Source organism: Artibeus jamaicensis, unplaced genomic scaffold, assembly GCF_021234435.1.
Source record: "Artibeus jamaicensis isolate MK-2021 breed Jamaican fruit bat unplaced genomic scaffold, CSHL_Jam_final contig_233, whole genome shotgun sequence".
Taxonomy (NCBI): Eukaryota; Metazoa; Chordata; class Mammalia; order Chiroptera; family Phyllostomidae; genus Artibeus; species Artibeus jamaicensis.
In genome coordinates, this window is record NW_026521486.1 from 35,574,331 (window position 1) to 35,718,509 (window position 144,179).

Below are 144,179 nucleotides of genomic sequence, written 5' to 3' on the forward strand. Positions count from 1 at the left end.
CTTGGTGTTGTCAGCTTAAATTAGATAAACCGTTATTGTAGTTAGCGCTTTTTATACCTAAGAATCCTTGGCCTAATCCAAGGTCATGAATATTTTCCCCAAGTTTTATTCTAGAAGCTTTGTAGCTTTAAGTCATATTTACGTATAACTTTGATTTTTCTACCTAAAATTAAGTGTGAAGTATAAGACTAAGGAATCCTTTTGCAAAAAAAAAGGAAAGCACTGAACAACAGCTGGAAAAAAAAATATATATATATATATAAACACTCTGTGTGTTACATACACAACCAGAAGTTGTAGGCCCGGGAGACTCTCAAGAAGTGTTAGATCCATTGACTTCTTTCTAATACATCCCCGTTTATTTAAAGAGATGAGACATGAGAGCTAAAGAATATAAAATATTTTAAAACAGCATTTAATGAAGAAACACAAAGTATCGACCAGTGATACTCAACAGGGAAGGAGCCACGGCCTTCTAAGGAGATGTACGAGAATCACTGGGGAGGTCTTCAAATTTTCCATGTCCTCACACCTACATGCTGAGATTCGGGTGAAAACTTGCCCATTACTTATTGAAAACAGATGCACATTGAGCCACTGTTACCCAAGAGCATATTGGATCTCTCAGATAAATTGCTGTGGAAAAATGTGAACTGCTGCTATAAGAATTGTTTCGGGACTTGTCTGCTAAGGATTCATGGATGGACTTTGAGTTTAGATGGAGAGGATGAAGTTCATTTCAGGCATGATAAATGGTGGAAAGCCAGGAAAACAACAATGAGATGTTCATTTCCCCCCAGAGCACAAGTTAATGCGAGGATATACGTCTGGAAAGATAGATCAGGATTAACTGTGAAATATAAACCCCATAGAAGCAAAGATTTTACCCAAGTTTTCACTTCCATATGGCCGGCACGTAGAACAGCGCCTTGCATGTTATGGGCCCTCGTGTATGTTGAATTAATGAAGGCTTGACTGTCAAATGAAAAATGCAGAGCATTACCTTCCAGGACCTGGACGGTGGCGAATAACTGAAGATAGCAATGGAAGAGTGAGCCCAGAATTCCAACAGAATTTGGGATGAAGTGCAAGGTGTGGGAAGCTAAGGTAAAGAGAGAAGGCAAGAGGCAAGACCCAACCTCCTGGAAATGTTCAGAGAGAAGAAGAGGCTGAAAAAGTCCAGCAAAGATATAAAGAAATGTTGTTAGATAATAAATACAACCAACATGAAATATCACTTTGCAACGTACCAACTCTTTCATAGATGCATGAAAAAAGGTAAAATGGTGATTGCTTCTCCCATTTTACTTAGACTTCAGAGGTGGAATAATAAAAACATTAACAACACAGAGGTAAGAAAAGAGCCGAGCCAACCACAGGAACTGGAAGTAGCGTTAAGAATACAGGGTGAATTAGTCTGTGTCCAGAAAATAGAAAACATACAGTAATTTGAACAGGGGAGGTTGTATAAAAAGAATTATTAAACTAGAATAGAACAGTAACTAAAAACCAAACAAACAAACGCCAAGATATAAAGAGAACTCTACACAATACCTAGGGCTGTCGGGGATGTCCGAGGAAGGGAGCGCTTGGACATGGGACACTCCCCGAAGGTGGGGCTCGGATCTCATCAGAGGGTATGTTACCACCCCTACTGTGGCAGGGAAGTCGGCCTGAGCCAAAGCTGGCCCACACCAGCAGGCAGCAGGGACACAGCCCTCCGGGGCGCAGACAAGCCCCGGCCGGTGGGTAGGTGTACACAGGGAGGCCAGGTGCCCCTGCTGACGTCAGGTGGAGAACACACGCCTGTGTCCATGTCAGGAGGGGCATGGTGCACTGGGCAACTGGGCGACTGGGCCAGGCTGCAAGGTCGCCAAGGGACAGCGTGCAGTTGTTGTGAAGTGCCACTGGATGTCCCTCTCTCCATACAACATTGGCGAGCCTTGCAGAAGCAGCCTGCGAGAGTACTCACCGCTCATTGAAACCAGAAGCCTTCCTCCTGCTGTGTCTCTCCTGGGCCTCATGCTCACCAGAATTGAGAAATGCTATGAAGACCAACCCACTGGCACAGAGCAGATACAGGAGCTGAACAGGAAGAGACTGTTAACACAATGGGTGGGTTATTCTGCATGTTCGAGAGGGCCTGTGTATGATACTGTTCCCTAACAAGTCACAGAAACCAGGTGGCGGCGGACTGGACATACTGGGAGAAGACTGCAGGAGGAGTGGTGACAGGCAGCGGCAGGTTAACAGAGCACTCCAAGAGGAAAGGGAGAGACTTCAGGTCCAGCATTTCCATGTAAAAATCCCAGAAAACAGAGGAAGACTCCAGTAAGCTGAGCCTGGATCTCCTACCAAAACCTGGTCTCTCCCCGTAGCAATAGACACTGAGGATAAAGAGACCAAGCCTGAGTCATTTGCTTACCCCTTTGGCCAGAGACAGGTGACTGTGATTGGCAGGAAGAAAGGGACATTTCCCCAAAGGGAGATTGCTACGACCAAAAGAGGAACTCGATGCTGAGAAGGTGGGAACCTCGAGGTCTAACACAGGGACACCGAGGTAAATGGGAATAAGGCTGTCTCCAGGGAAGGCTTTCTGTTGTCGTTGTGTGTCGGTTTTTACTGCATTAATTCGTTCTTTTCCAGTCCCCTATTAATCTCTAGGTGAACCTGGATAGAGATAGGGAGCCATGCCAGGCAGACACTGTCAAAATGTTGTCTGTCAGCAGTTTCCCTCTCTCACTCAATTCATTGTGCCTACGGAGCAGTGATGTTTTGAGACACACAATTTAGGATTTTTTCATTTTAACTTTCCATTACTTAATGTGAATAATATATGAAAAAAAGGATTCTAAACTTTACACATTGCTCTCAAGATAAAAAAAAATCGATTTCCCCCTTCCCAACAAGTATTAATGGGTTGAGTTCACAAGTTGTTCCTTTGTTTTAAGCCATTTGCAGTTCAGTAAAGTGAGACCCAGTTCCCTGTGTAGAGTGAAGTGCAGACTGAGGCCGTGGAAGCCAGTGGGAAGCGAGGGGGAGCAGGCATTGCCAGCAGCCACATGTGGCTGAACTGGACCAGAAGAGTCGCAGCCACACCAGGTTGGGACGACTCACCACTCACGTGGCTGTTACTGGAAAAGCATTCTCTCATCCAACTTCACCATGTGCCTTCCGAGGAAAGTAAGTCCATTTCAGGTAAGCCTCTAAGTATCTCTAACCTATCTGTTCAGTATTGTGTTCTTACAGATGTTAAAGAATAAACAGGGTTTGATTTTCCCAAGCTGCTCCCTGTAATAATGCAAATGTAGGTGTCTCTGAGCACTAACGAAGGCTCGAAAATAACGATCTACCCAGAGGAATGCAGTCTCAGAAGAAAAAGAGTATTTGAATTTAATCAAATGCAAGCTAGAGTGTCAGTGTTATTAAGCAGTTGCTAAGTTTAGGTAAACATTGTTTTTTTTTTTAGTGAACTACCAAGCCAGGTATTTTAATGACTTTAATGATTACTTTGTGATTTCTACTCGAAATTTGTGTTTTCTATAAGGACTTTATAAGCCTGAGATGAAAGAATGTGTTTTTAGGTTTTAAAAAACTGGTCTCTAATTAAAATTAATAGAGATCTTAAACTCTTGGTATCAGTGCTCTTCACAGGGACAACGTAAACAAATCTAAAACATCTTCCTAAAGGCAAGTTCAGACTTCATCTCACATGTAATTGAACAGGTTACACCGGTTCAGAAGGTCAAACTGCCAGGATGCCTGGAAGATAATTCTCCTAGGAAGACTTTGCAGGACTGCCCTTAGCAGAGGAGGGAAGAGGTCACCGATCACAGTGCTAGCATCCAGGGGTCTTTGTTTCCAGGACACGCAAACAGCCTCCATTCTCTTTACCCTTCAGGTGCTGGCTAAGAATGAAGTGAGGGGAGCAAGCCTGGTTCCTTCTCCAAGAGATTCAGTGTTTTCATTCAAAAGGGCAGGGCAGCTGCATGTGGAGCAAGGGCAGGGTCTGAAGAACAAAACTTCATATTAGAGACTGAGTGAGGGATAGAAGACCAAATCACAGGGGAGAAGCAGACCCATTTCACGATGCTGCTAATCAACAGGATCTTAAAACAAAGCTTAGCGTGGAGTTCCTCAAATTAGGAAACAATCTCCCAAAATAAATTAAATCTTGGGAACTAAGTTTTTACCTCTTGTACCATTTTACTTTACCATGCTCTAATTGGAAGCAGTTCTTTTTCTTTTTCAAAACACAGTATCCTCACACATATATGCCTTATAAGCATAGAATACATCTGGATATTATGGTAACCATAAGGGCAAGACACCAGGAGACTGGCAACCAGGGTGAGGTAGTAAAAATGAACTTTCTGTATTTTAAAGTATGTTCCTTTTGTACCTTATGAACTGTATATTGTATTCATGCATTATCATTAAAAATAGTTAGTTCTACATAGTTTAACAATTCACATTTTGAGTATTTTTTATTTTCCCAATAATTTTCCATGGTGGACATAACCATGTTGTTTACTATGTTTCTTAATCTAAACTTTTGAAGTTTTTCTCTAGAAAGTTACTTTTAACTTTCAAAAAAATATGCAAATTATAGTAAGGTCAATAATTAACTCCTACACAGTGATTCATGATTTACAAAATATTTTCACATATATTATTGCATCTTTTTAATTCATTCATTCATTCAATAAGGACTTGGTGAATGCCTACTGCTTTCCAGATTCCTGAGCTAGAAGTAGGAAATTATATGAATAAATTGCTGCCAAGGAACTCAATCTAATAGTCCAGTAGGATTTGCAGAAATTTTAAAAATTCAAATTAAAAAATGTAATATAGTGAAATAACTCTGGCCTGTTTGACTCAGTTGGTTGGAGTATCATCCAGTAAACTGAAGGGTAGAGGGTTCGATTCCTGGTCAGGGCACATGCCTACACTGCAGGTTCAATCCCTGGTCAGGGTGCATGTGAGAGGCAACAGGTCAGTTTCTCTGTCACATCGATGTTTCTCTCCCCCTCTCTCATTCCCTCCCCCTCTATCTAAAAATCAATAAATATGTCTTTGGATGAAGATAAAAAATTATAATGTAGTGAAATAAATGCAATAACCGACCCATACATGAGATATAGAAGCTGCCGGGGTCCAGCTTCGGCAGGTCTCAGGGTCCCCGAAGGGTGGACGGCGCAGGCAATGAATGATGAGTCAGACACCTGATTGGGTGCCGGGGAACAGCCAGCCTCTGAGGGTCTGACTGAACTCGTAGAGTTTGATTTAGGCTTCATTTTTATAGAGATTGTTGTATAACATTAAAGGAACAGGTACATGGTGTGATCAGTTAAGCAGAAAAAACCAATACAGAGGTAACCAGGAAAAGTACAGGAAATTCCATAGTTTCAGTTGTGTTAAACAAAAGTTGTTTTGACCAGGAGAACCATTAATCAGATAATTTGAAATAGCTCTATGTACAGAGTTTGAATGCCTTATTGTTTATTAAAGGTCTTAGAATTTGACATAGGCAAAAAGGTACGCTAGACTGAGCAGAGGTTAAAAAATTCATTATAAGCCTTTGTAATGTCTAACTTAGCTATCTATCTTTCTGTCTAAAATGTTTCTTTATGTGCCCTGGCTAGTGTGGCTCAATGGATTGAGTGCGGGCCTACGAACCAGAGGATCATGGTTCGATTCCCAGTCAGGGCACATGCCTGGGTTGCAAGCCAGTTCACAGCAGGGGATACATGAGAGGCAACCATACATTAATATTTCTTTCCTTCTCTCCTTCCCTTCCCCTCTAAAGATAAATAATATATTAAAATGTTTCTTTATGTAATATGGACTCTAACTCCTTGGTAATTGTTTCTACGTGCTTAGTTTGTAGTAACGAACCAGCTTCTCCTGTTTCTTTGCCTGTCTACTTCTAATTAATACATATTCCTGTCCCAGGTAAAGGAGGGGCTGTTACTCCATCAACTTTTAGATATTCAGGGGCTACTTCATTAGGGGGGAACTTTGTTCTCTGGCCAAGAAATCATTCTGTACAACTTCATTGGAATTATGTGGATCATTGGACCTGAAATGCAAGTGTCTAAAAATCCCACCACCTATTAATCTGAACAACAAACACGCAAGGGAGAGATAGACAGGACGTCCAGCCACAGTTGCCTCGGCTGTGCAGATGCATCTCATTCATCCCGACTGTGTCAAGGGACGGCTGGTGGTCGGCTCCCGACAAGAAGCAAATCAGTAACTAAACTTAATTTGGGGAGGACATTGGCAAAAATTTTTTGGATGAGGTCATGTCATACTGGATTTTTAAAGCTGAAGAAGTTAGCCATCCAGAAAAGGAGAAGAGCCCCATGGGATTAAAGAAGGACCTGTTTAATGGCACAAAACCATTAAACAGCACAGCGTGCTTGGGAAGCCACGTGAGATGTGGTATTGCTGCTGCAACACAATGCAAGCTGGGCAGTAGCAGGAAGTGAGGCTGCAGAGGTTAGCAGAGCCTGGGTCCCGAAAAGCCTTGCGGACTTCATGGCAGTTCCTACACCGGAAAGTCCTAAGGGTGAAGGGAAGAAATGGAAGAAAGCCTTACGAATGCATTAAAACCAGAATCTATTTCACCCTAAAAATAAATCCCATTTTCCTTTTCTTGAAAGAACTAGAATTTTCTTTATACATAATTGTTGGGTACAGCATGCCTGCTCATTTCAACAGTGAACGAGGGCTGCCCCACCCTCGGGGTCTTTCTGGGCCTGTGAGGGCTATTACTCGAGTGTCCGTTCAGTGTCTCTTCTAGACACTCGCCCCGTGACTCCAACTCTGGACTGAAGCCCAACTATGGGCTGTTACTTAGATGAGACCGTTTAGTAACTCCAGGGACCACTAACCAGGAGATACACTGTTAGCCTAGTTGCGAAAGGTGTGAAATAGAGAAGTATAACAAAGCAGAACAAAGGGAAGGATGAAAGAAAAGACAAAGGGTAAGATGAAGAGAAGGACACATGGAAGGAGTCAGGAAAGGGAAGGATAAAATAGGTCACAGGGAGGAAGAAAGAAACAGGAAAGGAGCAGTAGTAGAGCAAACAATTTACCTGTGTGCCAGGGAACTCCCCGAGTGCCTCACATCAACTACTATTCAAAATCTCTGTGCAGGTGTTCATTCTTTTTTCTATTTTAAGAAACTGAGGCTCAGATCAGCTAAGTAACTCAAAATTGTGTAATTAGTCTAAGTGACAAACCGGGTTTAAACTTGCTCACTCTAAAACCCACAACTTTTCCACTGAAGCCTCTACCTTCCAGTTTGAAGTCAGAACACCTGGACTTGGACACGACACACTGTGCCTTTCACATTGTACTTAGCCACTTTGAATCTGTTCGGGCAACTATAAGTTAGTGACTGGGGTACTTGCCCTCCCTTCCCTCCTAGTGATTGCAGGTGGCAGTGAGATGATGGATATGAGAATACTACACACACTCCAAAGGCTACATAAAAATATGGGGTTGCTAATAAAGCAACAATCCATGCCATGTTATTCTTTTAAATCTTCATTTTAGCACCCAAGGAGGCTCAAAAGAGCTTTCCACCATTATAGTTAAAATTACTTTTTTAAAGTGGAATTTATTGGGGTGACATTGGTTAATAAAATTATATAGGTTTCAGGTGTACAGTTCTATAATGCATCATCTGTATATTGTATTATGTGTTTCCTTCCTGTAATTACTCTTAAAGCAGCTGCTGGAGCTCTTGGTGTTCAAGAGCATCTCCTTTTGCTATAGAGACGGGCACACTATTCTCACCTGGATCCTTCTTTAGTGACTACAAGCCCATTCAGAAGCGAGATAAACAAGCAACTGTAGAATCGTCCGGTGACAGCCCAAGCTCTTAGGTATGCCATTGCTTTACAAGGCCACTGTAGAATTCCACGGGCCTATGGAATATGAGGTTTCTATACTATTACCAGAGCCAACTCCAGGTTTTCAACAGTATGCTTCATCTAAGTATCTTGCTCAAGGATATCGGATTGAAGGCTAGAGATTACTTTAAAAATCTCAAAGAAGACTCAAACAGTTAAGGGCTAATTCCACTCACAAAAATGGAGTCAACTGAAATAACAACAAAACTAAGCAAGCCATTCTGTTTCACTGCCCACTTTAGTGACTTGCTGGATCCCTAAGGATGAGGCATCATCAATTCCCAGCTTATTTGCTACCTTAAGACAGCTCACCCCCATTCCTGATCCCGAGTTTATTCCAAATACACCAAAGTGCATGGGATTACAAGGCCACTGCATACAGTAGTATCACAGAATTCATTAAAGCAAATGCCCTTGACAACAAGTCTTGAATATTCCTCTACTTTCCCCAAGGTCATTCCTTCTATGTATACTAACAGCCACTTCACTGGCAGATTTTGACTGGCAACTTCTACTGTACTGTTACTAAAAAATTGGATTCTACAGCACAGGAGATAGAGAGGCACACCCTAGTCCACAGAACAAAAACAGAAAAGCCTCCTGTTACACTGACCTTACCTTAGAATCAATTAGTCAAGCTCGGCATTCACAAGCCCTCCTTGCCTTACCCAAGTACATTCCTTCCCTTGGGTCCTCAATCCCTGAGGAAGTCATATAGGACACAGCCACACCTTCAGAAGGACTATCTCCAATGATAACATTTCTCAGCAAATGGAGCGGTTCTGCTCCCATCTCTCTGGAAAGATCTGCACAGTCATCTGCGGTCTCTTGATACCTTGAGCATCAGCACTGGAGGCACTGGCGGCCTCCCATTTCCCCTTGAGTTCGGCCAACTGCCCCTGTCAAGCCAACTAAAGCAAAGGCATCTTCATGAGCATAATCATATGTCTAGACTCTTATTAAAGTTTCTCAATGGATTCACTCATTCCCCATTCTTACAGAAACAATTTTCTCTCTTGGTATGAGCATAAGAACCAAATTCATATGGGATAGTACATCCGGCTCGCCTCTTCTGCCCTGGAAAACTGCTTGTTTTACCAACGACCTCTTAGAGGAAGACTCATCCTGTGATGACTATGAAAACTCAATCTTATCCTAAGGGGATCTCATCATTTACCCAGTCACATGATTTATCTGATTTGTCTCTTTCTGAGCTGCCCAAATTTGCAAGTGCGTTTGGGTTACCTGAAAGGATGGGCTCAAACTACAACACATTTCCTTAGTGACTGGTACTCAGGCACAGAACATTTAGCTTTCAGCAAATTCTCAAGAACTAGCAAAACTTTGCCAGTGACACAGTGACACAATGTTTAGCCTGGATTCTACTGAAATGGTGATAAGTCATGTATATACCTCTAAAAACTGATTGACAGCAAGACATGGGACTATTTCTGACATTAACAATATACAAGGTAAGATTGTGATAGTTGCTTTGTTTTCTTTGTGCTAAATTTTTAATGACTTTATTCTAATAAGCAGTAATTAACTAATGTTGGTTAAAATATTAAGGTTAAAATACAGTGTTAAGATTAAAATGTTAAGATTAAAACAGAGTGCCTAATATTAACTGTGATAAAATTATGAGTGTTATATTTTCTTCTCTGTATGTTTTCCAGTAATTCTATATGAAAAATGGCAATTTTTCAGGATGAAAAAATTTTATGACTATATTATATAAGGAAAGTCAACAGCAAAATACAGTACCCATCTTATGCACTGTATACAATAAATACAACATTCAGATTTGTCAGACACTCAAACCCACAAGGAACTTCGAGCCATCACATAGACCGTGCTCTGTCTGGTTATTATATTCCTAAATTATATTAATTCCAGAAAGGAATTAATCATCTGTGGCAACGTCACGGTCCACCATAATTAGAAAAATGGCTCGGCAACAAGCTCAGTTTCTATTGGTAGAGTTAAGACCATCTCCTTCCCTTTAGCTTCTCTCTCACAATATACTGCAAACACAGGCAGTATCGTAATTAAAACTCAGTTTCCAGTCAGACAGGCGTTCAAAATCTAGCTCTATAATATACTATTTGTGAGTCCGTGGGTAGCTACTTAATTTTATTGTTTCATTTTTATCATTTGTACATCGAGAATGGTAATGATTCCAATATATTTGCTGTGAACATAAAATGAAATTATGCGCAGTGTTTAGATATGGTGTTCATGAAATGCCACATTATTATTTCTGTTCGTCTTCTCTTCTCTGAACTTGATAACCTATATTAGTGATTCTCTTAGAACTTGTTTCATATCGAAGCATACTTATACGGTAACTTCCATGGAAATTTTCAAATTTTAATTCTGGGGAACTTCCTAGGTTGGAATTAAACCTCTAGGTTAAACAGATGCTCGCTATCTTATCTGGATTCATGACAGAGTTTCCAGAACCATTATTTAGATAAGCTACAACCAATTTGTTTTTCACTAAATATGAATTGCTTCAAGCAACCAAGATTCTGACAACCTGTGCTTTTCATTCTGAATCTCTGGAACCTAAGGGTATGTCACATCCTGGGTAAGCTGTCACTAAGGAATGGTAAAGCTGACGAAACTTGAGCTTCTTTGAAACTTATCTCCCTAGTAATTAGAATGCATACTGTTAACCAGTCCCATGAAGTATGGAACAGGGCTCAGATCTTGCTTTTAAAATAGTCTTTCTGTTGATCACTGACTGCCCCGTTCTGTCTTCTAGGTTCGGTTTTGCCCGGTGCTATGACACTCCTCTTCTTTCCAACTCAGAGACACCCACATTATCTACAGCCACCTGCCTTTGTCCTGCTGCAGCATATCCCCACTTCTGTGACAGTCACCTCATCTTCCTCCTCAAACTCAAACCTACCCACGCAGAGCTTGCATTGTTTTTTAGCTTCTTTGAGATTTAAACGTGTTCATTAAAATTAGAGTGCTAGTTCATTACTATGTCTCTATTCAATTGTATAACTTTAATGTCCTGAACTTAAAAAAATTCCCCAATGAGCTTTTAAAACACAGTCAGCTTAGGAATTTGGGCTCACTGCCAAAACATGGTTTTTCTCTAAAGCCCCCTAACACAGCCTTGGTTACTTGACACTATTGTACTACAGTGATACTTTCAGGATTTTCTTCCGAATTATAACTTAAGACAGAGAGGATTAGGATATTTGGAAACTAACAAACACCATGGGTATGTAGAAGCAGCATCAAGGCCATAATGCTAAATCTACGAGTTGATGATAAGAGGGAAGATGAAGAAGGGAGGAGGTGTAAGAAAGGGAAGTGAGACAAAAAATGGAAAAGGAAGAACAGACAGAGCTTGAGATGGATGAACCTGACCCTTGAGCAGTTGGAGGCAGTGCTCCAAATCAAAGGCTAAAAACGGAAATGAAAGAAGTCCATCCCTTTCACTCTTCTCTGGAGCTACCCATGTGGTACACAAATATGGGATGGCCAACTACGTAGATCTATTGCCTATCAACAGATGCTTTTCTACTTTGCTATGTAAATCAAAAAGTGAAGGTGGGGAAAGTAAGCAACCATCAGGATAGCTTTAAACACTTAGATAGAGTGGTATTCGCTGAAATTTGTTCTTGTTTGCTCCTTCCAGGTCCATTCAACGCATTTCCAACAGCTGTTCATCTGATCCAATTGATAACAGCAACTACTGGGCACAGACTTCACTTCCCAATTCCTCCCAACACATTTTATGATCAGGAAGATGGCAACTCAACGCACTAGATGTTTACAATAAAATCAGGAAACCAATATCCCTCAGGCCGGGAAAGCTGGCTACAATTTAATTTGACTCATCAAATACTATATGGATAGGTCCTAGAACTGGATTTTCAATATTCCCCTCAGGAATTTATTCTTTGTGCCACCGATTCTGGGGGCCTGGCTACACAGATGCTTTGGGCCATAAACTGAAGCTGCCCAGAAGGACTCCCTTGCCACACTTACCCTCTGCACACAACAAAAGTTTCTACACACTCAGAGAAGAGAGAGGACTGGATTTTTTGCTGAACTCACTGACTGTATATAAACTTCACTCGCCCTAAACAAATTGTATTAACTACCCTGAGACCAGGATCGACTACTATACCCTGGTATAACAGGGCTCTATGTTTTGTCAATAGCAGTTCTCTGAAATGGTGCCCCAACAGAAAAATTCAGAAAGTGACTTTAACCTAAGGAGACCTGATGGAAAAGTCCATCCAAACTGTGCATATGCTGTTACCAGAACACAAAATTGGCACAACTGAGAACATCACACATAGAGGAAAATGCCTTATTCTGGAGCCAGACAATGGCTCTTTAATTGAAAACAGCATTCTTGCCTCTTAGCTTTGTTGGTAAGTAGATGACCACTGACTATGGTGGCAGCAGCAAGGGCCACTTACCATTTCTGTAAGAACCCCAGGGCTTTCCTTATTCCTCAGTGCCTGGGGTTTCAAGGGAGAACCTGACTAAGTAATACTAACCAAGAAATGTACATGCCAAGGCTCCGAGAGCCACCTCTCCTGGAATGTGACGTTCCATTCTCACATGTTATGGAGAAGTGTACCTCCACTGTCTTCTCCACATCCACCTTGCAGAAAAAGGTGTGATCCCCGCCACAGAACAAGAGCCACCATTCTTCCAACCTCCAGAACATCACCCCCCACTCCATTATGAAATGGATTTCATTAGCCTGGTGATCTCGTTAGTCATCACTCTACCTTAGCCGGAGGAGAAATAATGCTACCAGAAATCAAAGCACATCATCGTTGGTACGAGAAACAGGGCAAACTGATACAGAAATGAGGTAAAATAAACCACTGTTGAATCAAATTGTCAAAAGATAAATAAGTAGCTCATCCTCTACATTAATTGTATTAACGGCAAAACCAATGAATTCTAATCACTTATTTTCCCCTGGAAGCCCAGGGGGAAATGGTCAATTACAAATTTATGTCACCCAGGTCACCACTACCACACACAACTCAAGTACTGGCTACTCCATTATGAAAAGTAATTGCTGCATTGCAAAGAACATACATAAATGTGAAAAGTGCTGTAAACTTAAAACTGCCAGTTTAAGTTTACTCATTACAACCTTTTACATAAAGACGCAAATAATTTAACAATAAATAATAAAATTCTGCAACAGCTTCAAAGTTCTACTATGCATGAGTAAAGGATTATTGAATTATTACCTCTCCATTGTATTTTTATCCTATATTATAAATAAAATGATCAAACTGATTTTAAGACTACAAACAAGAATAACAACAAACCTTGCCTCATTTCTGGTCTCTTAACAAGAGACCATACCTGGCAAGGACACTTTTTTTTACCATATTTCTGAAACAGCTGATTACACTCAGATCCTCTAATCTAACTTCATTCAACTAATATTTTAGCCGCTGCACTTTAGTTTTTGCTCCCAACATGTCACAGAAATGGGCTTTTGCTCACAATCACCAGCATCTCGGCCAGCATGTCCTTGGAATGGCCTCACCGCAGTCTTCAGTATTCTGCATGGCTATGAGATCCTCCTGTAACACTTCATTCCTTCCTGCCTCTCTGGCCTTTAATTGCCTTCTCTTTCACCTCTTTAAACAGGATCCTTATGAGTTAACTTGGTAAGTACATAAATATAGCGTGATGTTTGTTTTTAAATAGGCCAACAAGTTATCTCTCCTTTTAGTATTTTAATCTAAATAGTCTATTTCCAGATTCCTTACTATGAAAGAAACTAAAGGGGCATTTTAATTCAATATCATGCTTTCTCTTTAGGAATTTTTCATTTTTAACTGATTCAAAGCAACCATGGAATTACTCTATATTTCAGACTATAAGACACACTTTCCCCCCACCAAATTTGGGAGGAATAATGGTTGTTAATGCTGCTGTTAATACTCAGCAGCATTAACCAATTATGAAATTTTACCAATTTTCATAATACTGGTAAAATATTATGTCATTTATGTTATTAAATATTTTACCACATTTTTTGCTTTGAAATTTTTTTCCTATCTTCCTCCTCTAAAACCTAGGTGTGTCTTATGGTCCAAAAATATGGTGATTTAAAATGTTACAAACAGGAACACTTCTAACCAGATACTGTATTACATTTGCACTTTTCACCAGGAGCAACTTGTTTCGGTACACACAACCTGCTAAATTTACATTTTATATTGAATATTCAGACAGGATATAAAAATTATGTGTAGACTGAACCCTATAAAATTGCCAATATTCAATACTTATTTTTTTGCAAATAAAAATGGCAACTTCATGTTTCAATCAAATATATTCATTTTAATCATGGAAATAGAAATCTCAATGAAATTAAACTTGAAAACTATATATTCAGTTGCTGGGGTTTACTAAATTAAATTTAATGTTTCACATCTTCACAATAACATGGAAATTTCTAGATTTGGTCACATTAGCATCACCTCCATAACAAAATTATCATCTGGACACTTTAGTTTTCTACATGTCTGCAACTTTACTAGTGACTTTCATTAAAATGTGTCCAAAATAATAAGCCAAAAAACTCAGTGCTTCATTAAACAATTTCAGACAAAGTACTGTAGACTGCTTTGCTCTCAACTAAGGGCACCTAAGTGTACTGTAAAGCCAGGAATTTAAGCACAGCATTCAATAGTTCAGGTTGATTCTAATACTTTCATGACGCATTAATGCCAATCAATTAATATATTAAATCTATATGTAAGTTGTAATGACATTTCCATGTGCCCACTCATACAGTGATTTTAAACAATACTCAAATAAACTGGAACTTTTTGGATTAAAATCTCTGAGTATTTATGACTCTAATTTTTTCCCAAACACATCATGTGATAAGAGCATTGTGAAAATTGTCTTTTACTATGAGACAAGAAGTAAAGATTTTAGCCAGTAGAATCTTCTCCCCCAACTTCACTGAAATATGATTGACATAGAACATGGTATAAGCTTAAGGTGTACTTCTATATTGCAAACTGATTGCCACCATAGCATTAGCTATCACCCCCATCACTTCACATAATCAGCATTTCTTTTTTGTGAGAAAAGTATTTAAAATCTACTCTTACCAACTTTCAAAATTATGACAGTCTTATCAACTATCAGCACAATGCTCTGCATTAGATCCTGGAACTTTTTGGCTCATGACTAGACGTTTGTATCCTTTGACCAACATCTGCCCATCCATCTTACCCACTCCCCTTCCCAGTCACTGCTGCCCACTTTCTAGGTCAGCTCTGGTTAGCATGAGGCTTACATAAAACACCTTACAGCTGTATTCGTCCATTTTATGCTGGCTACAAATTAGTCACATAAAAAACTCTAGGCTTTTATTCCTTCCCCCTTTATGATTTTCATGTCACAATCACCTCTTTACTGTGTTAAAAAATTATTGTAAGATGGCAGGGTATGCAGACATGGCTCACCTCTTCACACAACCACAACAAAATTACAACTAGAATATAGAACAACCATCACTTGGAACCATCAGAAATGAAGTTGAATGGAAGGCTGACAACTACAGAATTGAAGAAACCACTCCACCCAGATTGCTAGGAGAGGTTGCAGATGGGGGACTGGCTGGTCCCACACCTGCAGGAGACCATTCTGCGTGGCGTGGGCCCAGCTCCCATTGGAAAGCAAGGTCCCATGCATAGGACCCACACCCATGGATAGGTTCTCCCGTGGGGAATCAGGCCTGCATTGTACCTAGGCCGCTTTGAGACTTACTTTTGCTAAAACTCTCTCACCCTAAATTGAGGCAGGAAACATTTACTGCAAAGTAACTTCCTAAAATAAAATCCATGCTAAACCTTCCAAGGATGAGTGTAACCAGTTCAACCACTCTTCCCTTTTCATTTGCAAATATCCTTCTGTGATGTGATCAGCGGCATCGGTTCCTTTGTTTTCTGTAAAAGGTAATCACTTACAGCAACCTGTGCATAGTAAATGAGGATCATCATGTCCTCATTTGCACATGATGAGAAAGAAAAAGAAAAACAGGCCTGTCATGATGGAGGCCGGGGTTTTCTCCCCTTGAGAGAGAAGCCGTGCCATCCCTTCTCCTCCACAGGAGTCCGTAGTCCATGTGAATTTCTTGTATCTCATCCACAATGCAGTGGACCCCACGAGCCAGGGTCTGCATCACACACACCCATATCTTGCAAATAAAAATTTGGGAGGGATATTTTGGGAGTGAGGAATCCAAGCCCCACACCAGGCCCTCCAGCCCATGGATCCTGTGCCAGCAAGATAAGTCCTCATAAATTCTGGCTGCAAAAACCAGTGGGGATTGAGTTGGTAGAAGAAACTTCAGGAGTTCCAAGCAGTTCCTCTTAAAGAACCCACACGTGGAATAATACCTACTCAGACTCACTCCCTCTGAGGTCCATCACCTGGTAGCAACTTGAAAGTCACCAGTGGCATACTGAGAGAAACTGAGGTGTCTCACATCAAGGCGAGCAGAGGCCATTGTCCCTTTTCTGAGCTCTCCCCACAACCCACCACCAATAGAGCCACTAAGCTAGCCAGCTGGTGCCATATTTGAGACTCCCATTAACCTGGCTAACACTGTTTGACCCACCTTGGAGATCCCCAGAGACTCCAATTCACCCAACTTACAGGCCCACCCAGGCTGCTTTTCCATATGAATGGCTGGTCTTGGTTCATGCTTCACAGCTTCCTAAATCCTTTCATACAAGCGACAGCTGGCCTCAGTAAACCCCAGGCCCAGTACTAGCAGCAGCCAGCCTGGATTCACAACTTGGCTTCGCCTGGGAACCTCCAAGCACAGCACAAGTAGCAGCCATCTCGGATTGCTTTATAGCTCAGGCAGGGTGGACCTGGACAAAATACAGGTGGGGGCTGACTGTGGCCTACCCCACCTGGGATAAGAAACCCCAGGGCCTGGCACCCAGTGCACAGATACAGACTACATGGGGGCACCACCACCCTGCCCCTGCACAGCTGATGCTTCACAGAGGTTGGTGGTAAGTAGTCACAGCCAATTCAAACTGACTGGCTTGGGTAAATCCCGCCCATTGATCTGCCAACAGCAACCAGAGCTCAGCTGCAAAAGGGTATGTGTATTTGGCCCACAAAAGAGCCCACCTTGAGTACCCAGCTTGAGTAATAAGGGAAGGCTGGGCCACTGGACCCTACACAATACCCACTACACTAAGCCACGTTACCAAGACAGGGAGTCACAGCAGCTCTACCTAATACATAGAAACAAACACAGGGAGGCTGCCAAAGTGAGGAGACAAAGAAACATGGCCCAAATGAAAGAATAGATCAAAACTCCAGAAAAAAAAGAGCTAAATGAAATAGAGATAAACAATCTATCAGATGCAGAGTTCAAAACAGTGATTATAATGATAACCAGGGATCTTAGTGAAGACCTCAACAGCATAAAAAAAGATCCAGTCAGAAACAAAAGACACACTAATGGAAATAAAGAACAATTTATAGGGAAACAATAGTAGAGTGGATGAAACCAAGAATCAGATAAATGATTTGGAACATAAGGAACCAAAAAACAACCAATCAGAACAAGAAGAAAAAAGAATAAAAAGAAAACAAGGATAGCGTAAGCAGCCTCTGGGACAACTTTGAGTGTTCCAACATTCACATCATAGGGGTGCCAAAGGAGAAAAGAAAGAGCAAGAAACTGGAAATCTATTTGAAAGAATAATGAAAGAAAACTTCCCTACTTTGGTGAAGGAAACAGACATGCAAGTCCAGGAAGCAGGGTTCCAAACAAGATGGATGCAGAGGTCCATCCCAAGACACATCATAATTAAATGCTAATGTTTAAAGATAACAAGAGAATCTTAAAAGCAGCAAGAGAAAATAAGTTATTACCTACAGGGGAGTTCCCATGTCAGCTGATTTCTCTAAAGAAACTTCACAGGCTAGAAGGAATTAGCAAGAAATTTTCAGTCATGAAAAGCAGGGACCTACAACAGCCAAGATTGCTCTATCCGGCAGAGCTATCATTTAGAATTGAAGGACAGAATAGAGATTCCCAGAGAAAAAACAAAACTGAAGGAGTTCATCATCACCAAACCATTATTATATGTGTTAAAGGGACTTAAGAAAAAGATCAAAACAATGAACAATAAAATGGCAAAAATATACATGTACCAACAGTTGAATCTAAAAAACAAACTAAGCAAACAAGGAGATAGGATTACAGATACAGACCACCTTTTGATAGTTCGAGAGTGGGTTGGAGGGGAATGGGTGACAAGGTGAGGTGATTAAGAAGTACAAATAGTTACAGAATAGCCATGGGATGTAAAGGACAGTATAGGAAATGGAGCAGCCAAAGAACTTATATATGCATGACCCATGGACATGAACAATTGCAGGGAGATAGCCTGAGGGAGTGGGGGGTGTTGGGCGGAGAGGGGCATAGGGAGAAAAGTCAGGACAATTGTAATAGCATAATTAATAAAATATAATTAAAATTAACATAGCTATAGTTTTTAACACTCTTGTCCTTTAACCTTTATACTAAAGTGCTTAACACTACCATATTATAGTATTGGAGTATTCTGAAGTTGACTACTTTCCTTTATCATGGGTTGTATACTGCCATGTTTTCTTATTAGTATTTTCTTATTAATAAGTATTGTCCTTTCACTTCAACTTGAACTCCTTCTAGCATCTAGTGGTGATGCATTTCCTCAGCTTTTGTCTGTCTCCTCTCTTTCTGAAGGACAACTCTGCCATGTAAAATATTCCTGTTTGGCAGTTTTATTCTTTTAGCACTTTTGATACCTCCCACTCTCCCCGTCTGCAAGGTTTCTGCTGAGAAATCTGCTACTAGCATTACACCGGATAGCTTGTAAGTTACAAGCTTTTTTTCCTCCCCCTCTTGCTCTTTTTAAGATTCTGTTTTTGATTTTTGTGTTTTATCATAATGTGTATTGTAGAGGATCTCTTTAATTTTATTTGGTGGCCTATAAGCTTCATGAACTTGGATATCCAAATCTCTCCCATGGGAAGTTCTCAGCCATTAAGTTGTTTTTTTGTTTGTTTTTTTTTAAGATTTAATTAATTAATTTTTTGAGAGGGAAGGTAGAGAGAGGAAGAAAAACAGCAATGTGTGGTTGCCTCTTGAGTGCCCCCTACTGGGGACCTGGTCCACAACCCAGGCATGTATGATAGGCTGGAAATCCAACAGGAGACCCTTTGGTTCAAAAGCTGGCCACTCAATCCACTGAGCCGCACCAGCCAGGACTCAGCCACTAGATCTTTAAATAAACTTTCTGCCCTGGTTGAAAGGGCAGAACAAGGGGTGTCTTTTGTGCTACAATGATGCTGATATTAGTCTTGTAACATAATCGAAAGTATAGCTGTTCTCTCTACTAAAGTAACTTTGATTCTCACAATTATTAAGTCTGGACCTCAGCTTACATTCCACTATTGAGTGGGCGATACATTTTTAAATTAAATTTCGTCCCGTATCTCTAGTAAATCCTCAATATGGATACTGTTTTAAAAAATTCAACAACAATCATTCTTCTATTTTTGTCCTAAAATGGTCATTTGCACCAAAAACCTGGAGTATGTACTTCAAGATAAGACCAAGCATCACGGGAAGGTGGTGAGGGGAAGGGGGGAAAGGTTATGGCAGCGAGAGATGTTTAAAAGACATCTAGCTAAGCAGATAGCATGAGCCAGCTGAATCATCTTGACAGTAAACAACATAAAATAATATAGCAAGCTAGTGGCACAATAGCTCTACAAGTAGTATTTGTATGCCACAATAGCTAGTGGCACACAAATACTCTCCCAGTTAAAGAGCACAGTAACAGCAGTTCATAAATCGTATCTGAAAATGGAGACCGAAATGTACATAAGACTGTGTCAACAAGTGGCATGGCCTTAGTGTATTAGAGAGAAACACAAACTGAGAGCACAAAAGGATCCCAGTGTTTGAAGATGGGTTGTGACAGACTGATTTTTGGATCAAGAAATACCAGCAAACCAGGGGTTGCCTTGACCAGTGTGGCTCAATTGGTTGGGCATCATCCCAGAAAGGTCTCTGGTTCAGATCCTAGTTGGGGCACATTCTGGGTGGAAGATTTGGCCCCTGGTCAGGACAAGTTCAAGAGGCAACTGACTGATGATTCTCTCTCATATTAATGTTTCTCCCCCCTTCTCCCTCTTTTCCCCTCTCTCTAAAAATAAATAAAAATCTAAACAAAAAAATTTAAATAAAATGAAGAAATAAACCAGAGGAGTGTCTACTTGCTAGGTAGGACACAGCCCAATTCAGTGTTTAATAAAGCCAATTAAGTCTTTAAAAATAATGAATAAATAAATAAATGAATAAAAATAAACAAGGGACCCCAACTGGGCACAAGTTGAAAAATGGGTATGAAGAGTTAAGACACAAAAAAGTGAAGGGATTAGAGGGAATACAGTCATTAATACTGTAATAATAACCCTGGCTGGTGTGGCTCAGTGGATTGTAACAAAGGGTCGCTGGTTGGATTTCCAGTCAGGGCACATGCCTACGTTGTGGGCCATGCCCCCAGCAGGGGACGCTTGAGAGGCAACCACACATTAATGTTTCTCTCCCTCTCTTTCTCCCTTCTTCCTTCCTTCTCTTTCTCCCTCCTTCCTTTCCTCTCTGGGAGGAAGTAAATTAATTATTTACTTAAAATAATTTTTAGTAAGTAAACTAATTAAAAATAAGTAAAAATAAAATCTTTAAAAAATGCTGTAATAACTATGTATGGTATCAGATGGGTACTGGACAGAAGTTATGTCTAATCACTATGCTGTACACCTGAAACTAATATAATATTGTATGTCAATGTAATTGAAAATAAGAAAAGGAAAAATAAACATAAAAGATCAGAACCCAAACAGAAGTAAATATGATGCAATATTTCAGTATTGGGTTATAGCTCTTAAATCTTGCAAAGTCTAAAGTGCTAATTAGGCCTGGTCATGCTTATAACATGATTTGCATAGGTTTATATATAAACACAGTGGTAAGGATAAAAATGGCACTAGCTTAGGGAGAGGAAGAATCCAAAGGCTGAGGAGAGAGTACTTAAAAAATAGAGTAATGAATGTTAAGTGTCCCCGGATTGAAGGAAAGCCTGCTGAACTCCTGTTTAAACATCAGTTGTTGAAGACATCCGAGGTGGCAGTGGCGTAGGTGGAAGGTACACTCGCTCCTCCTGGGACCAAACTGGAATTACAATTGACCTGAATAACCAACTGAAGACTAGCTGATCAAGTCTTATAACCGATGATTTACAGAAGCCATAATGAGACTTGTAGGAAGGGTAGAGATGTGAAAAAGGGTGGTCCCCCTCCCACGGGCAGCAGCTGAGATTCTAGAGGGATGCCTCACCTGCAAAGGCTTCCTCTGCATGGAGTCTCAACCCCAAGCCAGGCTCCCCAACTCAGAGCATCAGAGCCAGGAAGGGGCATTTATACATCTGGTGTGAAAAGCAGTGGGGATTCTGTTCACCAGGTGCCCTCTAAAAGGGCCAGCACACAATATTGGCAGCCACTCACCCTGGGATGGGCAGGGGAGGGAGAGGCAGACTAGAGTCATGTGAGGAGAGACTGTAGTTTGGGGCTCTGGGAGAGAGCTGAAAGGACAGCTGCCAAGGTCTCAGTGCCGAGTCCCTCTCCCACACCAAGACGCCATCTTTCTTGGGTGGAGCAGTCCCCTCCACAGGCATCACCCTGGGGAAATGCAGCAGATGACCTCTCTGGATGTCCCGTCATCCTACTGAGCAGCCAGCTGCCTTGGCCAGGATAAATACAGTCTACTCAATAAATGGTGGTGGGAAAATTGGACATGCAAAAAATGAAAATAGACCACCTTCTTACACTGTTACAAATGAATAAACTTAAAATGGATTAAAGAATTAAAGTAAGATCTGAAACCATAAAAATCCTAGAAGAAAGCATAGGCAGTAAAATCTCACGACATATTTTGTAGCAATATTTTTTCTCTGATATAGCTCCTTGGGCAAGGGAAACAAAAGAAAAAATAAACAAGCAGGACTATATCAAACTAAGTTTTTGCATAGCAAAGGAAACTATCAACAAAATAAAAAAACAACCTACTTAATGGGAGAACATGTTCACAGATGATACATCTAATAAGGATTAATATTCAAAATTTATAAAGGACTTCTACACCTCAACATCAAAAAGACATACAATTCAATTAACCAATGGGCAAAGAATCTGAATAGACACCTCTCCAAAGAGGACATACTACAGGTGGCCAATAGAGATGAAAAGATGCTCAATGTTACTACTCATCAGAGAAATGCAAATTTAAACCACAAAGAGATACCACCTCACGCCTAACAGAATGGCTGTCATCAATAAATTGACAAACAACAAGTGCTGGTAAGGATGTGGCAAAGGGGAACCCTTGTCCACTGCTGGTCATAATGCAGACTGGTGTAGCCAGTGTTGAAAACAATATGGAATCTCCACAAAAAATTAAAAACAAAACTGACTTATGACCCAGTACTTCCACTTCTGGGAATATATCCCAAGAAACACTAATTCAAAAGAATATACACGCCCTTATGTTCACTGCAGTGTTATGTACATTTGCCAAGATTTGGAAGTGCCCATCAGTAAACGAGTGGATAAAAAAAGCTGCAGTACATTTACACAATGGAATACTACCTGGCCGTAAAAGGAACTCTTACCTTTTGTGGCAGCACAAACAGATGTGGAGAGTATTATGCTAAGTGAAATAAGCCAGTCAGAGAAAGACAAATACTATATGACTTCACTTATATGTGAAATCTAATAAACAAAATAATGTAACAAAATAGAAATGGACTCATAGATACAGACAACAGGATGACAGAACCAGAGAGGAGGGAGATTAGGAGGCTGTGAGCAAAGGTAAGGGGATTAAACAAAAAAGAAAATCAGGGACACAGACAAGAATATGGTGATTACCAGAGGGAAACGGGGGTCGGGGAAGGGAGAGGACGTTAAAGGGAGGATAAATGGTGACAGAAGGAGACTTCAATTTGTGTGGTGAACACACAATACAACATACAGATGAAGTACTATAGAATTGTATGCTTGAAACCTATATAATTTTATTAACCAATGTCACTCCCCATTAAATTTTTTAAAAATTAAAAAAATAAACAGCAGAGGAGGGGAATGGGTAGAGGTAGAAGAGGCTATAATGGGGATAAATGGTAATAAAATACAATAAAAATAAACTATTTTAAAAATCCCACAGAGATGGGTAACTCAAAAAATAAAAAAACACCAGTTCTTTTAATAGAAAATATTGATGAAAGAAAGAGCATTTCCCTTCCTCTACTAAACACTCAAGGAAAAATGACAAGCCTAGAATTAGCATTCAGCATTTAAGTAGCATGTTTCTTGCAACATGTTATGAGCTTCCAGATGAAGCAGCACAGTAAGATGAGTCACTGAGGTATACCAGATAACCATGACATTTCTGAACAATGAGGAGACCGAGATTCTGTTCAAGGGTGAAAATAAATAACCTAGCAACTTTCCTTTCTCCTAAATCTGTAAAGTAATCTCCTTTATTCTTCTCTTTTAATATGAAAAGTCGATGGACAATAAATTTTTGGCAGAAAATAAAAAGTAGCATCATCCAATATGGGTAAATATAAATTTACACCAATTACCTGAAAATTCTGGTTTTAAATGTGCAACGCATAAACAAACAAAATTTAAAATAAAATACAAAATAAGCAAACAAACAACATTTTCTGGGAAAAGCACTACATATGCTGCAGACTAACCTTGAAGATTTTATATTAAATATTGTAAATCCTAAATTCTGATAAAAAATTTTTAATTTCTAAAAGTTGTCAGTCATTAAATAAATATATTTTCCTAAAGGAATACTCCAATATTTTGCATTTCAAATATTTTAATAGTTTTATTTGGCAAAGAGAAGCCTAAGAATTCTTTAAAAAACATTTCCAGGGGGAAAATTTTTTACCATAAAATAAATTTGTGTGATTTAGGAGGACAAATCTCAAATGTATTTTTTGACATATGTGCCAATCTTACAATTAATACAAAAAAGATAGTTGAAATATTCTAAAAATGTAAAAACCAGTCCAGGCAGCATAACTATACAATCTTGTTGTAAAAGTACTTATATCAAATTCCACCCAAAATATTTATGCAATATAGTAGATTTAGTTCCTCAAGTCACCGGCTGGCTTTTCCATTTTCTGTTGTCTCCATTCTGAAAAATAGAAGGGAAAAAATTAGGAGGAAAAATAAAGCATTAGCTATCCACATTTTTTTCTCATTATATAGCTTTCATATGAAATTAAAATATTCAACAAGCAGAAGAACATTAGCACTTTAGAAAAAAACCAAGGTTAGTGTTCCTCTGGTCAGTTCAACTTCCTCATTTTGCAAATGAGTAAAAGCTGAGGCCCAGAGAGATCAAGTGACTTCCCCAGAGTTTCCTTTCAAAGGCCACTTTTTCCAATATACTTCTGCAAGCAAAACTAAGGAAAAAAACTTCTGCCATTTAGTCAGATTTATTTGCTTTTCCACTAAAGAAGTTCCTTTACCAACACTTTATCAAAATATCTTCTAAAAAAGAGATTAAAATAATCAAACCTGCGATTTATTCAATTAAAATAAATATTCCTAATATTGTATTACTTAATCAAAAAATGTTTTTCCCACATTATTTTACAGCTTTGGTGTTATAGACTAAGTTTTCTCTATGATTTTTCCTCCATAATGTTTAGTGAACAAAGTAAAAATGCTCTAAGAAGTAAATACTTTCAGGGTTACAATCAATAGAATCATGCCTTTTTCAAGTACTAAGAATCAAAAAAGTTAATTTTATTTCTCCTTACAGGTAACATGTAACAGTTCATAATATTAGTAATAGATGCTGAACATAAAGGAGTATTCATTATATTTTAACTTATAATATCGATTTCTACAATAATTGTAATACAAACCCATTTTCTTCTTTAAGATGTTGATATAACTCAGCTCTGTTATTAACCGAGTTCAAACGTCCAGCAAACTCCTGATGTTTTCTGGAATTGGCAGTATTGATTCTATTACTCCACAAGGATAATAAGGATACTGGCCCTGGTGTTATATTTGAAAGAAGAGAAAAAAGGTAGAATAATTCATTACTTCAAAATTTACAAATTTTAAAAACTTACCTTAAATTCTATTGTTTTACACAATTAAAGCAACACCATCTTCCCCTTATTCAAACATTTAAATGTTTAGGGGTCTCCAGACCACCTACTAGTTTGATTTGCTGGAAGGACTCAATTGACTAAACACAAAGTTACACTCACAGCTAAGAATCACTGCAGCAACACAGCAAGGATGCATGGCCAGATCAGTAAAGCAAAGACTGGAGGAATCTATTCGCAGTCTTTCCATGCTCTCTCCCTCCAGTGAGGGTTCACACAGTGCCTCCTCCTGCTGGCATCAAAAACGCAGCCATGTGTGTTCGATATTTCTGTCGGGAAAGCCCACTGAGATTCAGAGCTGAAGGTTTTTATTGGCTTGTGGTCACAAGGGCATTCTCTGCCAACCTACAGCTACCAAAATTCCAGACTCCCAGAAAGAAAGCAGGTGTTCAGCTCAGATGAAAGGCAAAATAACTTATTCATCTAGGGAATGTTTTAAAAGCCAAGTTCCCAGATGCCAGCCAAGGGCCAAATTTACAAGCAGGCTCTTCTAATGTTAATAGCCTCAAGCTTGCTATGCTAACTCTTTCACAACATGCAAAGGCAAAAGGACTAGAATAGCCAAAACTACTTTGAAAAGTAGGGAAAAAGTCAGAAGATTCACTACCTGATATTATGATGATAGTATTATGATAAACGTAATGTGGCAAATCATAAACACATAGACCAACAGAACATAAAAGAAAACCCAGAAATACATTCCCACATATAAAATCAATTGATTTCTGATAAAGGTACAAAGGCAATTCAATTAAGAGGGGATAGTCTTCAACAAATGCTGCTGGAACAATTAGGAGAATGTAAGTGTAAAAATACGAATATTGACCCATATCTTACAACTTATTTTTATAAAACTCAAAATGGATCCTAGCTTAAATGCAAAAACCTAAAATTATAAAACTTCTCAAAGAATACACTAAAAAAATTTTTTATGGCAAGGTATCAGTCCTTTGTCATGCCATTTCCCATTTATCCTAAAAGGACTAACTCCAGTTTCCCTTAAGATAAATAAGGCCCTCAATGATTTCAGGAGCTCTCAAACCCTAATTGTATCTTTAATGCCTAGAATTTCTTTAAGAGGAAATTAAGCATATCAGCTTATAAATAAGAGATAAAAGACCTTAGGGGTGGAGGATTGAGAAAAAAAGGAAAAAGGACTCATGGAAATGGACAACAGAGTAGTGATTACTGAAGGGAGGGAGGTATAAGGGGACTAAATGGTAATGAGGAGAAAAGTACAATAAGATTAAATTGGAACAGGAAAAAAGATAAAGGCTTTTTAATAAAAATATTATTTATAATATCTTTATTGATGCTGATGGACACATTTTAATTTATTAATAGATGGGTGATATTAGATCTTTTCCTAAATCCAGTAAAGGTTGAAGGAAAAGCATTTATCTTCAATAACCTACCCCTTACTATAGTGTCAGGAACATAAACGATTCAAGTTTACATAACTAAAATTTCTTAAAATGCAGACTTTTTAGCACAAGTGCTTATTTTCCAAAGTCTTCATTAACGAAGGCATGACATTACTTTTTCTTTAATACTGACAAATATATTTACTGTCTCTATTTTCTAAGGCTGTAAACAAAGAATCTCCTAAACAATAATAGGAACAGTTAGTAGCTCTTCCTGATACATACGACAATATTAAGTAACACTGTACAACACAGAACTAAGGTGAACAACTCTTCACAATCATAGTCACCACAGTTCTACCTCACCTTTTGCTTTTTCTACTGGTGGAGTTTCATCCATCTCAACCAGGGGCTTTTTGTTTGGAGGTTCTGGGGAATCAGGTGAGTCTTTGATAATTTCAGCTTCAGCCAACTCTTCTTTTCCACGTTCTAACATGCCTTTTAATCTTTTAGAGGTACAAATTATAAAATTTAAAGCTGAAATGTTTAGAAATCTAAATGGTTCAATAATTAAACTAGAATCTGAATGTCAGTCTTCATAAAAGATAGCTGCTCTCACAAAGTGAACCTAGAAACTAATCATAAGCTAAATGTCAATCTAAAATCAGGTAAGAGAACTTAATGAATTAAACACAAGTTTTCCTCATTTCCTTCATCATTATAACATAATAATTTTGTAATGTAGTTAGCTATAAATATGAAAAAAATGGAGAAAACTGTAAGAAGGTACTATTAAACCTAATGACCTTTGGAAGAAAGTTCACGATTTCAATTTTTAAAGATATGGACAAAAATACTATTTCAAATTACAAAAAAAGATTAATTATTTGTTCCCTAGTTTATGTACTGTGGGCATCTATTTACAGTCCACAAGTGAAAAACTTATCACTCCAAGCTTACTTTGAGTTTTCCAAGGAAACAAAAATGCTTGTAAAATATATAGACAAATACTTGGGCAACAGGGTGCTCTAAATGAGAATACTTTCTGTCCCCTACTTGCAGTTAGCCAATTGTTTCAAAAGCTTGGTTCTAAGCTTCACTAAGGAAGAAGTGAAATCCTAAAGTCAAAGACAAATGTTCTACATTCTACTTTTTTGGGGGTGAAATGATATGATTTCTGGAATTAGCTTCCAAATAGTCCCACATAGGAGGCGGACGATACTGGTGGTGAGGGAAGTGGATGTGAATGTATCTGAAATAAAATCTGCCACAAATTGATACTTGTTCAAAGTAGGTGATGGGTAAATATTTAATCTACAGTGGAATTATTTTTGAAATTTTCCATCATAAGTTCTGAATGGAACTTACTATATCGCCGTAAGATTTCCCTGGTTCTTTGCCTGACTTCTGGCAAGAAGGTGGAAGATGAAGACAGCTAATATGTTATGATACTTTTATTTATAACTCATGAACTTAGGGAAAAAAATGTACTAGCAAAGACGGTTTTCAGAATCAGGAATGTGTTCTTTCTCTGTGCTCCCAAGGACATCTGTGCCTATTTTTACAACAACATCTTCCACATTTTGCTGTTACCAGTGACTTACTTGCCTATTTTTACCACAACACTGTACGTTCTTCCAAGGCAGGAATCTTATGCTAACTGTCTGGCACACCATAGGTATTCCACCATATTTACTATTAAAGAAATAAAACCATGTCTTTGACATTAATAACACATAAAAGAAATACTGATACGAAACATCCTGAATTATAATTTTTATAAGTTAATTAAATTAGGATAAAAATTAAATACTATCTTTTCACAAAGAAAAATTAAACACTATCATACCTCTTTAAGTCTAAAATCTTTTAGATATTAAGAATGAAAAACTAAGTTATAAATAAAATATATACTAAAAGAACTTCTATTAAATGAGGATTGAATGTTCTAGATGCAGAATTGATATGTCATAAGGAACGATGATGCTATTTTAGTATGAACAAGTCACCTCTCTGAATCCTGCCAAGACTTCTCCTGTTCATAATCTTTCACTGCTTTCTCTGATTTGTCCTCTTTGTCCTCCCTCTTTCTTCCTCGTTTCTTTCGCTCTTCTTCTTCCGGGGGTTTGCTCCTACAGGCCATCAGACATTCCAAGACCCTTTGATGTTTCTCTGAGTTACTGATATGAGCTCTGACAAGGGTTTCTAATTCATTCCACATGATACGGTACTGTTCGTCTCTGAAATAAAGATTTAAAATAATAATCCTAGGAATACTCTGTAAAATAATATTCAAGTGTCACTTATGGTAAAGTAAAAGGAAATAATTAAACATGGACTTCTTTTCCTAGATAGCTAATGGTACAATTCTAAGTTATAATGTACCCAATTATTTTATTCTATTATAATTTCATTTTGATCATATGTATGTATGTATATATACATACCCCCTAATATGTTATTTACATACAGAATAAGGGTAAAAAACAGTATGTATCAAGTAAATGTGATATGTAGAGAGGGGGAAAAAAACTACCTTTTAGGGCCTTTTCCTCTTGTGCCAACTGTGGAAATTGGTAGAGGATCATTTTTTCTTTCCATATCAACTAAGTTATATATCGTTTTTTGACAGTTTAACACATCTTCTTCTGTCAAAGATTCTTTCACAATAACACTGGCTAATGGAACTACCTGTAACATTAAAAAAAAAAAGAAAAAATTCTGTCTTGAAAAACAAGTATCAAAGCATCTAGGCAGAACTTCAATTGATCTTAAACATCATTGTGGCCAGATAATCTGTCACCTTCAGTTCAGTTTTATAATTATTTAACTGTACCAAAATCATGTATTTCATTCTTCGATTGAAAAATGGCCCCTGAAAAGCATCTAGTTACTAATTAGAAGAAAATTACTAATCTAGAAGAAAAATTAAAATTATTTAACACTTACCGCTTGCATGTTAAAAATGGTGGTTTGTGAAATAATCATAGGCCAGTAACGGGTATGTTTTTCTAATTGATCTTTAGCTCGTTCCAAAGGGATCTCAAGAGTTCCATCGATTTTATATCTGGGGTCTAGAAAAGGAGTTAATCTGTTTTCCCTCATAAATTCACCAAAATCCTAATGATAACCAAATAAGATAAAATTAGAAACTATTTTCTAATGTTTCAGTATGGATTACATGTAACAGTCTGTTCCCCTGATGTCTTCTGTCCTGTGATACCCAACAAAGCATTTTCTCTAATAGCTCCCCCGCCCCTAATTTTTTCTTTCTGTTTGAATATGAAACCATCGGCCTTTATTATTACACGATGGAGATAAAAAAGCCTCAAACATCATTCACTATTGTTTGCACATTTAAAAATAAGAAACACTTATTTTTCAACTTGTATACTTCAACTCTTTTATATCATATCCAGAAAAAAGAATTAGTGAATCACATTAGAATACCAATTTGCTTACTAAAAAGCTACCTTGATATAACATCAGAATATCAATAACAATAATTATCTTGGAATAATGGAATTATAGGTAATTCACAGTTTTTACAGATATCTGTATTTAAATTTTCTACAATATTTATTAGTTTTCTCCTTATTAAAAGTATAAAAACAATAAAGAAAAGCCTAATCAAAAACAATTACTTACAGTATATAATACTTCGGTTTACAAAGTACACTTATATACATCAATCACATTTAATTCTCACAACCACCTCAAAAAGGAGACAGCCATGAAATACCAAATATAAATGAGGGAAGGAGGAGTGAAAAATTAAAAGCAGAACAATAGTTTCTACCAAAAATAAACAAAATTTTATTCTATGAACCTTTAAATTAAAAATTAAGCATTATTTCAAAGTTGCAGCAATCTAACTATTAAAATGTTTCGTTTGCCATTTACATTACTAGAAATAAAGTCCCACCTAAACTATTAGTTCAAATCAATTTCTATTCTTTCCTATAATTCCAGTATGTCAATGCTATTCAGATATTTCTCAGCACGCACTTAATATCCAAGGATGACTATGTAACGATAAATAGCTCTTCTGAGCAAGTATTGAAGGATGATTCATCTAAATAAAATAAATAACTTCCCAAACTCCTTTCTGTCACAGATCTTTGCATATAATAGGCCCTCAATAACCACTTGCTGAATAATGATAGACTCAAGTTATAAAATTTATAGATATTGGCCCTGGCTGGTGTGGCTCAGTGGATTGAGTGCCAGCCTGCAAACTGAAAGGTTGCTGGTTCAATTCTCAGTCAGGGAACATGCCTGGGTTGCAGGCCAGGTCCCCAGCTGGGGGCCTTTGAGGGGCAACTGATTGGGGTACCTCTTGCACGTTCCCCCCTCCCTTCTCTTAAATAAATAAATATCTTTTAAAAAGTTTTATAGCTATTAGTCTTACTGTGATCCGGTAGTCTGTAACTCTTCCTCCACATCCTTCACTAATTGAAGGTGGATCTTCTAGAATGGACCGAGAACTGCTAAGGACATGCAAAAATATCTCTCCTCCATGGCTGCTAAGCATATGACTGATGACTTTCGAACCTGATTTTCGTGGTTGTTCCAATAAAACAGAACGACCTGTCAAAAGTAATGAAATTCAAATGGGCTCTTATTTTTTTCCCTTAACATTTATGTCAAAATTTTTCATTTTATTCACCCTCATATTTTAACCAGCATTGCTAAGTTACTATAACTGCATTTCAAGTCCATAAAGCCTGAATTCTAGTCTGAATCCATAAAGTCTGAATTCTGTAACTGCATTTCAAGTCCATAAAGTCTGAATTCAAGTTTTCTCTTGGTCACTCCAAGCTTACACAGTTAGAGAGATGGTTTTCCAAAATAAATATAGTGGTCTCAAGTATAGTATGTTTGGTTATATTCTTCATTCAACTACAAGTTCACGTAAAATTTTCCCATTAGACATCAAGAAGAAAAGTGAAACAACTATTGGATAACCCCCAACATTATCAAATCTATAAAACATTTAGGGGAGCCCCTGGCTGATGCAGTTCAGTGGACTGAGCGTGGGCCTGCAAACCAAAGGATCGAGGTTCAATTCCCAGTCAGGGCACATGCCCGGGTTGTAGGCCAGTTCCCAGCAGGGGACACATGAGAGGCAACCATACATTGATGTTTCTCTCCCTGTCTCCTTCCCTTCCCCTTTAAAGATAAATAAAATAAAATCTTAAACAAACAAAAAAACCATTTAGGGGAGAAAGCAAAGTCTCAATCCTCTTTCACAACACCTACTTATCAGCACTATTCTTGTAACTACTTTCTATTTCACATTACCAAATGTTACTTAATGTCGATTTTACATAGCCTGATAATCAAATTGTGCTTCATATAACTATGAAATTAATCTTATGATGAAGGCTGGCTAACTCATCATTTCAGTGGTTCAAAACCCTAGTTGATGATAAGAATCACCAGAAAAGCTATTAGAATTTAGATTTAGTAAATGAAATCCAATAATTTAAAAAAATTTTTCTTCAAACAAGGAAAACACAGATTTAAGGTCACATAGCATACGATTAAAAATGTTTATGATGAAGTGTTCAAAGAGAAATACATTCATCTACATTTTGTAATTCAAATTTCAATAGGTCAAGGCCTTGGTCAGGTAGCTCAGTTGGTTAGAGCATCTTCCTGATATGCCAAGGTCACGGATTCCATCTCCTCTGGTCAGGGCACATACCAGAAGCAACCAATGAATGCATAAATAGTGGAACAACAAATCATGGCCCTGGTTGGTGTGGCTCAATGGACTGAGCACAGGACTTCAAAGTAAAGGGTACTTAGTCTGATTCCCAGTCAGGGCAAATGCCTGGGTTTCAGGCCAGGTCCTCGGTAGGGGGTGTGCAAGAGCCAACCACACATTGATGTTTCCTTCAATTTCTCTCTCCCTTCTCCTCTCTCTAAAAAATAAACAAAATCTAAAAAACAAAAACAAGCCCTGGCTGGTGTAGCTCAGTGGATTGAGTGCGGGCCTACGAATCACACGATAGCAGTTGGATTCCCAGTCAGGGCACATGCCTGGGTTGCAGGCCAGTTCCCAGCAGGAGACTCGTGAGAGGCAACCATACATTGATATTTCTCTCCTTCTCTCCTTCCCTTCCTCTCTAAAGATAAATAAATAAAATCTTAAAAAAACAAAACAAAACAAAAAACAAAATCAATGTTACTTCTCCCCCTCCAAATTCAAATTAAAAAAAAAATTCAACAGGCCAAGATAAATGCCTGTATTGTTTTATCCTCAAAAAAAAAAAAAAAAGTAGACTCTAATGGTCTTTTTAAATTACTAAAAAATATATTAGCCCTGGCTGGCATAGCTCGGGCTATGGATTGAGTGCGGGCCTGCGAACCACACAAATCGCGGTTCGATTCCCAGTCAGGGCACGTGCCAGGGTTGCAGGCCAGTTCCCAGCGGGGGATTCACGAGAGGCAGCCACACATTGATGCTTCTCTCCTTCTCTCCTTCCCTTCCCCTCTAAAGGTAAATAAATAATAAAAATCTTTAAAAAAAAAACCACCTAAAAATAAACTTCTTAGAAGAAAAAAATATATATATATTAAATAAAACAGATATAATAGTCCAAAAGATATAAAGTCACCTTAATTTTAAAGGTTAGTGAACTAGAAAAGGGTATTTACAATTATATAACTTTAAAATAGTTTGCAAAATAAAATGGTTAAACTATGTTGAAAAAATGGCTTTTCCAGATTTCACATTTTCACATATTCTCCCTAGTGATATCACTTGTAACAATCTCAGTCAAAACAATTAAATGATGAAAGTTACCATTTAGAAGAAAATTAGTAAGGCAGGAGGAAGGTCTACTATTTACATCTACAGGTGAAATTCGATAAGCGCCAGTGCAATAGTGTAATTCTGAAACAGAAGAGAACACTGATTTGAAAGAATTTAAGGAAATATCTCCATAAGAGAAAAAAAACTTTGTTTTTTTAAGCTGTAAAACAACATAAAACAAAAATTCAAAAAGCAGCAAATTAATGAGCCCTTTAAAAACACTTTAAACATCTTTAAAACACCCACCAATGTTATTGGTCCTTGGAGTGCACCACTTTAATGTTATTGTCTCTTTGAACGAGCCTTCTCTACTGCTGCCACCTAAGTGGGTATCGCCTGTAAAAATGAGTCAGAGAAACAGTAAATTTCAAATTGTTTACCCCAGATTTCTGAGTTTAAATTTTACAGTATACCTCTTGGAGAACATCTTTTTTTATGAAGTCTCCTAGAAAAGTACCAAATTGAGTTTGGATATTAGCTATGATTAAAGTAAGTATTTAATTTCCCTCCAAATTCCTCATTAATTAATTTAATCATCTACCACAGCACTGAAATTCAATAGCAAAAAATTTAAAAATATCTAGAATCTACAATTGCTCCCCTCTGACACCATTAAGTAATAATACAACATGGTTGAGTATTTAAAGAAAGCTTCAGGAATCTAAAATGCATAATTATTTATATTGAATCTTAACAATTTTATGGAAAAAAAACCATAAAATGATGGATCTGTGAAGTAAATATATAGCATTTAACAGTAAGCATTTTTGGCCTGAATGCAGTCTAAAGTAAACAGGGATTAATAAAATAATAATAAATAAATGCAAAACTATAAAGTTGACAAAGCTCTGAAGAAGATATGTTCAGTGCTATGAGGGTCTTTACCAAGAGATCTGACCTATGCCAAGACATCAGGAAAGGCTTCTTGGAGAAGTGAAAACTAGTCTGCGTTCTAAAAGGATGAACAGAAACTAACTAAAAAAAGGAAGGAAAGAGTACTGGAGCATGGAAACAGCATATGCCAAGATACTGTGGCAGGTGAAAGCATGAAGAGTTTCAGGGCCTTGTAAGACATTTAAACAATTTTGTCTTTATCTTTAGGGCAACAGAAAGCACTGGGGGGTGTTTAAGATAAGGAGAGTATGTCATGATTAGCACCGTAAAAGTTGTTCTGGTTAGCAGGTCAAGAATGAAGAGACATACCATTTAGAAGGCTACTGTGGGATATAGTGTATGAAAACAATAGGCTGGATTAATAATAAGGAGATGGTAATAGTAGTGGAGCTGCAGATGTAGATGTACTTGAGACACTTGGTAGATGAAATCAAGAAAAAGTGATGATATGCTAATACAGAGGACCACATGAATATAAAAATAGCCATCTACAAGCCAAGGAGAGAGGCCTCAAAAGAAATTAACTATACAGTCACTTTGATCTTGAATTTCTAGCCTTAAGAACAGAAAATAAAATTTCTGTTAAGACAAAAGAAAACAGAAAAAAAAAGGAAAATGTGATGATAGATTAGACATTAAGAATGACAGAGAGATATCTTAAAGATGACTCAGGTTTCTGCCTTCTATAACCAGATAGACAACAGGATCATACACTGAGACAGGGAACATTAGAAAACCAGTTCAGAGGGCAAAACTCAGAAGTTGTTTTGTGTATATTGAGTTTTAGGTACCTAGGAGATATCTAATAGATATATAGCAGGCCCTCAAATAACACTGATTCAACATCATTTCATTTTAATGTTGATAAGATGTCATAGGAATTTAACTCTTATTTATATCAATTAGCCTAAGGTAAAACTTCTTTCATTGTATGTTATTTCATTTAAAACTGCAAAGCCTGTTGACATTAAGTAAGGACTTACTGTAATTAGGCAGTAGAATATACAGATGCTCTTTGATTTATTCTGTGATTTATGATAGGGTTATGTCCTGATAAACCTATTGTAAGTCGACAATTTATTTAATGCACCTAACCTACTAAACATCATAGCTTAGCCATAGCTTAGCCTACCTAAATGTGCTCAAACACAACATCCAAAAGAAAGTGTCGACACAGTGCATGTGGAGCATCAGTTGTGTACCCTCGTGACCACGCAGCTGATGGGGAGCTGCGACTCGCTGCTGCTGCCCAGCACCAGGAGAGAGTGTGGCAGGGCATACATCTCCAGTATGGGAACAGATCAACACTCAAAATTCTAAGTGCAGTTTCTACTGAGTGCATATTACTTTCTACCATCATACAGTTACAAAATCCTTAGTCAAACCACTGTATGAGTTCGTTGGAGACTGTCTGTATAGATAAGGAGCTTAGACACGGTATCTGGGCTAACGTAGGGCCTACTCATCAACATCCAGCTCTAAGGCACCTCCTCTTAAAGCCTGCCCGACTCACAGGCCTAGTCACATGCCACCTCTTGTGTTCCCGCAGCACTCTCTTCTCATTGCTGCCATAGCATTTTGCGCATGATGTCCATGTGTAGTAGAAAACTACAGGTTGATCAACAACTATTTTTGCAAAGTAAGTTGTGTTACAAAGAATATTTTTATCATTTTTTTTAAGTTTTAAAAATTGCTATTACCTCACAGGTTCTTAGTTTCCACATATTGTAATTTCTAAAACAAGTTCTTTACATTCCTTAGTTACATGTTAACATATCCATTTACCTTAATAGTTTCTCTCCTGTTAAAATTCATGTTATATTCATTTTAAGATTCCTTATACATGTAACAGATGTTATGACTGGCTCATGCTATTTAAATCAAAAAAGATGTATACAACATAATCCAAGTCAACCATTTAATTTTCTGGTAGCATCAATTTACACAGAAAACATTCCAGAAGATTTAACAGAGTGTCCAATATTAAAGGCAATTACACTGAATTTGGGGAATGGATGGGATATTATAGCTCATCTAACCTAGCATCTTTAATTTACAAACACATGGGACCTGTTAGTTGGTGGGAAAGCTTTAGCTAAAACTCTTATCTCCTAACTCCAGAGTCTTTTCCCCTAAACCATGCTGATACAGTTGTAAAAATCACAGTTTTGGAGAAAGGACCCACTGATTCAAATACTTTTTAGAGAAAAAAAAGTAACACAAAATTTCAAGACAACTGATTTTTATCCAGGTAAGCTGTTAGTCTATTTATCACTCTTTTTAAGTCAGCTCCTGTTCTCCTTTTCACAAGGTGATTTGCCTACAAAAGAAAAACTCTAACATTACTGGCTCTCTTTTGCAATACTTTAGTCTTTCCCAAAGTAAATTCTACAGAAAGAACACTGGTTCCATTGCCAGATAAGTTTGTTCCATTGCCAGATAAGTTTGTAAGGGAATGAACTAAAAGACAATCAGGTCTGTTTACTAAAGAATATCTCAAAGTTCCATTGCCAGATAAGTTTGTAAGGGAATGAACTAAAAGACAATCAGGTCTGTTTACTAAAGAATATCTCAAAGCTGTTCATATGCTTTCGCATGTTAGATCGTACACATTAAGGACTTTCCAATGACTCTTACTCACCACTTTTCATGAAATCTACGTGTGCATCTTTGTGATGAAGCAGCTCCACATCGTAATTGGCCGATGTATTAGCATGTTGTTCTTCCTTAAAGCAAAATTTTAAATAATTTGGTTTTGTTTTCCAAATAAAGAAGTTATTAACTATTAATTCTGCTTTTTGCTTAAAGATCAAATACACCCAACAAAACTTCGCTATAATGGTATAGTTTGATCTGTAATTAATCTATTTAAAGATGCAATTGTTTTCCACTGAAATATAAACTCCATTAAAAAACTACTGGCTATATATAAGTAATACAGTATTTAATTATTTTTCTTATATTATATCAGAATTAACACATAACTAATCCAGAAGTTTTAGAAACTTCTTACTCTGAATGCATTGTCTTACAAATATACACAAATTATCTGTAAATAAATATAATGTAATTGAAACAGTTTATAGAAATTCAAAGTGAAATAGTTGTTTAAAGGAGGAAATAGCATCTTTAAATACCTACAGTAAATTAGCAAACATCAATTACATAAAATAAGCAAACACTGACTAATAAACAAGTTCAGTAACTTGTTTTCATTTAATAGTAAACAGGAACTTCTATATTATCTATTTACAAGAAAAAAGAGATTGAATAAAGAATCACACCAGTAGCACACAAATACAATCAAATGCCAAGAGCAAGGTACCTGTCACACTGGAGTATTTTTCTTATAACTCATAAAATTATATAAAGCACACCTATTACGCTACTTTACTTGTTAATAGCTTCTGCATCCAAACCATTCTACGAGGTAAAGCCCAATTTCTATTTAAAAGCCAGTCAATGGTATAAGGCGGAAATGAATAATGAAAGGTATTTCTCATACAATTTAGTGTTCATCACATGTGGTAGACTTTCTTATAACTCTCAATTTCACTGTTCTATGTGCATTTTTAGATATGGTGATTACTCTATTTTTAAACATAACCAATAAAATGAAAATCAATTCCACTTAGTAAACATTCATTTAAAGCTTACTATGGGCTAGCCATTGTACTAGTTCTAGACAACTTAATGGTAATATGATGAAAAAGAACAGGTAGCAACAGATTCCTAAGAATATACATTAATAAAATCGTAAGACTCACAACCTTGGTTTTTCAGGTAGGGTAATAAACTCATTTAAAACTATGAGCTATTTTTCCCTAGGCATATGTATTAGTTACAAACACCTTTATATTTGGTGGGCAAAAACAAAAAGAGAGAAAATAAAAGGCCTGCTAGAATACACAATGTAAGTAAATAACACAACTAATAGCACAACTGTCATAAAAAGAATCACAGAAAAAGTAATCACTTAAGGTAGAGATTATATTTTGATGAAAATAACAAGAATTTAATTAAAAACCAGAAAGTTGATATAGAATATTCTTATTAGAAAAACACAGCATTTTGTCTGTGATCCTTTCTTGTTGCTTTTCAGTATTTACTGACCTGGTCAAAGACACTGAATGTAGGCTAGCAAAACAGAAAACATGATATGGGGAGAAAAAAGTAAGGTTCAATTACAATAAATAAAACATGTCAAACAAATGTTTAAAAAGCAAAACAGCACTTTCAAAACAGCAGGATAAAGAACTGCTTACCTTCATTGGAATATTTGTAATAGTAGTTGAAGCCAAGTCAAAGTGTTGCTGTACTAAAATATTTAACTTGGTAGCAAGATGCCGTCCTGCACGAACACTATGAACTTCGCTGGTTAAAACAGGGGACAACTACAGAAAAGCATGAAAAAAATACCCTGTGAAAAATTAATACATTGTAACTGACTGCTACACATTTTACTTCAACCCATAAAACTTAAATGCTTTCACTTTTTAGAACTTGGAATAGTGAAAAGGTCCATAAATTAACCATGATCATTATTTCAGTGATAAATGTTCGGTCACTCAAAAATATGAACCAAGTAGAACTTACTACATTATATTGCCAGAGACTGTGAATTACTGGAGGACGCAGTAGAGAACAGGAAAATTCCCTGTCCTATTGAAACTAATCAGTCTTTGACTTAAATATATTTTTTCATTTGTAATTTTACTTCTGTTTCTCTAAATGCAAAATGAATTTGAAGTGGCCCATAGAAAATACAGTACAAAAAAAGTAATTCATTTTGTGGAGAGAACAAACCCCTGAAGATAAAACTACTTATAAAGAATGTGGCACCACTACAAACATCATATTTTATCACCAATAAAAGTGATAAAGCAGCCAAAAGTTACTTATACAAGGTAACACAAACTTACTCATCCCACAGCCACAATATTTATTGTAAATAAGTTTTTTAGCTATCACAAAGTAAAGCCAAAGTAATGTGCCAACATATTGCCACATTATCAAGAGACAGAAAAAAGTTAATGAAAAGGGGGCTTACACTGGAAACCACCTAAAAACACCGTGATAAAGCTCATGACCTAAAAATACCACTTAACCACAAAATTCACAGACTAAGGTAATATTTCACATGTTTATATTAAATAAGGCTAAATGAAAAACTTGAACGTGAGAACATACACATTTAATATAATTATATAAATACATATATCTATATTTCTGAACACAGACCACTGACGGAGAATCTGATGTGAGGCAAAACCTTTTAGTAATCAACAGACTTATCTTTTCCTTTAAAAATGTCCAAATTTATTTAAAAAGTAAAACCAAGGTTGGAAATTAGTCTTTTTTCCCTCCATCTGAATGGGTAAAATGAATTTCTGTTACTGGAGTATATTTTTGTTAAAGAGTATATTGCTTTTCTAAAGCAAAAGGAACAATACAAACTACATATAATTTTACAACACATTTACTTAAACATCAACAGGCAAGCCAAATGGAAAACACTTTATAAAATGTATAATTATAACATAAAGAACCAACTGAGGTGTTTTGCTATGCAGGTTGCTCTGAAAACTATACATGGGGTGGAAAAAAGGGGACAAAAGTAAGTTTACACTGTTCATATGGAAAATAACAAAATAAGTAATAAGTAATAACACAAGAACAAACACTGTTTTGCACACTCATAGCTGTAAATCTACTTTTGCCCCACCTTGTATTTTGTTGAAAGAAAATGTTGGCAACTGTGATCATTACACTGCTAACCCTTCTTAGCATTTATTATTAACAACTAACAATGATCCTTCTTTCCATTACTTCTGCATTTACCTCTTTTTTAGGACGATCAGATACAAGGCTGTCTTCACCAACTGGGTAGGTATGGATCAAAACAAGCTCACATTTCTGTATCTGCATGAGACTTAAAGAGAAACTTTTCACTTAGAATATAAGAATACATACTATGCAAAGAATATAGGCAGGTAAACGAAAGTTCAACATACCAAAACAGTGTATCTCTACAATCAGATACTATTGTTAACACCAAAGCTAAATATTTAGTAAAACTGTATAAATGTTGTATTTGTATAAACATTAAATAATTTTTGTATATTAATTAAATTCAACTGCAAAAATAATTTTCCATATGTTTAAAGGATAAAGAAAATTCTTATAATCAGGCATAATTTTCAATAAGTAACTGCCATAGAGAAAATCAATATATTGTGTATCAGTTTCCTTTTTACTAATGTTTTTTAAGGACAAATTATCAGTCAGTGCTAACCATGACCTATAATTGGTTATTCCAAGAATGCAGGACTTGTAATGCTAAAAAGTTTCCCCCAACTTTTTATTTGGAAATTTCCAAAGAAAGGTTGAAAGAAAAGTACTATTCAATGAATACTGATATATCCTTAAAGTACATTCATTAAGTGATAGCTGTATTTGTTCCTTATATCTACCTAAACAGATATACACTCTTTTTTAAAAAAGATGTTAGAGAGTAAGTTGTAGAGGAATCATACTTCATTTCTAAATACCTCAGCATGCTTCTCCTAGTGAGAATAACCCTACTCATTAACAATAATACCAGCAGTCCACCTAAGGATATTAATAGCTTAATCTAATTTAGATGCCACATTGCCACTGTCCACAAAACATATCTTTATTAACTTTTTTTTTTTTTTTTTTAAAGGTTTTTTTTTTTTTTGTTTGTTTTTTTAACATTTTATTTATTTATCTTTAGAGGGGAAGGGAAGGAGAGAGGGAGAGAAACATCAATGTATGGTTGCCTTTCGTGCGTCCCCTGCTGGGAACTGGCCTGCAGGGAACTGGCCTGCAACCGAGGCATGTGCCCTGACTGGGAATCGAACCGCGATTGTCTGGTTCACAGGCTCGCGCTCAATCCACTGAGCTACACCAGCCAGGGCGTTAACTTTTTTCTTTAAAAAAATTCATATAATGCAATTCATTGTGTTTTGAATGGTACATAGTAAATAATGCCACCAACAATTTACTCATTTTAAAAATCTGAAAAAATATGAGGGCAAGCCATCGAAGCAAATATGCATTATAAATTTATATATTTCATTATAGTTCCAATCAAGTAAAAAGTAAAATTTTAAAATAAAATAAAAATGGGAGGGAAAGTTTTTGATCTAATATATCTTTTGAACTAATCTGTAGAGTCTGAAAAGAATTTTACCAATTCCTATTAAAACTGATAAAATAATCAGAATGAAATGTATAGAACTATAACACAAAATATTTATTTCATTTATGGATTATACTCACTGATCTGAATTTGCAGCAAGCTTATTATGTTCATGAATTGTTTCCTGAACACAGTCCTCAAGCATTCGCACATGACTATCACTGGCGGCATAAAAAAGAGGTAACAAACTTAAAGGAATAAACAGTGAAAGAAAAATTAAACACACTATTCAGCTACAGGCATTTAAAAATTACTTCACCAAGGATTGTCTTTAGCATGCTCATTCACAACACTAAATAATCCTTAAAAAAAACAGTGAGAGAAGTCAAATTAATTCACATGATGACAATCTAAAGTTTTCACTGAGTCTTTATCTTAAATTGAATAAACAAAGCTTCAATATTAGAAAGGCCATTTGTGATATATTTTAGTGCTAACATGTCCCTTGTTTTTAAAATAAAAGTTCTAATAGGACATTAAAATTCCATGTGTGAAGGAATTACAGTGATTAGTGTCTCACCTTTTGGCATTAGTAATGCAAATTATTCGCCCTCTATTTCCCACACGCTCTGCATTCTCCATTAGTAGAGTACGGGCCTCGTGTTGGTACTCTGTAATTTTACAAAGGGTTTCCACTGCTGCAACAAGACCGTGGAGGATACTGCAGCATTCTGGATCTGCCCGTGGGTTAGGGGGCCCAACAGCAGCTAATGCTGCCATTAGCTAAATAAAAGGGAAGACAATCATGTTGCCATGAGTATGCACGAGTCAGGCAGACACGAGAAAAGTAAACTATAAACCAGCACACCTTATAAACACAGACACAAACATCCTCAACAAATTACTAGCAAATCGAACTGAGCAACATATTAAAGAATTATACGTCATGATGGAGGGGGACTACCCCAAGAATGCAAAGTTTATTTAAAATTCAAAAATCAATTTATGTGAGTACTCTATCAACAGAAATTTTTAAAACACATGATCTCCAAAAACTCATGACAAAATCTAAGACCTTTCATGATACAAAACACTGAACAAACTAGACACAGAAGGAAACACCCTTACACAGATAAACAGTACTGTAGTATCTACGAAAACCTACAGATAACATCGTACTAATGATGAAAACCGTATGAGTGCCTTCTAAGATCAGAAACAGAAGGATGATGTCCCGTCTCACCACAGAGCGGTAAGAGGAAAAAAAGAGATAAAAGGAATCTAGACTGCAAAGGAAGAACTAATAAATATCTCTTTGTTGCAGATGGCATGATCTTGTATGTAGAAAGTCCTAAGAAATCTCCTAAAAAGTTACTAGAAATAATAAGTTCAGCAAGGTGGCAGGATACATTAATACACAAAAAGCAATCATATTGCCACACACTTGCAACGAACCATCTAAAAATGAAATTAAGAAAACAATTCCATCCATAATAGCAGCAAAAAGAATAAAATAGTTAAGAATAAAAAAAAAAATACATTTAACAAAAGAAATGCAAACCTTACTCTGAGAACTACAAAACACTGTTGCAAAAAATTAAAAATCTAAATGAATGCAAACCATCCCATGATGATGGACTGGAAACTGAATGTTGTTAAAATGGCAGTATTAACCAAACCAAACTACAAATTAAATACAATCCCTGTCACAATCCCAGTAGATTTCTTCTTCTTCTCTCTCCCCCTCCTCTTTTTGATTTTATTTATTTTATTTCTGGAGAAAGGATAAGGGAGGGAGAAAGAAAGGGAAACGTCAATGTGGTTGCCTCTCACACACCCCCTACTGGGGTCCTGGCCTACAACCCAGCCATGTGACTTGACTGGGAATGAAACCAGTGACCCTTTGGTTCACAGGCTGACACTCAATCCACTGAGCCACATCGGGGCTTTTTTTTAAAGGGGGTGGGGAGGGAGGGAGGGAGAGAGAGAGAGAGGGAGCAAAACATCAATGAGAGAAACATTGATCTGTTGCCTCTCATACTTGCCCTGACTGGGGATCAAACCCGTAACCCAGGTATGTGCCCTGACCAGAAATCAAACTGGCCACCTTTCACTCTGCAGGAAGACACCCAACTAACTGAGCCACACTGGTCAGAGACCAGTACACTTCTTTATAGAAAATGACAAGCAGATTCTAAAATTTATGTGAATTGCAAGGGACCCAGAATAGCCAAAATAATATTGAAAAGAACAAAGTAGAAGGACTTTGCTTTGTATACCCATATATGGGTCTTTGGAAAGACCCATGAAAACCTCATAGTAGCAAGGATGAACAGCGATGTGCTCATAAACCAGCTCTCCAAAGGTGGGGGAACACTAATTGTAATGTTTGTCAATATCTATGGTGAAATATTCCCACGAGAACTGATTTTAAGTTTCACTGAACATGAAGTTGGTGGGGTGTGTACATGGTCAGCTCTCCTAAGTTGGTATGCACGGGATCTAGCACACCACTAACTGGGACGGGGGATGAGTGGGAAACTTTCCAAGGTTTATTTTTTACTTACATTCACACATACTTACATACATGTGTACATATGTACAATGTCTCTCTGGAAAAAGTCCAACCATTACTAATATATGGTTTGTGTGATATCAATGTAACCTGGCAGCCCAGGAGAATGGACTGGAATGCACATGTGTGAACAATGATGACTTCACTGTACTAGTCAGTGGGGGAGGTAGACCCTACTAAATGAGCATGCGTACTGTGTGGCCATTGCATTCAAAACGACTGAGCAAGTAGAGCAACAAATCTGCATCAAATTTTGTGTTAAGCTTGAACATTTCTCCACAGAAACTATTCAAATGATTCAGAAGGTCAAACCTATGGGCAACTGGTGATTGGCAACTTCATCTGGACAACACACCTGCTCAGGCATCACACCTCATGCAGAGGTTTTTGGTGAAACATCAAATCACCCAGGTGACTCAGCCACCCTACAGCCTAGATTTGGCATCCTGCAACTTCTGGCTTTTCTCAAAACTAAATCACCTTTGAAAGGTAAGAGATTTCAGACTGTTAATGAGATTCAGGAAAATACGAAGGGGCGGCTGATGGCGACTGGTAGAACTATGTGAGGTCTCAAGATGCCTACTTTGAAAGGGGCTGAGGCATCACTGCCCTGTGTACAATGTTTCTTGTATCTTCTTCAGTTAAGTGTCTCTATTTGTCATGTTACTTGGCTAGATACCTCCTGGACAGACCTATTTTATTTTAGAGTTACATATGTATCACCTATTCGTAAAAAGTAATAAAAAAAGAAAGAAAAATAGTGTGTATAAACAACTACATAAAGTCCCCGGTATACAAAAGAAGCTCAGTAAAAAGTACTTTTTTAGGGGAAGGGTGTTGTGGTGCTGGGGAACATATCTGAAGAAGGCTTATTTTTTATGCTCAGATAAAGATATGTGAGTTTCTGGTTCTGCCTTTTAGTACTATGTGAACCCAGTCAATCTCTCCAAGTTCTTTTCCTAACCTGAAAGTGAAAATAATAATAGAACCTGTCCCACATAATGTGACACTCTCAAATTTTAATTTAGACAACAAAAGCAAGACCAAAACTCCCGAAGTCTGACAAATTTTTTGTAATAAAATTTAAGACATATGGGATAGAGTTATGAGCTACAACAGAAAGAGCCCTGGAGCCAGGTATGAAGGTTAAATAAACTCTGGCCCCCGTGGGCCTCGGTGCCTTCACCTGCACAATGAAGGAGTCAACTAAAGATGTCTACAATCCTTCCAGACCAAGCATTCTTTAATCAGTCTCTTTCCCTTGTTATTGTGACCACTCACGACAACTAGGGAAGGTGTAACATGGGTAACTACAGCTGAGGATTAAATGTGTTAACATAGAGATTATTCATAATTCATATGAAATGTCAATTATTTTGTATCATCTTTGAAACACCAGAGATTTGCTATATAATATAGTTGCCTTCACAACTGGAGTTTCCATTTTAGTTCATAATTTAAAAGCAATGAGCAAAGGCCCTGGCTGGGTAGTTCAGTTGGTTAGAGCATCCTGATACACCAAGGTTGTGGGCTCGATCCCTGGTCAGAGCAAATAAAAGAATCAACCAATGAATGCATAAATGAGTGGAACAACAAACCAATGTTTCTCTTTCTTTCTTCTCCTTCCTCTCTCTCTCTAAAAATCAATAAATTAGAGCTCTGACTGGTGTAGCTCAGTGGACTGAGCACGGGTCTGTGAATCAAAGGATCACGGTTCGATTCCCAGTCAGGGCACATGCCTGGGTTGCAAGCCAGTTCTCAGCAGGGGATGCACAAGAGGCAACCATACATTGATATTTCTCTCCCTCTCTCTTTCCCTTCCCTTCTAAAGATAAATAAAATCTAAAAATAAATAAATAAATAAAATTATTTTTAAAAAATCAATAAATTAAAAAGAAAGTTAAAGCAATGAGTGTGATATAGGGTGCCTTCACCTGCAAGAAATGGAGGGAAGTAGTCATTTCTTACCATCAGTATACCTACATTATCAAAGGCATACCTTTTACTGCACTGCAGAGGTAAACTAAGAAAAAGCTATATAAATTTGAACTTATTTTTATTCATACACAACTAGAGAAGCTTCAAGCTTTTCACAGTATCTCTTGATAGTAAAGCAGAATATAAGCCATTGCAAAAAGACAGTACAGGGGAATGTACAGAACCCTTAATATTTTTTCAAGTAATGGAAGAATAAAGCACATTCTGGGATGCAAAGCCAAGATAATAAAAGACTACCCCTGGAGTGAGTCATCTCAAGAGAAAGGTTAGATATGTATGCATATATAATAAATACCAATCACTACATTTTAAGGCCAAACCTGTGCAAAACATACTTCTTTAAAAGTGTTCCACCTAAAACGCATTTGAATGGGGTTATTACCACTAAAGTACATCCGTGAAGAGAAAAATTTCAACATGAAATAATTCAACAACGTGTTCAAATACTTTACCACTGCCTCTCATGTCCATATCCATCAATGAAACTAATTAACCTGAAGTCTTCTATCGAACTAAACAATAGCACAGAACAAAAGTAATGACAAACTCAACATCTTTAGACAAATAATGTTTTAAAAGCATAAACTTGATAGATCAAGCATGGGTTTAGTTCTGCTCCCTCCTAACACTGCATTGAAACTGTAGTAATTTAATTTTAAAAAGTACAAACCAAAGGAGAGGGGGAACAAGCCCACAAAGATAAAGAGAATGAAGGAAACAAGCAAACAGACGTCAGTAAGAATATCAAAATGGATGGAAGAATGGGATGGACTTCACAGGACTGAATAATCTGAAACCTAAGTACCTACAGGAAAAAAAACCAAGATGACAGGCCCTTCAGAACTGAGGAGAAGTTCAGGAACACAAGGAAAGGGTGAGGCAAGATATCTGAAACAACTGATGACTTACAGTGTAAGAAGCAACTTCACTCCCACATCACACCCTATCTCTTCCTCATCCCCCAATCCCCTCAGATACAGAATCAGGTTCCTTGGAGGAACTGAACCAGAAAGGTGCCAGCATGAATACCACAAATCACAGCAGAGTGTAAGGGTAAGATACGAGGACTGCCCAACAGAACTTTCTGTGATGATGGGAATGTTCTACACCTGTGATGTTCAACACAGTAGTCACCACCCACATGGCCTACTGAGCAGTTGAAGCAGCCTGTGCTACAGAGAAACTGGATTTGTATTGTATTTTAATTAATGTGAATTTAAATAGTAGCTATTAATTAGTGAATAGTAGCTATATATGGCTAGTAGCTCTGATACTGGAGAGGATAGTACTAGATCAAAACCAGAAAGATTGTGTGAGCCTACCTACTGGATGGGAGAATCTACCCTTTCCACGGCGCCCAGAAAGCTGACAACCAAGTCTATAGCCTACAGGTAGAACCGTGGAAGATCTTTTCTGGAGACCCTCAACAGTCCCAGAGAGAAGACCTGTTGATCCTGACAGCTGGTGGTCCCCCATGAAAACAATCAGATTAACCCACAGTGAAGCCCGGTCAGTAACACCCACTTCACCACATGCAGATCTTCTAAGCTGCTGTTTAGTGACTCACCTTTGAATAAGGTTGCATAGCTAAATGTCACGAGGCATTAAAGAAGAGCCTCAATATGGGAAGAACTCTGAGAACACAGAGATAAGAAAAAAAACATTTTAAATGAACTATTACTAATACCCTCAGATTTAAAAATTATACCCATAAAACAAGAAAAGGATATGACAAAAATAGACATAATTAAAACCTAAGTAAAAGTTCTTGGAAATTAAAAATACAATCTAATAAAAAGTTTCATATAAGGGTCAAAAGGAAGTAGGTAAAAGGCTTAGAAAGTAGAGCAACAATAAGAGGACCAATGAGAAAACGAATAAGGAATTTAATTTAGCAGGTCCAACATCCCACTAATAGGGATTCCAGAAAGACATAGAACAGAGAGACAAGAACATTATCAAAGAAGTACAGGGAGCCGTGGCTGATGCGGCTCAGTGGACTGAGTGCTGGCCCGCCAGCCGAGGGATCACTGGTGGATTCCTGCTCAGGGCACATGCCTGGGTTGGGGGCTAGGTTCCCCGTGAGGGCAGGGGGAGTGCATGAGTGGCAACCACACATAAATATTTCTCTCCCTAGCACATAAATGAGAAAAGACTAACCACCAAGGCACAGTACTGAGAAATTTCAGAAAATAAAGGTAGAAAGAAAAGATTCTAAAAGATTTGGAAGAGAAATTATGAAGACAAGTGCCACTGGACTTCTCACCAACACTAGAAACTACGAAATAGTGCAGTAATGTGCTCAGAATTTTGAGAAAAAACGTTACTTCCAACCTGAAATGTCTATACCACAAGTATCAGTAAAGTCTAAGGAACCATACTTTGCTGTGTATAATGCACACTTTTCCCCTCAATTTTTGAGGAAAAAATAAAAATGCACATTATACCTGGGTAGTACCTGAAATATCTTCTTATCTGTTCTTGCATTTTGCAATTGTTACATAAAATTTCTGTACCATAATATGTTAAAAAAATGCTAAATTCCTTTATAATACAAAAAACAAGTATCTAAATATAAATAAATTTAAAATAAATATAAAAATTAAAATAGAAGATTTTTTTCCTGCAAGTTTGGGCCAAAAACGTGGGTGTACATTATACATGGGAGTGCATTCTACAGGGCAAAATATGGTAAGTTACAGAAATTCTGGAGGTTATACTCTACCAAAACAAGAGGTCACACAAAGAAAAAGAAAAAACTGGGATCGGAAAAACAGGGAGAGAGAAGGATGACCACAGTATACTAGGCCAAGAAAGCAGCCAATTCCAATGGGAGCAGAGGTCTGGGCTCTGAGAAGTTTTGCAAGGAAAAAAAATCAAACTGCCAAATTTCTAACACATTTATGGTTTTTTAAAAAAATAAAAAGTTTTGTAGAGGAAAAGGAACAACAGATACACAGAAAACTAAGCAAACTTAGAAACAAAGGAAATGATAAATTCCAGGAAGTTGTACAAGAAGGGAAATAATACGTAAGTCAACTCATCACGCTGTTCTCCTTCAACTTATACAATGCCATGTGACTCAAGGCTGTCCAACCTGTGGCCCTGTGGCTCAGGATGGCTACGAATGTGGCCCAATACAAAATTGTACATTTACTTAAAACATTAGTAGGAGATTTTTTTTGTATATGTGTTGCAATATATTTAATGTATGGCCCAAGACAACTTTTCTTCTTTCAGTGTAGCCCAGAGATGCCAAGAGGCTGGACACCCCTACGAGTGAGCATGTGTCATTATATATACTGCATGTCCACCACAGCTCAGTAAGACCTTAAAAAGGAAATAACCATATACATTACTTGGCTCAGCAGTTAATAACACTTTATATAAACATTTTACAGCAAGTATCAATTGTGAGTTAACCAAAAATTCTGAGACAACAATACTGTGAAAATGAAGAAAGGGAAGGGAGCAGGCACACTGGCACGGGTGAGAGAGAGTACAGAAGGTAAATCCTCATCAGCGACAATGATAAATCAAGTTTAACCTCGAGCTATATAAATAGCAGTAAAAAATGTTCTTTAGAAATAGGAAGTACAATGAATGCTAAATAAGCTAGAGTTGAAAGTTTGCTTCTAGAAAATGGGGAAAGATGAATGGAGATAGCTGTTTTTCTTTTAGTTGGTGTTTTAAAACTATGTGCAAATACTATAGTGACAAAAAATTTTAATTGTTTTTAATAAAGTATCACCACATTCAGATAATTTTCAAAAAGGCCACAGTTCAAAAACTAACCATACCTCTTGCAAATTTTGGTCTTCTTGAGTCCAAGAATTCAAAACATGTGCTCCAGAGTCACTCACAATGAAATTCACCTAATAGATTACAAAGAAATAATTAATATTCAACTCTAATTCCATTTGATCACATCATATTTAAAATGGACAGCTTGCTACTAGTTAACAGTAAAAACAACTTAAAAAATATGAAGCCTCTAGCACTGATTTGTTGATTGAGTTGTATAGGTATAGAATACTCAGTACATGTCATGTGCTATTCTCAGTACCAGGTATACGGGAATGTAGTGAGGAATTACACAGTTCTGTCACAATGTGAGGAAAGCTGGGGACTTGGCAGGTATGGTAAGATAAGAGAGCAGTACAAGGAACGAACAAACAAACAAGACAATTTCACAGTGATAAATGTGAAGAAAAAGGTGATTAGCTATTTTAGGTTAATTGGGCAGAGAAGGGCTCTCCATAGACGTGGCAACTGGAGGAATCCAAAATGCCCAAAAGAATCAGCCTCAGAAAAAGCTGGGGACAGAGAATTCCAGGTATAGTAAACAGCAAATGCAAAAGCCTCTGAGCACCCTCAAAAGGGTGAAGGTCAAGGCAAACAGAAGGGCAGGAGTTAAGCTCAGAAAAATAAGTGGGAGCCAGATCATAGAGGGCACTGAAACCCAAAATAATGGATTTGGACTTTATTCTAAATTGTAAAGTAACATGCAAACCAAAAAATATTATCAAGTAAAACAATGACAGTAAGGATATATTAGAAAATATATCGAATGATGACTATGTTCCCTTTTGGGAAAAGAGTAAAATCATTTCTTTCCCTTGAACTACATGATCTAATTCATGATCTTTTCCCCTAATATCCATGAAATACTAGTTTTGCTTCCCCCATAAGTTTTATAAGTACCCTTCCCTCCTAAGCCTCATTGGACAGGGATATGTTTTATTAGCCGCTTTACTTATATTAGCTCCTTGAAATCTTACAATAATTGTAAGCAGTAGGTGTTAATGCTTATGTGGGAGGAAACAGGTTTGGAAAAATTAAGCAGCATGATCAAGGTCATGCTGCTGGTAGTGAATAAGGACAGAATTTAAACCCAAGTCTGTGCCCTAAAGCACTAAATTATCCTTCTCATGTTTTTCTTTTTTCTCTTAAGTAATGCACTATTTGCAGTGGGATTAAAACATATTTTAATTTGGAATATATCTGAATATATAATATTTGACTCTGTTGGCTAGGTCCCAGCTAGGCTGCTCCAGAATGAGACAAAAAATCATTCACTTATGGCTGACCAAATGACTTTCTCAAAATAAAATAACTGAGATCCTGAACAATAAAGAAAATTTTTATACTTAAAAATACCTATCGATATGCAACTTCATTTCTTATTGATAAAAACAATTTCTGCTTAGTATCCTTAAGAGCATTTCTTTCTAAGATCATTTCTTTCTAATATGGCCAAATCCTGCAGTGATTTAGCACAGGATTTGGTCACTAAACCTATATAAACAGCCAGCCCACTTAGGTGTGAATTCTCGTTCTGCCTCTAACTAGTTATATGACTCAGGATAAGTTTAGTCTCTTTACCCCAGTTTTCTGTACCTCCATCGCGGCATTAATACTTGAGGCTAATTTTGAGACGGTACATAGCAACACAGTCTGACAAACTGCTTATAGCCAACACCCCTACTGCTTAGCTAGCAACACTCAATGGTCAGTGCCTGACCCATTTTGGTTATTTCATGCTTTGAATATTATCCCAGTAATTACGGTAATTACCTTCTTAGACTGTTGTGAGAATTAGAAGACTTAATATACATGAAGCACTTTGGAATATATGTGACACCCATAAGTGCTCCATAACTGTTAGCTGTTTCTGTTGGTCCCAATTAAATACACATGACATTTAATCCCAAAGGGGAGGTCCTATATACCACATTAAAAAAAAATGTACACCATTTTAAATCAAATCTACAGCAAATTCATACATAAAAAATTTAATAGGTAATTAAGTACATTCCCCAAATCATTATTTTGCTTGTACTTCATACTCACCAGCTTTTTGAAAGGAAATATATCATACATTATTCTACAGTATTCCATGGAAGATTCTACTGAGCAGGTCCACAATGATTTAGATATGGGGGCTAATGGGATGATTCCTTGGGTCCTATTCTTCACCAGCATATCAAACTCAACATGCTGTCTGCATGATTCTGCCATGTAAGGGCAGTGATCCACAACAAATACTGTTTTATGAGATTCAGAAAAAATCTTCATTTTGATTTAACCTGTTAGGGATAAAATATATTAGTCGAATGTCTCACATTTAACATTTAATATCTTAAATTATTTCTAAATAATGTGTCTTTTCTTCAAGAAGATTTGGTAGGGAAGATGGATATTCAGTAGCCAAAGAAATTTATCCAACAAAGGAGAAGATTTAATGAGGTCAGACCAGAAAGTAGGTATCAATTCAAGGTATGAGCTACACCATATTAAGCTGCATTCTATCAGTCACAGGCAAAATTACACTCCATACATTTTTTTTTTGCATGAAATTAAAATGGTCAAAAGAAAATACCTTTATAAATAATAGCACTTGATTTTCTTATATAATACCAAACATAATGACATTTTTCAAATACTCTTTTGATGATCCTTACTGACAGCAATCACATGTAAACCCCCAAACTAACCTAAGTCAGCAGTTTTGAGCTTCCCTCCAAAAAGTCTCAAGACTCCTGAAAAGGGGAGGGGTGGGGCAATTAACAGGAAATAAAAGTGACAGCAACAGAAAAGACCAAAACATAATACACATCTAACATAACTGTATATCTGGTCTTTGCATTAGGATAAAGACCCCAAATGCACCCTGTTCCCCTTAGCTTTTGAAACCCCACAGTAATTCATCACGTAGAACAGACAAACTTAGCCGCTACCATCACACTGGTGAGGAGGAGAAACTTTTGAAACTTTTTTTTACAAAAACTCTCTTGCTTCGTTAATAAAGTCTTATACTGAATAGAGACAAGCGACATTCAAAAAGCACATGGTAAGCAGAAGCAAAAGTGTTCATCAAAACAAACTTTTAACGATCCAGCTATTTTCTTCTGCTTTCAAACACATTTCCCCTTCATGCAGAACTCTTCTTTGAGAAATTTAGACACACTCTGCTGGAGGGTGCGGGGTGGAAAGTACAAGGTGAGTGGATAAGGAAGACCTCAGGATTGAGGTTTAGCTTACTTTCGTGCCTGGTCCTGAAGTGAAAACGAACAGAGGCTATGGACCACAGCCTCTCTGGCAAAGGCTGCTGGTTGGGTGGGGAGGGTCAGCGCACAGTCAGGAGTGTCTGGTTCCAAAGACATGGGACTATGCTTTCTCCCCTCATCTCTTAGCACACCGGTTCTTCCCAAGCGTCCTAAGTGCGGGAGCGCGCGCGCGTGCGCGTGAAAACAAACACTCACACTGTGGGATTAGCGCGTGCGCAAAGCACTCATCGACGGCCCGGCCAACTTGCCCTTCCCCCTCGGTGGGCCAGACGCCTAGGTCGCTGAACAGGAAGAGGGCGGAGCCAAAGGGAAAAAAAATGCCTTCGACCCTCAAGATTTTCTACCCGCTAATTTTCCCAATCACCCATTGGGCAGGTTGTTCCGGGCGGCCTGAGAGCTTCCCCATCAGCGATGTACCAACCACAGGACCGGTTAAACCAGACACAGGCCTTTAAGCGCAAGGCCCTCCCACCCGGTCTCCCTTCTTGGTCTCTTCACTTAGGCCGGTTGCCCTGGCAAAACTCGCGAGACTTTGTGGGAAACCAAGCAAAAACCAGAGTAGATGAATGGGGAGGGACTTAGAAGGGACCTGCCCCCATTCCTCGCGCATGTCAGCGAGCAGTTGCAAATAAATCTCTTCGCTCTCCCCCGCCTGGTGACGCGAAGAAGAAAATATCGCGATGCTGGGTCTTTGTGGGCGCTCTAGTTGGACGCAGCTCCCAGGCCGGTGATGGGGCCGATCCCTGGTGACCCCTTAACTACCCCTCGACTACCTGTGCGGGCTTCTGCGTCTGCTCGCTGAGAAAGCTGAAGAAACGAGAGGACTCTCTTACCTTGGGTACATAGGGCCCTTTTGACAGAGGCTTTGAGTCGTTATCGCCACAGCTGACGGCTGCGAGGGACTGAGACCAGAGTAAGTGGAATAAGTCCAGGGACACGAACGGGCGTAGGGAGCCGCAAGCTTCCTTTCCTGGGGCGGCTCTGGTGCTTTGCTCCTCCTGAACTACCGGCCCCAGTCGTGTCCCCCCCGCCGGGTACCCCCTCCTGGGAGCGGTACTTCCTCCCCGGCGTCAGCTCCGAGCTCCTCTTTCCGGGACTGAAGTGCGGCAAGTTTAATGAAAAGCTTTGGCCCTGGCCCTCTAGACACACCTTCCTGATCGGTTTTCTTTCTGCCTAACCCACCTGGGAGCTCACCCTTGAGGGGAGGAAGAACGGACCCTTTCGGTTTTCAGTTTACCTCTTTGCAGCATAGGACATGGATGGCTATTCCCTTCTTGAAACTGTCCCCAAGGAATACTACTTTTTTTTTCTGGTTGTTCTGTCTTTCTTCTGCATCCCATATTTGATCATCGTACCGGTATCCATCCTGCTGTACAAACTAGAAACTTTCGTCCTTGATTCCGCAGCTCCACACGCACTGCACTGTATTATTTCTTCTTTCACCGGAATTGTTGCACTGTCCCTCCCCCGCTCAGTTTCCCCACCATCACCCTTCCCAGCGAGTTATCACCTGAAATTCAAATCTGTTTATATCACTTCTTAAACTTTACCAATAACCGTATTGCTGACAGAATTGTTGCCCAGTGGGTAAGCAGTATCGTTAGGACCTTTCACTATCTGTCCCAATCTGTTTCACCTTTTTAGTCTCATCTTGCTTCTCCAAATACTATCTTACTATCCAGCCACACCAGACAACTGGCTGTTTCCTAAAAAACGCCATGTACATTCACAGCCCTGTGCCTTTGTTCTGTGCTTCACCATCTGTCTAGAATGCTTACTCTTCTCTTTTTATTTTTGTTTTTACCACCTATCAAAACCCAATTCATAGATCATTGTCAGCCGAGATGCCCCCCAGGTGACAATAATACTGCTGTGCTCCCAAAGGACTTGAGACAGTTCTGCATGTTTATAAATACAAACAGTATTTATAAGATTGTATTATTTGCTCACGTATCTGTCTCTTGTGACAATTTGAGCTTGTGTTTGAAATCATGTCTAAGTCATCTTTGTAGCAAGTGCTAGTCTAATGCTTGGCACATAGCAGGCATTATATATATATATTTATAATGTAGTAGAAAGGTTCACCATAGCAGTCCTAAATGCCCTTAAAATTAGAATTTTTAGAGCCAGAAGGAACCCTGAATATTAGCTAAATGGCCACTGACCTGCTTTGAATGTGAGGAACCATGGACCCCTAACACAGAAGTGGTTGTACTTTTAGCATTGCTGATTGAAATTATGCATAGTGGCTAAAAACTGCTATGCTTTTAATTGATTTTTATTATTATACGAATCTGTGACTATATTTGAAAAATAGTGGATTATATGTGTGAGAGAAATACCATGTTTGGTGTATGTACATCCATGCACCTCTTCAATGATTCCTTGGCCCATTGGTTAGAAATAACTGATTTAGATTAGGTTATTTCCTTCCTGAATTGTCATATCTGTATGAATATATATGTATTCATACACACACATACGTATATATATAAATGCAACTTATATTTAGCCACAATTCTAAGGTAACATGTGATTTTTTAAAATTCTCCTGAAAAAAAATTCTGTTTCTTCCAGCTTTAAAAATTCATCTGCTTCATAGAGCTTCAAATGTGTTCATTCCATCATTTTCAAGGACTGAAATTTTTCTGTTCTTTCAAATACACTGATGTGTCTGTATAAGGTGATTATTTTTACAAGTAACTTACATGCATTCTTTCTTGATCTTTTTAAATTATAAGTTTATAAGAAAGCCATACTATACCTTTTTATTTTTCTATTTCTGTATGTGTCTGTTAATATTATCCTCTAATTGCCATTAGGTTCCTGCCTGAGCAACCTAATAAAAGTTTTTAACTGAACTGGATTGTTGACATTTGAAGACATTTCGTGAATGTCCTATCAGTAGTCACAATATTTCTGTAGGTCCAGCTATATGGCATATTGGATTTGTGGATAAAAAGAAAGAAGAATGACTTGAATTTCTTTAAAATTTTGTTAACCAAAATCTAAAACTAAACAGCTGTCAGTTGCTGTCATGGGTGGGTGGTGGTTTCTCTTTTATTAGCAGCAGAATGTTCTGAACTGTCTGCCAAGAGACTGTGAATGTTTTTAGGTGGCAAAATGGGTGAGAATATGGCTAATGTGGGTGGAAACCTGCTCTAGAAAAATTTCACCTGTAATTTGGGCCTACCTGTAGAAGATAATGTAAGTATTAATTAAGATAAGCAGTATAAAAATAGGCAGATAATTAAGAATACTTTTTTTTCTTACTGGAGTCTATTTTTAAAACTTGTTAGAGAATTTGGAAACAGTCTTCCTCCCACTTACCAACCAAAAAAGAGGGGAAAAACACAATGTTTTTCAAAAAAGGTGGCAAAGTAAATGCACATTACAAAATATTTTAAACTTTTCTGTGGTTTCACATACAGGAAATGAACATACAGATTCTTAGAAACTCTGTGTCACTGTTTTTCTGAAATGCTGATAAAATTATGCTTTGGATTGCCTGATGTTTAAAATTCACTTCTCTGAATAGCATTATTTTTATAGTTACAAAGCAAAATTTAAATATAGTTTATTTTTATAGTAGTCTTTTTATGCAATCTAGGGAATGTTTTTTAATCTGAATGTTAATTGTAATTTCAAAAAGCCTATCCATAAACATTTATTGTTGGTTTTATAGTTAACTATAATGCCTAATTAAAATGGATGCTATGCTTTTCTCAGTTATAAGGAAAAAATATTTGAAATGTTATTTTTCATTCTTTCTTCATTTACACTCCTATTTATTTTCTGTTGCTGGCTTGAAATGTTTTAAAATATTCTGGAAGTTCACTTGGTGAAGTAAGGTCAGGGAATTTGCTTTGTTTTGCCAGCCAAGGAGACCGAGATGGTTTTTACAATGTACAGGTAAAAGCAAACAGGGTCCTGGGCATCCACCTTGGCGCCTGAGTAGAGCTCTAGACTGGGGATCAGCAGCTCTATTTCTGTTGTAGTACTAGCCTGGCTCCTTCCTTGCTGCCTGTGCTGTCATTCATCTCCTTACTTTTGGAATCCCTGAGTCTATTTCCTCATAGATGAAATGGGAACACTTGTAACCTATTGACCAAAAGGCATTATTAGGTAGTAGTCCTCAGTCCGGTTCAGAAAGTTACCAACAGTTTGAATTAATTAAAATGATGATCTAGTGGTTTGATTTTATTCAAGAGTGCTCTAGAGGTCAATTTGGATTGAATTCGGTTGGAACAAAGCTCAGAATTGATAAAATGATTTCAAAGAAGAAAAAGATGGCTTGTCATATCATAATAAGTTTACAACTGTAATAGTTGGGGCATTATGGCATTGATACAGAGCTTGGTGGATAAATAGACCTAGGAATAGAAAAGAAAGCTCAGAAACATACCCATACTATTTATTTAAAAAAAAATAACAGGTGTGGCATTAATGCTTAGTAGGGGTGTTCCAACCATACACATACACAAAAGTGGTAATTGTGTGACATGATAGAGGTGCTAATTATTGCTACAGTGACAATCATATACAATATATAAAGGTATCAAATCAACATGTTGTACACTTTAAACTTACATACTGTTATATGTCAAATATATTTCACTTTTTAAAAAATTCAGTGGAATAAGAATACACTATCCAATAAATGGGACTGGAGCAACTAGTTGCCCCCATAAGAAGAAAGGAAATGTAACAGATACTTGCCTTACAGTGTACATGCTGATAAACACCAGATGGATTAAAGACAAGGACAAAATCTTGGGGACAGAGTGTTTTTTTTTAAGTTAAAAAATTAACATTAAAAAAGTCCTCTTTTGGATAACAGCTCTACTCAGTTTAACATGTACACAGGGTTATGTAACCACCACTGCAGTGAGGATGCAGAACTGCCCATCACCCCAGAATATCCCCGGTGCCACACCCTTTTCCCACCCCTCACTCCAGGCAGCTGCTGATCTTTTTATCCTCACTATAGTTTTGTCCTTTTGGCAGTACCAGGTAACTTTTGAGACTATTATCTTTCATTCAACCTAATGCCTTTGAGATTCATCTAAATTGTTGCCTGTATCATTACTCCATTCTGTGTTATTACTGAGTAGTAATCCATTGCATGGATTGTACTTACTAGTTTGTTTATCCACTCATTTCTCAGCAGTAAATACCCAGAAGTGGCATTGCTGGGTTCCATGGTAGCTGTATGTTTAACTTTGTAAGAAACGGCCAAACCATTTTCCAAAATATCCATATTACTTTGCATTCTCACCAGTAATGCATAACAGTTCAATTGCTCTACATCCCTGCCAGTGCTTGGTATGTCAGTACTTTTATTTTAATCACTTTGATACGACTGTAGTGGATCTCATTGTAGTTTTCATTGCATTTCTTTAATAGATAATGGTAATAAACATTTTCATGTAATTATTTGCCATCCGTATATCTTTTCTCTAAAGTTACTTCATCTAAATATTAATATAGCTACTTCAGCTATCCTTTTTTTAATACCTTTATTGGGATGTAATTTACATATCATACACTTTCATTGAGCTATAATTTACATACCATTTAAATGTGTAAATTCCCATTTAAAGTATACAGTTGATGGGTTATACATGTTTACAGAGTTGTGCAACCCATCACTACAATTTTAGAATGTTTGTATTTCTCCAGAAAAAAATACTGTGCTCTTTAACACTCACTCCCTATTCTCCCTACTTCTCTCAATCGCCCCTTCTCCCCCCATGCTAGACACCATTAATCTGTTTTTTGCCTGTATGGATTTGCCTCTTCTAGACATCATATAAACAAAATCATAAAATATGTGGGGTTTTTTGTGACTGGCTGCTTTTGCTTAGTGTAATTTTTTCAGTTGTTGTACATGTTGTAGCATGTACCAGTACATCATTCCTTTTTTTTTTTTGCCAAAAAAATATTCAGCTTCACAGATATACCACATTTTATTCATTCATTTATGAGTTGGTGGATAATTGGGTTCTACTTTTTGGCTATAAACATTTATGTACAGTTTCTGACATGGGCACATTGATGTTTTTGGTGTATATCTAGCAGTACAAGTGCTGGATTGTATGTTTAACCCTCTGCTGAATTACCTGTTTTCCAAAAATGCCTCCATTTTCCATCCAGCAGTTTATGAAGTTTCAAATTCTCTGGATCTTACCCAGCACTTACTATCTGTTGTTTTTACTATCCCAGTAGGTGTGAAGCATCTCTCTGCTGTTTTGGTTTGCATTTCCTTGATAGCTGACCATGTTGAGCATCTTTTTGTGTGCTCATTAGCACCTGGGCTTTCTTTTGATTAGTGTTTATGTAAGTGTATCTTCTTCTACCTTTTCACTTTTAACCTCCCTACATCATATTTGAAGTGAGTTTTTTATAGACAATATATAGTAGGGTCCTGTTTTTTAAATTCATCCTGATTATCTATCTTTTAATTAGTGTGTTTAGAACATTTATATTTAATGTTATTATTAATACATTTAGATTTTGGTTCACTGTGGTATCATGTAGGGAATTCAGCTGAATGACATGATATGTCCTGTACCAATAACCATATTGTTCTCTTCCTCACATAAGAGGAAGATAAGTAAGGTATTATCTCTATACAGTTTTTAGGCATTATTCTAGGAATTACTATGTATGTATGTAACTTTTACATTCTACTTATAACTGACATTTTATAATTTCAAGTGAAATGTTGAAACTGTATTACTATATAGGTGCACTTAACCTCTTGCCTTTATGTTGTAGTTATATTTACATAAACTGGAATTTTATCAGATAGAGGTTATAGTTCTTACTTTCAAACATCTGAGGTTTTAAAGTACTCATGAAGAAGAAACTAGTTTACTTTGCCTAGATATTTACAATTTTTGTTACTCTTCATTGATTTTAAATGTTAAGTTTCCTTGTTATTCTTCATTGATTTTAAATGTTGTAAGTTTCCTTCTGATATCATTTTGCTTGTCTCTGAAGAATTTCTTTTAAAACAAACCTAGAAATGAATTGATTTTTTCTTCATCTGAGAATGATTCTTATTTCACCATCTTATGTAAAGGCAGTTGTTGTTGGGTACAGGATTCCAGGTTGACAGTGGTTTGTCAGCACTTTAAGGGTTCTACTATCTACTGGCCTCTCTAGGTTTTTTTTTTTTTTTTTTAATTTATTTGTCTGCAGTTTTCAGAAATTTGGTTATGATGTGTCTGAGTTGCACCTTCTTGGATTTATCCCTTTTGGGATTTGCTGAAGTCTGGAAATAATGAAAACAGGAAAATTCCCAAGAAAGAGGCAAAATGTTGCATAATTTAAATTCATAAAAAATTTGTTCTGGCTCTCTCTGGTCGTTTAGTTGGTTAGAGCATCATCCTCTACACAAAAGGCTGCTGGTTCGATTTCTAGTCGGCGCACACCCAGGGTGTGGGTGAGATCCCTAGTCTGGCGCCAAGGACCAATGTTTCTCTCTCACATCAGTGTTTTTCTCTTTCTCCCTTCCTCTCTCTCTCTAAAATCAATAAACATATCCTAAGATGAGGATTAAAAAACTGAAAAAGAAAAAGGAAAAATAATAATTTTTGTAGTTAAATATATTTTCATATTTCTTGATCAATGAATGTCCTTGGTAGAGACACGAAGTATAATAGTATTTTAACCATTGTGAGTATTATGGCTTTTCTTTCTTTTTAAAAAAATTTTTAAAAGATTTTATTTATTTATCTTTAGAGAGGAAGAGAAGGAGAGAAATATCAATGTGTGATTTGCCTCGTGTGCGTCCCCTGCTGGGAACTGGCCTGCAACCCAGGCATGTGCCCTGACTGGGAATTGAACCACGATCCTTTGGTTCGCAGGCAGGCGCTCAATCCACTGAGCTACACCAGCCAGGGCTAAATGTTTTTAATTTTTATTTTTTATTGTTCAATTACAGTTGTCCCCAGAGGACTTTCTCAACCCATTCATAACAGAAACATACTACTATATTATTAAACATATTCTTAAACCATAGAGAGAGGTTACCCTATTAAATCAAGTGGAATATGTTAGAAAAAATTTTTAAGAATGGTTTTAGCCCTTGCTTCAGTTTCACAATTTTTTCAGATTAATTTATTCACAAATCATAAGGTATACACTGGGTCACATCCTTTGCTATCCATCCCATTTTCCCATCAGTATTTAATATTGTGGCTAATTTTTTTCCTACTGATATTCTCATAGTGGTTGTTCTTATGGATTTTACAGTTTGGTCACCCCATGTTTCTTTTTAGAATTTGTCAGGCCAGGTTTTGTGTGTCTGATGGAATTTTTTAACTTCTCCATGGATTTGTTATGATTTTCTTGTGTTATACGAGGCCCTTGCATAAAGACTTTTAGTCAAAGCAATTTTTATAGAGTATTTTAAAATAGCTTCATAGTATCTATAGTATAGTAAATTCCATAGATACTGTGAATTTACTATTCTATAGATACTGTAGAAATTCTACAGATACTATGAATTTACCAAAAAAAAAAGATTGTCTGTGTCTACCTTTATTGTTTTAGGTAGCATCCAGCTATCAATGATCCAACTATGAGTACATAAATTTACTCTTATTTTAGCAAGTTGCTCTGTCGTAGAAGGTCACAGTTAAGTCATTTGATCATTTTGACCTCTCATAAGAAATTTAATTGTATCAGAGTGACTGAAGTATCTGTTGTCACCTTTTGTGTTTAATATAAAAGTCATTAACATGCCCTGGCTGGGTAGCTCAGTTGGGTAGAGCATCTTCTGAATACACTGAGGTTGCAGGTTTGATCCCTGGCCAGGGCACAAACCAGAAACAACCAATAGATAAAATGGAACAACAAATTGATCTCTTTCTCTCACACTCTCTCTCTCTCTCTTTCTCGCTCTTGCTCTCTCTCTCTCATCAGTAAATAAATTTAAAAAATAAAATTCACTAACAGACAGTAAAGTCATGACTTGGTACTAGAGAATTCAAAATTTGAGCTTGGGCACTTCCTGATCTGTGAAAACACGATCATAAGGTTTTCTTTCAATAGGGAGGGTTGTTGGAGTAACAGTGTTACTCCAGTGGGTGATAATATGAAAGGAGAAAGTAACAATAGTTCATAATTGTTCAGCTAGGAGAAATTTTAGGGTGGTTTCCTTTAGCAATAGGGATTTGCTACAATGTGGTAACATTAGGCTTAAGGACTTTGTATAAGCTCGAAGATGATTTAGTGGAGGAGGTCCATTACTGAGAGAAGGAGGCTAAGCCTTAGCTACCGAATTAAGGCTTAGGATTTAACAGGCAGTGGGTCTTAGGTGCCATGTTGTTCAGTTAATATCCCCAGAACACAGCATAACCTCTTCATGTTTCAAAAACAAGAAAGATGAATGATTATCTAGGAAGGCTGCATCTCAGTTCAGGGCTCAATTCCAGTTAATCTATGCCTATGGATTCTTTTGCCCAGAGGATTCTGGAAGCACAGGTGTTTTTGGTTTTGTAGCTTACTGAATTTTATACTCTGTGGGTCATGTCTAAATCACCTATCATCTGATCGTATATAGCAGCCTTAGTGAATTTTATTTGGAAACATCCTTTTATTAAACTCATAGATGTTGTATTACAGAGCATAAATAAGTATTCTTCTGATAGTGACCCCAATAATACCATTTACAGATTGAGACCTGGGATTGTTAGAAATTTTAGTACTTGAGTTGTTCTATTAAATTGTATAGATAGATACAAGATAAACTGTATCTCAAGTCTTTTACAATTTTCTGTAGACTTTCAAATTAGTTTTTTAAATCACTTTCAGCATGTGTTATAACCAGTTATTTTGATTGTAAAACAAATATATTTTGTTTTTACTTTATTTTTTACTTATTGCAAGCCAGTTTGCCCTACCCACTGCCCCCCACCCTTTTAAGATAATTCCCCCTTGAAGTTTAGAGAAGGACAGGGCATTGTTGGACACTAATGTCTCTCTTATAGCAGCATCTTGGACAGATTTTGGGTAATTGTCCTTTTGTGTTTTAATCCGTTTGGGACATTGGTTCCACTAATGGTTTTGTTGTTTGTTTTGTTTTGTTTTGGTTTTTTGCTAATCCTATTTCCAAATACCCTTATTTAACCTCTCCAATTTTAGAAGACAAATCCTTTGGTTTCTTCAGTAAGTGGTGTTGGGGAAACTTGACAGACACATGAAAAAAAAATAAGGTTGGAACATTTTCTTACACCATATACAAAAATAAACTCAAACTAGATGAAAGACTTAAAGTAAGGCCTGAAACCATAAAACTCCTAGAAGATAACATGGACAGTAAACACTTTGATGCTGCTCTCGGCAGTATCTTTTTGGCTGTGTCTCCTTGAGCAAGAGCAAAATGAAAATTAAACACACGGGGCTACAGCAAACTAGAGTTTTTGCACAGCAAAGGAAACCATTGGCAAAACGAAAGACAACCTACTGAGTAGAGAACATATTTGCAGATGATACATCCGATAAGCGGTTAATATCCAGAATACATAAGGAACTTATACAACTTAACACACACAAGAAACAAGCAATCCAATTAAAAAATGGACAAAGGACCTGAATTAGATGTTCCTCTGAAGAGGATATACAGATGGCCAATAAACATGAGAAGATGCTTAGTATTACTAATCATCAGTAATACTAAAACCACAATGCAAATTAAAAACCACAATGAAATATCACCTTACATCTGTTAGAATGGCTATAAACTGACAAACAATAAGTGCTGATGAGGATGTAGAGAAAAAGGAGCCTTCGTACACTGTGCTGGGATTGTAAATTAGTGTAGCCACTAGGAAAAACAGTCTGGAGATTCCTCAGAAAATTAAAATAGAGCTGCCATACAATCTAGCAATTCTATATGAGGGTATTTATCAAAATAAAACAGAAAAACCCAAAACACTAACTGGGAAAGATACACGCACTCATATGTTCATTGCAACATTACTAGTAATAGACAAGATATGGAAGCAACCTAGATGTCTACCAATAGATAAATGTATAAAGAAGTGATATACATGTATCACTTCTTTATATATAATGGAATATTATCCAACAGTAAAAAAGAATGAAAGCTTGCCATTTGAGATAATATGGATGGGCCTAGAGGGTATCATTCTAAATGAGTCAGACAGAGGAAGACAAATACATGATTTCACTTGTATGTGGAATCTAAAAATAATCCCCTAAATAAATGAATAAACAACAGAAACAGACCCATAGATGTAGAGAAAAAGCTGGTGATTGCTGGGTGGATAGGTGGCGGGAGTGGAATTAATGCAACTTGATACAAGAAACAAGTGGAAGGTTGACACCTTGATTTATCATGACACACAAACACTGTTTCAGCTGGTCAGTAGTGTGTGTGTGTGAACACTGTCTCAGGCCACCTGACCAAGCAGAAGCCAGGAAGGATCTTATACTTAGATTGACTACGGAATACAGACTAACAGTGACATTTAATACAAATGAAAAGAAAGTGCCCTTATGAAGAGCACAATTTCTGCATAATATAAAATGTATTCATTGTATGTGTACTTCTTCCCCATGATAAATTCAGAGTATTTTACATATATTCTGATTACGTCTGCAGATTGCTTTCATATTGTCTAATATTTTCAAATATAAATTCACTGTCAAGCTTCTGCCATCCTAACAGAAGCAACCCCGCGGGTGTTTTTCCTCCCCAGAGAAGGAACAGTCCTGTAACCAGTGTAGCTCCAGAAGTGTATGTGTGCGAATATGAAACTAAAATAGGATGGCATCCTAGCTTTGAGTCTTAATTTTCATTTTAATTTTAGGTATTCCTTGAGAAATGAGTTGCACAATTGAAAAGGCCCTTGCTGACGCGAAAGCTCTCGTTGAAAGACTGAGGGATCACGACGATGCCGCGGAGGCTCTGATTGAGCAGACCACAGCTCTCAACAAGCGCGTGGAGGCCATGAAGCAGGTTCGGGCTCGTTCTTTCTTGTCGATTCTCGTTTTTAAAAATAGTCACTGACATTTATCTATTGCTTGAATCACTAACTGCTACTTCATTAGTATTTATTTTTTAACACACCCATAAAATTTAAAAGTCGTCTGACTTGTATGTGTCAGCTTTACTCCAGGATAGAGTGTAATTTTGTCATGTCACACACATACATATTGTAAAACCTGTAGACCTGATCACTTTTTTCTGACACACACATCTGAATTTAGAAAATACATGAATTTATTCAGTCTAGATACATTTGGGAAAGACAAGATAAGGTCATTTACTAATATAGACACATTTTCCTCTCATATTTTTATAATGTAGAAATGTTTATATTCTGTATAAAGGTACTTAAGTGAAGTTATTTAACAATAAATTTTTAAAAATAACACAGGGCAATAACTAGTTTCCAGTTTGTGCAGTTACTGCATTTGTACTCGCTACCTTATTTTACATTTAATGCTGCCACTTTAAAAAAGTGAAAAGGGCTTTATTCCTTGTTCTCCTTGGTGTAGTATATAAGGACTTCCCAGAGGGCTGTGGCGTTTAGCTAAAATTTAAGCCCTCTTCTGATAAAAAAACAATTTCAACTCTAAGAGAATTGTAAAATCTCTCTCTAATGACTATCATGGAAATCAGTCAAGGGTGGCGTATATTCATGGCCCACTCTTATGAAACCAGGCATTTTGTCAAAGAAAGCAACCTGGGATAATACTTCTATCAGAGCTACTGAAAATAATGGAACAAGTTTACTTAGTTTGTTTTGCAACTCTGTTGCCCTAAACAGATTACATGCCTCGCTAACGCTGCAGCTGCCCCATGCATACCAGTGAACAGACCAGGTCTGTCCAGAGGCTGTCCAGCCATGTGATATGAAAAATAGACATTTACTGAAGAAGATACAAGATATAAGATATAAAAAAATAAAAAAGATAGAAGAAATAGAAAACTGTACTTGAACAGCAATAAAATTTATTCAAAAAAGAAAAGAAACACTATGCATAGGACAGTGATGCCTCTGTCCCCTTCCTAGTAAGCACCTTGGGACCTCACACAGTTCTCCCAGTCACTATCAGCTGCCCTGTTGTATTTTCCTGAATATTATTGATGGTCTGAAATCTCTTGCCTTTCAAAGGTGAATCTAGTTTTGGGAAAAGCCAGAAGTTTCAGGGTGCCAAATCTGGGCTGTAGGGGGAGCTGAATCACTGGGGCGATTTGATGTTTCAAAAATAACCACATAAGACATGGTACATGAGTACGCACATTGTCATAACGAAGCTGCCAATCACCAGTTGTCCATAGCTGTGGCCTTCTGAATCATCCAAATAGCTTCTGTGGAGGAATGTTCAAGCTTAATGAAAAATTCGACGCACATTCATTGCCCTACTCTCTTAATCATTTTGAATGCAATGGCCACACAGTACACATGCTCACTGAATGGTGTCTACTGCCCCCACTGACTGGTATAGTGACGTCGCCGTAGTACAGTGACCTCTCCTTGGCTGCCAAGTTACATTGATGTCATGCAAACCATTCTCATTATATCAACAATGGCTGGACTTTTTCCAGACATACCTTGTGTATCTTGTATTGAGTTGTAAAAAAAAGGAGTTTGACAACCAAATTTAGAACCATGAATGTTATAACGAATGTTACTAAGTGACTCATCAAATGCCTTAAAATGAAGGAGTGTAATTTTAAAGTTAGATTCCCACATATTTAAAAAAAAAAGAAAAAAAGAAACAGCCCTGGCCAGTATGGTTCAGTCGGTCAGGTGTCATCCTGCAAACCAAAACATCACAGGTTTGATTCTCTGTCAGGGCACAACACAAACCTGGGTTGTGGGTTCAGCCTCCTGTTGGGGCACATAGAAAAGGCACCTGACCAATGTTTCTCTCTCACATTGATGTTTTTCTCACTCTTTTTCTTCCTCCTTTCCCCTCTCTCTAAGATTGATAAGCAGCTCCTTGGGTGAGGATAAAACAAAAAAAAAAATATTGCATTCTTTTTGCACAAGTTATTGAGATATAATTTACATATCATTAAATTTACTATTTGAAAGATAGTTTACTGAGTTTTAGAATATTCACAAGGTGTACAACCATAATCACTAATTCTAGAATATTCTCACCCCAAAGCCTCTATCTCACTTTCCCCAGCCCCTGGCAATCACTAATCTTTCTATCTTGATGGATTTGCATATTTTGAACATTTCATAGGAACAGAGTCATGCAATATGTGGCTTTTTCTGACTCATTGTATTTTTAAGGTTCATCCATGTTGTAGTAGAAATCAATACCTCATCCCTTTTTATCACCAAATAATATTCCATTATAAGGGTCCATCACATTGTGTCTATCTGTCATCAGTTGATGGACTTTTGGACTCTTTCTATATTTTGACTATTATAAGCAGTGCTGCCACAAATACTTATGTACAAGTTTCTGTGTGGACATGTTCTCAGTTATCTTGGGTATATAACTGAGAGTGGAATGGATGAGTCATCCAATAGCTCTGGTTTAACTTTTTGAGGGTCTGCCAGACTGCTTTCCAGAGCAGTTACATTTTACATTCCCATCAACATGTGAGGGTTACAGTTTCTCCACATTCTCTCCAACATCTGTTATTACTTGTCTTTTTTATTAAAATCATTGTAGAAGCTGTGAAGTAGTATCTTGTGTTGAATTGCATTTCCCTACTGACTAATGATGTGAAGCATCTTTTCATGTGCTATGGTCATTCATGTATTTTCTTTAGAGCATTGTCTCTTTAATCCTTTGCCAGGTTTTTCTCCATCATAATGTGATGATTTGCTAATCAGATATTATGAAGTGATTCCATAATAAGGTTAGTTAACATTTCCCTCACTTCACATGATTACCTTTTACAAGTGTGCGGTGAGGACATTTACCATCTACTCCCTCAGCAACTTTCAAGTACATAAATACTGTTAACTCACCGTGCTTTATAGTATATCCCTGAACTTATTTGCCCAGATTTTAATGGGGTGGTTTTTCTTATCACTCAGTTGTGAGAGCTCTTTCTCTTATGGATACTAGGCCCTTATCAGATATATGTCTCAGATTTATATTTCCAAATATTTTCTTCCCTCATGTTCTTACTTAATATTTTCATTAGTATCAGGAAGAAATTCAAGAACTTAATGAAGTTGCAAGACATCGGCCACGGTCCACATTAGTTATGGGAATTCAGCAAGAAAACAGACAAATCAGAGAATTGCAACAAGAGAACAAAGGCAAGATATATTATTATTATGTACAGCAAATTAAAAGAGAACTTGAATCTGCAGTTGTACTATCAACTTGAAATCAATTAATATTGATAAAAATGGGAAAGTAATTCACTAAATTTACTCTTTGATGTTAATCTCATCTCCTTTCTAGTTCATGTTGGGTTGGCAAAAAAGTTCATTTACTTATTTTCTGTAAGATAAAACACACATTTTTCATTTTTACCAATAACTATTGATTTGGATATTCTGAATATGTCAGCTGTCTCCCATATGATATAATGTTGATTGTTCTCAATTAATGTCTCAGTTTGATCACTGTTAACTTCAACTGGTCTACCTGACTGGAGCACAGTGAGAAATCTCCAACACAAAACTTTGCAAACCACTTTTGACACGTTCAATCAGTTAGAGCACCGTCTCTATACATTGCACAAATCTTTTTGTGTGTGTGTTTCAGTTGCATTTTTACCTTTGTTGTAATAGTAAAGCATAAATGCCAAAAATGTTGCATATTTTCTTCTATCTTCAATATTAAAATGGCTACAAAAATTCACCAATTTTGATAAGTCTTTTTAAAATGCATACTGATAAGACATGTCACAATATAATCTAACAAAATTGTTTCAAATGGAGTTAAAGACAATTAAGTGCTACTTAGAGTCATCTTATGGAAAAAACCAAATGAACTTTTTGGCCAACCCAGTATTTCTAAATCATATCTATTGCCTGTTATTCTGTCCTATATTTGAATGTCTACTTTGCTTGGAGTCATCTTAGATCCTCATTGTAAATATCCAGCTTGTGCTGTTGTTGTTACCTGTGAAATAGCTCAGTTTCGTTCTCTGCCATCCCACTGCTTGGTTCCCCGGCTTGGGTGTTTGTAGTCTCTTCCTGAACTTTCCTAACTGATCTCCCTGGTTCCATTCTCTTTTCCCCTGCAGTCCATCTTCAACACAGGCATCAGATTGATTTTTCAAAAATACATCTGATCAGCCCTGACTGGTGTGGGTTGGGCATCACTCTGTGGACCAAAAGGTTGCCAGTTTGATTCCTGGGCAGGGTACATACCTTGGTGGGGGGCTTGCAAGAGGCATGCAGGAGCCAGCCGATCAATATTTCTCTCCCTCCCTTCCTCTCTCTCTAGAAAATAAATTTAAAATATTTTTTAAAAAATCTGATCGTATTATTATTTTGCTTAACAACCCTCATTTATACAGCAGATCGTCAAATAACATCAGTTTGTTCAATGGTGTTTTGTTATAACATTGATGAGATGCCATAGGAACTTAACTCTTGTTTATATCAATTACACTTTAGTAAAATTGATTTTGTTATACTTGTGCATCATTTTGCTTAAAGTCACAGAACCTGGGACATTCCTTTTCCAATGGCCTTCAAAGTCAACCCAGGCCTTTTCTCTCTTCTTCCCACACCTCTCTTCCCCGTGAAGCCTTTGCTTTTGTCATCCCAGACGAGTTTCTGAACATACCGTTCACTTTCATGCCTGCCGACCTAGAATGTCCTTTCCTTTATTTTTCAGCTCAAAGAATGCAAGTTCATCTCAAGCTTCTCTGAAGCTTTCCCCAGTTTCTCCTCACTTACTTTTAATATATATTTGAATAGAGCTCCTCTCTGCACTTATCATGCAGTGTTATAATTATTTATGTATTTGTTTTCTTCACTACACTGAGCTCCATAGCCTTTTGGTATTCCTAATATAGACCATCATCTGATACCTAATTGTTGTTCAGAAAATGTTTATTGAAATGTGTCTCAAAATATAAGCTTTAAATGGTCATTTAAAAAACTAATAAAGGCCCTGGCTGGTGTAGCTTAGTGGATTGAGCGCAGGCCTGCGAACCAGAGAATCGCATTTCGATTCCCATTTGGGGCACATGCCTGGGTTGCAGGCCAGTTCCCAGCAAGGGACTCATGAGAGGCACCCATACATTGATATTTCTCTCCCTCTCTCCTTCCCTTCCCCTCTAAAGATAAATAAATAAAATCTTAAAAAAAAACTAATAAAGGACTCCATTTGGTATCTTTATTTCTATACAGGTAGATTCCTAGCCATTGTGTTTTCTTTTATAAACACCCTCTTTTATAAGTTGTTTTTTATAAGTTTTTTTATTAATGTAATCTGAAAAAGAAAAGTTTGAATAAAATATACTGTTCCTCTTGATAGAATTACGTACATCCCTGGAAGAACATCAGTCGGCCTTGGAACTTATAATGAGCAAGTATCGTGAGCAAATGTTTAGATTGCTAATGGCTAGCAAAAAAGATGACCCGGGTATCATAGTGAAGTTAAAAGAGCAGCACTCCAAGGTAATGCATTCTATGAATATAATTTGAAGTGGAAAAGAATGACAATTGGTTAACTTGTGTTCAGAATTTTGTAAAATCACATGATAAATATTTAACAAGATATTGAATACTTCATCTTTTTGACATTTTCTATTTCTCCTTATTTTTTTCATTTCCTGTTATAAATCATTTTGTTAAGATTTACTCTTTTAACTCCTTTGTTTCTAGTAGTTTTAATATATATTAAAAAGTAAAATTTTTTACAAAGAAAGGTAAATATTCAATTCAGATTTACTTTTATAAGGTGATCAGCTTTTAAGAAATATTTCTTCAGTAGATTTGTGTATTGACATCTGTTGCACAAACAAAAATTGAAATGCGGAAAACTTCTTTGAAAATTTGAACACAGATAAAGAAAGGTAGATTTGTTTTTCTTAAACCTATTTTCTGAATAAGGCTAATTGATTCAAATTATAATCTTGACTCTAGTTCTTGACTGTGGAAAAAACACAGGGTCAGAGAGAGGAAAAAACCAACATATTAAAATATTCTTCCCTCCCCACAAATCACATTATCAGGAACATCATTTTCAGCAATAGCTGAGCTGGTTAAAAATTGGTGTTTCTCCTTCTGCTCATCTCATTTGCTGTCCCTGTGCCTGGTCCCTTTGTGTGTGACCCCGTGTTTGCTGACAGCTGCCGTGAAGACAAGTGGAATAGTCTTTACCATTTACCTTCCAGTTTAAACTGGGTTTTAATTGCCATATGAAGTAAAAATATTAGACTAGTTTCTGACTACTAGGCCATTATCCATAACAAAATGATGAGCTAACTATTCACTGTTACAACAAATATTATTTGAGAAATATTGTTTTAAGGCATATTTTTATCTTTCTCAATTATTGAAACACATTTTGGATTCTTTAAAATGTTTATTCCACCATGGTGCTTATAGGTATTTTTAAATTATTTAATTATTAATTCTATTAAAATGAAATGCCTAGTAGGTATATCTTTGTACGACAGCTTTATATGTTGAGGAAATTACTAACAGATACCTCTTGTGTCAGATAGGAAAGTAGTAAATTAAATAAATGAATACAGGTTTAATGTTAACTAATTACGCTATATTCATCTCCTAACCAAAAGGAAAACATTGAATGTTTATGTAGCAGTCTTTTTAATATAAAATGTACCTTTTGTTAGAATGATTAAATATATTTAAATGTGTAACAAGAGGTTTTTAAAGATATGAAGATGAATTGACTTTAAATTATTGGTAAAAAAAAATATGTGATCTCGAGAAATTCTAAAAGTCCTTATGTTTAATACCCTAAGAAGTAATTTTTTTAAGATCTAAAGAGAATATATGACCAAAAAGTACATAAAATAAGATACTGCAGCTTGCTGGTTCCATCTGGTAGTAGCTGTGACAAAAGTGAATGTTTTCTAAAACATGAAATTTTACTATTCACCAGACATGTTTTATTAATTAGCAATATGAATGAAACATTTTTGAAGATAGCTGTAAACCGTCTTTTTTCATTAAATAAATTAAATTCATCATAAGTGCTGATCCTTGCCTTCCATAAAATGGCTATTCGATTACTTGTTATTAATTCTAACTAATACATATTAATGTTTGTGATTTTGATTTTTCCCAAAAAGGAAACACTTTGACTCAATTAAACGAACATCTATTAACACTTGTACTGGCTTAGTTATTATTAATAATAAGATGAATGAATGGATAACTTCCATTATTCTATCACAGGAGCTTACAGTATAATGGGAGATACAGATAAAAATTGAACTCTGATATAAGGTAGGATGTTCTGATATAAGGTAGGATGTGATGAATTACAAAATAGTGAAAGGGATTATTACTGGAATATTAGAGGAGGCAAGATTAGTTCTCTTAAGAATTTGGGAAGGTGTAAGGGAAGAAAGAAATCTGTCTAAATCCAGTTGTGAATTAATCAGTGGGGGTTGGGTGTCAACAAGCAGAAGTAGGTGAGCAGAGAAACTGGTGTGATAAAGGTGCAGAAATAAGAGATTTTAGAATTTGTTTAAGGTACTAGTGGGCTGATATGCCTAAACACTAAAACAGTTTTTACAGTTTACATTTACAGGTAACAGTTACAAATAACAGCATGTTTGGATTAAGAGACCCTTTTGAGGACTACTGTAATACAGAATTTTACCCTTACCCAAAAGTTTTTGAGTACACATTTAAAAGTCAAACTGAGAACTCATTTTCATCCAAATACTCATTTTTTTCATTGTTTTTGAACAGATGCCTTTTTGGAAATCTTGAAAAAGCAAACATTTCAAACAGTTGGCTAACACGCATGAACTAACACTCATTCAGTTTTTAAATTACGGATAATGTCCGTATTAACAATTATAATGACTCTGTACTACAGATTGACATGGTACATCGTAACAGCTCCGAGGGATTCTTCCTTGATGCGTCTCGACACATCCTTGAAGCACCTCAGCATGGACTGGAGAGGAGGCGCTTGGAAGCAAATCAGAATGTACACTAAACAAAACAGTCACCTTTGGGGGTGTGGGTGGAAGGGGGTTCCTTTCAAAAGTTCTTTCATGTTGAGCTTTCCTGCCAGAGTAAATCAACAAACAAATGAAATTGCTTTAAAATGCTGTGCTTTCGAGAGCCATGCAAAAATACACATAACTTCAGGCTGTCATTAACCCTGTGTGTGCTGTGTTAGGTAACGGCAGGCTCTAAAGGCTGTTCTGGCCAGCTTTTCCCTTCGTTCGTCTTACCAGCTACTGCCACAAATTTAGTAAACCTGAAACGGTTACTCTCTTACTGGACATCAAAGACATGTTCTTGGCAGTGATTTTAATCTGACTTCATAAAAATTTTGTTCAATCTAATTATTATTTTTTTTAAATTTTAATTAATGATTTGAGAGAGAGAGAGAGAGGGAAAGGAAGAGAGACATCAATTTACTGTTCCACTTAGTCATGGATTCATTGGTTGCTTCTTGTGTGTGCCCTGACCAGAGATCAAACCTGCAGCCTTGGTGTATTGGGCTGATGCTATAACCAGCTGAGCTACCTGACCAGGGCTGTTCAATCACATAAATGAATTATTTTCATTCAGATTTTGATAGTTTGCAGTCCTTATCTTTGAGTTTATATAAAATTGAAATGCTTTTGTTTAAGTATTATTATTATTAGTGGCATTATGTCTTAACTGTCCATTATGCCTTAACTGTCCATAACTCTCCATTATGTCTTAACTGTCACCCCCCCCAAAACTTACTTGTGGCTGGTCTTTATTTTCCAAAGTTGAAATAAACCTAAACAGAGGTTACAAGTGAAAAAGGCATGTCAATATAGTTCAAGGATTATTTTGCTGACATTCCTTGCCTTTAAGACAGTTTTGAAAGCACAGGTCTTGACCTTTTGTGCCCAGTAAAAGATCTATGATATTTCTCCAAAGAGTTATTATAATAAGTGAACCATCCATGAACTGAACCTGTAAAAATGCTGTTTCGTTTAAAAAATTGGGTTTTTTCCCCCTCATAATGATTTTATTAGAATGGACTCTGTCCTGAAAAAAAAATGGCAGTATCTTGTTTTCTTCCATTTTGAAGGAAAGAATTATTTACTTCCTGTGTAGTTTTTTACCTAGGTCAGTCCCATAGGATACAAAAAGTCACATAAACTGAGAAAGCTGTTTGTATTCAAAATGTTTACTCATTTATCACTTCTCAGTTTGTGTCTGTAGTTATCTGTCCTTCACTGGTTTGTAAACATTATATGCTCCCTTTGTACTGGGAGGGATTTTAATAACTTTGCAGAGTACGACAGATGTTTGTCTTGTTATCATCCTCGCTACCATCATCTAATTTGGGGCCCTGGGGCAGCACCCTCTGGAACGGTGCAGATGTTCTTTCTCTGTGCTGTCCAGTGTGCAGGCTGCCCGCCCCCTGTGACTTTTGAGTGCCGGCACTGTCACTGGTGTAACTCGGGGGTTGAATTGCTCATTTCTCTAGCTGTATGCAATTTTAATGCGGATTTAAATAGTGCCATAGTGGACAGTGTCAGTCCTTTCTTTTGCCCTTTCTGTGTACTAGCATTGTACAGGTTTCCCCATCAGAACAGTATAAGGACATGCATTTTTGTTGTTTAGGAAGGTATTAAATGTATATTTGCAAAAGATAGTCCTGTTTGTTCCCCATCTTATTTCTTCCATGGCTTACTAGTTTTATAGGGTTTGGGGGGTCCTGTTCAAACCCTTTCTAAAAACAGAAAATGCAGAACTATTTAAGAGACTTCATGTGTACTTGGGGAGCTATTAACTTTTGTATTTAACTTCTGTACTTATTAATACAGTAAAATAACCCTCAACTGACAATGAATTAATGGTCTATAGAAGCTTTTCATTTAAAAAATTACTATTCTTAAGCTTATGTTGATTTTAAATGTTTTGTCTGTATCTTTCACTTGACTGTAAGCTCCTTGAAATCAGGGAACATGGCTTCACAGAATTCGTATTTCTGTTGCCTAGCACAGTGCCTGACATACTGTAGGTGTGCGAAAACAGGGAGTGTGATTGGAAGAAATGTGTTACTGTTGCACCCCAAAAACTGTGGATGTCTATTTTATACTTAAGTTATATTTTGAACAGTTTCCAAAGAGTCCATTTATTATTTTAATACTTAAAAGCAGAACTATGTTCGTTTTATAGATATTTATTAAGCATTATGTACTGAACACTAATAAGTGAATATAAACAAGATACCGTTTCTGCTGTCAAAGAGGATTAATAATTTAGAAGGGTTCTAGATTGGATTGAGATAAATTATTAGGTAATACATAATTGAGATAATTATATAGGTAATACAGAAAATATTTATAAATCATGAAATCTTCAGGGGAAAGAGAGTAAATGTCATGAATTTTTATCTTTCCCATTACTTTGATCAATAGTATAGGTAGGTGCAAAAAAAGTTGCTGATCATTCGTAGTGAGAAGAATGTGAAATCTGAGTACTCTCAACCAGTGGATTTAGTTAAATTGTTCTGCTTGTCCTTATTCTAGTCCTGACAGAAATCTGATTTCAGAAGCACAATCGTGGTCGGTCAGCTTTTTGTAAATACCTGTTTGATATGGTAATTCATGTTAAATGGCAGCGTGTGAGTATTGCATCCACATTAAGTGGCAGTGCAGATCTGATAAAAAGGAGAGGACCCCCAAATAAAACTAATACCGGATCTTACTAGTTTGTAACTCCCAACTCTTCATTCCAGGAATTACAAGCACATGTCGACCAGATAACTGAAATGGCAGCAGTGATGAGGAAGGCCATCGAGATGGATGAGCAGCAGGGCTGTAAGGAACAGGAAAGAATATTTCAGTTGGAAGTAAGTTTTAAACTGTAAATATGGGTGGGAACTCATATAGAGATTTACGCCAGAAAATATATCTCATTATGGTCTCAAATATATGTATCTCAAATTATGGTCCTTTATTTTGTGTGGTGAAAGCATAAGTCATTGTTGAATAATCCAGATCAGTAGAAGAGGCTTTTATGCTTTAAAAGCTACATTTTGAAATCATAGTGGAGAAAATGGTTATAGAGGGCCCAAAATTATTTATCTGTCTAAGCATTCAAGGTTTTCTCATTCTTTATAACAGGAGTAAGCAAACTTTTTTAAGGAAATAGCCAGATAGTAAGTCTTTAGGTTTCAGAAACCAGACAGTCTCTATTGTAGACTCAACTGAGCCATTGTAATGCAAAATTTACAGTAAAATTTAATTTACAATAACAGACCTCAAGCCAGGCTGTAGTTTGAACATCCCTGCCTTATACTATTGAAACTTAGAAAGAAAAACCAAAGACGGTGGTAGAGAATAAATTGTTGAAGTTACTTTTTTAAAAAAGATTTCACTTATTTTTAGAGAGAGGAGAAGGGAGGGGTGAAAGAGAGGGAGAGACATATCAGTGTGTGGTGGTCCGTCCCCCTGTGTGTCCCCAACTGGGGACCCAGCCTACAACCCAGGCTTGTGCCCTGACTGGGAATCGAACCGGGGACCTTTCGATTCACAGGTTGACATTCAATCTACTGAGCCACACTAGCCAGGGCAGTTTTTAAATGTCTGCAAATTTCTTCCAGTAACTAGAGGAAAAAAAGGTAAAGTTGTTTACCAGGGCTAGATTTGGTTACTTACTTTCCTTCTTTAAAAACCTCACAATGTACTCAGCCAGCCCTGCAGTGGCGAATCCCGGTAAGGAAAGCAAACCAGACGGCTTGTGTTATTACATTCCTTGCATCATGCAAAGGAATAAAAGTACTAAAGTACTAAGAGGTTATAGTCCCAGGTATTATTTTACAAACTTCCTGCATTTATGAAAATATCAATTTAGATGTTATTTTCTTCATCTACATTGTAATTGTAAAATAAGGCGACTGCTGAGATTCCATCTACAGTTACAGCTGCATAACTAAGAAGACGTGGCATGGATGGAAGACTTCTTGAACCAGGACCCTGCCTCTGTAAAAACGCATTCTCTGGGTTCAAGTTGTCAGCTTCAACTGCACATATCGTTTAGTACCTGTCATTCACAGGACTTCTTATTTGTCATATGTTTGGCTTTTCTTAAGATATGCTGGTACTCTTATAGCTACCTCTATGACTCATCTTTGTTTTTGTTTGTCTTCTTTTAGCAAGAAAACAAAGGCTTGAGAGAGATCCTTCAAATAACTCGAGAATCATTTTTGAACCTGAGGAAAGACGATGTATCGGAAAGTACGTCCTTGTCAGCATTAGTGACCACTAGTGACCTTAGTCTGAGAAAGAGCTGAAGAGGCTGTGAGCTTCTAACAAGGCTCCACATGACCCCTGGGACTGGCCTGCTGACATGAATGAATGACGGAAAAATCGACCTCCAGCCACCCTTTTTTTTCTATAATATGTACAGTGTACAGTGCACTGGCGATGACATTTTTAAGAGACAGCAACAAAAAAATGCATAGTTCGTGGTCATAGACTTTATTCCAAAATACAATTGACAGGCAGAAACTAAGATTTTGTTAATTGCTGAACAAATTGAAGATTTTCACAAGGACTGATGAACGTATCAAGAGCTTTTCAGTAGTGCGGTTGACTTTCTGGATGATACTTGGATAAAGAGGAATATTCCCAATAACTATTTTGGAATTCATGAAATCATTCCAATTTTAACATACAAACTTTTTCACAGCTTGGTGAATGGAAGATAGTCATACTAAATTTTTTTCCTCCCTGTTTGGTGTCAAAGTTAACAAATAGCTTATGTACCATGAAACTTCAGCATTGATTGCCTGTCTACCTTCCCATTAATTTAAATTTTTGTCAAAGAAAATTCAGTTTGAAAAGCTGCAGGAATGTTTTATATGCACCACAAACAAAAGAGGTAATTTGATTTTAACTAATTTACCATAATTAATACTCAGCAAATAATTGTCCATAATTGCTAAGCATATGAAATAGCTTTTCAGGAATGAAAGACAAGGACTACTACTTTCTAAGAAAGAAGATCTTATAAGAGACATTAGTAGGTTAAACTACTCCTTTGAAAGAATAAGTTTTGGTTCTAAATCAGTAACGAAGATGAGATTTTTCTCTTCTCTGGTTGATCTTTAAGGATATTTTGGAGCTCATTTGGCTACCAGAGTTGAAATGTCCAATAAAGCAAGCTAGGTATGGTTATTTCAAAGTATATTGGGAAATCTTCTGCCTCATTAAGCCCTTTTTAAAAAGTAACTATTAAGAGAGAGAAAAAGTACATTAAAAAATTTAAAACATGTTTCTGGGTCTGTTTTGAAGCACCACCTGGTCCTCACAACTGATAAAGATTTTTCTTAAAACTTTGCAGTTAAAGAGGGACCAAAAAATCAGTGGAGTTAGAAATATTTGCTTTATTTTTTTATAAAATATATCCAGTATATGTAAATTTTTTAAAGCCACCAAAATCAGAAGTGTACTTTAACATCAATTGAAATCTAAATTTTTATTGTTGTGATTATAGAATAAAAGGACAGTGTCAGATATGACCAAGTATATTATGCTCGTTTATATTAAGTACCTATTAAAATTAACACAATAGAAAATTTACTTTTGAGTACAAATTTGTTAAATATTTACATGGCAATTTTTATGTATAATTTCATAGACTGGTCAAACATAAAACTACTTTTCAGAATTTTTCTATCCTAAGTTTGCGGTGAGTGGGGCTGATGGGGGCTGACTGAATAGAAAAGGGCTGTGGACCCAAAGGTTAAACTGACTTTTGTTCTCATTCAGAGGCCTTAATATTTTATAAACAATGACAGTTTTTATTTTCTAACTTTTCTATTTGTTTTTCGCAAAGTACCCCTTAATTTGATGGCACATTCATTCATATAGTTTTTATCCCAAGTTAGAATGAAAGAAAATATGCTACACAATTAAGTCTGAGGCAGTTCATTGAGGCAGCTCTATTATGAAATATTACTTGATAAATAATTATTTTTGTAAACAAATAAGTTGAGTTAATTTATTGTCTTCTTACTTGGATATAATTTTAAGACCTTGGTGTTTAAAGACATTTACTTTGTTACATAGGAAGTTTTCCATCCCGTACTTTTTTAAAATTTATGTCTGAAGGTATGTAGTGCATAGGAGTCTATTTTATCAATAAAGATGAGTGATTAAAATTTGTGTGCTCTCCAGATTAATTTGAAAACAGTATTTACTTACACTTATTTTTAGGACTGTTCTCTCTGCTTACCACAAAGCTGATACTCAGCCACAGCTTCTGTCTCTATTTGAGGAATTGGTCAGCAACTTGTTACTGATCCTGAAAGCCTCTTTATTTTCTGTGGTGCGTTTAAGAGTGTGTACCACCGCTCTCTGCCCCAAAAGCATATTCAGGTCCTAACCTTCCCTAGTAACGTGACCATATTTGCGAATAAAGTCTTTGCAGAATTGGAAGGACCTTGCGATTATATCATCCAGATTTGGGATGGGCCTTAAACCCAATGATTTATGTCCTTGTAAGAGATCTGAAACAGAGGGACACAAGGAGAAAGCCATGAAGAGAAGCAGAGAGTTGGGCAAGTCAGGGAACCCCAAGGATTACAAGGTGCCACCAGAGGCTAGGAGAGCGGCAGGGAGTGAAATCTCCCTCAGACTCCCCAGAAGAGACCGACCCTGATTGATTTCAGACCTCTGGCCTTCTCAACTTTTCAGAACTGAGAGAATAAACTTCTGGAAGCTGCCCAGCCAGTGAGAATATACAGCAGCCCTAGGAAACAAACACATCTATCATGTGTCCTCTACCCACTTCAGTTTTCATCTCAATGTAGGGAATCTAATTCTAAAAAATCAATTACATACAACCTCAAAGATGAAATGCTTTCTGCTCAAACAATGCTTGCAATATCAACATTTTTGATATTTATTATCAAGGTGACTTCCCAAATTCTGTATTTCTAAACAGCCTCAATGATGATGTAGTATCATAAATCCAGAACTTAATTTTTGGTGACCACTTTTTTTTTTACTGTCAATAATAATTTCTAGGCCAAGATGGAGGTGTAGGTGGAACCACCTTGCTTCCGTGCACAACCAAATCTAAGAACAACTATTTTTAACAACAAAAAACACAACCAAGCCACACAGAAAATTGACAATACGGAGTCCAAAGACAACAAAATGCTCAGCTAAACCGGTAAGAGGAGCGAAGCCAGCAGTGGAGCAGGTTGGCAAAAAAAAAAAATCCCCGAACGGGTGGTGCGCAAGCAGCTGAAGACACGGATTGCTGGCTAGCTACAGGAGCGCACAGGGAAGAGGCGCGGCTGGCTGTCTGCGGTGGTCGGTCGCGCATCTGCGTGCGGATAAACCAGTGAAGATGGGAGCAGGCGCGGGGCAGCAGGCTCGCACAATTCCGATCGGATAAACAGGCCGGGGCAAATGGTGGGACTGGATGTACTGGGCTAGCGGAGAGGACCGCCATTGCTCCCTCTCTGACCACGCTCCCACACACACAGCGTCACAAACCAGACCTGAGTGGCCCCATCCTGGTAAACAACTAAGGCTTCGCTCCACTTACTTAACGGCGCGAACAGACCAAAAATGGCTCAAGAACAACTCAGAGCCCCAGAGCCGATCAATCTAAGCGATGAAGAAATAGCCAATCTTTCAGATGCACAGTTCAAAACACTGGTTATCAGGATCCTCACAGAACTGGTTGATTTTAGTCACAAATTAGAGAAACATATGGAAGCTAAACTAATTGAAATGAATGGTAATGCAAAGGAAACCAATAGTAATGGAAAGGAGATTGGGACTCAAATCAATGGAGTGGACCAGAAGGAAGAAAAAAATGATCAAACAGAAAAGAATGAAGAAACAAGAATTCAAAAAAATGAGGAGAAGCTTAGGAACCTCCAGGACATCTTTAAACGCTCCAACATTCGAATTATAGGGGTACCAGAAGGGGAAGAGTCACGAGTGGAAACCTTATTTGAACAAATAATAAAAGAGAACTTCCCCATTCTGGCAGAGGAAATAGACTTCCAGGAAATCCAGGAAGCTCAGAAAGTCCCAAAGAAGTTGGACCCAAGAAGAAACACACCAAGGCACATCATCATTACATTAGCCAAGATTAAAATGAAGGAGAGAATCCTAGAAGCAGCAAGAGATAAGGGGACAGTCACCTACAAAGGAGTTCCCATCAGACTGCCAGCTGATTTCTCAAAAGAGACCTTACAGGCAAGAAGGGGCTGGAAAGAGGTATTCCAAGTCATGAAAACCAAAGACCTACAACCAAGATTGCTGTATCCAGCAAAGTTTTCATTTAGAATGGAAGGACAGATAAAGTGCTTCTCAGATAAGACCAAATTCAAGGAGTTCATCATCACCAAGCCCTTATTATATGAAATGTTAAAGGGACTTACCTAAGAAAAAGAAGATAAAAAAGATCAACAGTGAAAGGACAACAAACTCACAGTTAGTAAAAAACCACACCTAAAACAAAAGCAAACTAAGAGGACAGCTAGATCAAGAGCAGAACCATAGAAATGAAGATCACATGGAGGGTTAGCAACAGGGGAGTGGGAGGAGGAGAAGGGGGGAGAAGGTACAGAAAATAAGTAGCATAGACAGTAGATAGAAAAAATAGGGGGGAGGGTAAGAATAGTAGGGGAAATACAGAATCTAAAGAATTTGAGACACGTGTTCATGAACTGAAGGGGGAAATGGTGGGGGAGGGGTATGCAGGGTGGAGGGGAATGGAGGGGGGAATAGAACAAATGTAATGGCATAATCAATAAAAAAGTTTAAAAAAAATAATAATTTCTAATTGAAATTTAAAGGGACATTCTCTTTTTACCTCACTGGCTGCTCCTCAAATTCTCTTGTTCCTTTTTCCCTCCAACTTAACATCAGAGAGCCCCAGGACTCAGTTCTTATTCCTACTATATATCTATACTCCCTTCGTGATCTAGAACCCCCTCTACCTCCATTTGATAAAGAGCAGTCCTTGTGGACACAATGGGCAAAGATTGCAGAGATCTTGCAATCAACAGGGTAAAAGGATTTGTGAAGCATATTCATTTGGTAGGGCTACCATCACAAAATAACAGCGACTTGGTGGCTTAAACAGAAATTGATTTTTCTCACCGGAGGCTAGAGGTCCAAGGTCAAGGTTGGTTTCTGCTGTGTCCTCTGCTTGCATGTAGCCTCCCCGTTATGTCCTCACATGGACCTTCTGGTGACTCTGCACGTTCTCACCTCTTTTTACCAAAACAGTGGTCAGATTAGACTCCAATGACCTCATTTTAACTTCATTGCTTCTTTAAAGCCCTGTCTCACATATGGTCACATTCTGAGGTACTAGGGGAAGTTAGAGTTTCAACATGAATTTGGAGGGGGACACAATTCAGTCCACAGCAAAAAAGACATGGGCAAGCTCTTGGGGGAGGCCCAGATCTAAGAAGATCAGAGCCCAGAATCTTGGGGTTTTCATAAAATTCAGTAACAAGTATCAAATACACCATCAGGCAGTAAACTTTATACCAAAAACTTCTATGCAAATGCTGCTGTGGAGATAAATATGTATGGATATTGAGAATTTTTAAGTATTATGTCCTTTGAAATGAATAGCCTATGACCTCAGAGAATTAACTTGGAAAAACATGTCTTCATTGTGTAAGCCCTAACTGGTATAGCTCGGTGGACTGAGTGCAGGCCTGCGAACCAGACAATTGCGGTTCGATTCCCAGTCAGGGCATATGCCGGGGTTGTAGGCCGGTTCCCTGCAGGCCAGTTCCCTGCAGGCCAGTTCCCAGCAGGGGATGCAGTAAAGGCAACCATATATTGATGTTTCTCTCCCTCTCTCCTTCCCTTCCCCTCTAAAGATAAATAAAATCTTAAAAAAACAAAACAAAAAAAAACGTCTTCACTGTGTAAAACTAACTCCTCCAGAGACCATGGCAGTATTAACATTAGATACTTCCTAACAATTTGCCAGACAAAAATTGAAAATAATCAATGACTTACATTTTCAGTACAATAAAGCATAAAGAACATTTGCAAAGGGGTGGGACATCCCATATTTTGGTCTGGGTACTCTTTTGTAACTGACTTCATATGATTCACTCCATCATGAATTTCCTCTGGTATAGCCGTGGGTGCTGGCCGTCAAAATAAAAGGTTGCTGGTTCAATTCCCAGTCAGGGCACATGCCTGAATTGTAGGCCGGGTGCCCAGTTGAGGGTGTGTGGGAGGCAACCAATTGATCTCTCTCTCATATATCAATGTTTCCCTCCCTCTCTTTTTCCCACCCTTCCCATCTCTCTAAAAATAAATATTTTAAAAATATTTGCTCATGTATAAAGTAAAGGGGTGAGATATGATTTCCAAAGTCCATTCCTGGTCTAATATTCTAGTGACTTCTTTGTCAGAATCCGTCTACTATCCCATCTTCTGCAGAACTCACCGGGTCTGTAGCACTGGTTAGCTGCTGTGGTTTGGCAACCTGGTAGTTAACCTGGAACAGGTTATCAGACACAAAACATTTAAAGAGCAGTATAATTTTCCAGTAATATTACCTACTTCAGTTTGTCACACCTGAAGTTCTAATGACATTACCACAAATTAATCCATTAAAGACGATGTCCTGCCCAGATTTCCTCCATTTCCTATTATTTATGCTAAAACTGCTAGTTATTTGACTTCAAATAATTATTTTTCTGTCTTCAAGATTAAGTAACTTTGTCTTTATAGCTAGGAAACTGTCTAATGTCTTGTTACCATAGTACAAATATAGGTGGTGAAAAACTTTTATTATAAGAATTTTATAGAGACTTCTGCCAAGATGGAGGTATAGGTGGATGTGCCGTGCCTTCTCACACAACCAAGTTTAGGGACAACTAAATATTAGCAACAGAAATCACAGCCAGAACACGGAAAATTGAACTTTTCGGAAGTCTTTTAACAACAAATTCTTCAGCCTGACCGGTAAGGGGCGAAACCAGTGGCTGGTGGAGCGAGGTTGCACAGGAGGACTCGGTCAGACGGGCTCAGGCGCAGAATCCAGACGCGGAATCCAGGCGCAGGGTTGGACCTAGTGAGCGACCGAGCGAGTGACCAGGCGAGCGACGCGGAGGAGACAGCAGGGAAGCGGTGCTGCGTGTTGACTGTGGTCGCCTATTTGTGCGCGAGCGGACAGGCGAGGGAGTGGGCGGTTGGACCGGGGCCGGCGTCCCGCGGCAAGCGGCAGTAGAGGACGCCGCCATTTCCCCGCTCTGACCCCACCTCCACATACAGCTTCATAACCTAGCGACCTGGGAGTCCAAGGCGCCACTTCTCACACTTAAAGGGCCAGAACAGACCAAAAATGTCGCAAATTCTCAAAGTCCCTGAGCCCACATACCTAAGCGATAAAGAAATAGCAAAACTCTCAGACGCACAGTTTAAAATACTGGTCATCAGGATCCTCACAGAACTGGTTGATTATAGCCACAAATTAGAGAAACATATGAAGGCGAAACTAATTGAAATGAATGGAATTGCACAGGAAACCAAGAGCGATGAAAAGGAAACTGGGACTCAAATCAATGGAGTGGACCAGAAGAAAGCAAATAATGGCCAAACAGAAAAGAGTCAGGAAGCAAGAATCCAAAGAAATGAGGAGAGTCTTAGGAACCTCCAGGACATCTTTAAACGCTCCAATATCCGAATTATAGGGGTACCAGAAAGGGGAAAGGCACAGCCACCAGTGGTAAACTTATTTGCACAAATAATAAAGGAAAATTTCCCCAATCTGGCAGAGGAAATAGACTTCCAGGAAATCCAGGAAGCTCAGAGAGTCCCAAAGAAGTTGGACCCAAGAAGAAACACACCAAGGCACATCATCATTACATTAGCCAAGATTAAAATGAAGGAGAGAATCCTAGAAGCAGCAAAGGAGTCCCCATCAGACTGTCAGCAGATTTCTCAAAAGAGACCTTACAGGCAAGAAGGGGCTGGAAAGAGGTATTCCAAGTCATGAAATCCAAAGACCTACAACCAAGATTGCTCTATCCAGCAAAACTTTCATTTAGAATGGAAGGACAGATAAGGTGCTTCTCAGATAAGATCAAATTCAAGGAGTTCATCATCACCAAGCCCTTATTATGGAAATGTTAAAGGGACTTATCTAAGAAAAGAAGTTAAAGAAACATGAACAGTGAAAGGACAACAAACTCACAGTTATTAAGAACCACACCTAAAACGAAAGCAAACTAAAAGGACAGCTAGATCAGGAGTGGAAACATAGAAATGAAGATCTCAAGGAGGGTTAGCAACAAGGGAGTGGGGGAGGAGGAGATGGGGGGAGAAGGTACAGAAAATAAGTAGCATAGACAGTAGATAGAAAATAGATGGGGGGGGCAAGAATAGCATGGGAAATATAGAATCTAAAGGACTTGAGACATGGTCATAAACTAAAGGGGGGTAATGGTGGGGATGGGGGGTAGGGTGGAGGGGAATGAAGGGGGGAATAGAACGACTGTAACAGCATAATCAATTAAAAATAAAATAATTAAAAAATTTAAAAAAGAAAAAGAAAAAAAGAATTTTATAATAATGAGACTTTTTAGCATCTTTTCAAAATAGGAATTTATTATTAAAAAATTGTACAAACTTGCTCTTTGTTACTCACAAATTACCATAAAACTTTCTTAACATTTTGTATCCCCCTCCATAAAAGTGTGTTTTTTCTTTACAATCTTCACTGGCAGTGCATTTTGATGGTTGAGAAAATAACTCACAAATATTCCACATAACTTTGTTGGAATGTACGAAGATATGGCAGAAGCCAGAATCCTTCAGTAAATGATAACAAAGATTTTTTTCCTTCAAGTTTAAGTGTTACTGCAATGATATAAACTGTGGATTACAGAATAAATAGTAAATGAACACCTGTGTCTAATTTTTCAAAGCAAAACAATTCGTTTCCTAGTTTTCAATTTGTTTCAGCCTTTCCAAAACACTTTTAAAAGCAAATGTTGAAAAATTTTGTTACCTGAACCTTCAGAAATCTATTGTGCTTTGAAAAAACTCTGAAAAGCAGCATCGTTTCATATAGTGGTTAACTTACAAATGCCCACATGACCACAAGCACCCGCCATCAGACATGTCAGGGTCACCAGCTTCGAGTCGAAGCCAGAGCCGGCGGCAGAGGCTCTGACAGGTAAGGGACAAGGAGCAGGCGAGCAGCCCGGGGCACCCGGCTACTTTGTTAGTGGATAGAAAGGGGTCAAAACTGAAGGGATTCATTCTCCTTAAAATGCCAAGGTCCTAACTCAAAAAACAGCTCTATTAAACACCTGAATATTTTTCGATTTCCTAATCACTTTAAAACACAGATGGTATAAAGGCTTCATACAGAAGAGACAGTTTTTGAACTAGTGTTTTACATCAATACAATAACTAACTTGGCAGGAAGAATTACAAAATGCAAGTTTTTAAAAGATTTCCTTATGAATGGGACTACAGATTAAGGTAGGAGTCATTTTTTCCTAAAAACACAACAATTCATACATCATCTAATACGATTTAAGTCAGAGACTAGCTGTCAACACTATTTTAAAGGGTCTTGAAAGAAAAAAAGGCTATTATTTAGAATATAAATAAATCATACATAGATAATTTCTGTTATTTATATAAATTTGACTTAACTTTCAAATAACTGAAATAATTTAGCTTTTTAAATTACCATTTTAAGCAATAAAAGACAAAAAACAAAAAGTACTGAACTATGTACTTAAAATGATTGATATGGTAAATGTTTATCACAAAAATAGGCAAAAGAATAGTACTTTTGGTAATATATGATACTGTGAAAGACACAACTAAGTGACCAGACCGCTTTTAAGTTAGTTCTCCTTCTTTTTGTACTCTGAAGTTCAAAGACCCCAGTATTAAATCCCTAAACCTCTAAACAGTGGCCAAAAGTTCAGTCTAACACTTAAATCAAATCACCCTCTGTGCTCCTGCCCCCAGGTTTACAGACTCAGGTGAGAGAATTGCTCAGGAAGTTGTAAGTTGTTCATGTATGCCAAAGGTAATTTCTTAAGTATTTTGGAATAAGAAAAAGCCTCCCTACTACCAATTTTTTGGTCATCTTTTTCACTCAGAATTACCATAATCTCCTTGCGTAGCCCTACCACACATCAGAAAAGACACCACACACACAGTACAGAAGCCTATGTTCTCATTAGACTTGACTGGAGATGGCTGAAGCAGGCTGGGCGCAAGCACCCAAGCCGAGGCGGTGCCTGGGGTGTACTGTTGGATCCCACTGACCGTGCCCGGTGGCATCTACAGAAGCAGGGGTGTTCTCTCTCCGGCTGGCTGTTCCCTCTGGAAGAGCTCTCTGATCTGGGCTAATCGGCCGTACAGCCTGTCTCTCAGTGGAGGGATGTGGTAGCTGGGATCCAGGATGTTGGTTACTCTGCGCTCCCTCTCTCGTTTCCATAACTTGTATGGGTGGGGAGGGAAAGCCGGTCGTCCTCTTTCTCTTCGAATCTGTAACGTAATTCCACTTACAGCCAGCATACCCCATACTGCCAGGATAATAAAGTCTAAAAAACAGTGAAAAACACAGTTTGAACTTTTGTGATTTAAAACCCAGCAGATCTAACATGTCACCTTTCACAGACTAAATTCATGCCATCCTTTCTTAGTAACACTAGACTTTGCAGTGAGTTTGTCCAAACGTGTTATTTCCTTACTTACAAAGCAAGGAATGAATGAGGAAGCTACAGTCTTACATTTGAAAACAGGAATTGTCTATTACAGGCATTTGAAAGTCTGGACAGGTTGTGAAGAAACCGGCTGCTTGGATTGTTGACATTCGAATATTTGAGCAGTGCCCACAGGCACAGTGGGTTTTTTCACAGCGGGGTGGCCGGGGAGGGCAGCAATCCAGGTCTGCCTCGCAGAGGCACGTCAGGGAGCCGTGGGCACCACCTTGCTCTCTTTTTCCCAGTCCTCACCCCAATCACATACAGGGGGTACAGAAACGTGTGGAGAGGTTCAGCAAATTGTACTGAGCTTCTAGTAAAAGGCTTGGCACAATATTGTCTTGTATGTAAAACTTAAAAGACATATGGATTTTAAGGTCTCTGCTATCAACATCCTTTTTTAAAAAAAGATTTTATTTATTTTTAGAGAGAGGGGAAGGGAGCGAAGAGAAAGAGCAAGAGAGAAACATGGATGTACGCAGTAAACCGATTGGCTACCTTTCACATGCCCGTATCTGGGGACCTGGCCTGAAACCCAGGCATGTGCCCAAACTGGGAATCGAACAGGTGACCTTTCAGTTCACAGGACGACACCGAACCCACTGAGCCACACCAGTCAGGGATGTACCATCATCCTCTTACCCAATGAGGGCAGGCTGAGAATAGTACAGGGAAAGATTTGTCTTTCATATTCATAATAATCACGATTATACTTGTACATTTTCAATTATAAGACATGCTTTTCCACTGTCCAAGTTTTAACATTTCTGAAACCAACAAATCTTACTATTTTCATGAACATTTAAGTTAGTAGTCTTTTTTCCTTCAAAAAATTAATGGAAAATCTTTAATGGATAGAAATCTTACAACAAAGAAAATGAGACACTTAATGACTACGAGTCACTTTCACTTTCAATGAGCAAATTGCAATGCTTTTTTAAAGGAGGGAAGCAGGGAGTAACTTCAAAAACAGGGCTGTCATTCTTGTTCCTCACCGCACCCTCACCTGCTAGGGGCCATCTTCAGTCTCGTCCCTTTTCTCACAACTGGGATTGACCAGGTAAACCCCATTAATCCTGACTTAGAAATTTCTTTAAAAAGTTCACTTAGTAGATTTTTAGAAGTTAGGAACTTCTAAATTTAAAGTCTTGTTTCTGACTTCCGGCCAAGATGGAGGCATAGGTAGAAACGCTGTGCCTCCTAGCACAACCAAAACTAAGGACAACAAAGATTTAGAAGCAAAAACACAACCAGGACAGACAGAAAACTGAACTGTATCGAAGTCCGACAACCATTCATCCAGACTAATAAGAGGGGCAGAGTGTGTGGCAGGCAGAGAGGGGTCCCGGCAGGAAAAGGCAGTAGTTGGCAGGCACGGGGAGGAAATGAGCAGACCCAGTGAGGCACGCAAGGTGGCTGGCTGATCATGGACACACATTCGAGCGCAGGTAAACCTGCAAAAAATGGGCTGTGAGACAGACTGCGCAACCCAGGGCTCCAGCAATGGGAAGGAAATAAAGCCTAAAAGCACCAAGTGAAAACACTTGTAGGGGTCGAGGTGCTGGGAGAGGCTCCCAGCCTCACAGGAGAGTTCCCTGGAAAAACCCACAGGGTCATAGAACATACACAAACCCACCCACACAGAAACCAGCATCAGAAGGGCACAATTTGCTTGTGGGAAGCAGCGGACGGGACTGAAATACCAGCCGAGCAAGCACCACTGTTCTCTCTCTCTGACCCTGCCCCTACATACAGCGTCTCAACCCAGCAACTGGGTTGCCCTGCCCTGGTGAAAACCCAAGGCTCCACCCCTCAAACATAAGAGGTGTGACAAGACCAAAAAAGTATGGCTCAAATGGAAGAACAAATCAAAGTCCCAGAGCCAATAGTTTTAAGTGACCAAGAGATAGCCACCTATCAGATGCACAGTTCAAAACAGTGCTGATCAGGATGCTCACAGAACTGGTCGATTTTGGTTGCAAATTAGATGAAAAATGGAGGCTACCCTAAGTCAAATGAAGCAAAATGCACAGGGAACCAATAGTGATGGGAAGAAAACTGGAACTCAAATCAATGGAGTGGACCAGAAGGAAGAAAGAACCAAACAGAAAAGAATGTAGGAACAATAATTCAAAAAAATGAGGAGAAGCTTAGGAACCTCCAGGACATCTTTAAACATTCCAACATCCGAATTATAGGGGTACCAGAACGGTAAGAAGAAGAGCAACAAGTGGAAAACTTATTTGAACAAATAATAAAGGAGAACTTCCGCAATCTGGCAAAGAAAATAAGACTTCTAGGAAGTCCAGGAAGCTCAGAAAGTCCCAAAGAAGGTGGCCCCAAAGAGGAACACACCAAGGCACATCATAATTATATTACCCAATATTAAAATGAAGAAGAGAATTCTAGAAGCAGCAAGAGATAAGGGGACAGTCACCTACAAAGGATTTCCCATCAGACTGCCAGCTGATTTCTCAAAAGAGACCTTACAGGCAAGAAGGGGCCGGAAAGAGGTATTCCAAGTCAAGAAATGCAAGGACCTACATGCAAGATTGCTCTATCCAGCTAAGCTTTCATTTAGAATGGAAGGGCAAATAAAGCACTTCTCAGATAAGGTCAAATTCAAGGAGTTCATCATCACCAAGCCCTTATTATATGAAATGTTAAAGGGACTTATCTAAGAAAAAGAAGATAAAAAATATGAACAGTGAAAGGACAGCCAACTCACAGTTATTAACAACCACACCTAAAACAAAAGTGATCTAAGTGGCCAGCTAGAACAGGAATGGAGCCACAGAAATGGAGATCACATGGAGGGTTAGCAACAGGGGACTGGAAGGTGGAGACGGGGAGAAGGTACAGAAAATAAGTAGCACAGATGGTAGGTAGAAAATAGGGGGGAGGGCAAGAATAGTAGGGGAAATATAGAATCTAAAGAACTTATAGCACCTGAACATTAACTAAAAGGGGGCAATGTGGGTGGAGGGGAATGAAGGGAGGAAATGGGACAACTGTAATGGCATAATCAATAAAATATATTATAAAAAAATTAAAATAAATAAAGTCTTGCTTCTGTGATCCTAAGTTATTAACAGAGGGCTTTACAGCATTTGTGTAGCGTTTGTTTCTTTCTTGTGTCCAGTTAATTTTTCTCCACCCAGTTAACCTTCATTTAATCTAATTACCAGTGCTTTTGATAGCACAGGTGGGTCAATATCCTAGTTGACGACCACTGATTCATGGATGTAGAGTCTTACCATTAGTTTGAAAGGGCACCTTTGTGAAAGTGCTGCGGAAACGAGTGCTGAGTGCTCTCTTGAGTACATTCAAAGTGATGTAAGAAAGGCTTGTATACATGTAACTGTCAACGGCCAAGACCACCGAATAGGAGCCAACGAGTCCACAGGCCAGTATGTTCAGCTGCGGAAGAGTGGGACAGTTTAGGCTTCACCTCTGGCAGAACGAGAAGAGTTCCTAACTCTCATCACTGGCCTCAATCACAGGGAATCACTTCTGCTTCCACGGGGCACATGAAAAGGGACCATGTCTTACAGCTGAATAAAGGTTACCTGGAAGGATGAACTGAAAATAATCTTTGACACCCATAGTGAGTCCTTAAAACACAGTTTACCTCACATAAAAATACCTTCCTGGTGGAAGAACTTCAACGACAAAGTTTAATTAGATGAAGAAGCTTTCTTCTGGAGACACAGCCCATCATCCACCAGGCTGTTGCATTGCAGGGAGTCCTACCTCCTGTGTGCCCACTGTTAACAGCATATTAACAGTGATAACCTGTTCTACTGGATTATAAAAACACTGTATGGTAATCATGATTAGAACTTTCCTGCTTTCATAGTAACAAGACTATCTAAAATTAATCACCAAAAGCTCTCCCCAGTGAATAAAACATGCAAACTGATGCAATAAGTGAACAACTGAAGGCCCAGGACAATATAACAAATAAATCTAACTTTTGGTGAAACACTTACCATTCTTAGGCAGCTCATGAAAACTACTGGAATGAGAACAGCTATACCAGAGAAGGTCACCCAGAACACATCATCATTACTAAATATCGTTAGGTTTCCTGAAAAAGCAAAAAGAAAAATTTCATTTTCTCAACACCTGAACACAGACAGACATATGTAGAAGGTTTAATGTAACAACCAGGGAATGTGTTGATGATCAGAAATGAATTCTGATGTTATTCATTTGACTATCAAGCAATGACCTCTGAAGGGTGTGTCCTAGCGGGCACAAGGGTAGGAGTGAAATCAAGCATGTAAATGCTCTGCATTTACTACCAGGATAACTTAGAAGAGCCCTGACTGGTCCAAGCTCTTCCATTCGCACTGGCTGTTTCTGGGCATCAGTTTCCTAACCCATAAAATGAGAAGATTAAACCACTTCATCTCCAAACTCCAAATCATCCAGTCTAGCTCTAAATTTCTTTGATTCCACAATTTTGTGTTGCAATGTAAAAAATACAGGTAAATGGCTTTCAGAGTTAAATGTATGAACTCCCACCCAATATAAGCAGTAAAATCCCTTTAGCAGATTTTTACCATTTGTGCATTTCCTGCCCAGCCACTGCACCCTGCAAGATGTGATCTCCTAATGCGTCAGGCAAGATAGGAGCTAACCACTCATCGGCTCCTACTAAATGTTCTCCAAAATGTGGCACACTTTGAGTGACCTGGGACGAACATATTAGGACTCCTATTTATAAATTAGGTTTAAATAGCAAGAATATAAGCCTGACAATTATTTAATGCGGACACTGGCACCATCATTCAGTCCACCTGCAGGTGGCCCTGTATCTGGAGACCCACGTATCCTGCAAAATGGGAGCTCTACAGACTCCACTTGTGAGTGAAATCATGTGGGGTTTGTCATTCTCTGACTCATTTCACTCAGCACAATAGCCTCTAGGTCCCTTTGTGCTGTTGCAAATAATAAGATTTCATTCTTTTTAATGGCCACGTAATATTCCATTATATATCTATATATCGACATCAATATACATATAGATAACCAGAGCTTCCTCTCCACCCATCTATTGTTGGGCACTGGAGTTGCTTCCGTATCTCGGCTATTGTAAATAACACTGCAATGAGCATAGTGGTGCATATATCCTTTCGAATCAGTGTTTTGGGTTTCTTCAGATATATACCCAGAAGTGGAATTGTTCGGTTATAAGACAGGCCCATTTTTAATTTTGAGGGGAACCTCCACACTATTCTCCATCATGGCTGCACCAATTTTCACTTCCATTCACACAAATTAAAGAGTAAAAATTTGTAAAAAGAGCTCCCTGCAGGAACGAAGCTGGCTATAGGTTTGTTAAAATTAGAACAAAAGGGCCTCTTACTGGTCAGTAAACACAAAAGCTGTGAATTCTCTTTGGTCTTAAAAAAAAGCTTTGGAGAGCCAACTGCACTCTGTTATACCCTGTGTTCTCGAAAGTTGATAGCTCAACAGACACCTATACTTATATCTAATATTCCCATCAACTTGAATCTGATATCGTAACATAAGAACTAACCATCATCACAAGGAAATAGCCTAATAGAGTAATTTGGAAGGTGGATTCTCTTTTCTATTTTTGACAACAATCAGGAAATTTAAGTTATTGCACAGATGCAAAGAAAGCTAACTTACAAGTTAACTTTTTTTTCATTGATAGAAATTGAATTACTTAAAAAAAAAACCAAATAAAAAAACTCTGTGTTCTGCCCCAGGATGTCTACAAATGAGTATCTCAGGAACACAAAGTTTGGCAAAGGGTAGGAATAGAGGTTACAGGTAAAAGAAAAGATTGAGGACAAAGCACCAAGTTCCCCAACTCAGCTGCCATCAAAACAGCACCAAATTTATCTGTGAGCTATATTAAGAGTCATTTGAATAAAGAGTTCAAAGGTTTAAAAAAAATGAAACACAAAAACTACTGTTCTAGCATATATTAAGAATGCCCTTTACCTCCATTAACTCTGACAGAAACACAGGCAGACACATGCCTTACCACAACAAAGAGGTACGCGGCTACCCCTAAAGACACGTCACAAGGCACGCAGTACAGGTGCCTCTGAGGAAACGGATTCTTGTTTGTGCTGGCCCCCCCCCACCATGCCGCATCATCAAGTGCAAATTTCCAAACCCCCGACGAGGCAGTAGTATTTGTACCCAGAGAGCCCAAGCAAGACCTTTCGAACAAGGAACTGAACACCTACGACGTCAGTGACGCATCCCTTACCCAATGGAGTGAAGAAAGTCACTGCGGAGATGAGGAAGCCCAGCACTAGTCCAACACACAGCATGCACAGCATGAGGATTCCAAATCGCCACCAAGCAGCTACCAAGAAAATCCCACCGATGCTTCCAGCGACTGCTGTCAGAATCAGACGAACTGAACACAGAGAGATGAACTGTTTAGCTTTTCCTGCTGTGTGCTTTAGACACAATACACCATTCCCAGAGCCACCCTTGGCCTCTCTTCTGGTCAAACACCAACAGAAGGTTGGCTGCTAAGAAACCAGTACGGGCTCTGCCTAGGGAGGGGCCAGTCTGAGAGGTGAACACTCGCAGGGGGAGCTAAACCTTCCAGACCCAGTGACAGGCATGGCCTGGCACCACCTATAATTTGGAGCTGAAGAAGAAGGGGTGACAAGCATTCTGTTAATGTGACAGGAAGGAGGATTTGTCTTAGTTTTAAGGTACAGAAAATCTTAACATTTTGACTCTAATAAATCTCACATTTCAATACACTGAATACGACATAGCTGGAACACAGATTTATAATCCACATGGCCTTCATTTCCCAAAGAACTAATTTACCTATTACCAAAAACTTGAAAGAGAAGGTCTGAATGAGTTTAGGAAAGTCATTTAGAACACAGGTTTTATATTATTTTACACACATAACAGCATGTCACACACAACACTGGCCAAACTGTAGAAGCAAAGGTGGAGTGTAAACATAGCATCTTCTTGCACACCCAACTAAACTATATTGTTTTTACTTACCATCATACCTAATAGGTGTCAGTCTTGTAATCAGTATATAAAAGAAGAATCCCACGAAGATAAAGCCTATGAAGAATAATTCTAGTAGCAAACCACCAGGAAAAGAAAAAAACATGTTTAAGGTTAGGTATACTTTTGACAATGTAACTTATATATCTAATGTACAAGTTCATGCTTACACTTTAGGCATTCAGAGAAAAATTATTATCTAAAAGAGAAAAAATTCAGAACTCATTGGTAGTAAATATTACTATTAAATGGGTATAATATTAAAGTATTAACCACAGAATATACCTTCTTATATATAGGTCAATTTCAATTGCTCAGTTGTTAATTTCTGAGCTCGTTTTAATATATTTATACTTCCTTCTTAAAGCAAGAATATTATTTTTCTCATTGTGTATGGTCTGAAATTGTACACCGAATTTCAACTTGTTAGATTAGCAAAACTAAAATTTAAAAGGTAAAAAAAAAGCCATATATTCCAAAGAGAAATGTAGCTTTTCTGTCTTCTTTAAACTTAACTTCTCCTGTTTAGGATGAACAACCAACTATTGTCTCCATCCATTAAAATACCTAGTGATATCTTTGGCACCTTGCATACAGTTAGCAATTGAATTCTGTTACAGAAGCATTCTACACTTTGAGGAGCTGGACATTCTTCACAAGAGTCTCCCTCAATCAAGGAAAAAGATACAGTGATGGAGGGGAAGGAACTGCGTTCTGAACAGTGCAGTTAGGCAAGTTGGAAGAGGTTTATGAGATCAGGACTATGTTCACTGTCCCCGTGACGCTGCATGTATACTCCCTGTTAATGAATAAGGAATTTTTTTAGTAACTGCAAACATTAGTTACATAAAAGGCAACCCAAAGAATTCCAATCCATCCAATGAGCATAATTTACACTCTCCTCCCGGCACCGGGTGTCACTGAGCAGACGGCGGGGTTCCTGTCCGCTGTCGGCACCTCCCAGGACCAAGCAGGCATTTCAATCTCACTGTACGTGGAGGCCCAGCCTGACTGATATGAAAGCATGTCAGTCACCATCACCTAAACTCACACATCCTTTTCTTCACGCTGACGTCCTGAGTTCTAACCTGTTATCTTGAGCCAACTAGCCAGTCTAGCAATGGAAGAAGTTTGCTGCACAAATGAAATGTCATTCCCCTTTTAACAAGAGAAGGTTACACTCATTATTCAGAAAAGAGAAAAGTGCAAATCAACTCAGAATCTTTCCTAAAACAACACAGCCACAAATCTATGAAGACAGTGGAGATAAATTACAGGTCATAAATTCCCCCACAGTATTTAAGAAAAAAGACCACAAGGCATATAAGTAGCAACTACATCAGACATAATACCTGTTTTCCAAAATCTGTGTCCGAAGAAACAAATGAAGAAACCAAGCAGGGCAAAAAGAGTGAAAAACACTTTGGTAGATGCTCTTCCTAAAAATTAAGAAGAGTTAGTGGATAACATATGTAATTTGATACTTTGCATTTAGTTAATAGAACAGAGCTTCATGAAAAAAGCAAAGTCACCTGGCAATAATGCATTTTGTACACGTGTGATTTAGTTTAAAGTATCATGTTGAACAGCGAGGGATGAAAGGCAACCATACATTGATGTTTCTCTCCCTCTCTCCTTCCGAAGATAAATAAATAAAATATTAAAAAAAAAAAGTACCCTTGCCCCCTGGTCAATAAACTATTGTACACAGGCAATGGCTGCTAGTATGAACAGGAGAAATGAAATGGCATGTGCTTCCTGACAGAAACATGTAACATATTCTTGGTGGAGGAGGCGGGAAGGAAGTGGGGAAGGAGGAGAGAAAGTGTACTTAAAACAAACAATTCTGCTTCTTCACAAATAAACCACAAGAAAAAAAGGAGGGAGGGAGGTGGAAGGAGTGGATTAAAACAGATTTGAGAGACACATTAACTAAATCAAATGTTCAGCCCTCATCTGAAACCTGATTTGTTTGCAAACAAAAAACTGTGAAAAGCAACTGGGATGACTGGGGAAATGTCAACATCAGCTATTAATTTAAAACCACTAAGGAATTATCTTCACTATTTTTAATGGAAACTTGTGTTAATGATATGGTGGCTATAGTTTTTAAACAGAGCATTTATCTTAAAATTTGCATGCTGAAATTCTGTGAGCAAAATGATCATTCAGTGATTTGCTCTCGAAGAATCCAGTGATAAAGGAGCTGGGGAGGCAGAGACACAGGTGAGTGTATTGGTAAAACAAGATAATGTCTATGAATCAGAACTGTTTAGGCTGAATAATGGTACATGGAAGTTAATTTAAGTTTTCCATAACAAAAAAACTGTAATATTGCTTTGGGAAAAAAAAAGTAGCACTGAGAAAATAGAAAAGTGCATCAACAATAAATCATAACATGCTTCATGATGCTAAAGGATACAAGTTCTGCCCTGGCTGATGTGGCCCAGTGGATTGAGTGCTGGCCTGCAAACCAAAGAGTCACTGGTTTGATTCCCAGTCAGGGCACATGTCTGGGTTACGGGCCAGGTCCCCAGTAGGGGGCGTATGAGAGGCAACCATACATTGATGTTTCTCTCCCTCTTTCTCCCTCCCTTCCCTTCTCTCTAAAATAAATAAATAATAAAACGCAAACAAAACGCCTGTACAAAACTCATGTAAAAAACGTTACAAACCCAGCACCAATCAAAACATACAAGATACTCACAAGTGCTCAGATGGAGACATCACAAAAGACCTACATTTAAATAAGAAATACGAGATAGAAGAGCAGAATTTGTAGGGCATAATACACACCTACATATCAGCTTTTCTGAGAATGAAGAACCCAAAAGAAAGATGAAATGAAAGATAATGACACAGTCTGCTTATTTTAAGTCCTGTGGTTGGGAATTGATGAAGGGAAGGAATTTAGCCTGCTTTTTTTAAAAAAGGAACTATAATGCATCCCCAGTTGATGAGAGAAAGCTCTTCTTTAAAGAAAAGTACTGTATAGAACTATAAATAGAACAAAAAGCAAGCAGCACATGTTAACTAGCATTTGAGGAATCTGGATGAAGATTATGCAAAAATTTGTATAGCTATTTTTGCAACTTTTCCATGAAACTATATATTTCAAAATAAAATGTTAAGGACACACAGAATGATCTTGTCACACCTCTGCTGCCATCATTGTACCTAAACAAGCACTGATATCTCTCCTCTGGATTATTACAATGGCCTGCTAATCAATCTGTTTTTTGCTCTTGCCCCGACTTTTCTTTAAAAAGCAGCCAGAGTGATCCCATTAAAATATGAGTCCAATCACGGCGCTATTTGCTCAAACCCTCCAATGCCTTTCGATTTCACGCCAAATAAAGACTATGCATTATGACAGGAGCTGTCTGCCCAGGAAACTCGCAGCCTCCTCCAGCCACTGCTCTCACTACAGCTCTTTACCACACCAGGAGCTCCAAGATGAGGGACGCGGCATCTGTGGCTCCCTCTACCTGGCAGGCACCCCCGGATGCATGGCTCCCTGCCTCACTCTGGGTCTGTACTCAAATACTACTTTCCCAGCAAGGACTCCCCTGGGCACGCTATCTCGACTTCTCTCACAGCCGCTTGTTGTCCCTTTTCTACTTCATTGGTGCTTCTTAGCAATCATCACTTTCTTTTGTGTTATGTCACAAATTTCCCCGTCTATCTTATCTCCCCCACTAAAACATAAGCTCCAGGATGGCAAGTATTTTGTCTGTTTTATTAATTGCTATGCCCCAGTGCTGAGAGCGGAGAGTGAGGTAGTGTAAGGGCTTCGACGGCATTTGTAGAAGGAATGAATGAATGAATGAGGGAATGAATACTATACAAAAGCACCTCTTAATATTCTTAAGATAGAGATCTGCAAAGCCAAAGAAGAACTTGGCACGTTTAAATCCAATACTCACCAAGAGAAGAACAACTGCCCTCCATCGCCTCAAAGCTGCAAGCATATGTGTGAGCAGGAACATACGCAGCAGACGTATTGAGAACCGGGTCCCAAACAATGACATTATAAATGACGCCTTGTCCCCGGAGGGAGGAGAAGGAAACACTTGTCTTATCATTAGCTGTCAGAGTAACCACCTGAAGCCAAAATAGTGCATGATTAGTGTTTAGACTTTTTTTTAAAAAGGCTGTTCTGTTATCATCTACTTACATGTGATCATTAAATTTTAAAATTAAAATATAATTCTTGTTTAAAATATACACCAACCTATTTTGCATTCTACACAGTTTGTATGCACCACTATAAACGAGCTCTTACCCAAATGTTTCCAAAGCTTTGCATAGTGTTAAATGTTAGTAACTAAGTAAAATGAGATCTAAACTCCATGTACAGGCTAGTTAGAACAAAGCAAAAAATAATTTTTTCTCATCGGCTAGATTATGAACAGCAAGAGGGGCGGGAACCATATTTATCTTGCTCACTAGCCTTCCCTCAGCACTTAGCACAATGCCCAGCACGAGGTAAGTGCTCAACAAATGTCAGCCATACTACTAGTCACAGAGCTGACAGAGTGTGTTAATACCTCACAGACGGCACCCACTTATTTTTGTTTAACAGGCCCTGAAATAAGAAAACAGTACATGTAGTTGTATTCCTTCACTTCAAAAATTCCTTTTTAAAGGTCATTTTTTAAATAGGTAATACGTGTAACAGAAGAAACAAAAACCACATGTAATCATAATACATAGTTATGTTCCTAATAATATAAGTGAGAAAATTAAACATTATGTTTTCTGGAATAAACAATTGAGAGACTCTTAGAGGACTTCCACTGTTTAAAAATATTGTTTAGTCTTCATAAATGTTTCCTGGGCAAAGTATTTGGTCAAGTTCAACAAAATGTACCTCCTATTCACTCAAGTTTTTGCACCAACAATACATCACATCTGGATTATTATTATGCAACTTCCCTTACAGAAATAGTGAAATAACAATACAATGAATAAACTACACACCACCACTTAGATTTAACCACTGTTACTGTTTTGCCATATTTGCTATTCTATCCCTCCCTCCTCCTCCTCCTCCCCTCTATTTTTTCCTGCTGAACCGTTTCAAAGTAAGTTACAGATACCATGACCTTCCCCTTCTAAATATTATACCTCAGCATGCATGTCGTAAAGCAGCGTTTCTCAAAATTAACGTGCCCAGGAATCATGGACAGTTTGTTAAAATTCAGATTCTGAATCTGTTGGTCAGAGGAGGCACCTGACTTTCTGCTCTTCTACCAATTTCTCTGGTGATACCAATGCTATGCCACCAATTCCTCTACCACCATTTGAGTAGCACAACATGATATATGAAGTATATTCACCTACATGCCCATGATACCTTAGCTCTCCTATGAAAACTAATCATTTCTTACGTGACACAAGGTCCCTATTCAGATTTTTTACAAACATTTTTATAGCTTTTCTCCCCTTTACCCAAGATGCAGCCAAGTTTCATGCACAGCACTCATCTCTGTAATCCAGAAGTCCTTCCCACTACCCCACTCCCACTCACCCAATGACTTTTGCAGAGATTAAGGGCACTCTGTAGAGTAGCCCACAATCTGCGTTTTTCAGATTGTGCTCATGGTGTGCCACTTGTACTTTTACCCCCCACTGGTTCCTGTAAACAGGAACTCCAAGGAATGAATCCGGGTTAAACACGTTTTGTTAGACTGTTCCACAGGTGATGGTAATGGTGAGAGGTCAGCCTGCATTCGTGTGAGCACACGGTGCAGGTGGACCCGCCGTCAGTGAAGCTATGCTGACCACGTGGGTAAAGAGGAAACAATCAGATCATTCCACTCTAAAAACTGTTTTCCCTTTACACATAGGATGAGACTGGGGGTGGAAGAGAGGGAGAGAACCATCAATCAGCTGCCTCTTGTACAAGGTCTGACTGGGGACAGAACGCACAATCCAGGCACGTGCCCTGACCAGGAATGGAACTCACGACCTTTCACTTCGCGAGACAACGCCCAAGCAACTGAGCCCCACTGGCCAGGGCAATCTGCAGGTGCCAATTAGGCATGGTGGCAATAACCTGTCCCTCGACAATCTTACACCTAATGACCCTTGCCTGAATTATTTCATTGAGGGTCACAAAATACTGATTTTCTATTCCTTCTACACTTACTAGTTGGCAATATTCTGAGCTTTCTCTCATAAACTGAGAATGAATTATAGTTGCTCCTTCCCTATATAAATTTTAAGAATTATTTGGTCTAAGAATCTCTTCCAAGGGTAGCAAGCTTTTTTTTTTCTTTTTCTATCAGTACAAACTTGTTTTCATTAATTCAAGACTATAATTAATCATTTGCTTTTTGTCCAGTGAATTGTCCCAAAGCTGGCAAGTGTGAGCCTCCTCAAACAGGTTCCAGAGTCTTTCCGACCTGTCCTCACCAATCACTCACTGGGAGCTTCCTTGAATTCTGGCACACAATATTCTCTTAACTAAAAGTTAAAAAGTAACCTAAGAAGGCCCTGTTCTGTGAGTTCTTGTATTCTTTGTAAGAATAAACATGGTCTTCAAAACTTTTTAGTTTAAAAGGTAAACTATACACTTTTCCCAATTTGTGACTAAGCACAATCAGTTTTCTCATCCAAGGCTCCCTCTCAGCACGGGGCAAAGACATCCCAGGCAACAAAGCAACAAAATGAGATCTTGTTCCACAGTAGACTGACCTCCTAGGCTAACCACACAAACCCTGTTTCAATTACTTCTTTCTGTATAATCTGGCAATCTCTCAACCTTCCAGGGAGAATCAGAGTAGTCTAAAAAAACACTATCCATCAACCGTGAGACTAGGAATGACCTCGTATATTAAACTGCTATCAAGCACCTTTTAAGACATAAAATCCTGCCCTGAACCTGAAATTTTAATGTGCACAGCAATCACATGGGGGGTCTTGTAAAATGCAAATTACGACTGTGGCAGTCTTTTTTCACTGTGGAGTGAAACCCAAGAGTCTGCAATGCTAAGAAACTCCCAGGTGATGCCAATCCTTCTGGTCCATGCCTCATGCGTGGAGTAGCAAGAATGGAGGTCCAAAAGCTCAGGGAAATTTTTTCTCCAAGTTAGAGACTTGGAGTTTGGGCTTAAATAGTAATGCCGAGCCAACAAGTACATCCTCAAATAGTTTTTTTTCCTCACAATGCTATAACCTTTATATTTGCCAAAAGTTTTAATCTAATAGGTATAGGAGTACATAGAAAATTACCACCCACTCCCATCCATGTACCAGAATTACCAGGGCATGTATGTGGCTGCAACTAAAATGTAACATAATTTCCATGCATCTCCTTAAAAGGCCAACATTACTTTGAGGTATCACTGGCAAAGCCTCCCAAGATGGTAACAAAATAAAGAGGATAAAGTGAAAATCCCAGAAAGACCATGCGAAGAGTAAAATAATAAGCTCCTGGTAACTTCTCCTGGACTCAGACTCACACAAAGGTGTTGTGATCCGGCCCCTCAAATCAAGAGAATCGGACTGTTTACCTTAATAGCGTTTGCTGTCACGTGAGGCACTTCGGCCATCCTCTGCAGATGCGTCAGCAACGCCTCCTCGGTGAGGTCATTCTCAGGCAGAAAATACTGATAGACGTCATACTGCAATCTCCACCTAGTGTCCTGTCCCGTCCTGATGTCACATGGCGGAGATTCTGTGCCTCTAAAGTCAAGCAACAAAATTGAACATGAACCCCTTGTGGGGGATGACCATTTATAAAAGGAACCAAAAGCTCAAATTTCAAACTCCTGGAACAACAGATCCAGTTTTGGCATTCTGAAGAATGACGACTTGCTGACAGGCAGTATGGCGAAATAACCAGACGTCAACGTCAGCAGTCAGGTCTAGAGTCAAGTGCCAGCTCTGCCATTTGTTAACTGTAAGTAGGCAAGTCACTTAATCTTAATGACTCTTAGGGAGCCACTCTGTAAAATAAGAACAACTGCCACTTACTACAATTTTTAGAATTAAATGACGACATAGAGCACTCAGCACTGTGGGTGATGCACAGAGGCCATTCAACTATTGCTCGAATGGCAGCTACCATTATTAAAGTGAAAACTAAAGCAGAGTTTTAATTAAAATAATAAAATCCTTACCAAAAAAAGTGGGTTTCATGGCTCCAAAATGCTTTCTGTATTTAAAACTCTTCACAGGGCTTCTAGTCAAGATGGAGGCACAGGTAGACATGCTTTACCTCCTTGTGCAACCACAAGGAGAATGACAACTAAACCTCAAAACAAATGACACCCGGAAAGAACTATTATAAAACCAAACTGTATGGAGGTTCGACAACCAAGGATTTAAAGAAGCCACATTCATCCTGATGAGGAAGAGGGGTGGGATGTGAAGTTGGAGCAGAGAGGCAGCAGAAGTGGTGGAATGGGCACGCCCACATTCACAGGTGGTGGATGAAAATCGGGAGGGATACCCTGGGAGCAAGTGGTCCCAGCCCCAGGCCAGACTGCACAGCCCAGGGTTCCAGCGCCTGTAAGATAAAGCCCCATAACTTCTGGCTGTAAAAACCAGTGGTGGTGACAGAAGAAACTGCCAGTTTTTCAGGAGAGTCCATTTAAAGGGCCCACATGGACTTGAAATATATGAAATATATACTTGAGACCATGGGATTCACCACCAGAGCAACAGCAGGAAGGGCACCAGTCACATATGGGAAGTGGGTGAAGTGATGAAATGGGACAAATGCTGGGCAAAGCTCCAGAAGCCAGGCAGTGGCACTGTCCTCTCTCTGAGCCCTCCCCCCCACAGAGCCACAGAAGTGTGAAGTGGATTGTCCCACTCTGGCGAATACCTAAGGCTCTGCCTCCTATAACTTAACAGGTGTGCTAAGCCAGGGAATCAAAGCAGCTCTACCTAATTCACAGAAACAAACTCAGGGAGGCTGCCAAATTTAAGAAACAATAACAAAAAAATGGCCCAAATGAAAGAATGGAACAAAAGCCCCAAAAAGAACTAAATGAAGTGGAGATATCCAACCTATCAGATGCAGAGTTCAAAATACTGGTGATGAAGATGCTCAGAGAACTCATGGCCACAGCATAAAAAAGGCCCAGGCAGAAATGAAGGTTACACTAAGTGAAATAAAGAAAAATCCACAGGGAACCAACAGTGAGGGGAACGAACCCAGGGTTCAAATCAATGATTTGGAACATAAGGAAGAAATATGCATTCAACCAGAACAGAAAAAAAAAATCAAGAATTTTAAAAAATGAGGATGGTACAAGAAGCCTCTGGGGACATCTCCAAAGGTGCCCACATCCAAATCATAGGGGCTACCAGGAGGAGAAGAGGAAGAGCAAGAAATTGAAAACTTACTTCAAAAAACAGTGAAAGAAAACTTCCCTAATTTGGCAAATCACAAGTCCAGGAAGCACAGAGTCCCAAACAAGTTGGACCCAAAGAGGCACACACCAAGACATCATAATTAAAATGCCAAAGGTTAAAGATAAAGAGAGAATCTTAAAAGCAGCAAGAGAAAAGGAGAGAGTTACCTACAATGGAGTTCCCACAGACTATCAGCTGATTTCTCAAAAGAAACTTTGCAGGCAAGAAGCAACTGGCAAGATGTATTCAAAGTGATGAAAAGCAACGACCTGCAACCTAGATTACTCCATCCAGCAAAGCTATGATTTAGAATGGAAGGGAAGGTAAAGTGCTTCCCAGACAAGGTAAAGCCATCATCACTTAACCATTATTACAAGAAATGTTCATGGGACTTACTTCAAAAAAAAAAAGAAAATGACCAAAACTATGAACATTAAAATGACAATAAACTCACAACTATCAACAACTGAATCAAACAAAACAAAACAAAACAAAAAAACCCTAAGCAAACAACCAGAACAGTAACAGAATCATAGATAGGAAATCATCTGGAGGGTTATCAACTGGGAGGGAGGAAGGAGAGCATGGTGGAAAGGGTGCAGGGATTAAGAAGCAAAATTGTTAAGTAAAAAATAGACAAGAGGATGTTAGAATAGTATAGGAAATGGAGAAGCCAAGGAACTTATATGCATGACCCATGGACGTGAGTTAAGGGGGAGGGAATTGCTGGAGGAACGGGGGGGGGGGGTTACTGGGTGGCGGGGGGGCAAAGGGGGAAAAATTGGTACAACGGTAACAGCGTAATCAATAAAATATACTTAAAAATGATTAAACTCCTTACAGACACTAAGATGTATTTGTAAGTCTGTAGTAGAGACTTAACATTTGGCTCTTCATATGGTTGGAGAGGCAACATTAACTATAAATGACAGCTCCAGTATTAGTTATAACGTAAGAATTACTTTCATTCAAAAAATTAAACAATTAAATTTTACTAAATAGAATAATGAATTCTGAGAGAGTTCACTGAATCTATAGAAGAGCTAGTCATGAATGTTCTAAAAGTAATTTTAAGAGACAGACATACCTCGCATAGCCTAGGTTTGCTGGGGCAAATTTGATGGTTGTTTCGAAGAAATCATACTCCAGGTAAATGTTGGGATCAATATCTAAGTCAAATTCCAAATTACAGCCTCCAGGCACAGGATCTGGATAAAAAACAAGAAAGTCACTCAACAAAGAATTTTCATATATTCGAATTATACTGAGAAAACTGAACTCTACTTTTACAAGAACTTTGCATATAAAAGTTAATTACAGAGCTGCTAGTTTTATACAACCTAATGAACTGAGGTTAAGGGCACCAGAACATGAGTCAGTAAACCTTTTCTCCCTTAAGGGTCAGACAGTGCCTATTTTAAGCTTCTCGGGCCTGCTGGTCTCTGTGGCAACTACTGGACTCTACCCTCATGAGCATGAGAATGACTGGAGACAACACATAAGCAAATAGGCATGGCTGTGCTCCAGTAAGACTTTACGAACAGTCAGTGAGCTGGATCTGGCTCAGTTTGTGGTTTGCCAAATTCTGCTCTGGAGTTGAAATGGTCAGAAGGGACAAAATTATTAAGCTGAGATCCAAGAATGGGTTTCAGGGCCTCCACGAATGCCCTGAAATTGCATGTTGAATGTGTGCATTTCCTAGATAGGTTTTTATTAGATTTGGGGGTCTATGACCCCACAAAAGAGAGTGTAAGAACCCAGGAATGGAGAGAAAAAAAACACTGTCAAAGAAAAAGGGACTCCTGAGAAATGGAGAAGGGGCTGTCCACTTTTTACATGCTTCTTTCAACAGGGAGGAGGACAGTGTCATCCTCAGTTCTGGAAAAGTCTTTGTGTGTATATAAAAGAGTAAAAGATCTCAAAACACCTCCAAAACCATGTATCAATACAGTATTTAAATGCATAATTAAACACAACATAAATTGTGGGTATTTCATTTTATTAATAATATGGCTAAAACAGCTCTTCTTACTAGAACTCCTATTCATGACCTTTAAGCAAGACAAAACTTAAGTCAGTCATTTGCGATGAGCTCGACTCCATACAAAGAACTGTATACCGTGGACTCAAGTGGAGAGCCTGAGATAAGAGAGAACTCAAAGTAAACCAAGTTAAGGACTGATAAGATCTCAACTACACAGACTCATCCAATCATTCCCACAGTTAGGTCCTACTTTCCTTAAACTAAGGAATTCTGGTGGCTGACTCTGTGCAAGACTTGGAATGGAGACACCCCGTGCACGTGTTTGAACATCACTCCATTTATGAGTATTTACCATATGGGAGAAAAGGATATGTATTTTAATTGAAGTTCCATTGTTCATCATTTTTCTGCGTACACTGTCCTTCGTGGAGGCTTGAAATCCATGGTTTTTGATCAGGGAGTTACCCTTTTGTTACAGATAATACTGCCTTTCTTTGATTCTGGTCACCTTTTAGATTCTTCTTCCTTTACTAGCTACTGCTCCCTCTCCTCGTTATCATCAAACTTTCAGGGCAGTCTAAACCCTGGCCTCATCTTAGCTCTTCAATCACCGTAACCTAGTTTTCATCCCCATCGAAGCACTAAAATGACTCTCCTTAAAGGCCACCACTGACTGCACTTTGAAATGGACACTGTCAGTCACTTCCTCTGACCTCTCTGCAATGTACTGTTTACCATTCCTTACTTCAGGCAAAACCGCCTGCCTCTTCTCTTACTTTCCTAACTACTCCTTGGCCTTATGCTCATTCCTTGGCAGTGAGCATCCCCCAGAAACAGTGCCTGGCATGTGGGAGACACTATGAAACAACCACTATTTGCCATTCTCCAAGTACTCCATTTTTCTTTAGGGCCTTCCTCTGCCTAAAACAACCCTCTCAAGTGTTCCGGGCTACGTCTCGTGTTTTTGTTACTGTTTTCCCTAGCGCTCCGTAAATGTTTTTGGGGGGGAGGGGATTTTCTAATTTTTATTATTGATTTTGCTTAATTAGACTATGTTTAGAAAATATATTTTGTATGGTTTCTGCACTTTGAAACTGGCTAAAATGTGGTAAATTTTTATAGTTGTTGGACACAGTATTTATATATAACCCCTTTTTAAAAAATTTAATTGTTGTTCAAGTACAGTTTTCTGCCTTTTATTCCCATCCTGGCCAACCATGTTTTTTGAATGAATAAATGTATTCTAGTCCCTACCTGTGCTTTCAATCATCGTGCTAATTCTCTGGCTCCCTTGCTATTAAAACCTTCCTGATGAACGGTATTGTGTTTACAATAAACTGTTAATAAGATTACAGCTTTCCCTAAATTTTCGTGAACAAGTCCCATATTCTGGACAGCAATGGGAGTCAAAGACAAAGGTTACCTCTTTCTGAGTAGGAGAGTGGGACGGCCACATTTTGGACAGGTTCAGCGTCTAAAGCCTCCATATACCAAAAGCACATACTCTGCTCTGGTCTAAGAATGAAAACCAGCCCTTTGTCAGTGCCTTTTGCCGAGGTACTGGGAAGGAAAGTCTGCAATAAGGGAGAAAAGAGTCCTTATGAATAGGGAGTTGAGCAAAGTATGTAAATTCCAGAGCTGATCTAGGATGCGTGTCCTATCCCAAATTTTCTCAAAGCAAAAGGAATAAAAACAGACCTTTAGAAAATTAAATAATTTTTTCACCTCTACGTGAATGTGTCCACACAGACACATGAAGGAACTGTTAAAAATACATGTTGTTTGATCAGATGCGATAAAATTTCCAAGCTTTTCAGTTCCCAAAATTAAGATTTACTATGTCAGGTATTAAGACTACTGTTGAAACACAAAGAATTCCATAATGAGTCTGATGTCCTTTATTCAGGAGAAAACGCCCCATGGACTGGGGGGTGCAATGACTCATAGGCTGCGGAATACTGTTCCTGAGGGATTCAGGGCAAGACCGAGCTCCACAGAACATTAAAAACAGCAATGCAGAGACAGGGCACGATGGGCCAGGAGGTCAGGAAGTTCGTAAAACACTAGCAGGTCCTATTTTTAGCTAAAACTGAGCTGGAGGATTGTGACTGGCAAATGTTTCCTTGACAGGTTTTCCTGTAAGTGCAGAATGCCTTGCAGATTGCGTTTTCCATAAGCAACAGATGGGTTTCAATTTGACAAGCATAAGGGAGAATGACCCAAATACTAATTGACAAATTATAGGGCAAACAGTTCCAATGATCCAACCACGATGACCCTAAAAATCCAAAGGGCCACAGTTATCAGGAAGGGCACAGGAAACAGAAACAGTTCTCTTCACACAGACCCACCCACTGCTAGAGCTACAGCAGTCCTGCTTATCATCTTGGTAGCAGAGACACAGTGAGAACTAAGGAAAGCAGCACAATGAAGAAACAGTATGATAATTAAAGATAACTAAGACTCCTTCTGCATGAAAATTGAGGCCCAAGGTGTTGTTCACCCAAGCCTTTTGTCACATTAGGTATGTTGACATCTCTTTATTCAAGCTCTGTTTCCTCAGAGGTAAAAACAGGCATTGTAACTACTTTGTTGAGCAGCTGTGAGAATTAAATGAATTATATGGCAAACCAGACAGACACTGGGGTTTCTAACTAGAAGCCTCAGAGGCCCAGAGAGTTTCCAGAGGTCTCCATGAAATCAATCATACAGATGTACCTACACATTTTGCCAGAGAGAGTCCATAGATTTCAGTGGATTCAAAGTCTACGGCCCCAGGAGCTAAGAACCACCAGCCTAGTACATGTAGGTATGCAATAAATTTAAATGCTTTTTTTCCTCTACCCTTTCTCTTCCTTCAAATGTTGTCTGTGCTGTCATGTTCTTAAGAAGGAAATTATGTATGTGCCATTTTATTATGTCTCCTATGTAAGGGCCTGAGTAGGAAGTTTCCTTTTGAATACAGTCCCAGGGAAAAACTTGTCTTTTCCCGAGTAACTGGCATGGTTTTCCTCTAAGAAAGTTATGAAATTTAACATGTTTTAGTTTCTGTATGGGTCATAGATGCTGTTATCTCTTGCAATTAACAATTGATTCCTTCCTGTTTTCCTTGATTGAACACTTCCATTTCTCATCTATTAAACTACCACAAAATGTATACACTTTCAAACCCTTTATGACAGGAGCAGTATGTCCTAATAAAAAAAATACAGAATACTTAGTTTGGAAGATAATATGACCAATACCTATAAAATATATGTGAATTGGACTAAGAGAGCTTTGTTTAGCAAATTCCAGACAATTATTAGAAGATAGGCTTAGGATGAATAAAAAGAAATACACCATCATACAGAGTGGAATTTATTTGTCTAATGGGTCATATAGGCCAAACAGAAATAGATTCGTAAAAGGGTAAACTAAATGGCAAGTTTTTAATAACTTAGGCTAATCCAAGGCATCTGAAAACTTCCCAGGTCTGAGGTTGAGGTTGGGGGTTAGCGATGACTTCTGTATGAGTCCTACATGCTGCCAGAAGCCCGCCACTGGACAAGATGAACCCGTGTTAGGATTCTTTTGTTCCCATGAGACGCCAAAGAATAAAGTTGACCCTAAAGGGTCTTATTAAATGTACAGGTCTTAGTAAACTTCACACCGAATGGCTGAACAAAAATGAAAATTCATTAAAATGTATTCTCACATAAAAATCATTAAGGACCTGGTAAAGTAATAAAAAGTGGGAAATCATGAGAAAAGCTCTAACTACATTCAGACAGGAAACATGTGACACAGCTCGTCCCCCACCCGGAACGGGCACTCCCGTCACCTCCCTTTACGCCGCATGTCACCACCACACTCAGATAAGGCCTGAGATGCTACCTCTTAGCCAGTCTGAATCACTAACTTAAAAGAAATCAAACTTAATTTTTAAAAAATGTAAGATATAAGTTAAACAGAAAGAAGCATCAAATTCTAATGCTTATGCTAAAATGCACGGCCCCCAAACATGGAAAAGTTTGCACAGAAATAATCCTTTTTGTACTCACCTTGGAAAAAGAAATTGTTGTATTCTGATACTGTGAATGTATTTGGAAAATAAGAAAAGTCACATTGCTGGAAATATTACGCAAAACAGCTTCTTCTGGAAAGGGGTTGCTGAGCTTGAAGTACCTAAATTTCCCCACAGAAAACTCAGTAATACCTAAAATGAGAGAAATGTTTCATTGTAATATATGCACAGCTAATGTCAATTTGTAGAAATCACATATGTGAACATGCACACTACTAATTTAATGATCAGAAAGAAAAACCAGTTGAGATAAATATTATTACTGCTCCTATTTCACTGATGAGGACAATCTTAAAGAGGCGAAGCAGACCACCAGGGTGAATTGGCTAATGAGTAGAGAACTAAGAACTAAAGTGGTAAAAAGGTATTTCCAAAGATGCAAACAATACTTAAAGTGGATGAAGATGTTCAAGGTCCCTGGCTCCCAGAGCCAAGAAAAATTCCTGGTCTGGTAGCAACTCTAACAATTCTATTCTGAACAGAGTCCTTGAATTTAAGAACTAACAGCCATGAGGAGCTACTACTAACGATTGTGAATGCACTGGAATGAAAGAACAGTACAATCTAATGAATGCTGAAGTCATCCTGGAGACACAGATTTGGCTTCAGTTTTATCCCACCATTTACTAGGTGTGATCTTAGGCACATTTCTTAACTCCCTTGAACCTCAATTTCTTCATCTGTCAAATGGGACTATATTACCTAGCTTACAAAAGAAGGTGCCATCAACACTGGCAAAAATGTCATTTGAATGCTCATGCCAGATACTGCACATATAGTCATGAACCACAGGTATGCTGGACAAATAGAGCTTTTTGTTAGTTTAAGGATCAAGTTCAGAGTCCACATAAAAGAGAAGTTATAACAATAATGTCCCAGCACCTCACCCAGGCCCTTCCCATCTGTGCACGCGCCTTCACTTCTGGTTGTGTCGAACTCACTCACTCTGTCCCTGGTTCTCACCATATCCCATTATAATTAACCCTAAATATTTCATCTTTCTTGATGCTACTGTAAATTTACCTTTTCTTTTTAATATTTTTAAATATGTTTATTGATTTTAGAGAGAGAGGAAGAAAAAGAGAGAACCACTGATGTGAGAGAGGAACACTGACCATTTGCCTTCTGTCTACACCCCAACAGTGGACTGAACCCACAGCCTAGGTATGTGCCTTGACTGGAAGTCAAACCCCCGACCTTTTGGTGAACAGGATGGTACTCCAACCAACTGAGCCACACTGACCAGGCAACTTACTTTTTCTTTTACATGTAAATTTCTAGTTATCTCTTCACCAATATGCGTTCTTTAAAAGTTCTCCAGCTGACTTCTAATGTTCAGCCGCGGTTGAGAACACCTAATTCAACATTTGATGAGCTAGGGAAGGATAAGTAATTGTTTCCCCTATTCTGTCATCTTTAACCTAACTTCTGCATGAAAATCCTTTGGCACTGTTACCTCTGCATAGTCTGAAAGCCATTACACAATTAAAAAAAAGAGATTTTATTTACTTATTTTTAGAGGGGAAGGGAGGGAGAAAGAGAGGGACAGAAACATCAATGTGCAGTTGCCTCTCACATGCCCCCCACGGGGGACCTGGCCAGCAACCCGGACATGTGCCCTGACTGGGAGTCAAACCAGCAACCCTTTGGTTTGCAGGCTGGCATTCAACCCGCTGAGCCACAACAGCCAGGGCCATTTCACAATTTTTATAGAAGGTTGCATATTAACAAAATCAGTTATGGTTTGACTCCTGGCTATACAGGGCTGTGTCATGTTTGACATTCCAAAACCTAGTACATTGCTGGTTGCCTAGCTGGTGCACAGTAAATGTTGAGGAAATGACAGTTCAATTCTGTGACCTCAGGGAAGTAATTTCTTTTCTCAGGGCCTGAGTTCCCTCACGGTACAATAAAATGGAGGTAACTGTGCTACATATATCCCTTGGCTGCTGAAAATATCAAAGGGGGAAAACTTTGTAAACTGTCCAATACCGCCCAATAAAATAGTATTAACCTCCATTAGCTTTCTAGTGCTTCAGAGGCTCGCTCATCTTATGTAAAAAAAAAAGTCAGACATTCAGTAGGGTCCTACAAATAAACTAGTGGGAAGAAGAGGACCAACAGGTGTAAGTGCTCACGGCACACCCATCATCAGCATCAGGTTGAAGAGACTCCCTTAGAGAGACAAGGAAAAATACTGAAAGTCAAGAGAACCCTAAAAGTACAGTCTAGCAGAATCTGCATCTAATTTCTACTCATAAAAGCACGCATGGCAAATAAAGGCATACAACCAAAATATATCCTGCAGAAGTCAAGAGGAACCTCCTTCACCTCTAAGCCATCTGGAAAGGGATCCGTCAGAAACACGTTATGAGGCATAATTAGATCTTCCAACTTCGGGAGTGGGAGGAAAACTGCATCAAGCGATGTCACAGAACAGACGACTAACACGGAGATGGAGCCTTTATACTGTATCTCTCCTCTAGAAAGCAGTCCTCTGTTTCTTGGGTAAAAAAATTTTTTGCCATCTGATCCACAACAGGGGGACTCTTCTATTTTTCATACTCTTCCTCATTGCTATCCAGTCCATTTTTCTCCCCAACCGCCTACTACCTTTTCTTTCCCTATCAAATCCTAAATTTGCAAACTTAAATTTTTCAACTCTTCCTTTTTGCCATTTTACCAAAATTTACCTCCATTCTTTGTGTTTTCATGCAACAACCAAATTCTAGGAGAGATCTGTGAAAGTTGAGTCTTTATTATTCTCTTCAGATGAAATATTAAAAATAGAAGCAGTTCATTTAGCTACTGGAACTGGTTAGCATTCAATTGCCCCTCCATATTGCTCATTTATATCTTATGAAGTTTCATTAGTCCTGAAAGCTGAAAGGAAACACAAAAGGGTACATACCACTTCACATACTTTCAAGAAAAAAGGATCACTAGCAACTAACTACGCAAATGGCCTGCTCCCTTACTTACAGCACTATCAATAGCACAAGTATTGGAAGGTTCAAATGACATTCTGCACAACTCCAACTACTATGTAACTTCATGTGAGTTAATGGATTTGAAACAAACAGTAACAAAAGAGGTCAAAGGCAGCAGAGAACTGGAACTTCAAGGTAAGGGTAAACTGTTTAAATGTGTGTTGCTTCTTTTCTGCCCTGCTGGTCACAGAAAGCATCTTCTTCATTCTAGGAACTCCGTCTGCCCCCTTCAAAAACTCATTTGGCTTTCAAGCCACTACTCAAGTGGTGTAAGTGAGCTTGTCCTGCTAAAGATGGGTAGGTCCTCCTAAATTACAGCAGCTACTTAATTTATTCGGTTTGCCTAGTTATTAGAATTCATAAACAGAAATCTAGCCACTTCCCAGCAGGAGAATACAAGTCTTGAACTGAACTAAGTCTTTTTAATTTCTATACTGATTTTTATCTGACAAATGTGGAGAACATCAGCTTTATCATCACTCAGCAGTCAAGTTCCCACATGTCCTTCTGCACAGAGCAACAACACTAACACAAGGAAAAAGAATAACATGGTAGATGAAATATCAAGGCTGAAGTCAGAAAAAAGAGGTAAGAAATAGCATCTGAAAAAATATTAACCTCTCAAATGCTCACATTTCTCAACTTTTGTATAAAAATACTAATGCACAGACCTAGAGATGAAAAGTTATGGGTTGCAGCCCTCCTGACTCAGGGTCTAACCTGGGTCAACTACAAACTCAATCTAATTCTTCACCTGTTAAAATGGAGAAGCATCATCTCTTCTACCTCCATCATAAGGCTATTGTGAGAAATGAGAACTCACAGAAGAACTGAGTGTAAAGCACCATACTAAGTTAAATATTGGAGGCAGCTTTGATAACCCACTGGAAAGACCATGAAATTGGCAGCAAGACTTACTGGGGTTCAAACACCGCTGGTGCCCCTATTAGCTGTTTGCTTAGGTAGTGAGCATCATCACCTTGGGCCTGAACTTCATCCTCTGCCCCGTGAGGATTAAATAACAGTTCCATGAACAACACCTGACACATTCTGCATGCAATGAAAGTGCCCTATGATAAAAGAGGCTATTTCTTCTGTAAAAATACCACTTCCCTTTTCATCTTTGGCCTTAAGTCCTATGCAAAGATTCCAGAACTCAATTTGCATAAGAACTTTTGAAAGATACATATTTAGGAACAAAATCACATTATTCAGAAAACAGTATGTTTCAGAACCGTAACTAGTCTCTTAAGCTCAAAACAACACTAAGAATGTGCTTAATCTCAAGGGAAAAGCACATGATCATCAGCCCAGCACAATTAGTGCTTTTCACAATTTATATATTAACAAACCACGCATTACGGCTAAAACCCATCATTCGCCAAGCACATGACCTACAATCTAAAGACCAATCAGCTCACTTTTCCTCTCAAACTCTGTCGAGCTTACCAACTAGAAAAGCATCTAGATTTTGGAGTGTAAAAACCTGCTGCAGTCGGGAGGACGGTCAATCGTAAAGCCCTCGCTTTTGCACCAAGCCTCACCACAGTCCACAGGCTCAAATACAGCCCTTTGGATCAAAGAAGTGCTTTCAAGTGTTAAATTAAACCCACAAACATGGCTGTTCTCTAAGGGAAAGAGAGTTACGTATCTCTTCCCATTTCCACAGCCTAAATTAGGAGGCCTCCTTAGCAAAGGGGATTGCCTTCTGCAGGAAAGGACCCTGATCCGTTCCTGCTGGCTCTGAACTCTGGACCTCTCCCACTAAGCGGATAGACCCTCAGGTGGATTTCGACTGTGCAAGAAATGCAAAAGCAGCTCGGGTTGCAGAAACAGGGCCACCCCGACCTTACCCACGCTGGAGTTCCCGACGGTCTCGGCTCCACCAGCCACCCCGGGTTGCGAGGTCAGCGCCGCCAGCGCCACCAGCCGAAGGAGCCCCATAGCTGCACAAGTTCGGCGGAGCCGACGCCAGGGTAGGACTACGGCGCGCTCGGGGCCACGCAGCCTCGCCCTCGCTACCCCGGGGCGCTCGCGCTCGGCGCCATCGCCGGCCAAGGACTCGCACCTCGCACCAGCCAGGTCCGCAGGGCTGGCCAGCAACCTCCGCCACACTCCCCGCCGAACCTACGGAGGTTTGTCGCTCTCCACAACTACCGCCTGCCGCTCCGCCCCCTTTACGTCACCGCCCTGAGGCCCCGCAGGCACGGACCGAGCGAAGTCTCCGCGCGGCGAGCGCCCCCTCGCGGCGCCGGTGGGCTCCTGGCAGGCGGCGTCCCCGCGTCTCGCGCCGAGCTTGCAGGAGACCCAGGAAGTTCTATGGTGTAACCTGTACTTCTCCCTTTTTGATCTTTCCCATTTACGAAAGCCACCGTTAAAGTAAAAATAACGCTGTTGCGGACTAAATTTCTAGGCTCCCTGTTCCTGAGATTAACGGTCCGTTGCAAAAAGAAAATACAACGAGGATCTGGTGCTCCAGACGCAAGAATAACGGTTTCCGCTGCAGCAATTGCCTTCGGGGCGCAGGCGTGGGGAATGTTAGCACGAGAACACGGGGGTATGCTGTTTCTCTCTGGTCACTGCGCCGGGGTGAGCACTACGTTTATTTTTAGTTTTTAGTTTTTAAGGTTCCGTTTTCTCTAAGCAAAATATCCTCGAAGACTCAAGACCTTACTCTGAACTTCCTCTCTCAGCTCTCATACCCGAGTGCTGCTGTTTGAAGGACAGTAGCCCGTGGGACACATGGCCCCGTGAGATGATTGTGGAATTAGACGAATGTTACGTGGGGAAGTTGCTCTGCTTTCCTTTTCCTGCTATTTAAATTTTTCATTTATATATTTTAATGAGCTGCCTTGAAAATTACATACAGTATCCGGTCAATCTACCATTAAGCTAAAAATCTATGGCAATCACTATCTGTTAACAGGCACAACTCTCCCTGTCCTCCTGTCCGATCCAAATGTTCACACCTTTGGTAGCATCATCTATTCCTATGAGTTTATTCACTCTCCCGCATGCCCCCATTCCTGTCACTCTCAGTGGAGGAAATATCAGGAAGGTAACAGGGGCAATTATGATAAGGGTAGCATTCGAATCAGTGATGCTTTATTCGATAAAGCAAGTTCTCATATTGGGGAGGATTAAAATTCTTACACTGTCAAAATGCAATCCCAAAGTAGTGAATAAAAACCATAACAGCTACAAGATGTTTGTTTCTTTTATTAAAAAACAAACAACTGATCTAAGTTTTTTTTTTTAATTTTGAGAATTTGTTAGAACAAAAATCCATTGGAATCTGGCAGTGCCAAACTGGAAGTGATTAGAAGGGCTCAGGGGAGGAACTTGGTGAACAAAAAAGCAGAGAAGGAAACCATGAAGGAAAAGATCGGTAGGTCTGGCTATTTAAAATGTTAAATTTCGTCTTGGCCCGTGTGGTTCAGTTGGTTGGAGCATTGTCCTGTAACCAAAAGGCTGTGGGTGGGATTCCCACATCTAGGTTGCAGGTTTGATCCCTGGTCCAAGTGAATATAGGAGGCAACCAATCGATGCTTCTCTCTCCAATCCACAAGGGTCTTTCTCCCTTCCTTTCTCTCTCTGAAAGCAATTAGTGAAAAAATGGCCTTGGGCGAGGATAAGTAAATAAATAAATTTCATGAAATTTAAAAACCCTTAAACTATGTGAAAAGTCAGTCTGATGACAAAAAATAAAAATTTGCCAAGGGCACAAATAGGGAATTTCGCACACAAACAAAAAAGGAAACATAAGTGGCCAATAAAAACATGAAAAAGTTCAAACTCACTAGTAACAAAAAATCAAATTAAGAAAGTAAGTTGTAAACATTTAAAAAGAATATGAACATTCAATGTGGATGAAAGAGCTGAGAAGTAGGGTAAGATAATACCAGTTGGGGGTGAAATTGAAACAGTTTTTCATGGCATAATTTACATCATAGCTTTGGTATGATTCTGCTTTTAGATTTAAGTATGTCATGTGCCTAACAAAAATTAGATAGATGTATGAAATTAGTGTAAAAAACTGTTCAAGATGTTATTTGCAATACAAAAAAAACAACATAAATGACCAACAATAAGGAATTAAATAACCTGAGATATAGGCATATAAAAAAAATACTGTGTAGCCCTTCAAAAGTCATGTTTTTAAGTGAAGTGATTGATTCAGAAGTTTTTACCAAAAAGCAAGTTATAAAGCAATAAATATTTATAGTATAAGCTTTGTTCTCTTTTAAATATGCATTTATGTTATATTCATAGAAGGAAAACTTGGAAAAGAATTAGAATCTTTAAAATCATGAAGGTGATTGGATTAAGAAACTTTATTTTGAGTCTTGGCTGGTGTAGCTCAGTGGATTGAGCATGGGCCTGCGAACCAAAAGATCATGGTTCCATTCCCCATCAGGGCACATGCCTGGGTTGCAAGCCAGTTCCAAGCAGGGGATGCACCAGAAGCAACCATACATTGGGGGGGAAAAAAAGAAACTTTATTTGCATATGTCTGCACTTTGTGAAAATTTCCTTTGAACATTGCTTTTGAACAAGAAAATATAATTTTTGAGAAAATATGTATAGTTTTAAAGGTTTTCCCATAGAAACATCAAGGATAAAAGTCCATTTTCCTATGATACATAATGCTTTCATGATATAGCTCCTATCCATGTGTCCAGTTTCTTGCTGCAACTAAACTCAAACTCTTCTATGCTGCACACTCAATTAATTTCAACTCCCTGAACTAACCTCATTCTCTCCCCTCCATCCCTTTGCATTGTAGTTTCTCATGCCTGCAGAGGACAGCTGATGACAGATATGTCACAAAAATAATAAGACGGTCTCATTATCTTGGTTCTGAAATACTGTGACAGCTTGTGAGGATGATTGGCTAAGGTCCCTTGCTCATATAAGACTTCCAGTGGAGACTGGAGCAAATGGACTCAACAGCTTTGCAGATGACTTTGTTATTCCTATGAATTGAGAGGAAACACAAAAACTGACATAATTCTCCAATCTTAAGAGATACAGGGTCCTACAGAAGTAACGCTTGCTTGAGTGTGGTTGGTAGGGTAATAATATGGGTGCAATAATTTATAGTTTTAATTTGAACATTTCACCTAAAATGTCTTTATGGTATGCTTTGGTGTGATACTGTTATGTTACAGAATTACATGTTTATGATTTTGTAATAAAAGGTTTTGTAATAAAAAAGAGGTGCTATTTGTGCCAGACCCTGTAGATAACTAGAGCCTTAAAGTCTACTTAAGGTTTAGAGAAGGGAGGAAGGAAGAGCAGGAGGAAGGAAAGAAGGAAGGGAGGCAGGCTCAAGACATCTTGATGGAGATGCTGGCAGGGATTCAGTGAAAAGGCAGAAAAAGACCGTTGTGAAACTTGCCCATTTAATGAAAAGACCTTTGAAACTTTTCATTTCCACTCTCATGTCACCTTCGCTCTGTATTTTTAAACTCATGTTCTTCTTGTGGATAGCAACATACATTACTTTGACTGTTTTTATTAAATTCAGTAAGTATTTATTTAGTCACTGTTATATAGAAGTTGTTATGTTAGGAAATCTATTCATTCAGTCCAAAATATGCATTCAGAGGTTTCTATGTGCCAGGCTAAAAGCTTGGTGCTAGGTATGGGAAATGTGGAAACAATTAAAATATGTTACCTGCTCTTAAGTATCTCATGGTACTGAGTGAATTTGAGTAATGTATGAATAATTATATGCTAAGTGCAATAATAGATGTATAAGAAACAGTTGTGATAAAGATTGGAAGCAATTAACTAGAGTTTCAGGAAAAGTTTTATAAAGAAGAAGATATTTAAAATAAAGTTTGAGCCCTGGCTGTTGTGGCTCAGTGGACTCAGTGCTGGCCTGAGAACCAAAAGGTCACCAGTTCCCATTCCCAGTCTAGGGCACGTGCCTGGGTTGCTGGGTTTGGGGCCAGGTCCTCAGTAAGGAGCATGCAAGAGCCAACCACACACTGATGTTTCTCTCCCTTTGTTATTTCCTCCCTATCCCTTTTAAAAGTAAATACATACATACATACATATATAAAATGTAGTATGAAAGCTGAGTAACCAATTAACAAAGGAACAAGATGGAGGTATCAATAGAAGTGTGGGCGTTTCTTATAAAGAAGAGAGAATCATATGTATTTTATATAGTATGCATAGAAGTGTGAAACAGCAGAACATGTTTAGGGAATTGCAAGGAGTCTAAGTAAATAAGCAAACAATAAAAGCAAACACTTATTTTTAGTATTTCAGCCAAGATGACAGTGAACCTGGAAAACCAGGCACAGATGGCTGGACATCAACCAGAGGTCCCTGTGGAGCTACTGAAAATCTGTACAGAAGATAATGAATGACAGAACAAAGGCTGTGTCATAACATAACATAACATAACATAACAAACTTGAAGTGGCTCCTCTACCCCAGGTACCCCAGTTCTCTTCAATCAGGTTACAAAACTTAGTATTCTCCTTCAGTGGGTTTCCTCATTCATCCTCCTGTATCAAACCAGTCACCAATCCATGTTAATTTTCTTTCAAAAATAGCTTATCTTCTCTTTTCAGGGTCAATGTCTAGTCTAGGCCCAGCTCACTCTTAGATAACTGTAAAATATTCTTAGTGAGTCTCTGGCTTATTGGTCTTTGCAAACCTAGCACTCATCATACTTCCTGGCACATGGCAGGCATTCAATAAATAAGGTACACTCTCAGCTGGGGGTGGGAGGAGAACATCACGGATTACCCCCAAATACAGATAAAACAAATTAGAGTTACCTCTCATTATTGCCATATTATGGGGCAGATGCCTAATTAAGCCCCAGAGGTATGTATATTATTTGGGAATGGGAGTGGAGGAGAAGCAGAAGTGGAGCTTCCCAGTTAGGGTTGGGGTAAATCCAACAAGCTAAATTCCTCATGGATAGTTTCCCTCACCTTCCTCCTATCCCAGTAGGTAATCAGGGATCATCTGACTGAGAGAGTACTAAGTCTGTTTCAAGTCCACAAATCCACCATTGGCTGTTTCCAGGGAGTTTTCTTTCCCTATCCCCAGACTAACTTTTCTTAATACCAAGTTCATACTATCACTCTTCACACTCAAACTCTCAACAGATCCTAACTCTAAGTCTAAACTGCACAGCTTATCTCTTAAAAAACTGAACCTGCACTTCCTATACATGTCCCTTATTTTCCAGGAGCCTCTCTTCCAACTACACACTGTAAGCCTCCACTCTCCTCTCTGCTAACCCTCACACATTTTTCTCACCGTCACACAAACTAGAGACGATTATTAGCTGCTTACACTCCACATCTTATCTCTTTACTGCAAATGCTCAGGTCACATCTTATCTCTTAACACATCTTATCTCTTAACTCCAAATGCTCTTCTCACCTTTGCCCAAGGAGACCTTCCTTCTCTGTCCACTTCCAACAAGGGCGATGCCGCTCAGTTTGGTACTTGTTTGTGTCAGCTTCCCCAGCACAGCCACACTCACAATTAAAGCACTCACCCAGTTTTCACTTGGATAAAGCCCTTCATACCCAAAAGCAACAGGAGCATCCTTAACCCAGCCCTTTCTGATCGGTGATTTTTAGTTTGTATTTGTTGAGTTTCAAGTCGGTATCTTGACTCCCAAGTATATTTGAGTTGCTTGCTGTGTATGTTTTGTGGTCCAACTGGAAAGCAAAAGCAATGTAAAATAAATATTTAAATAGGTGTGTGAAAATGAATACATAGCCCTGGCCCCTATGGTTCAGTTGGTTGAGCATCCTTCAGCACAGTGAAAGGTCGCTGGTTGGATTTCCAGTCAGGGCACAGGCCTGGGTTGCAGGCTTCATCTGGGTATGGGGACAAGAGGCAACCAATGGATGATTCTCTCTCACATCGATGTTTCTCTCCCTCTCTTCCTCCCTCCCCCCTCTCTAAAAATAAATCTTTTAAAAATGAATACATAAATGAGTAGTGGACATTAACGTTTAAAAACTGCAGAACTTAATCTCTGTAAAGTGTTTAATACCTAGAAGCCTGGAACTATATTAGTTCCAAAAGCGAGTGGACCCCACAGTCCCCAAGTTGTTCAACCCCAGCGGAGATTTCTCCCAGGTGGAGTTACTCTTAATAAAGCCTCAGGTAAGTCCTCTCTCTCGTTGTGGGCGTGTGGTTGTGCTTGGCCCCACCCCTTCCAAGAACGCAGCCCTGTGATTGGCCACAACGCGTTTTAGAGCTGCCCAATCGTGTACTAGCAGCTGCTTTAGGGACCTTTCGCTTACAGGAGAAACATGGCGGACCGGCTCACGCAGCTGCAGGACGCCGTGAACTCGGTGCGCAATTTCACTCGATTAGTCTCTTTCTTTCTCTTTCCTGAGGTAAAGCGAGGGAGGAAAAGGGGCTCGATAGACGAAACCCGAAATTGGGGAGCGATCAAAACCAGGGCTTCAGCAAAAAGCGGCCGGGGCGGCGGCGTCTTGGGTGGTTTGAGGCCGGCGGCCGGGCGGGGCGGAGAACTGCGGGAGGGGGCAGCCTTTTCCCTCGGCCTTCCCCGGGAAGGGGAGGCGCCCTCTCCTCGGCCTCTTGGACCCGTCCTGGTCTCGGGTAACAGTATTACTTCATCAGTGATGCTTAGGCGATCTCTTCTTGTTTGGAAGGAGGGGAGAGGCAGCAGAAGCTTCTTCCCCCCCTTGTCAGTGTTCACCCGCGAAGGAGAACCTGTGCTTTTGGTGGTTGGGTCTTTGTCACTAAATGTTAACCGAGGGGATCCTTCGCCAAAACTTTACTGTTGGGGCGGTAGTGATGGTAGGATGAGAAGTTTTGTTTCATCTTAGTTGGTACTTATAGACCGAGGGTCTCGTTCCCTCTCCTGGCCACGCCCCAGCGTACATCAGGGGAAAACTGACATCTTAATGGTAATGAATTTTCTAATCCTCGTATATTTCCATTTATTTAAGTCTTCTTAAAGGACTAATGAACCATAGGATTCATGTACTTATTACCATTAAGAGTTAAATAGTTTTGGTGGTAGTTTTACTTCTCAACGTCATTCTGTTTATAATTTGATGTCCAGATAAGATGCATAGAGAGAGAGATGATGCTGACTGAAAATCTAAGTACCTGGTCTCTTGTCAGTTTTTTCGCATTGGATATTAGTAAGTTGACGTTCTTGTTATTGCACCAACTTTTGTAGAGTGTCAATGTGCTTGTGAGAAACTGATCTGCGCATTGTGTGTATAAAATAAGACCTTTTAAGGCGGAGAGGGCCAGCCCCTAAATGTTGATGAATTCACCAAGATAAATTCTGCCTTGTGGTGATGTTCCTGGGCTGCCAGCTAACCTCCCTCAGAAGATACTCTGTTGCGGTTGTACAAAATCTAATTGTAATGATGCTGCCGATGGAAATGTTATTTTAGAGAAAGTTTGCATATTCATACTTGTCTTGTAACCAGAAGGAGAGTAAAAACAAAGTAAATATGGCCTTAACTCTATGGAGGCATTCTGATGATTGAATTTAGAGGATAAGCCTCTGTGTTTACTAGCATGAGTGCCCACTGTGTATATAAGCACGAGCATGTTTACAGAGAGATACTCCTTAAGGAGTTTACAGTCTGATTAGAAAGATGTCATATACTCAAGAGACATTTAAATAATGCAAAAGCAGTATGTGGTTAGGGAGTTCTAATGAATCAAGTGTTTTCAGCTGTAAGTGAAGTACATTGCAATATAGAGTGATGGGAACTAAAATAGAGGGGATCTTGTTAGCATTTATCTGAATCGTACTTGTAAAATTATTAAAATATTTATTATTTTTAATAATGGGCTTTATATAGGTATATATGTCCATCAAAGGTGTTAAGCATATTATTTTTTAAATGTATTCATAACCCCACCAAGATAACATTTGTTTCACCCTCTGAGGCCTATTGAAGGGCAGAAACTGTCTAGTTAACTACATCTCTGTAATGTTTATACATATACAGTACATGTCACAAAGTTGATTTTCAATAAACATCTGTTGAATAAATAGATCTTGAGAGCTTTTGAAGGACAAAGCAGATAGCCACTGTGTTGAATATTTTTTGCTCTACTGTGAGAATGTTTCCAATTTAAAAATAAAAATTTAAAAAAAACCTACTCAAGTTACTAGAACCAGAATTAGAATCCACATGTGTACAGCTTCTGAGAACATACTACTGCTCCGTTACATTTGCAAATTGTGAGCAAAAGTATTGTATTTGAGAATTAATTTCACTAGCCAAATATATGCCAAGGAGCAAGGAGAAGAAAAATGAGTAAGTAGGTTGACTTAGATTATTGAAATCTTTGAAACAGCCTGAAGAATTAGAACTGTATTCTGAAACCATTCTGGGTGAGCTCAAAATTTTTGAGCAAGGTAAAATAACATAGTGAACTAGAAGCAATAAGGAGGCTATTGTAGAATTTCTGATGTGAGATAATTGGTTGAACTAGCATAGCAGCACTGATGATAGAAGAAAAAGGGAAAGGCTTTGCAGGATTTGAAGATGAAAGGAAAGAAGTCTGAAGTTGTAGTGGTTAACTAGGAGAATCTTAATACAAATTAGATGTTAAACAAAGGAATCGGTTGACTTGGAGTTCTGTCATGCAGATAAGGGCAGAGAAGTTTCGTAGCAATGCTTATTCGTTGATTGGAAATAAGGAATTGAGATTTGAGAGTACAGGACTATTGATAGAAGTTCATGGGGAGGCCGAGAGTATAAATTTGGAGCTGGTGAAGAATTAGTACTTCTTTTTTTTAAGTAAAGATTTTATTTATTTATTTTTAGAGAGGGGGGGAGGGAGAAATACAGGGAGAGAAACATCAGTGTGTAGCTGCCTCTCACACACCCAGAACTGGCCTGTAACCCAGGCATGTGCCTTGACTGGGAATTAAACTGGTGATCTTTGGTTTGCAGGCTGGCACTCATTCCACTGAGCCACAACAGCCAAGGCAGGAATTAGTATTTTTAAAAAAATACATTTTATTGATTATGCTATTATAGTTCCCCGTTTGCCTCCCTCCACCTGGTACCCCCATTCCCTCCAGCAACGCCCCCCCCTTTTAGTTCATATCTATGGGTCGTGCATGTAAGTTCTTTGGCTTCTCCATTTCCTGTACTATTCTCAACATTCCTCTGTCTATTTTGTACCTACCAATTATGCTTCTTATTCCCTGTACCTTTTCCCCCAACCTGTCCTTTTCCCTTTCCCACTGATAACCCTCCAAATGATCTCCATGTCTATGATTCTGTTCCTGCTCTTGTTGTTTGCTTAGTTTGTTTTTTAGATTCAGTTGTTGGTAGTTGTGAACTTGTTGCCATTGGAATTAGTATTCTAAATCTTCAAAACTGCTTAAGGAATACTTTTAGAGCACCAGGAGTTTGCAAATTTCGTTACGAAGAAAAACATTTCTAAATGCTTAAGGTGCTATTTTTTCCCACTATTTTTTTTTTTTGAGATTTTATTTATTTATCTTTAGAGGGGAAGGGAAGGAGAGAGGGAGAGCAACATCAATGTATGGTTGCCTTTTGTGTGTCCCCTGCTGGGAACTGGCCTGCAGGGAACCAGCCTGCAACCCAGGCATGTGCCCTGACTGGGAATCGAACCGCGGTTGTCTGGTTCGCAGGCCCGTGCTCAATCCACTGAGCTACACCAGCCAGGACCCCCACTATTTCTTTAGATTTGTAACTACCTTGGCCTCAAAAAAGGGAGTGATACTTTGTATATGAATTGCACAGGTTTTATTTATTGTGGAACCTTACTTAGATATTTGCCAGTCAGATTTGCTCTTTCCCACTACTCCCCCCCAAAAACCCTTACTTGTGCTTTCAATCAGTATCAGCCTGTATTTCTGTTACCATTCTGTTACCTTGGTAAGAAAAGAAAGATTATTTTATATTTCTTTTTAACTGTTTCAAGAAGATTGCTACCAAACCTAATTTCTTTACATGATTAAAACCTTTAATTACTGTTAGTAACTGGCTAATTTTATACAAAAATTATATTTTTGTTTTATTCCCTTGCTCAGAGGTCATTATTATAGAAACATATTGTTGTCATTACCAGTAAAATCCTTCAATTTGATCAGTCCTTTCTACCTTTGACATGTTTTCCTCACCCTCAAGCTTGCAGATCAGTTTTGCAATGCCATTGGAGTGCTGCAGCAGTGTGGCCCTCCTGCCTCCTTCAGTAATATCCAGACCACGATTAACAAAGACCAGCCAGCTAATCCTACAGAAGGTGAATACATTTTCTTGGCTTCTTTTAGTTCGACTCTCATATTACTTGTAATTTTTAAAATTAGACTTAATGAGAAACTCAGCTTTTTTTTGGCTTTCTAAAAATGTTATTGTTTGAGAATATTGCTACATAACATGTCATAATTCTGTTTGTGTCAAATAACAGATTGTTACTCCTTTAGAGGAGAATTTGTATGAATTTAACTGAATTTTACTTCTTGGACCTTAAAAAAGAAGGCATTCCATTTACAGATTTCTTTATTCAAGTGACCACCATATTGACCTAATAAGTGATGTATATTATGGTTAATTCCCAACTTAAGTTACTATCAAGAGTAGTTGTCAAATGTGTGATAGGATCAACGTATCAAAATAATACTTTAATCATTAGAAGTCTAGTATAGAAAAACTTATATAAAGTTTTCCAGTTTCCTTCACTTAATGTTTCATTTCTGTTTCTGAAAACTTGAGTCCTGATACCCTAAAATAGTAGTCTCTTTCTCTAGAATACGCCCAGCTTTTTGCAGCACTCATTGCACGAACAGCAAAAGACATTGATGTTTTGATAGATTCCTTGCCAAGTGAAGAATCTACAGCTGCTCTACAGGTAAAAATCTCTTTTCCTTTGAGTACTTTGCTAATAGGGAATTTTGAATTAAAGGAGATAGACTTAATACCATTTGTTATCATTTTTAAAGTTGGAAATTAAAATGGGCATCTCATTCATTGTGAATTAGTGTAGTCTGTTAAAGACTGCACGGAACCTGTGTGTGTAGCCGCCCAATTTTAAGTTAAATGGACATTTCCTATTTTTATCACTTTGACTCTTTACCTAGCAAAAATGAGAGGAAAGTGGCATTCTAGATATAGAGTAGGATAATAGTGTCCAAAAGCAGTGTGGAAGGGAGTCACATATGGAAAATTCTAATTGAAAATTAGAGATCTTTAGTTGAAAATTCATTTTTAAGTATTCAGACCGGGAAAGCTTTTCATAGTTCCCTGATTTTGGAATATTTGCCACTGAAAGATCTATCACAGTGGTTGCATAGTCATCCTGATTTAAAGACTTCTGCAGTTTGTTCTCAGCTCTTACTAATCTCCAGGTTTTTCATTTCTGAAAAGATCTTTAAATTTGTGTCTTATAAAGGCTGCCAGCTTATATAAGCTAGAAGAAGAAAACCATGAGGCTGCTACATGTCTGGAAGATGTTGTTTATCGAGGGGACATGCTTCTGGAAAAGATACAGAGTGCACTTGCTGATATTGCACAGTCACAGCTGAAGACCAGAAGCGGTACCCACAGCCAGTCTCTTCCAGACTCCTAGTACCACACACACCATGTGGCTGAGAAAAGAACTCTTTCAGTGCCATTAAGAATTTTGCATCAAATTTAGATGTGAGCCTTATCAACAGTGAACAGAAACATTAAGTACTATAACACATTATCTTTTTAGCTATTTTTAATAGTCTTCTATTTTCACTCTTGATAAATTAGCTTGTAAAATTGTGATTGAACCAGTTTTAAGTCATCATTATAACATCATTTTTTATTATCTGAATGAAATTGAGGCAGCTATTGCATTAATGGTTATAATATGATTAAACAAATGTACTATAAAATTCCGTTATTACATAACTTTGGTCTTTATTTTTCTCTGGTCTTCATATTTCTACAGTTGTTTTACAAAACATCTCTCGAGCCGGAGGAGAGGTGGTGAGTGCAGAGATACTGGACGTTTCAACTTAGGCTGGTGTCCTTCTGCCTCTGTAGAGGTCACGTTGTAGAAATTTGGAGCCTGAGCAAGGAAATTTCTGAAACCCTGTTGCTTTTAAGACACAAAGAGAATTAATGTGGTTGGACAGGAGATTAGGTCACTTTTATGGAAACTTTGCTCTTTTTTCCAGAACTTTATATCCATTTTAGTTCATCTCCATACTTTTTTCTACTAAGAAATCCTGTCTATGGAATTTCCATGCTATTGTGAGAATTTTTCTTCATTCCAAACTATTTTTCCCACCTTCTTTTCATTCTTCCCTTTAGTTTCAGTAGTGAAGGACATTTCCAGAGTCACCTGTTCCTTCTCATTCTTTTTATTTATCTGAGATTCTGTCTCCGAATTTTGTTAACTTCTCAACCTTCATTGCTACACTGTAATCTAACCAGAACACACTTCCATGACATCAGTCACTTCAGTATGACTTTCTCTATTGCACTTAGTTTGATGTTGTGAGCATTTGTGTCAGCATTATCAAGTATGATTATTCATCCCACTCTTGGATCTCCTTGAATCCACTTCTTTTCTCCACTAGAAAGCAGGAGTTAAAATGTGTTCCATATTGTAACTGGTTCTATCTCCAAAGGCTACATTTTTCAGGATATCCTGAGCTACATTTTCTGCAATCTGTTACTTACCCAGAGTTTAAGAAAGAGCAAGAACAACAATCAGAGATCTATTGCCTGTTATTCCCATCATAATTAAGCTCTTCCACAATTCTTAATACTGCTTAGAAGCAGGGGTGTCCAACCTGCGGCCTGTGGGCCGCACGGGGCAAGGATGACCATGAATGCAGTCCAACACAAAATTGTTAATTTACTTAAAACCTTTTTTTTTTTTGCTCATCAGTTTTCCTTAGTGTTTGTGTATTTAATATGTGGCCCAAGACAACTCTTCTACCAGTGTGGTTCAGAGATGCCAAAAGATTGGACACTCCTGGCTTAGAGGAACTTTTTAACTCCTATAATTTATAGAATCATTAACTTTTAAAGTTATGTTAAATGTTATTATACTAATGGATATTTAAAATGTTTGGCTTGTTCTCTCTGATATCACTTAAAAGGCATTTTACTTTTTAACACTGGCATGAGGTTTTTAAAAGATAAGGGTCCACAAAAGAAAGTAACTTGCAAAATACTGAATCCTATTCAATACAATTAGCCCCAAGAGACGGGTTGGAAAAGTTGTAACCTTAAGCTGGTGGGTTGACTACTGTTAAAATACTACTTCTACCTGAAAGAGACTTTTTATATTTGATACTGCCTTCTCCTTCCCCACCCCTTCAGTTTAAGATATTGTAGAAAAAAAGACAATATGCACTCTGAAGTATTTATGAAGATTGTACAACAAAATGTATAACGGTTATATGTAACAGCTTCTCTTAGACATCATTGTATGGCCATGTCTGTTGGATTAGGGAGTCTCAAAGCTGCAACAGATATACTGGCAATGACAATCCCGTGCCTAGTAAACAGATTTGGGAGGACCGAAAATGGAATGCTCCTGCCTTCGTGGCCTGATCTCCCCCCCCCCCACTCTTGTTTACCCAGATCTAAATTGTTTTGAGAATTAGCATACATTTGGTTCTGTCCAAAATGCCCATGAAGACATTTGGTCCTCACCAAAAGGGCCTTGATATTTTGTCCTGTTCAAACATCCAGAAGCAAAGACCTTCTGGTGTGGACCAGATGTCTCTGTGAACCTTTTGGACTGGACCAGATGTCCTGCAAGGATTTTAAGGAGAAAAATCCTTAAAAGTGGGGCTGTCTCCTATCTCCTCCAAAAGGACCTCAGGCCCTATACCCTGTTTGAATTTTGGAAACCTCATGGAAACCAGGGATGCAAACCTTAATGGTTTTATTTGATGTACAAATCTAAGTGACTGTTATACTTGGTCCATTGGGGAGAAGGGGCACCTGAATTAAACTTGAGGTCTGAGCACAGTAACTTGGGAGGGAGGGAGATAGACCTAATATGGCTTAGGGCCCTTGAGACCAACCTGGTGCACTGCAGTCATGGCTTCTACCTTGCATATATTACTGGGATAGGCATCCTGTACACTTGCAATTCACCGCCCTCACAAATGCCAGAGAGGGTATTCCCACTCAGGACATGCTAAATCTAGAGAGGTGGTAGCGTGACTTGTAAAACAGTCCCCAACCCATCTCCCTGTCCATTGCCTGTTGGGTACCTGGCCACTGACAGTTTACTTGAATGCCGTGTTCAGGGAAAAACACAGCATTCAGTTAAGAAACCCCATCCAAGAAACCCCAGGAGGGGTCTGGAACCAGAAAATAAATGGGTTATGGCAAAGAACCCCCTTGCCCTATATAACTAAAATAAGATCTGTGCATTACTCCTTTGTTTACGTATCCAGACCCTCCAAATTCCCACTCTTTGTCTCATAAATAATTCAACTATTTGTCCCCACAGACCATCTGGAAAAATGTCCTCTCATGTGATCAAACTTTAGGCTTCTCCCCCATAAGCCCTCGTACTGGTATATGGAATACTTCCTTCTCAATGACACCTCCCAAAAAACTGACCACAAAAAAGAAAAAAAAAGACATTCCCTGATTAGTTGCCCCATTATGTCATCCACGCATCCCCTTCATGCCCAGGTTTTTCTAGCCTTATTTACTTCTTACTATTTTTTTTTTAAAGTCTCTTTCCACCTCATCTTTGAGGTGCTTGCAGATCTTATGGACAGAGCATTCTTTACTGTATTTTAAATTGGAATATTCAGTAAGCAGCTGTTTTTTCTTTCCTCCTTAGAGCATAAGAGAATGGTATATTACAATTATTGGATCATGATTGAATTTTTTAAAGTAATGTAGTTTGTCACATTAATAGATTAAAATGAGAATCATGATAATCTAAGTTGATGCAGGAAAAGCATTTGATAAAATTCAACATCCGTTTATGAAGAAACTCTTGGCAAGGAAGAAGCAGAAAAGGATCTTTAAAATGTGAAGGGGCACCCGGACCAGTGTGGCCCATTCGTTTGGGCGTCATCCTGCAAAGTCTGAAGTTGGCCAGTTCTATCCCCAGCAGGGCACGTGCCTGGGTTTCAGGTTCGGTCCTGGTTGTGGCATGTATGAGAGGCAACCAACCTATGTTTCTCTGTCACATTGATGTTTCTCTCTCTCCCCCTCTCAAAATAAATAATTTTTTTTAAAAGAAGGTCAAATTCTGTGGCATTTCTTTTGGGGGTTGATAAAAATGTTCTGGAATTTGGGGGTGAACAACTCTGAATATACTAAAACACTGGATTGTGTACTCTAAAAGGGGGATTTTATAGTATGCGAATTGTATCTCAGTAACACCATTGTAAAAAAAAAACCCATGCCAGGTAGATTAAAAACTTAGGTGAAGGACAAATATCTAAAATGTTTTTTGAAGACATTAGGAAAGTAAGACTTCAGGGTAGAAAAGGATATTTTTAGAATAAACAAAAAATTCATATAAAGAAAAATAAAAATTACAATAAACTGTGTCAGACACAGTTTCACACTTGTACATTATTAATGTAGAAAATGCTAGTAAATAGACTCAGACTCCACTGTATTAAAGTTTAGCCCTTCTGCTCACCCAAGTAATTCCAAAATTCTGAGAATGCAAGCGCAGCCTCACAACAGGCATTTGCAGTCCTTGTAACTGGACAAAGGATTGGCATCTGGAATATGTAACACCCTTCTGTGAATCAATAAGAAACAAGGCAATCCATTAGGAAAATCACAAAATACTTAATCATTCCACAGTAAAGAAACTGCCAATAAAGGTGCAAAAATGCTCAACCCCATTGGTAGCCAGAGCTATTTGATTCTGGCTTTCCACAACTTTCGGAAGGTTCGCTTTTCAATGCAGGAGGACAAAACACACTTTTTTCAAAAACATTAACGATTTGTAAAAGCTTGATTTACAAATTTTATACGTTTGGCTATGTGGTGCACAGCTTCCATGTGTTCTTGACCAGGGATGAGTATGTTCAGGGCAGGCCTATACATTTATGTTTATGTACCTTAAAGGAAAGCAGGACGATTCCAAGGACAAAATTCAAGGTAGCGGTGACCTCTGATGCCATTAGGGAAGGGGACCAAGGGCCTTTAAGGTATTATAATAACATTCTTTTTCTTGAACTGGTAGGCATGCATTTAATAAAACAATATATAAGGCAAACTACATGAGAATCATGGTTTCAATGATAAGTGGTAAGACAGCACATTTTTAAGCAGCATAATATATTGTTTTATCTGTGTTTGAATTCAGCAGAACAGGCTTGCTACCACCCATTGTAGACAGAACTGCAAGAGACTGTTCAAAATCCACATTACTGACCCACACTGTCCCTTGCATTCCTTCTGAAACATTAGACAGTAACTAGAACGTCAAAAGACACATTGCTTTCTATTGTGTCCCTGCTCCTCATCCTCCACCCTGCCTATTTAGGGCTGTCATTTTTTTTTTTTTTCCTGGTTGCCCCAGGAAGGCCTCAGATAGTGGTAGAAGCTTCATCAAGAAGGCACGGATGCTGCAGCTTGGAGCTTCTGACACCAAACAGATATCAATGTTTCACCACTAGAGGGCAGTTTGACCCTGAACTTTGTTTCTATTTAGGGAGTTTCCTGCTCAGAGAGGTCCTGGGGATTAGCTAGTTTGGAAACAGTAGCCGCAAGCTGAGATCCACCTGGAATCCAGTTAAAGTTAGTATTATGATTCTGATTTGAACTAATGTCATCTGGAGCCAATAACTTGAAAGTGATGACCAAATGTTTAATTTGCATCTGAAAACAAAAGCACAGTGACACAACTTCATGGCGTAAGACTTAGGTTCCTCATAGAGAGGTTGTTAAGTATTAAAGTGCCACAGAGGAAGTGAGCACTTTCTCTGGGTGGTAAATTATCCTTTACGTGCACATTCATGCATGTGTGTGCTGGATAGGTCACACATCAGAAATCTGCTACTTCGTAGCTGAAGGGCAGCCCTGTATGGAAAGGCAACATAATAAGTGATTTCTACCCTGCCTAAGAACTACTACTTATTAATTGTATGGGCATATACGAGTAAATTAAAATGGACTTTTCTCCTCCCTGTTTAAACTGCATATCCAAATTTTCTTCACATACTTCAACCAAAACAATATATAAAGTCTTATTTATATTCATATGTAATGGTTTTATTTCCATTTTTAAATAAATTAATACTTAATTTCCTAATTTTTGAAAAGATTCTATTTTCCTTTAGAGAGAGGGGGAGGGAGGGAAAGAAACATCAATGTGTAAGAGATACACTGATCTTGCCCCAGTCGGGGAACTCGGCCTGGGTCTCAGGCGTGTACCCTGACTGGGAATGAAAATGCAGTTGTTTGGTTTGCAGGCCTGTGCTCAATCCACTGAGTTACACCAGCCAGGGCCAAATTTCTTAATTATAATTGATATAACCCACAGGACCGAAACTTCTTTGGTGTCCTTGATAACTTTTAAGAGTATAAAGGGTCTTGAGACAAGATGTTTGAGAATTGCTATTTCAAAAGAAAGGTAAGACAGCAGGATCCCCTTCCCTACTAAGACTGTTTCAGGGTTAAGGGAACAGGAGGAGATGCTAATACCATACAATGATGGGGCAAATATAACAATTAGTGGTCCCATTTTTTTCTCTTTACTCTTCGCTCTTGCGATTAAGGTCTGTTATGTTTTTGTATTTTATCTTAATTGTTTTGTTATGGCGAGAAGGATTCTTACAATACAGATGCTCCTCACAAGTCCCATAACCCTGTGATAGTTTAAGGAAAGCACTTCCTCGTCAGTTATCCAGGCTGTTTACAACGATCATATGTATTTTTCTGACCCGGGATTGCCTAAAATTGGAAGATTTTCTTAAATGACAAATATTTTCCTGCCAGAGCTAAAAATTTAAGAAAATCCTTAGACACTATAGTCATAGCTATGATCTTAAAATTATTGTTCTTAACCCGCAGTAAAGAAATAACTTACTGAAAACGAGTCTTTTCCAAAAGAAAGAATCCAATAAAGATTGAATACGCACTTTAATTTTAGATGAGTTAAGTTCCTCCTGACATGCTATGTTCTGTCAGATGCTGGCTTATTCGAAAGGCTTCAGCAAATAGTGCAGAACAGTACAGTGCACCCCTTCCTAAGCACAGAGGTGCTGGGAGAGACTCCTCCCCAACCCTGGCCAGTGAGGCTCTCTTTATTTATCAGAGGGATTAAACTTAATTCCCTCAATTTGTACCTATTCTTTCTAACAACAGTCCATACATAGGAATTCAGAAAGGCTTTTCCAGATTTGAGATGCAAACTCAATGTCAGCCTTTTTTTTTTCAGTTTGGCTGGATGAAAACAAAGGAATAGTTGCCAACTAAAGCACATTATGCAGAATCCAGGATTTACATGGTGACTCAGCATTAAATTTTACTCCCATGATTTTGCTGGAAATGAGAGGCAGCCACTGAGAATACCAGATGCACTGGCTTTAGGTTCAATCGGCATAAACAGAGTTTAGGGAAGGTAGAATTATAATGTGCAATTTCTTTAGTATCGCCAGAGAACTAAGTATGCAGTCTCCTGAATATAGCTGTGAGGAGTTCTCGGTTGACAGGTTATGGATGCATTGCCCTTGAACAACTCTTTACTATTGAGCAGACATAGGTGATGGTCCAGAGCAGAGGCTCTGTGTCTGAAGCCTGGCTGCGCCCCTTAGAATTCCTGTAAAACCTTGGTTAAGTCAAATCACCATGCCATATCTCAGATACCAGATCTATAAAATGAAAATAATGACCTACCTTGTAGGGTCATGTGGTTGATAACAATAATAAATGTAAAATATTCAGTTTGATATGAAATGACCAATAAATGTTGCTTATAATTGGTTTTCTTTTATTTCTTGAGGCTCACAACATCCCTGTGGTTATTGTGGGGTAGACATTGCTAACCCTGAGAGTAAACCAAGATTCAGCAGTTCGTTGTTCATCCACCTGGCGCCTGCCTGTGGAAGGCCCTCTGTTTCCAAACTCAGGGCTTCTTCCAGTATTCCATCCCAAATCTATAAATTTCATTCATTTTTTTCATAAGTATAGGAATCAAAATCATAAAAAGCTTGATCTCTTACATAGTCTTTGGCCTCATTTAATAAATTAAAAGGGTTTATAGAGTTTAGATAAGTATATAAACTTAAACTTTGAATGTTTGTAAACAAAGCATACATTATTTAATTATTGGGTTTATCCAATTTTCTGTGGACTACATTTTATTTCCTTGACAGAATATTAAAATCTATTTTTCTTCAGTAGGTGTTTATGAGCCAAACTTTTTACACTTGGGAACACTGACTCACACTTGACATGGTAGTTTCTCAAAGTCCCAGAGGGCAGAGGCCAGCTTTCCATTGGAGAGAGTCTAGCCCAGTGGCCTGAACAACTGAGTGAACTACAGGAGTTCACTTACTTATTTATTCTCCCAGCAACTATTTATTACCCCCACTATGAACTACCCCCACTGAGGGCAGTAATTGCTCTCAAATACAGCAATGAAAAGGCCAGACAAGGTCTTTGCTTATATAGAGATTACATTTTGGAGGAAGGGAAGAGCAATTGACAAATAAACAAATATATATTAAGGGGGGAGAAGGTACAGAAAATAAGTAGCATAGACAGTAGATAGAAAATAGATGGGAGGGCAAGAATAGTATGGGAAATATACAATCTAAAGAACTTGAGACACATGGTCATAAACTAAAGGGGGGGTAAATGGGGATGGGGAGGTAGGGTGGAGGGGAATGAAGGAGGGGAATAGAACAACTGTAATGGCATAATCAATAAAAAATAAATAAATTTAAAAAAATAAAATATAAAAAAATAAAATGTGTAATTTTAAATAGCACAACTAAGAGCTGAGAAGACAATCAAACAGGATGATGGGATACAGACTGATGGGGAGAGACAGGGAAGACAGCTGGGAAATCTCAGATAAATTGTCTGGGACGACCTATCTGTGGCATTTGACCCGAGACTTTGATCGTTAGAAGCAGCTGAGCCAAGAGCCAGGGCTCAGGCACTTGAAACAGCAAGTTCAAAAACTCCCAGATGGTCCTGCCTGGTGTGGCTCAGTTGGAGACAATAAGAGTCACACTACTAAAATATGTATAATCTTTCTGTAGCAGATATTTGAGAACTAAAACTCTCATACTTAAGAGCATTAGTTTATCTGTGAAATGTTAGTGTCCTTAGTAAACCATGCACCTATTCAACAGAATTTAGTGTTCCAATTTACAAATCTGACCTTCAAGCACACACGACTGTCCATGCTCAAGAAAATATGAACTATCACTGTCTCCACTTTTAGTTTCTTCCTATTTTCTTCTCATGCACTGTGTTATTCACAACTTGCCCTTTCCCTTTCTGCTCTCCTACACACACACACACACACACACACACACACACACACACACACACTCACACTCGGATAATACCACACTCATACTCACTGAGTACATTTTTCCAAACATTGATGTGAGTGTCCAGAGGAGGCAAATATATAGAAACAGAAAGTAGATTGGTGGTTGCCCAGGGCTGAAAATATGAGGGATTGGCAGGTGATGGCTAAGAGGTGTGGGGTTTCTTTCTGAGGTCACGAAAATGTTGCAAATTCAACAGTGGTGATAGAAGCACATCTCTGTGAATATACTAACAACAACTGAATTGTATACTTTATATGGGTGAATTGTATATCTGTGAATTGTATCTCAAAAAAGCTGTTTAAAAAGCTAATAGAGGAGAAAATGGAATAATATCGTGATACAAAACAAGGCAAAAAGAAGAAATAAAAGAATTAAAATAGATGGACAAATAAAAAAACAATTAGAAACATGGTACACTTAAACCCATGCATTTTAATAATTACAATACATTGGGCTAAAGCCTCTCTTTGAAAAAAAAATGCAAGTAGAAATGCAAAGGGTCAAGAATAAAGAAGGCAATCATAAAGAGAAAAAAACCGGAGACTAATTTAAACTATCATAGTCCATATGAAATTATTATTAGTCCATATCAGGACTAGCTTGAAAGCTACAATAATAAGACAGTGTAAGTAATATTCATGCAAGAATAGACAAATAGAATGCTGAGCTTAGAACAGCCCAATGTATTTACAGTCTCACAATGTACAACCAAGAGGCCACTGAAATTCAGCAGGGGAAAGATGGTCATTTCAATAAATGATGTCAAGTTCATCGAGTACCCATGTGAAAAAAAATGAACCCTTATCCCTACCTAGTAAATTAATTCAAGATGATTAAAGACCTAAATATGTCTTCATTCAAATAAAGCTACTTGAGAAAATAGAAAAATACTCAAATCTCTAATAGAGTATTGGCAGCGTGGCACCAGGACACTTTCTCGATGCTGGAAATATTCTATATCCAGCTGATGCTTATACAATGGGTGTAATGTTTGCATATGTAAAACTTACTACATGCACATGAAACACTCATTAGGCTGTTTACTTAAGATTTGTGTCCTTTTATGCGTATTTCTATATCAGTATGCAGAATCATGGTAAACAAGTTAACTTCATATTTGATCTTATAAATCTTGATAAGAACTCAAGTGAATCATGTAAGTGGAATACGGAAATTAAATGATATTTTGGTCAAAATATGTAATAAAATGTAAGGAATAAAAGTGCTGTAAATAGTCAAAGTACTCATTTACAGAATCAACAACAACTAGAAAATAGAAGGTAAATAGGCTTTGGGCTGTTTCCATGGTACAAACTATGTCATGCAGAAGAGTATAGTCACAAAAGATTTTGTTGTCGGTGCATTGGGGGTTACCACCTTTGTATCTTCTAGTGACTAGTCAGAACAATAGAAACAACTCTAGGTATTTCTGATCTCTAGCCTTTAATACAGAGGGTTGTTTGCAAAAGCTTTACAAGTCCTGAAGGGGCAGAGATGTGAAAGGACACCACCCAGATACCAGTTGTTACAGCTAGCTGCCAATCCCTGAGGCTGGAGGAGCAAAAGGGAAAAGGGTGTTCCTGGATCTCATGCATCTGTGCCCGCCGAGGCTTCTAGACTGGCACTGTTATCACTGCTGTTCTTGGGAACAGTGCAGCAGCTGCCTTGCAGGAAACAAGGCATCCCAGTGATGGTTGCAGATTCTGGAAGCCATGGTCCCATTTTTACTGACAGACTTGCTGCTGTTGCTGCCGTTGGAGCTGGTAATTGTCTTGTGCTGCTGTTGTTACAGCTGTGCCACCATTACAGTGATGGCCTGCAATGGCCCACACTGCTGGTCACCTCCCCGCCAGAGCAGAAGAAGGGAAATAAGGGCTTTCCTCCTGCTTTCTAACCTCTTGTCAGGACCTCCCAAGCCAGAACCTAATCAGAAATCAGCAGATGAGAGAGTCTGGGAAATGTGGTTTTCAGCCTTCCAGCCCTGAGATACAGAGTGGAGGATAACATGGAGTTGAGGCAAACCATGAGAACAAAACTCTGATGAGAATGGTCAAAGCTGAACTGGAATGAAATCCCTTTCTTTACTTCAGTATTTCCCAAAATCTTTACTATGTATGCTTCTGTACTTCGACTACTTTCAATTTCAATTGAAATTGTTCATAGCACTTCTCAATTCTGTGTGACTAAAGACTATCCCCCCCACACCCTCAACAGAACATGTTTTGAACATCTCACAGGACCTCAGACCAGGAAAACAGGGACAAACAGGAATGCTGTTGGTGTTGGAGCACAGTGAGGATGTGAGCAGGCGGATTACATCAGAGATGCTTTCCTGATATAAATGATCAAGACTGCAGCAGGCCAAGTGGTAATACAAGAATCCAAATACACCAACATTCAGAAAACCAATTACAGTGAAAGAATCATACTGGAAAGTCCTTATAGTTCTTGGATATTTTTCTAATGGCTATTTATTGTTATGGTAGCCTGGTGCATGAACATCTTCCCTTTTGCAGGGACTCGCAAGGGAGAAATGAAGAATAGAGGGCTGCCATTCCCAACATGGAGACTGAAAGGGAATGATAGTCTTTGTGGTTCATTAATAGTTAATTCTGGTAACATCAGCATAGTCACTGCATAGACACACCATAAGTTCAACGGCACAAGGATAAGTGTTCAGAGGGAGGAGATGCCAGCAGCACAGCCATGACTCTCCAGCAAGGTCATCCGACATAGATGGCTCTTCTCCCTTCTCCCTGGTCCTGCCTTCCTCACTTCTTTGCACTATCTCCCAAGACTGCCCTCCAGTGACTTACTGTACAAAACTGCTCGCCTCAGAGACTATTTCCAGGGAACGCGATCTAAGACAAGATTAAAGTCCAGAATAAGGGTAGGTTTGTGAATATTTTTAATAAAAATGGAAAAACTTTTAAGCCATGATCTGAACAAGAACAAGTGAAGAATAGGTCAATGTCCTGGGAAGGATGTTAGATGAAGGCAGATCACATGGGCCAGGGTCAGGAGTGCCCAACCCGTGGCGTCTCTCAGCCACACTGGAAAAAGTGTTGTCCTGGGCCACACATGACTTACACAACAGTAACGAAAACAAAACAGTCTTATAATGTCTTCAGGAAATTTACACTTTTGTGTTGGACCACATTCATAGCCACCCTGGGTTGCGAGTGGCCCGCCCGCGGGCCACAGGTTGGACACCCCTGGCTGCTGGATGATCACCATGGTCCTCCAAACAGGTAAAACTTTATTATCAGTTTACTCAATTTCTACTGCTTCCCCAGATTTTTTTTAAGCAAGGACTGTCTTCAAACTATAAATGGCAGAACAATCAGCCTAAACAAGCAACTCAGTCCTATTAAGACAGGTAAGATAATGAGAGTACCCAGTTACATATTTAAATGAATCATTAATTAAAAAAGAAAAAGGACAAATGTGCTCATTGGAAGAATGTGAGCCAGAGCTGCCAGCAGCTCTGTCCCGTGAAAAACAAGCCCTGGAGTAGGAAGAATGAAGCCCAGGAAGGGAAAACGCTGGGGACAGGAACAGAGTCCCGGAAACTCAACTCTATTAGCCCCATCCTTGCCCTTTTTAATCACGTGAACAGAAAGTCCACTTTTTTTTTTTTTTGCTTAATTGGATTCCAGTTGGGCATTTTCTTTCTTTTTAGTAAAATGACCTGAAGAAAAACAGTAAGGATTCAGAGGTTTGCCCACCCAAGTTACAGGCCGCGAGCAGCAAATCCTTCTGAGGTCTCCGCCACAAACCTATTTCCATTTTTTCCTCTGTTGGTCACTAGGTCTCCGCCCGTGTATTATCTACTGAAAGGTACCCAAAGGTACCGGAGTCCTGTAGGTGAATCCTCCTGCTGAGACTTTATTGTTGCTCCTAATCACTAGCCCCTCTCCCAGTAACAGTGTGCATCCCTGCTGTAGTGCTTCCCTGCGACAGAATCGTACGCATTTCTGACTACAATGCCCACCAGGGGGTATTCTTAGGTTCGACTCAGAATTCAGAGGCAGACAAGTCCCACTGAACACTTTGGCATCAGTTTCACTCAGAAGAACATAAGACAGAAACCAAAATTTGTCAGCAGGCAGCATCAAGGGCCCCTCTTCTGTGGGACATCAAATAATACAGCTGCCCTGTGACAGTGCAAGTGCAGGATGAAACCCACTGGGGGCAGGTGTAGGACCCACTCAGACTTAAAGTCCCATTCCCCACAGGAGCCACTATCTCTTGTAACAACTTCGGCCACATAGCTTCTGCCATCCCAACACAAACATGCCCAGTTAAAACAGTCATCACAGTCGGGGAAGCTAAAAGCTACACAGCCTGCCTCTGGTCGAGTGCATTTATAGCTCCTTCCAGCCCAGATGCAATTTCCGATCAGAGACTGTTTTTGTTGTAAGCAACATTTCTGAGGAATATTGTTAACATAGTACTCTATCTAGCCCGGTTTCAGGGGAACAGAGGTAGTGAGTTAACTAACTGAAGGTCAAATGCCCATGCAGCAGGGAAAAGATTTTGTTAACCTTTTATCCTGACTGTCCTACTGATAGCAGGTTTGACCGTATGACTGGCTTTGACCAATAGAAGGCAAGTAGAGGTTGCCTTTCCTCCAAGCAGAAATCAGGCAGGTGCTGCGGCAAGGTTCACTCTTTACCCTTTTCTGCCTGCCAGGAGACAAGGCCTCGGTCCCTCAGTGAAGAAGGTTTTTGAATCAGAGCCAGAGAACCCACTGGCAGCTGATTGGTGGCTGTCAGAAAACCTAAAGGTGAGCAGGACAAAATTTCCACTTGATGCTTTCTCCACCAAGAGTGTTCCTTTTTATCTGATAGGCAGTATTTACTATTGTTTACTAAGCATTATACAGTTGAGAAGTTTTTCTTTTGGGGGGGCTGTTTCCATAAATTATCTGATTTTAAAAACCACCAGCATTTTTTCCACCATTTTGGTCCTCTGTCAAGTGACGTGATCTAGTAAAATCCTCCTAATGATAATACTGGTAAGAGGGCACACTTAAATTTCTCTCTGGCTCTTGGAAGATGTATCCAATTAAGTAGTCATCTATCTTACCTCATAAATAATGCCTTAATGCTTTTCATTTCTGTTCTTTACTAGATTGAAAAAGCTTAAAATTACTTTATTCAAAGAATGTCTACTTTAGTTCTCAAATTTAGTGTTATATTTTAAAAGTTTGGTTATACAGAATAAACCAACATCAAACTAGTTATATCCATAACTAATCTACATAAAAGTGAATATAAATGATTAAAATTTTAAGCTAATAAATGCAAGATTATTTACATAACTTTCAGTCCTTTAGGCTATTCAAGGCAATAGAATAAAAAATCTCCTTATTAAATTTGAAGTTTAATATTTAATTAGAAGAATTCAATACCGGTTGAGCAAAAGTAGGCTTACAGTTGTGAGTACATGAAACAGAGTTCATTCTTACATTGTTATTTATTTATTATTTGTAGTAAACAATAAATTTACTTTTGCCCACCCCTGTATATTTCTCCATTTTCCATAGAGATTCCTATAGAGAGAAAATAAATTTTCACAACCATAAAACTATATTTTATTATTGATTTTTAGCTTCCCTTTATTTATAAGTATGACTATTTTTGGAGATAATTTAGAAGATCCAGATTTTGGAAAAGAAGAAAATAAAAACCATCCATCATTTTATTACCCCAAAATAACCAATATGAACATTTTGGTATCTATCTAATTCAGACTTCTTTTTGCCTCTTTGTATAACATGCTGTTTCAATAGAAAAGGAAATCATAACATTTTTTATTATGCAACCTAATTTTTTTACTCAATCATATATTGAAAATATATTTATATTTCATTAAAGCATTAAATATGGACATCTAGTTTGATTATAAGCTGTGATATTCTTTTTTATAAATTATTGTTTATCAATTACAGTTGTCTGCATTTTCTCCCCACCACTCCCCCTCACTCCAGACAAACCCACCTCCCTCCCTTACTTCCACCCTCCCCCTTGGTTTTGTCCATGTGTCCTTTATAGTAGTTCCTGAAAATCCTTCCCCCAATTGTCCCCTCCCCACTCCCCTCTGGCTATTGTTAGATTGTTCTTAATTTCAATGTCTCTGGTCATATTTTGTTTGCTTTTTTCTTTTGTTGATTATATTGCAGTTAAAGGTGAGATCATATGGTATTTGTCCCTCACTGCCTGGCTTATTCCACTTAGTATAATGCTCTCCAGTTCCATCTATGCTGTCACAAAGGATAGGAGCTCCTTCTTTCTTTCTGCTGCGTACAATTTCATTGTATAAATGTACTATAGTTTTTGATCCCCTCATTTGCTGATGGGCACTTAGGTTGCTTCCAGCACTTGGCTATTGTAAATTGTGCTACTATGAACATTGGAGTGCATAGGTTCTTTCAGATTGGTGTTTCAGGGCACTTAGGATATAATCCCAGCAGTGGAATTGCTGGGTCAAAAAGCAGTTCCATTTTTAGTTTTCTGAGGAAATTCCATACTGTTTTCCCCAGTGGCTGCACCAGTCTGCATTCCCACCGATAGTGCATTAGGGTTCCCTTTTCTCCATATCCTCTCCAACACTTGTTGATTTGTTTATGATGGCCATTCTGACTGGTGTGAGGTCATATCTCATTGTGGTTTTAAGTTGCATCTCTCTGATGGCTAGTGATGCTGAGCATCCTTTCCTATGTCTCTGGGCCCTCTGTATGTCCTCCTTGGAGAAGTGTCTGTTCAAGTCTTTTGCCCATTTTTTAATTGGGTTTTTTGTCTTTCTGGAGTGGAGTCGTGTGAGTTCTTTAGATATTTTGGAGATCAAACCCTTGTCCAAGGTATCATTGACAAATATGTTTTCCCATATAGTTGGTTCTCTTTTCATTTTAATGCTGTTTTCTTTAGCCATGCAGAAGCTTTTTCATTTGATGAGGTCCCATTTGTTTATTCTTTCCTTTATGTCCCTTGCTTTAGGGGACTTATCAGTGAAGACATTGCTGCGTGGAATGTCTGAGATTTTCCGGCTGATGTTTTCCTCCAGGATTTTTATGGTGTCATGACTTATATTTAAGTCTTTTATCCACCTTGAACTTATTTTTGGGTATGGTGTATGTTGGTGAGTGTGATAAAGATTTTTATTAGATATGTTATTTATATAAAAAGGCATTAAACTTACTAATAATGTCTTCTACTGAATTTATGGGATAAAATATTGTTGATTTCGGAGAGGAAAAAGTAAGGCAGGGTTAAACTTTGTTAGGTAAAATTTTATTTAACAACACTCATGTTGTACTTACTACCTACCAGGCACTATTCTAAACACTTTACAAAGATGAACTCATTTACTCCTCCTCCTAAGGCTATGAAGTACCTGCCACTTCTCTCCCCATTTTACAGATGGGAAAATGAGGCACAGAGAGTGTAAGCATCCTGCTCGGTGCTGCACAGGGAGTAAGCAGGACAGCTAGTCTGGCGTTAGGGTCCAGTCCCTTACAAGGAAGGCCTCTGTGGTTTTCTGAGTCATCTGAGAAATGGGGTTTGAGTTGTTAGGTGGACAGTCTGGTGGTATCCCAGACAGGGAATTTGGTGGACACTGGGATGGATCTGGGAATGAGGTCAGTCTTACTCAATCTTTTCGAAATCAAAGAAACCTAGAAATTCTTAGATCAGGAACAGAATGCCAGGCATCAATTTTCTCTTAGGACCAAAAATGGAAAGCCTTATCCGAGGAAATCTATATCACCATTTCTTCAAACCTTTTGTGATTTTATAATGAGGCTTTCCAAAACATAACTGTTATGTAGAATGTTATTTTTTTCTTTCTTTCACCATTTTGCTGTGGAATAAATCCAGTTAATATAATTTACTTAATAAGATTTTTAAACTGCATTTACAGAGATGTGCTCTTTTAAATGCCCAAAAAGTTTGCTATCTGGGTTTTTAAATAATTAATTCTAAGAAATTTTGTTCTCACAGAGATCTCATAGAGAAATGACAACATAATACCACCTGTTTTCCATCAAAGTTAGTGAATGTAAAGATTAATATAAAAGCAGTCTATCCTACAAACAAAATTGAAACAGACTCATAGAGAATGGACTGATGGTTGCTAGAGGAGAGAGGGATTGTTGAATGAGGTGGAAAAGGTGAAGAAATTAAGAAGCACAAATTAGTAGTTA

General features: G+C 38.4%; 4 protein-coding genes and 1 long non-coding RNA gene across 11 annotated transcripts; 2 read left to right on the forward strand and 3 right to left on the reverse strand.

The window, feature by feature from the left end:
- Positions 1-23,933: 23,933 nt before the first annotated feature.
- On the reverse strand, positions 23,934-53,646 carry INTS13 (integrator complex subunit 13). 4 transcript variants are annotated; one of them, XM_053661618.1, is made up of 17 exons: positions 53,325-53,646; positions 51,913-52,148; positions 49,860-49,934; positions 42,067-42,269; positions 41,627-41,734; positions 40,163-40,253; positions 38,587-38,715; positions 36,963-37,047; positions 33,674-33,763; positions 33,419-33,508; positions 31,016-31,194; positions 29,554-29,724; positions 29,141-29,295; positions 28,614-28,844; positions 26,971-27,110; positions 24,989-25,124; positions 23,934-24,249 (listed from the first exon to the last, which is right to left on the reverse strand). In XM_053661618.1, exons 2-17 carry the CDS (start codon positions 52,135-52,137, stop codon positions 24,213-24,215), a joined length of 2,145 nt encoding a protein of 714 aa, XP_053517593.1. In that variant the 5' UTR covers positions 52,138-52,148; positions 53,325-53,646; the 3' UTR covers positions 23,934-24,212. The 4 variants fall into 4 exon arrangements, with proteins under 4 accessions (XP_053517593.1, XP_037000740.1, XP_037000742.1 ...); XM_037144845.2 differs by having other exon boundaries at positions 53,104-53,646; XM_037144846.2 differs by having other exon boundaries at positions 23,935-24,249; positions 41,627-41,707; positions 53,104-53,645.
- Positions 53,647-53,752: 106 nt separating this feature from the next.
- Positions 53,753-79,395, forward strand: FGFR1OP2 (FGFR1 oncogene partner 2). 2 transcript variants are annotated; one of them, XM_037144848.2, is made up of 7 exons: positions 53,753-54,042; positions 64,976-65,124; positions 68,290-68,407; positions 70,590-70,732; positions 73,137-73,250; positions 75,999-76,112; positions 77,418-79,395. In XM_037144848.2, the coding sequence occupies exons 2-7, from the start codon at positions 64,990-64,992 to the stop codon at positions 77,553-77,555; spliced, it is 762 nt and encodes a 253-aa protein (XP_037000743.2). In that variant the 5' UTR covers positions 53,753-54,042; positions 64,976-64,989; the 3' UTR covers positions 77,556-79,395. The 2 variants fall into 2 exon arrangements, with proteins under 2 accessions (XP_037000743.2, XP_037000744.2); XM_037144849.2 differs by lacking the exon at positions 73,137-73,250 and having other exon boundaries at positions 53,754-54,042.
- LOC128626832 (uncharacterized) lies at positions 65,467-76,052 on the reverse strand. Of its 3 annotated transcripts, XR_008390911.1 has the most exons (4): positions 75,969-76,052; positions 69,473-69,544; positions 66,986-67,117; positions 65,467-66,483 (listed from the first exon to the last, which is right to left on the reverse strand). It is a non-coding gene; the product is annotated as an uncharacterized LOC128626832 (long non-coding RNA). The 3 variants fall into 3 exon arrangements; XR_008390910.1 differs by lacking the exon at positions 66,986-67,117; XR_008390912.1 differs by lacking the exon at positions 65,467-66,483 and having other exon boundaries at positions 66,817-67,117.
- A 6,463-nt stretch (positions 79,396-85,858) lies between the features above and the next one.
- TM7SF3 (transmembrane 7 superfamily member 3) lies at positions 85,859-115,624 on the reverse strand. The gene is made up of 12 exons (XM_037144850.2): positions 115,305-115,624; positions 110,439-110,593; positions 107,819-107,969; positions 105,499-105,619; positions 102,560-102,731; positions 98,966-99,143; positions 96,392-96,478; positions 95,031-95,111; positions 94,261-94,413; positions 91,997-92,094; positions 91,262-91,424; positions 85,859-87,842 (listed from the first exon to the last, which is right to left on the reverse strand). Exons 1-12 carry the CDS (start codon positions 115,393-115,395, stop codon positions 87,580-87,582), a joined length of 1,713 nt encoding a protein of 570 aa, XP_037000745.2. The 5' UTR covers positions 115,396-115,624; the 3' UTR covers positions 85,859-87,579.
- Positions 115,625-121,716: 6,092 nt separating this feature from the next.
- MED21 (mediator complex subunit 21) lies at positions 121,717-127,230 on the forward strand. Its single transcript, XM_037144852.2, has 4 exons — positions 121,717-121,796; positions 125,610-125,724; positions 126,230-126,330; positions 126,871-127,230. The coding sequence occupies exons 1-4, from the start codon at positions 121,755-121,757 to the stop codon at positions 127,045-127,047; spliced, it is 435 nt and encodes a 144-aa protein (XP_037000747.1). The 5' UTR covers positions 121,717-121,754; the 3' UTR covers positions 127,048-127,230.
- The last annotated feature ends 16,949 nt before the right edge of the window (positions 127,231-144,179 follow it).

Coding starts and splice junctions, on each gene's coding strand:
- FGFR1OP2 (XM_037144848.2), top strand. CDS start 64,990: ATGAGTTGCACAATTGAAAAGGCCCTTGCTGACGCGAAAGCTCTCGTT. Junction 65,125..68,289: donor GCGTGGAGGCCATGAAGCAG/GTTCGGGCTCGT, acceptor TATTTTCATTAG/TATCAGGAAGAAATTCAAGA. Junction 73,251..75,998: donor GCTTGGAAGCAAATCAGAAT/GTACACTAAACA, acceptor TCTTCATTCCAG/GAATTACAAGCACATGTCGA.
- INTS13 (XM_053661618.1), bottom strand. CDS start 52,137: ATGAAGATTTTTTCTGAATCTCATAAAACAGTATTTGTTGTGGATCAC. Junction 49,935..51,912: donor TATTTCCTTTCAAAAAGCTG/GTGAGTATGAAG, acceptor GTAATCTATTAG/GTGAATTTCATTGTGAGTGA. Junction 24,250..24,988: donor CATCTTAAAGAAGAAAATGG/GTTTGTATTACA, acceptor TCTATTTTTCAG/AATGGAGACAACAGAAAATG.
- MED21 (XM_037144852.2), top strand. CDS start 121,755: ATGGCGGACCGGCTCACGCAGCTGCAGGACGCCGTGAACTCG. Junction 121,797..125,609: donor TGCAGGACGCCGTGAACTCG/GTGCGCAATTTC, acceptor CTCACCCTCAAG/CTTGCAGATCAGTTTTGCAA. Junction 126,331..126,870: donor AATCTACAGCTGCTCTACAG/GTAAAAATCTCT, acceptor TGTCTTATAAAG/GCTGCCAGCTTATATAAGCT.
- TM7SF3 (XM_037144850.2), bottom strand. CDS start 115,395: ATGGGGCTCCTTCGGCTGGTGGCGCTGGCGGCGCTGACCTCGCAACCC. Junction 105,620..107,818: donor ACTCTCCTACTCAGAAAGAG/GTAACCTTTGTC, acceptor TTTTTTATCCAG/ATCCTGTGCCTGGAGGCTGT. Junction 96,479..98,965: donor GGGCAGTTGTTCTTCTCTTG/GTGAGTATTGGA, acceptor CTTAATTTTTAG/GAAGAGCATCTACCAAAGTG.